The sequence below is a fragment of the Teleopsis dalmanni genome, chromosome X (assembly GCF_002237135.1).
Source record: "Teleopsis dalmanni isolate 2A chromosome X, ASM223713v2, whole genome shotgun sequence".
Classification (NCBI taxonomy): Eukaryota; Metazoa; Arthropoda; class Insecta; order Diptera; family Diopsidae; genus Teleopsis; species Teleopsis dalmanni.
Window position 1 is genome coordinate 77,638,594 of NC_051848.1, and position 122,500 is coordinate 77,761,093.

At 30.4% G+C, this 122,500-nt stretch overlaps 3 protein-coding genes and 2 long non-coding RNA genes across 5 annotated transcripts; 4 read left to right on the plus strand and 1 right to left on the minus strand.

The window, feature by feature from the left end:
• Positions 1-14,531: 14,531 nt before the first annotated feature.
• LOC119662574 lies at positions 14,532-16,449 on the plus strand. The gene is made up of 5 exons (XR_005250815.1): positions 14,532-14,973; positions 15,041-15,193; positions 15,538-15,716; positions 15,776-16,167; positions 16,225-16,449. It is a non-coding gene; the product is annotated as an uncharacterized LOC119662574 (long non-coding RNA).
• A 2,047-nt stretch (positions 16,450-18,496) lies between these two features.
• LOC119688566 lies at positions 18,497-34,051 on the plus strand. Its single transcript, XM_038103239.1, has 5 exons — positions 18,497-18,619; positions 29,406-32,324; positions 32,416-32,553; positions 32,989-33,196; positions 33,263-34,051. Exons 1-5 carry the CDS (start codon positions 18,497-18,499, stop codon positions 33,571-33,573), a joined length of 3,699 nt encoding a protein of 1,232 aa, XP_037959167.1. The 3' UTR covers positions 33,574-34,051.
• Positions 34,052-39,490: 5,439 nt separating this feature from the next.
• On the minus strand, positions 39,491-57,867 carry LOC119662181 (HEAT repeat-containing protein 1 homolog). The gene is made up of 4 exons (XM_038071746.1): positions 56,539-57,867; positions 56,237-56,469; positions 43,281-47,090; positions 39,491-40,709 (listed from the first exon to the last, which is right to left on the minus strand). Exons 1-4 carry the CDS (start codon positions 57,696-57,698, stop codon positions 39,547-39,549), a joined length of 6,366 nt encoding a protein of 2,121 aa, XP_037927674.1. The 5' UTR covers positions 57,699-57,867; the 3' UTR covers positions 39,491-39,546.
• On the plus strand, positions 50,035-51,018 carry LOC119662182 (S-methyl-5'-thioadenosine phosphorylase-like). The gene has a single exon (XM_038071747.1). It carries the CDS (start codon positions 50,092-50,094, stop codon positions 50,980-50,982), a length of 891 nt encoding a protein of 296 aa, XP_037927675.1. The 5' UTR covers positions 50,035-50,091; the 3' UTR covers positions 50,983-51,018.
• A 19,327-nt stretch (positions 57,868-77,194) lies between the features above and the next one.
• Positions 77,195-77,906, plus strand: LOC119687159. Its single transcript, XR_005253109.1, has 2 exons — positions 77,195-77,767; positions 77,827-77,906. It is a non-coding gene; the product is annotated as an uncharacterized LOC119687159 (long non-coding RNA).
• The last annotated feature ends 44,594 nt before the right edge of the window (positions 77,907-122,500 follow it).

Sequence of the window (122,500 nt, forward strand, 5' to 3'; positions counted from 1 at the left end):
ATTAACAATTACAGCCCTTACATCAACTCTCATCATCAGTTTTCGTTGCGTTTAAAATTGGATTCAGTAATTTAGAGCTATGGTATAGTGCTCAATAATATCGACATCTGTAGGAAAGCTTGATGTACAAATCTCATTGTCAAGCTCAATATAATCGTTAAGTGTAGCATTGGAAGATATTTTATTTACTTTAATTTATTATTTTGTTCCAACAATTCACGGTCTTAATCAATGTTATTCAAGAAAACTAAAGGAATATTTCGTCCTGTTCTTCCCACATAGAAAATTGATTAAATCCAGCTTTTTTAAAGCAGTGCGCTATCATTTGACTATACTACTAATAATCCATAAGTGTATTATCCTGCTTTTTGTTTGCTTCTATATGCTTTAGTGCTTCCTTAACGATTCTATTGCGATAGTTACATATTAAATTTTGAGATACTCACTGATCAAGCGGTTGCAATTTAGAGGTCATATACCGCGAAAGAAATGCCAATTCTATGCATTTACACAAATACCAGCGACTGGCCTTTAACATACATAAAGAAGCAACATAAGGGAGAAAAAATTAAACATTTGATTTGGAAAAAGGGACTTCCCCTAAGACCAAAATGAATTCATATCTTAAACAAAAATTCGACTTATAGAATTTACTTTATAGAGAAGTTCGAGTTATGGAAGCAGAATTGTATGTAATTTGCTCTCTAAAACGCTGTTGCACTCTTTTTAGTTCGAGTTATAGAAAATTCGAGTTGTAGAAGTTCGAGTTATGGAAGTTTGACTGTATATTAATTAATACCGCGCCTAATATGGGTTTCACCTTAAAAATTTTCATAATTAATTTTGTAAGCCAACATCATTAATATCATTGATGAGATTTGTGTATGCTCGTATCTTTGTAAGAAATGCATTAAATCAATTCGATCCAATAGACAAAATACGATAAAGACTAAAGTTTTAATGAAAAATTTTAAATACCAATAAATTAAAAATTTTTATTTGCGTAGAAAGTTTAAGTTAAAAGCAGCCGAGCGAATATCTTTTTCAGAGCTGCACAACACACAACAAATTAATTGTTCAAATATGGATTTTGTCAGGCAATAAAATTTTGCGTGTCTTTAATAGACAATCAAATATTAACTACCATACACTCTGCAATTGTTATTCAATATATCTGAACAGCTCATAAAAGTAGTTTATATTAATCTATAATAAAGTAATAAATATTTAGTTTAACATTGTTGTGTCGGCAGATTTTGGTCTGCAACATATTTCACTTTCATTCTTCAATATCGCATTTAACTTCCTTAAAAACTAAAAATACTTTGAATTACTTGGGTTAAATAAAATAGTTATTTTCACATAGATAAGTTTATATACATATATGTATGTATACATATATAAGGGTAATAACATAAAATAATGCGATTTTTGTTATGTAAAAATTACTTCCCATAATAACACATAATCTATCTATTTTATTATGAAGTTTGTCTAGTGAAAAATAAAAAAAATTGATTATAAAAAGAGCTCTAATAAAGTATAGTATTTGCTTAAAATATTTATTATAAAATATTTTATATACAATTATCGTTGCGTTTCTTTAACCTATTATTATGTTGAGGCTAGTTGAGTCAGTTTCTTCAAAACCCCTCTTTGCGCCTTGACTAGATTATTGTTTATCACTTCAACAGACTAAGCAATAATTGACCTCAAATCTGCATATCTCCCCGAGGAGCCTGTAACCATTTTGAGATTTGATAACGCGGTGTTGGTAAATCTGTCAGATTTCGTAAATAATTTCAGGGATCTATCCTTTATGTATTTTTTGACCGGATCAATCTTGATGTCCCTGAGAATGTCATTCGTCCTAATGCACCATGGAACTTTGAAAAGTCTTCTCAGAGCCTGTCTTTGTGCAATTTCTAGTTGGTGAATAGCAGTGTTTGAAGTTTTGCTAAACGCTACACAACCATATAGAAGTGACGGACGAATTATTTGGTTATATATCAGTTTCCTGTTCTTAGCTTTGAGATTTTAATTTCAGAATAGCAGTTGGAGGTAATGAAGAATTTCGGCACAGCTAATTCTTTTCAGTTGAACATGTTTAAGCCATGTGAATCGTTTGTCCAACGTGATGCCGAGATATTTAACGCTATCCTCCCAGTTTATTACCATATCACCCACTCTCACTCTCGACGGATTCTGTCACCACTTACGCGTTATATTTAACTAAAATTAAAATATTTATTTTATACAATTTTAGATACTTTTAAATAATTTTATTTTCACAGTTTTCAAATTTGTGAAACGTTTTAATTTTGTTTGAGTTTTTGTTTACAAACTTTTGAGAGATAACTGGAATATTCGATAAAATTTTTAAATAAAGTTCACAATAGATCGCTTACCGCTTTGGTAACATTATTTTCTAAAGTATCTTGGATCATTAGACGACAGAGTAAGAGAGTGATGTTGTTGTTTTGCGTACAAATTAGCGACTTTAAGTAAGAGACTTGTTATTTGTTACTATACTTCGGAACAGGCAAGTACACCTATTATTATTATTTTATTTTCCTGATGCTATACAAACAGAATAGCTACATTAGATACTATGAATAGATTTGATTATTACGTTACTTGGTATGAATTAAATGGAAATTTTCATTATATATCACGTGTTAAAAAAATTGATAAGATTTTGACACAATTTTTATTATATTTTGTGTTACATTTTTTTTATACATACAAATGTCAGTTGATGAGATTTTTTACAAACGATCGTTTTTAACTTGTAAAATCATTTTGTCATAATTATTTTATTAAAAAACACGTTTAAACTGTTTAAATTTATTATCACGAAACGCACTTCCATCTTAGCTACGTGCAGTTTTTGAGCAATGGTCCAAGAAATCGGTGTGCTATAAACGTAGTTGGTCTTGCGATCCAAAAAAACCCAATTCAAGCTTTAGTATAATTGACACTAACGTGTCAGTAGAATAAATGTCAGCACGTACACTATCTAGCCTAGTAATAGTGAAGGCACTCCTACAAACTTAAGCCTATTTGATTCGCGAGGTGTATATTATATCGGTATATATTATATATGTCTGTTTATTGAATGAAATATTCTATTGATATTTGTTTTAAACATTTTAGATTAATTAAAAAGATTTTTTTCTATTTATTTTCGGATTGATTTCTCATTTTTAATGAGCTTTCAAAGTTCAAAGTAATGAATTATATGAAGTTAATAACGACAAATAATAAAAGTCTTAAAAGTTAATATGAATATAACTCTTTAAGTAGATATCTATCTTCTTAACCATAAATCTGATAATATTAAACCACTTTTATAATGTTCTGCTAAAAAGTTACTCTCGCAGTAAAAACTATTCATTAAATAAATAACATAAAATATTTTAATAAATGTCTAATACTTCAATAATTTTATATAAAGTATATAATATATGTAATGAATTTAACATAATGATAAAGATTACTTTATGACGGTAATTCTACCGATCTTTTAGTCTATTCCGCATCGCGTGATCGTTTAAAGCTGAAAGGGATCAACCTTTAAGAAAGCTTAAAATGCTCCTTAAGAATAGATTCTGCAACAGATCCTATAGGTAGAAAGTCCTTAGCATTTTTAACATTTGTTACGCTAGCGTTAAACGACGATATAGTAAATAATAAAAACTTTCATTGTCATTCTTAAAGCTACGTTGAAACTCGTTGAAAGGAAGATTTAGTCTTCAATCGTGGCGACTTAAACGACAATAACCCTTTATGTGGCTGATATTTTACATATAAGTAATATGCAGTTATTTAGAAATAGAATAAGATATATCTTGAAACATCAACTTATCAAATTGAAATATATATGTCTTCTTTAAGACATACCACAAATAGCATCAACAAAAAAAGGAATAAAGGTTCTCAACGGTACTAACTTGAAATAATCCTAACTATCAATCATGAAATCATTGATTTGTTTTAAATGATAATCCTAGAAGGTTTATGTATAACAATTAAAAATAATTTTTAGTCTTTGTGTATAACATATTGTACATATTATCGGTTGAATTGTTGGCTATATACTTAGGCTTTCGATTTTAAAATTATTACATATATATTAATGAAAGGGATATTTCATTAAATGATGACGCAATTCCAAGGTCATTTATCAAAATATAATTTAATAAAATATATGTTCTTTATATATTTTATCTGGCGCAAATGTATCGACTTATTTATTCTTGCGCCTCCTTTGTTTCAGTGACTCCGACACTTCTTTGTTACCACACATTTTAGAAGAATAAGTTGAATAATATTTAATTTCTCTCAGATATAGTCTTGTATAGACTTTGTTATTTGATTTTTTTGATTTGATTTTTCTTAAAAGTTTTGATATCTGATTTTATCGATATCTGTGAAAACTTGATCAAATTATTTGAGTGGTATTTTAAGTGTTATTATATTAGGATAGCGTTAAATATCTCGGCATCACGTTGGACAAACGATTCACATGGCTTAAACATGTTCAACTGAAAAGAATTAGCTGTGCCAAAATTCTTCATTACCTTCAACCTCTATTTAGAAATGAAAATCTCAAAGCTAAGAACAGGAAACTGATATATAACCAAATAATTCGTCCGTCACTTCTATATGGTTGTGTAGCGTTTAGCAAAACTTCAAACACTGCTATTCACCAACTAGAAATTGCACAAAGACAGGCTCTGAGAAGACTTTTCAAAGTTCCATGGTGCATTAGGACGAATGACATTCTCAGGGACATCAAGATTGATCCGGTCAAAAAATACATAAAGGATAGATCCCTGAAATTATTTACGAAATCTGACAGATTTACCAACACCGCGTTATCAAATCTCAAAATGGTTACAGGCTCCTCGGGGAGATATGCAGATTTGAGGTCAATTATTGCTTAGTCTGTTGAAGTGATAAACAATAATCTAGTCAAGGCGCAAAGAGGGGTTTTGAATACATCTCGCAGTTAACGTGCTCAGGTGCACTGACTTAACTAGCCTCAACATAATAATGATCGAAAACTGCTTTAAATTTTTTTTTATTTATTACTTGTTAATAAGTAAATACTTATTAAGACATAAATATTCTAAACTATTATTAATTTTGCTATAAAAACAAATTTCAATCTGAATAAACATTGCTTTGAACATTGAACGTTGAACATTAGTTCATTTAACAGTGATACCAATATGTCTCTTAGCAACTTTAGCAAGCGACTTGTTGTTTTTTCCACACTTCGAAGGTGCCGAATTGGGTGTATTCGCAATTTAAGAATATAAATTGTCTCTATTCCACCTACATATATATTGTACTTGATGTTATAAAAGAGCATAAATTCAGCTGAAAAAATTTAACCTTAACTATAAAAATAGCATTTTTTTTAGTCGAATAAAAGAAAACATATTTATAAGATATATATAAATACATACATTAATGCTTTAGTTAATTTTAATTAATATAAAAAGTCTGTTAGTTAAGACTAAACTTGGAATTTTTCTATTGTTCGAGAGGTCTGTCAACATATTTTTATTTGTTTGCAGTTAACCAATATGCAAAAATTTTTTTATATTTTATTATTTAAAATTTGATTTAAGAATTGATATGTTTTTCAATTAAACCTGCAAATAATTGAGTGTCAATTATACAGGCAGGCTTTTACCTTATTATACGAATTAAAGAGTGTTGAAGTTTAAATTGTATTTACGCCCTTGTGCACCAAAGCCTACTTGAGTTTAAATAACGCCCCATTGTGATAAATATTGCAAATAAGTGCAGAACTAATGTATCATACTCTGTACCATGAAGATCTTATATTTTTATTGTGCTCTCACTAGAGGACAAACGTAAGTTGTTAAGATATTAATCATTAATTAAAGCCGACGAATGCTATTATCTCTTTTACTATAAAAATTTAGCAGAGAAGTTTTGAATAGTAGTGAGCTAAAATAATAAGAATTATTTTTAATCACTTGAATTTTTGACTGACCATATAGTTGTTTCAAGTATTGCCAAAAACCCATAATCAGTGATCTTGAAATTATAATTCTCTATTAAATACAGTTTCTGTTAAAGTAAAAATAGTTCCTACTGTCATATTGATGTTAAAATCAAATTTATTCTAAAAATGTAGAAATAAAATCGAAAAACATTTATTTTTTCACCATTAAAATCTCAGTACACGATTTTTAAGAACTTGATATAATGTACATGCTAGTACCTAAAATCCAATTACAACAAGAATCAGAATTTCAAACCGGAACCAAACCGAAAAGCGAAAAAAACCCGATATTTTTGTCAGAGCGAAAATCGGAACCGATCCGATATATTTTTTTAGTTTTGAACTAGAACGAAAACCGAAACGGAAAAAATTTCGGTTCGAAGCCTTAATAAGAATAAACAATCTAACTGAAACATTTTTACAGTCCAAAGTGACTTTCAATTTTACCCTATACTTACAAGTTTGTGGCAAGTTCAAACTGTTTTACTCTCAATTGTGTATTTACTCCACAACCATTTTTCTTGTAGATTTCTAATGCCATACAAAATAAATGTTCATAAAAATTGTAAAATTTGACCATTTGATCACCGTTCAATCTACAACAATAAAATTTACATTTAAGTTAAGAGAAACTGAGAGCAAAAACCTGCAAAAAAAAATATAAAATAAATAAATACATATGTCCATAGAGAGCAAATAACAAATGTTGAACTTGCAAACGAAAAGTTAAAAACTGTCTTTTGAACTTCTAAAATCGTTCCAGATTTTGTGACTGATGTTTTACATCTTTTATGCAGATATTGCCTATGCTTCACTCTATAATTGTAAAACTTGGCGGAAACTTGCTGAAAAGTTGCAACAAATATTTTTATCATAATTTTTTTTTGCAAATCCCAAAAATATAGGATATTTGAAAAAAAATTTTTTAGTGTAGCAAAAGTGAATTAAAAGTTTACTAAAAAGTATGTCAGTATGATCTGTATATACATACCATAAGTATTTAAAAAAAAAATACAAATTTCTTATTCATTAAGTAATCATATATCTTTTGCTCAAAAAGTACTCGGATTTTGTAAATAAAACACACAAATTTAAATTTTATTTCAAATTTATTTTATCTCCTTCAAAATGGAGCATATTTTGAAGCGTTACACATATGCCAACGCTTAACCCAATCTTCCATACACTTTTCGTAGGCCCGTGAAGGTATGGCTTTCAGTTCCTTCAGCGAATTCTCTTTTACCGATTCAATCGACTCAAAACGCTTACCACGAAGGGTCAATTTGAGTTTCGGGAACAGGAGAAAGTCGCACGGATCCAGAACGGATCCAGGCGAATATGGTGCCTGAGCGATGACAGTGGTGTTGACAGCCGTGTTTCGTCAAAAAATCGCGTACAACAAGAATTTTTCATAGTAAAAATCGCTAAATGCACTTGAGGTAGTCTCATATTAATAGCTGCTGTAAATAAACTAATTGACAGAGGGCGCTCAAATTTGTACCATATGTCAAGAAAAGGTGTACCAGCATAACAAAAAAATTTTTTTTTTTGAAAAAGGTCTATTACTTAAGGAGTAGTTGACAAACAACAAAATCCGGATACTTTTTGAGCAGTAGGTAAAGTGATATCATTGAGAGTTTATTTAAACAAAAACTCTGCTTCTGTTTCTAATGAAATATCAAAGAATAGTAGAACAAAGAAATGTTCTGATCGAAGCTTCACGTATCTTTTTCAAATTTAAAGTTTAAAAATCCTAACTAATTATTTTCGAATTAAATTGTTAATGCATTAGACTCTTTTGTGTCTTACTACCAATATTGACTAATCAAGGTGTTTGGTACACCTTTTTCGCACAATTACCTATTAACAAATGCCAAATTATGTTACATCTCAACGCCTTTCTGAACCCAACGTCATTGATTGTTGTTGCCTGTCTTTCAACGGTTTTCAACGTTTCTCTTACTCTTTTAAAAAATACTTATAGATTCAAAAAGCACTTAACCGCAGCTCTTTGCAGCTAGCAATTCGCTGCTTTCAAGCATTCTTCTTTTGTGAAGAAATTACAAATTACACAAAAAATTAAAAAATTAAATAAGTAAAAAATTGAAAAAAAAAACTTTTTAAAAAATTATTTACTTTTCAACAATTTTTTTCTTCATTATTTTCGTATAGGTTGTATGCAACTTGTGGTAACTCCAACTGGTCCAATATTTCTGAAATATGGCATGGTTGCTAATGGTAGCTAATTTATTAATAATTGTTAATTGATTTCAAAAACTCTATTTTTACAGTTTATTTTTTTACTTTTTCATTATATTTTCTTTCGAATTTTGTTTTTTTTTTTTGTGAGTTAATTTTATTTTCTATCGATTTTTGTTTAAACGAAAGTAAATGTTTAACGCTGAGAGAGAGTGAAAGTGTAGATTTTTTAAAATTAAGATTTTGTTGTAAAGTCATTTTTATATGTTAATTAGAATAGCTTTTAAAAATAATTTTATATGATATTAGAAACTTTAAAATACACAAATGGTATCCTTTTATTTAAGTTCAATGTTTAAGCTATAAAATATTTATACCAAAAAAATAATCAATAAATAAAAGACGCATACAATGGACTCTAATTTGTAGATTAACCTTACGAAATACCATATTGCAAGTCTCGCTTTCCTATTTTTATTTCTAGACGTTCTCATAAAGAATAATCGAGGTAGGAAAGGTCCTTTTAAAACACCTTTTATACATATTTTTTTATATTAACTTATATGTATATTATCTACATATTATATATGTATATTTTACTATATATATATACGTATATGATTCTTTATTTAAGTGCAGTCATATTCCCATAATTCAAAATACCATTTTGCAAAGAAAAGGTTCGACTTATGGAGACTTCGAGTTAGAAAATTTTTTTATTTTTTCTTAGTTTTAAATGAAACTAGAATTTCATTTTAAGATATTTATTTATGTATTTGAAATCGAAAATAGCACAAAAGTAATAAGTTTTTTTCTTATTTTCAGTAAAAAGAGATTCCAATTTATTCAATATCTTATAGTAATTATCAATTGTAATATCATTCGTTTGCAAATAAAAATTTAGAATTTTGAGTGAGTCTTTTACTTCATTCTTGGAAGGTTGGTGAACAATTGCATCCATTACATCAGCCGTCATCATCAGTTTCCGTTGCGCTTAGAATCGAATCCATTAATCCAGAGCTATAATGCTCAATAATATCGTCATCTGTAGGAAAGCTTGATGGACAAATCTCATTGTCAAGCTCAATATAATCGTTAAGTGTAGCATTGGAAGATATTTTATTTACTTTAATTCATAATTCCATTCCATCAATTCACGGTCTTAATCTATGTTATTCAAGAAAACTAAAGAAATATTTCGTCCTGTTCTTCCCACATAGAAAATTGATTAAATCCAGCTTTTTTAAAGCAGTGCGTTATCGTTTGACTACTCTACTTACATCAATATCTCAAACTGTTGTTACATGATTTATGCAATCCATAAGTGTATTATCCTGCTTTTTGTTTGCTTCTATATGCTTTAGTGCTTCCTTTACGATTCTGTTGCAATAGTTACATTTTAAATTTTGAATTACTCTCTCATCAAGCGGTTGCAATTTAGAGGTCATATTCCGCGAAAGAAATGCCAATTCTATGCATTCACACAAATACCAACAAATGGCTATACCAGTTGTTGTCAATACCTCCCCGAGGAGCCTGTAACCATTCTGGAATTCGATAACGCGGTGTTGGTGTAAGCCTGACAGTTTTCGTAAATAATTTCATGGCTCTATCCTTTATGTATTTTTTGATCGAATCAATCTTGAGGTTCCTGAGGATGTCATTCATCCTAACGTATCATGGTACCTAGAAAAGTCTTCTCAGAACCTGGCTTTGTGCAATTTCTAACTGGCGAATAGTAGTGTTTTTCGCTACACAACCATATAGAAGTATAGAAGTATCCATAGACGAATGAATTGTAATATGTAACCAAATAATAACATAACTGTTTTCTGTAATCATTCTTTGATGAAACTTCTTACTACCCATGTTAAAGAGAAAGGATTTAAGAATACTGATCCTCCTTCGGCTTTACCTACCTTAGAAACTCATAAACTATTAAGAAAATGTACTCAATATCACTTTGTATATACCATAGCATATAAAAAAAATACGCAACTTTAAAAATATGTAGGATTATTAAAGTGCTGTGTATTTAACTTATTCTTAACACCTCTTAATTAATCATTTAAAGTATATGAAATGTAAGCCTGAAGGTGTTTAAATGTGTATAAATATGTGTTATGTTAATTGAGTTTCATTAAGTTTGCACGCACATACAACACTTTCGTTTGTTACAGATTTATAGAGACCGCGTGGCCCGCCGTAAGCGTGCCAAATTCATTGTCATTTAAGCCACCAATAAATGCTTAATATTGAGTCGAAACTCAAAAAGAATAAAAATAAAATAAAATAATAAAAAACAATTCTAGAAACAGTTGATAAAACCAAATTGATGGGATACATCGACTGAAAATGCACGCTACATCTAAATATATGAGTTGAATATTACATGACATATAGTATTCCTATACTATGTATATATCAATCATAGATCATATGAAAATCATATATGCACATACCATATATATATATATACATATATACACATACAATATATGTGTATATTTGTATATTCTCTTATTGCTAGAATTATAGTTACTCTTCATCTGAAGCAAAAATACAATTATTAACATTACTATAACTCATAGCTCAATAATAGGTTGTGCAAATAGTTTAATGCTCTATTCACACAGCAGAAGTTATTGTTATATTGATTGTAATTTCCCCCCTCCCCTTCGCTTCTTAACAAAACAAATTTGAAATCACAATTCTTTATCATTCAAAAAACTGACAAGTAAAGTTAGTATTGAAAGTATTACATGCAAAATCAGTTAGAAATTATGTTAATGATAGTGCATTAGCTTAGCATTTTTGTAAATAGTTCTTATGAACTTAATGAAGAATAAATACTATTAAATCTACACAAGTAGAAATGCAAATTTAAGATTTGCTATGTGTACAGGTTTTTAGGATTTTAGGAACAGATTCACATTTAAAATTACTTTTGCTGTGTGAATAGCAAAATTAGCATTCATGACAGTAGAAACATTTTACGTGTAATTTTTGTATATTATTTCTGAAAGTAAAAAATTTACAAATAAAATAAAAATTAATTGCTAATAAAAATAATATATATTATTGCTTTATTTGCTTAAACGAAGATAGTGTTTTTTTTAGAAAATTGTTTTAAATTACTTTACAAGTTTACTTCGTCAAACTCATGGTAATAAATTTAACATCGATAAATCAAACTTAAAGGAAGACCACTATCCCATGGATATTCTTTACAATATTGAATACTTTTTGAGACGCCGCACAAAGGGGACTCTCAGTTACGTCCAAGTAAAAATTCTAAAATTTAATGCTTAATATGTTATTGTTTCTTTGTTTTTAATATGTTCGTTTAATTTACCGAAAATACCTTATTTTTCACAGAATTTCTTAAATTAATTAAAAAAATTAAAATTTACTTTTTTTTTAAATTCTGCATAAAGCGCACATCAGATTTTTTTGTCAAACTTTTTTGTGAAATGCGAAATTGTGCCAAATTTGATGTGTGATAGCAATATTTGAAGTGTTGACAAAAAAGTTTGATGGAAATCAAAAAATTTTGATTATTGTCGACGAAATTTCATACATTTTAAGGGATGGAAAGGAAAATATCGTTTCAATGTATACATTATTTTACTTTGTAACATAGTATATATGTTCTTTTTTTTGCTTGGGGCGTGTTTAATAATATCGACTGTAATAGGCATTTAAAAGAAAGTGAAGACAAAAAAATTTGACAAACAAATCTCATGTGTAATACCCTCCTAACACGTATGCGATAATAGATGCAATATCCTGTTAACATTTTTGATAAATTAAGTGCCTTCTGTTATACAGCTTCTTTCTGTAATTATCTTTAAAAGTAAATAAGCTATTTATTTCAAAAATGATCCAATTTCATTAGATCAAATGAGTAATGAAGAATAATTTTTGTGTGTCATTGTTGTGAAAATCAATTGTTTTCTTCATAAATACGAACTAAAAACTTGAAAGAAGTTTAGATAAACTTAAACATGTGTTCTTAACAATTTGAGATGTGTTATCTCTTTAGATGTATTTCTACAAAATACCTATTACCATGACCTGCAAAAATAGTAGCTAAAAGAGAAGTGTTAACTAATAAAAAATTGAAAACATGAAATATTGAAGCACTAAAACCGGCCAACAAACCAAAACAATCAAGTTTGTTTACAATCAATTATAGTTACGAGTACTATTAGTCAGGTCAGTTGACGTCACATTGAGATTCCTTATAATACATTATCTTCTTATTATTTGTTTTTTTTTATTTTTGTCATTTAACGTCCATAAAAGATGAAAGTTTCAAGTTGACTTTCTTTTATGCTAGAAAATACGAATGATAAATAATGTCGCAATGTTGTGTCATAGTGAAATCAAACGAAGAAATTCTTTCAAACAACTTCACTTTCGATAAGTTTTTGTTAATTTTTTTACTTTTTTAAAAATGTGAACAGTTGCGAAAACTACTAGAAAATGAAAAATAACACAAAAACTTTTCAAATAAGAAAATGAAGCGATAAATGCTTTCCGAAAAGTATTTATTAAAAATAAATAAATAAAACATTCCAAAAAACTTCACAAATTTTAATTTGCAAAACTTTGTGAAATGTAGATAATATTGCATTGCCTGCTTCTTGGCCAAGTAACATTGTGCAAATCGGTCGAACTTTTAGGTATCGCAAGGGCAGGAAACAAGTTCTTTCAACTTGATAGCTGCCAAAACCAACGAAGTCGCCTGTGTCTGTTGCTGCTTCAATGTTGACTACTTTTGGCAACATCGGAAATGTTTAAGGCAACTCAGCTATATGGCAATTGCAATGATTGCACTAATATAGTCCGGTATTAATATTAAATAACATTAAATCAGATTGAAAATATTCACAGTTATAGAGTTTTTAGCATTATATAGGGTTCTGGACTCTCAATGAACCAGAGCATTGCAATCATAGTTTTTTTTTTGAGTTTGTCACCGAATTTAACCCAATAAAAGATACTCAACACTTTAGACAAAACTCAGAATGTCCCTCGACATGGATTTCCAGATATCAGATAGCAACAAGAGCCCTCCTCTCATTACTCTGACGTTGATCTAGATTAAAATTGAACAGTTACAGTTACAGCGAATGTGATGAACGTTATCATCTACTTCTATACTAAAACGACATTCTGCCTCCCTAGACAGACAAATATTTATATGTAACAACTTTGCTAAAGACACGAAATTTGTAACCATAAAAATGATTTTACCAACCTTTTAAACACTCAAATTTTGAACTTCATCCCTTTATTTCCAGAGATCTATATGTCTAATAGAAAAATCGGTTACAAATTGAGCTCAGCTGCTTCAAAGTAATATAAAACCGATTTTAAATCCAAAAAGAGGAAAATACTATAGTTTTGTTACCTAGTATAATTATTCTGTAAATTTAAGCCAGCTTTTTATTATGCATGTCTCCAGCAGTGGCACCCGGAGCACAGTTATAAACTAAAAATTATTCCATATTCTACATATTCATACATATTCTAGTTGACTTCTCGCTTCAACGAGACTATACTAAATGTTATATTATCACAGCAATAAACTAGTTATTATAGCTATATAATATATATCTCAATTGGTATGAATGTATAGTGTATATCTATAATATTTTGGCGCGACTTCCAAGATCACCGTTGATGTTTATAAAAAATATTCGATGAATATGCGGAAAATAGGTGTTCTTATATAGAATTCTTAATATTATTTAGTAACAAATAATTGACTAAATCATTTTATGTCATTAATGCCGTAAAATTATCTATGGAATGAAAAAAATACTTTACTCATTTACAAATTGAATTTGTTATCTTGGAAACAACTCCTATTTAAGTGTATGTTAAACAGGAACTTTTGGCTGACCATACAGCTGTGTCGAGTATTGCCAAATACCCATTACAATGGTCTTTTGAAATTATATCTTATATATAATTATTCGAAAATAATTATCTGAGACAGCAAGTACCAAGGATGCCCTGTCAAATTTGAAGCTCAGAGTCAGCGTTCATTAGCCAACTGAACCGAAGCAGTACTTGACTTGCATAATCTAACTTGGAGTTTTGTTAATTTGCTGTGAAAGTTAGGTAACAAATTCACTTGCTGGTTCACGATTTCGTTTTAATATAACGATATATAATATGACGACAATCAATCAATCGAAGTATGCTGAAAATATTTAAGTATTTTTCCAATTGTTCAACTCTTAAAATTTTTTTTGAATTCATTTTATAATTTTAAATTGTACAATACATTCTAAATTTTCTGTTCAGAAATAGTTAAATTTTGACATTTTTAAATTTTTGTCAAAATTTTTTTAAAATTTTTCGGCTAATTGCGAGACTTATAAGTTAGATTAATAAACAATGGATGACAAACTCGACGCGGAGAGAGTGAGAGATGAGGCTCTCATTAAAATTAGGAATATGCACTACGAATTGAGAAAATTTTTGGACACCTATGACGACTCTGAGGAAATTGATGACTCAAATAATAGACGCAAATCACACATTTTGTCTTACACAGAACGTTATTCTTTGGAATATAGACTAGATTCACTAAGAAGTAAAAGGAAGTAACTTGTATGCAATGATTGAAGCACTTGAATTCAATCTCTGCTATATGATTGTGTGAACAAAACGGATTTGGTTAGATTATATTTAAATGGGTTTATAAAAAGGTAAATAAAACGGAATAATTTTACAAAACTTACTAATTTCCGTACTAAACTCCATAAATCTCACTAGCTTTTACCACGAGTTCTCAAGTACGATACATGTCAAATTATTTAGGATCCACTATTGCTAAACTTAACTAAACGTGTTGCAGTTCTATATCACAAATATATACTTGATTGTATTTAGTAGAGTGACTAGAGCTAAGTACAAACATCATTTTTGGTAAGAAAATACTACACATTTTGACATACTATAAGAGCTGATCATTTGCGCTTTCAAAGCCAATATAGATTAATAATACATCAATTGTATGATATTCAAAAATTTATAAAATTTCCAACAGCCATCAATTAATTTATTAAGAACTGAAAAATCGATTTAAAAAAATTAAACTGATTCCTTAGTGGGTACACAATTGTCTTTAGTTATATAAAGAATTAAAAGTATATTTTAGATTAAATAACACAATATATGTGATATAAGTCACCACATTAAAGAATGGCGTTTTTAATTGCAATGGACTCAAAGTATTTTAAATAATCTCGATGCTATTTTTTGTTTTATAGTTCAAATAAAAAATTCCAGTTTCCTTTTACTGATGCGCTCTTCTATAGTATTGTAATGGACTTCAAATGTTCCAGGTAAACACGATGCTATTTGTCATTCCACAGTTTAAATCAAAACTTCTACATTTCTCTACCGAAAAGCTCTTTTAAACCATTGGGAAGGACTTGACATTTTCCAGGTAATTGCGATTCTATTTGTCATTTGGCAATATAATCAATGCTGTTTCTGGTTGTGTAGTTAAAATTGAAATTGCTACCTTCTACCGATGCGTTCTTTGATAACATTATTGGGCAGTGTTGTAAAACAAAATCGCAATAGGTCAGGAAGTTCTGCAAGTTAATAATACCCGAAACTAGTTTATTTAAAGACAAAAGGAATAATTACCCTCAAGTTTGAGCTAATAGATGAAGTGTTCAAAAAGATGATATCGCTAAACATTTAATAAATCTTTAACCTATCTAAAATAAACATTAATGCTCAGTGATATTTTAAACTTATTATATGAGTTTCGCAAGAAGTCAAATAACCAAATTTACAATAACACTTAAAATCAAATACACAAGAATCAACCTAGGCAATCGTTCTAATCAATATCTGGTTATATTCAAATTATTGGCCATAACTGACAGGTATTACTTTTATATATATGATTTTAAAATTATTTAAAATAATCATCTACTTAATAGTTTGTAAACACATGTCTTCAGCTCTTGTTGCTGCAGAAGAATATTGGAAGACAAAACTATTCAATATTTAACAAGCCGAAAATTACGCAAACTTCAGTTCTTTTTTGATCAGTTTTATGAAAGATGCATGAAACAAAAGAATAAACAATCTGCTTAAATCTGCTTAAAATTTACAGTTCAATTAATATTTGTATTCAATAAAATCTCTTAATATAAAAACTTTTAGATACTTTTTTTAGAAATATATGTCAACTATTAGTTGGTATTAAGTCTAATACACCATAAATATGCGAAAGCATTAGAGATTTTCACTCATATATTCAAACAAAGAAAACGAATCTTATTCTTAATCTTAATATCAGCATATGTAAATAATAATTATTTAATAAATTATTATAAAATTTATATTTTGCAATAATAACTTATATATAGACTGTCAAGACACATATTCTTAAGCTTAAGATGACTAAGTCCAGTTTATCACTTCATCGGAATGGATTACAACATCAACAACAACAAGAACTTTAATTCCACATTCTTAAGCTTAAGATGACTAAGTCCAGTTCATCACTCCCATTGGAATAGATTACAACAACAGCAATATCAATAGCATGTCTTTAACAGTAGAACTAGAAACTTTTACTTAAAGTTAAGTTTATTTTTCCTAAAACTTGAGGATATTTCGTGGAATATGGAGATTCAAGCCTAGGAAAGATAGACCCTATACTGTCTATACTACATTAAAGAAATCGAACTTGGACAAGCATTCCAATTTTTCTAAGGGGCACAATTGATCTTTTAGGTTACAGTGTACTCTACCTTTTTCATAATAATAAGACTTGTATGTGAAATTACTTAAAGCTAAGTTTATTTTTCCTAAGACTTGTATGTAAAAGTGGAAGAAACAACTAGGAGAGTATTTCATTGAACATGAAGATTCAAGACTAGGAAAGATAGACCCTATACTGTCTTTAATTAAAGAAATCGAACTTAGACAAGCATTCCAATCCTTCTAAGGGGCACAATTGATCTTTTAGGTTGCAGTGTATTCTACCTTTTTCATAATAATAAGACTTGTATGTGAATTTACTTAAAGTTAGGTTTATTTTCCCTAAGACTTGTATGTACAAGGAGAAGAAACACCTAGGAGGGTATTTCATTGAACATGAAGATTCAAGACTGAGAAAGGTAGACCATATACTGTCTTTAATTAAAGAAATCGAACGTGGAGAAGCATTCTAATCCTTCTAAGGGGCACAATTGATCTTTTAGGTTGCAGTGTATTCTAACTTTTTCATAATAATAAGACTTGTATCTAAATTTACTTTAAGTTAAGTTTATTTTTCCTAAGACTTGTATGTACAAGGGGAAGAAACACCTAGGAGGGTATTTCATTGAACATGGAGATTCAAAACTAGGCAAGATAGACCATATACTGTCTTTAATTAAAGAAATCCAACGTGGAGAAGCATTCTAATTCTTTTAAGGGACACAATTGAATTTTTAGGTTGCAGTGTACTATCCTTTTTTCATAATAATACATATATATATGTATCTGTACATATGTACACATATGAATATATGTGCAAGTACATGAGTAATCTAATCTAACCGTTGGCATGAAAATGAAATACTGGTACATTAAACTTCTTGAAATTCTTTCCTAACAAAACTTCACTTTTCACTTCACTCCGGAAGAATACGAAGAAACTTAATAAAAATTCCGCGCATTTTATCATTTTATTATCATTTGCGTTGAACTGAGTAAATTTCTTAAATAGAAAACTTTCGCTGTTAACACAATTTGCATAAATTACTCGTATTTGGAATAAAAAAGAAAAACATGTGAAATATAAAATGTAAAAATGTAAAAATGGGAAAACACTGAAGTTGTTTTGAAAGATTTTGTGCACTTCTTTAGCATTCAGCAAAAAAAAAATATATTTAGCTAAGAAGTTGTAATTGAGTAATTCGCATTTAAACGACCAGGCCAAGACTGAAAATTGCTCAAACATTACGCAGTTCCCGCAATAAAGACTCGCAAGAAGCGCCAAAATGTGTTGAAAAGTGCAAATAAGTGGGAGTTTAGCACTCTTTATGAGTGCTTCATTTGTTTAGCAACATTTTGTACATTTTTCAGATGCCTTAAATGGGCCACATTTTAAGCCAAGCCAACTTAAATGTGGCAGATTAACAGCAACAAATTAGCATTTTTACACTTTTTCATTGAAGTGTCTTCTTCTTTTACTTTTCTCTTAATAAACGAGTTAATATGCAACAAAGCCAACAACCGCAATTACAGCCGAAATGCTTTAAAAAACCACAAAAAGATAACACAACGCCAGCAACAACACCGCCAGCAACAACTCCGCCAGCAAAAACAACAACAATATCAGTAAAGAAAAATGAAAAATGAAAAAGAAAAACAAAAACAAAAACAAAAACAGTGCCAACAAACATTATCTAACAATAACAAATAACAATAACAACATAACCACTTTGATATGTAAACTGTTTGGCTTATGTTATGCTAGTGTATGTACACACATACGTGTACATATTGTTTGAACGAGTGCATATGTATCTGCATTTGTGAGTGTGTTTGCTGTCTGTCTGTCCGTTCGTATGTTTGCCTGGAATTGGGCTAATAAAGACGTTATCATAAAGACTCGCTACAAATTATTCGTAAGAGTTGCGATACCAAGAAAAATAAGGAAAAAAATGCGCTTATGGTAAATTGTTTAAAAAGGAAAATGTGTTAATATGTCAACTAATAAATTTGAGTGGGTGTGACACTTTAAAAGTGGATTAAATACTTAAGAGTTGCAAGATGTGTCGCGATAATTAAGTAGTATTTTTAGGTTTTTTTTATTAAAAATTTTATTTTAAAATAAACATTTTTTAGGTTAAAACTGCCATAAAAAATGGTTCAAATACTAGTTCTTCTAAGCATAACCATTTTATTTGTTAACATAGATTAAATTCATTTTGTTTTGTTTTTACATTTACATCTCCAATTTTAATAAGAGAATAAATTTACAATCTATATTACGAACTTTAGGTATTTCGCATTAGGTATTATATCCCAGTAGAAAACAGATCGATCCGTCATTGAAGACGTCCATGCATTGAAGACATGGATACATGCCTGAAGACCAACCCATCGATCTAAATGTATGACGGTCTTCAAAGACATTTGGGAACAAATTAGTCAAATGTCGTTAAAGACATTTTGCGTACATGTCTCGAAGACTGGATGCATCCATGTCTTGCATAGCGGACGTATCCGATTGAAAGTTCTGCGGTCTTAGCGCAGCTACTCTAATTGTTTTACCTTTTTCTTTTGTTTTTTTTTCTTTTTTTGTGCTCTTCAAATTATAAATTTTGTTTCTCTTTAAATAACTGGAAAGATATTAGAAATTTGTACGTAACTAGTTTTTGTTATTTATTATATATATATTATACACAATATATATTATACATTATGTTTAGATAATATAGATAAATTTATTTATAGATATAAATTAGAATTAAATTAAAAAATGTGAAGGGAGTAAAAAATTTTATCTCACAAAATACACTAATCTCCCTATAACGTGTTAGCCTTATAATGCGTTTTCATAACACGCCCGTATAACACGGGCATTCCCCCATATAACGTGAGGGTTTGTACAGTTCATAATTAGCAGTTCATAATTAAACACGTGCAAATTAGTACTTTTGCACATTTAGACATTTATGTATTTATGTACATATAATAAATCCAGATATTCTGCGCATTGCATATATAATATTATTTGAATTTTCTTACTTACTTAGTTGGCCATTACAGGCATGAGTCGCCTTTAGTCGCGACGAATAGCTTCCCCCAAATCGTTTATCACCTGGTCCTTTCACTGAAAATGCAGACGTCCTCTACCGCGTTTTCCACCTGCAGGTACCTAATCAAATACCTTTCTAGCTAGAGCATTGTCTTCCATTCGCACGACATGACCAAGCCAGCTGAGCCACTAAGTTTTGATTTTTCATACCTCTTCACAATACCTTATATTCCGAGTATGTATTTTAATACATACAGATCCTCAATACGATCGAGTCACAGATAACGTCTGCATAGATGTCTACCGAGAACATGTTGTAAGTTCAAAAAACAGCTTTTCGTCAATCAAAGTTCAACATACTAACAAAGGTATTGAATCATAATTAATTTAAGAAGTTCAACTTTTGTGATTAGTTCTCTGAGCAGATGTACTTTTTATTATTTTAACTTATATAGCTAATTTTGCATATAAAGGAGCTTTTCACTATCATTCTCTCTTAACTTAAATGTAAATGTTATTCGAGTTATATTAGGTATACATGTGAATGACGATAAATTGTTGGCGATTGAACGGCGATGGAACGGTCAAATTTAAAAATATTAGTAACGCTTCGTATATAGGGGTATATAAAATTTGTCAGCAATTAATGCAAAGAGCTGAGACTTAAATAATCAGGTTTGTGTGTCTTCACTTTCCAAGTTTTACTTGCATACCCATGCAGTCATCGCCTTTACAATCTCTTCTAAGATTCTTCTCTATTGAAGTTTTTTTTCTGAATTTAAGGTTTATAAAAAGTTTGTAAAATTCACATTGAACTTAAAAGTTTAAACAGCAATTTTTTTTATTTCAAAATATTCTATAGATTTAATTTATCTAGTTTTTTTTATTGACATAATATATTATTCTTTCAAATCTAAGAACCTAATAGAAGCATATCGCCACTAAAACAATCTATATACTTGATTAACATTTAATTCAAAGAATTTAATGTTTTTCCTTCTGTGGCAGCTTGAAGACATCTTATAAAAAAGATTTTCATCTCATTGAATCTTTTTACTATGCGATTACTTTTAATGATTACGATTCTTAGCATATTTGCCAACTTTTGGTATACAATATAATCTATGATGTTGCAATGCTCTAACAAATTTTTTAGCAACAACAAGAATATCCATAAAAACATCTGTCCAGCACAAACTGATATTCCACTGGCAAATCTGTGAACACTTTGAAGTGCTGTGATGTGAAGCAAAAGTGAAAGGTATTGCCAGTTGCGCTATTCGTAACTGTAGAGACGAGTTAATAACTATAAAATACAAAATTACGCACAAACAATTTACCACAAAATTATTACAAAATTTTCAAAAAAAAAAAAAACTTTTTTAAATTTATAATTAATGATGGCTAACCACGTTAATTTGAAGTATTAATTTGTGCGCTTGCAGCATCCACTGCATCTGAGCGGAGCCACGGCACACATGCAACAAAATAATGCAATGCAGCTCGATGTGGCCCAAAGCCGCTACAATTAGTGTTGCCAAAAGTATTGGAAAAATAATTCACAAGTGTTACAAGCAAAATAAATACTTTATCTGCATGTCTGCATGGGCTTACATCTCGTATTTGTATCTAAAAATCGGCCAACGTATCACATGTAACCTTGAAGCTGACGCAAAACTGCAAAAACTAAAACAAAAGCATCAAATTCATTAAAAAAAGCAAAAAAAATGGAAAAAAGTAACGGACATAGTTTTTGGCCAAAAGCGCAATTGGCACAAAGGTTGGTTGAAGCTTGATTGGCTGTGGGCTCTTGAAATCGGAAATCTAAAGCAGGAAATCCACAAGCGAAACAGCCATGAAAATCTTGAAAACTCTTTTGAGAAGTTGAGAAGTTGAAAAAGCAAAATTAAATTAAATACCAAAGTGCTTCGCAGTCTCCTTTTACCGTCGCCGATGGCTCAAATGCCTCAGCTGTTATGGTATTAAGTTTTTGCCATTGTCACAAATCTCAGCAACCGTACAAGCGCACTTGCTCGAGTGCGAGTATCTTCAAGATACACAATTGCGTAATTTCTTAGTACTTTTTTTCCAACATTTATGTTTATTTTTAAATGAAACGAAAACAAATCGCATTTGAATTGCATTGGAACGCTGCAAATTCATGCTGATGTTGTTGGCGATGTTGACGAAGTTGCCGATGTTGACCATTTAAAAAAAAATCTCACGTATACAACACGCTGCGTTTCTATTGATGTAGTTCCAATAGTCCAAAGTAAGATACTTTTTCTTATATGCAACGAAGCGTGCTTAAATTAAAATAATTGCTTTTTGATAAAAAATTTATATTGAAACCAAGCACATTAATAGAAACTTCACTTTCTAGCAAATGGATTACTTCTTCACTCTTCACTACTCTATTACTTCGCCTACTTGCAATAATTCAGTTTCTTAGTTACAATTTAAATTCTTTCTTCGCAATTTTTGAAATTCAAAAGTTTGGCGGTTCAAAACTAATTAAATTTTTTTTGAATTTGAAACAATCGAACTCTTGACATTTTTGCAAAATTTTTTTCCCATTTTCCAGATCGAGCTTTGATCGCTCTAATTTCTCAATCAATTCTTTGTGAAAAAGTCTTCTTATAATCTGCACTCATCAATTATGATTATAATTATGATTACTAATTTAGAGGGTCGTGATCGCTTGTAACTCTAACCATTGTTTTAAAATCTAATGTATTTATATTATAGACATATTTACTTTTTTTATCTGAGTGACTCAAAAAGATATAGCGGGAATCTTCTCAGTTAGAACACATATGGCTGGCTTTTTTGATAAAGTCTAATTCGTTGTGTATCAAAACATGATAAAAAATTTGGATTTATAAAAATATTTTGCACCCAATTATATTATTCATTAGTAGAGTTTTCACTGTAAAAAAAATAAATAAATAAAAAATAAATAATAATTGAATAAATAATTTTGAATAAAAATAAATCTACAAAATGATGTTTCTATAAAATAAAAACATCTACTGAAAGTGCTACTGTGTTCTAGGGGCGATTCTAACTCACAAAACAGATAAATGAAAGCCAAAATGTCCACTGTTAAGGACATTATAACATTATACGGATATAGGTACGATTATCCGACCCATTAATCTCCTACTGATTTAAATCGAAGCCGGGCAGTCATTGTTAAGTGGTCTAGAGATGTCATCGATCTACAGCAAGACTAAACATTTAAAATAAACAGTTAAAATAATAACAAAGATCATAATAACCACTCAGTTGACTTAACAACAATCTCAGCTCTCTTCTACTGATGAGAGAAGCACGTAATAGACGTAATAGAAGTTTTCAAGTTTAAACTCTGTTTTATTTAGTTTTATCTTATTTACATTTATAACATGTTTTTAAGCACTACTGTGACTTTATTTACTTACACCTTAAGATTTTCGAAAGTTCTACTGAAGTTATTACTATAATACAGCACAAAATATCAATTATAGTCGCTGAGCTTCACTCTATTGGTGGCTCGTACCCTGTTTATTTCTATTACTATAATAGCTATTATATCACTGTTATCGTTCAATAATTTTTTGTATATTATTAAGACCTTTTATTTTTCAAAACTCCATTTTATACTTCGAAATCATTCCTTTCATTTCATTTCGGCATTTATTTTAAAGATCACATTCTAATTTTTTGATTAGAAATTACGAGTCTTTGTTTTAACATAAATGATAAAAACAAACCACTATCGATTATATATGTTACTAAGAAAATTTAATTAAGATAATTGATTTGAACAATTAAAAAAAGTCTAGAAAACCAACATTTTTATAATAATCCAAATTAAATCGTATATCACTTTCACTCTCCTCTGTCGACCGTCACTTGCAGTTCTGTTAAAATTTAATAAGGTTTAGAAAATCCATAGTAAGTGGAATCAAATTTCAATTTCAGATATGAATTGTAATAATTGATGGAATTTTCAAATAATGTTTATCTGAGGGAAAAGATATCCAATTTGAGTTATGCAACCGAAGCCGCATTGAAATCTATCATAGGACAGCAAACAAACAAAATGAGCTAAGAAAAATTATTGGCATGCCATCAATTGCAATGATGCAGCAATTGTTAATGCAATTTATCAGCACAAAACAACATTACCATTACTCAGTGCAGTTGCAACAGCTTCAAACCTCAAAGTAAATACGTACCACATACCAAATCGCATTGTTCGATGCACCACCTCAAATCGAGATTCACTCACAACAAACAATAACTCCGATTGATTGATATGCATGACAAATTCCGTTCAAAAGTGAAACGAAAATTCGAGAAAATTTTTAAAATTCCAGTTAGAGCAGGTGGAGGGACAGACCTTGCAAGATGTGTGTGAATTATATTTATTGCATCAGAATGATTGTGTTACAACATTGATTTACAAGTTCTTTTTGTTTAATTGAAGAAGTGGTCTATCAATATTTTTTAACTAAACAATTGATATTATACTGTGTAGGAAATTAAGCATAATCATGTCATCAAGTTACCTCGTTTATATAGTGGGTGTACTGACGGGTCACTACCAGCTAGCAAATCATGCGGGAAGACATAGAAATTCCAGTGCATATGCAAGGTAGACTATTCATGTAATAGACTTACTTTGTTTTGAGTAAATGCTTTTTGTCATATATTGGTCATCTCTTTAAAGAGGAACTTAGGCTTTAGTAAAAAGTTCACAGGATTTGAAATCATTGAAATTTTTATACATTCCTAGTATCAATGTTATAATCTGAACATTTTGTCATATAACCTAATGCTTCATTTTTATCAGTAACAGTAATACACATAAATCTTGCGTTACATATGTAACTAAAATTACACAGTCACTACAAAAATCGTCTTCCTTACACCAAATTTATTTCTGCAAGAATATTATATCTAGAGTTGGTTATTGCGAATAAAATAGCAGTCGTCTGAATATTTGCCTCAACTCTCTTCATAAAATTCGAACAATCTTGCGGGACTTATCAGACTTACCACTTATTAGACTGCTACAGTATTAAGCAACATCTTTCTAAAGACTTGGGTTTACTTCAAACTTCTAACACAATCCTAAGAACTCAATGATCACACCATTGTCAGTCTATAATGTACTACCATAAACACAAACTAGTTACTGGTTTCTTAACGAAAGATGCTTCTGTTAACTGCCAAATCACGAGGGTAAGATTAAAAGACGTTGACTCATGTAAATGTTTCGATGTCTAACAAAATCCATATAACTCAATAAACACACCTTTATCAGACTATAATGATCTAAGCACAGATTAGTTACTGGTTTCTTAATAAGAGATGCTTCTGTTAATTGCCAAATCACGAAGGTAAGATTAAAAGACGTTGACTCATGTAAATATAGATGCTACATTCGTTTATAGAGTCCTGTGATTATCAGAAAACGAATCTAGTGTCCTTACACAATTTTTATTTTATCCAATGCAGAGTGTGACCTTGAACTAAGAGATATTATTACATTCTTCAATAGCCTTAGCCTAGGAAAATTTTTTTTTAGAAGAACTTAGTATGGTATATCTTATAGGTCGCAGTATACCATTGTGTCTTTTAATAACAATAATGGTAAAATTAGTTTAATAAACAGAAATTTTTGCAATCGTTTACAATGCCAAGAAGTTTCCTTTTTTTAAGTAAATCATTTTTCTAAAACTCATTATTATAAGGCATATTAACTAATAGTGATATCATTTTATAATCGCATAATATCTCTACCCACCATATCTTTAGTGATATAATATTGATCCATATAATATTACATGATCCATGTTGATCCATATACATTATTGATGTTGATTATATATTTATTTTATCCATTACAATATAAGTATTAAGAATTGATATTTTACATATATGTTCTATTTAATTTTAGACAAAATTATCTTTATTCAGTTCTTTGATGACTTTGGATCGAAAATAATCCGGTTCACTGCGTTTATAATTGTAAATTGTAATTGTGTAAATGTTAAATATTAAAATAGTAGAGAGTACATTTTTGATATATTCGTATTTAATATTCGTTATTAGAAATAATACCCAAAGCTCTTACTTATCTGCATCCATCAAATTCCACTGAAGTTCACTATTTGGTGTTACAAATATACAACAAAAATAATATTTAGTATATCTATATATAACTAAAACAGAAAAATAATAAAAAATATATTAAAAGTCAGGAAAAAAAAGAAAAAATTGAGTTCGACCGATGAAAGATAAAATAAGGGGTTAACATATTTTAGAGCATTACACACAATACATTAGAGTATGCAGTATCTTCGATTATAGACCGACAAATACAAATACGACTATATGATAGATACCAGTAAACTATCATGGTGTGTAGTTTGCATTATTTCACAACTAATGAGTACAATCCATGAAATGTATTTAAATAATTCCATCAGTTAATGGCAGGAAAACAAATGCTTTTAATATATTCTATTATATACATATCAGCTTTTTGTTTTTTATTATATTTAAACAAAGCGCAAAGTTTAAACTAACAACTAGTCATATTGACTAACAAAAGGTTTCTTAATTTAATATTACAAGTAATGTTACTTATCTAAAGTGAGCATATACCAAGCTCTGAGCTAGTCATCTTCTTGCTGGTATACATATAACCTAACAATATTATTTTTTCTGAAATTGATTTCAATTTACTAAATTAACCAGACGACACGGTTTATGTCTCTATAATCGATTACAAATGCACAGCAACTCAAATGGTTCTATTATTAATGCTGTTATAGATCGCTTTAAAAAGTGCTTCACATGGTTTCAAAATCATTCAAACTCATTTGCAAAATCTATACTGAAAGCATTTCATACTTCACACCTGCCTTTTTTTCTAATAAAGGCTGAGGTCCAGTATCATCAACAACGCTTCAAACACGAATTAATCATCGATTTTTTTATTATATTGTAGTAACATTTTGCAATTTATTTCTACATATTATTAATTACAAAAACTTTAATAAATTAATTATGATAAAAAAGAATATTTTTGCTTAAATAATAATATTTTAAAAATTATATTGCACGTCAAATGATTCTAAAACGAAGAGTGAAGCAACATTCTGCAACATTAAAGATATCGGAAGTATATAAGGTTTCAGTTATGAATATAAATATGGCTTTTATTATTATAATTTTGTGAATTTAAGATATTCACATAATACAAACATATAAATCTTTTTTTGTTTTTTCTTTTAAAATTCAAGTTTGTAAACTTGTTAAAATGCGCGTGTCAAATGTGCTAACAACTACGCAACATGTTGCTACAATCAAATGTTGCCGGCAAATATTATCGTTATTATGCGCTAATGATTAAGCATTTATGTGAGGAATTGACACAAAAAAAAAACAAAAAAAAAAAAATTGGTAAAAGTGAGTAAATATATAAAAAGTGCAAATATAAAATAAATATAATTAATTCGAATATATGCTATAATTTGGCATCCACACAACTACGATGGTCATCATATATCAACATGTATATAACCATAGTGAATATGATATGCCTGAAGCTATGCCACTATGGTATAAAAAGCATCATATAACCAACTTATGCAATGCAAAAAATACGCTAAAATGTGTCAAAAAAGTTAAAAAAAATGAATAAAAGCTAAAACTTTTTTATCTGCATTATAGTTTTACTCATGTAAAAAAAATTTTATTATACTTTTTTATGTCTTTAAGTTTATTTCCTTAATGATGCATAATCAAGTAAATCTATACGTTAGCCAACAAGATTGTGACTAGTTAGCTTAAAGCACTTGCAACATGCAAGCTAACAAAGCCTGAGGATCACTGTATTATTATGTGATTTTAAGACCTTTACAATTAAGAGACTGTGAAATAGCTTAGGGAATGACTTAAATCAATTAAGAAGCCTTACAGGTACCTTTTTACACATTTGTTTTAATTGAAATTAATTGAAATTAAATAAAAATTAACATACCTTAAGCTTTGGCAAATGAAGGCTCGAGATTTAATCAATTACATTAAATAAAAATGAACTCTTATTATGTATGTATTTGAAAAAAATTAAAGTTAAGTTATATTATTATATCTTTATAAAAAAATTAAAATTATGTTATTTATTGTATGTGTTTTGAATGAATCCAAAATTAAAATCAACTTCAGTAAATTAACTAAAAATTTTTGTTGTTGTCTTTTCATTTCTATTCGAACCCTTCCGTCTTTTAAGAAGTTTCTTTTCGTTATAATACGCGTCACTTTCGACAAAAGAAAATAACATTTAAACCAACATAGTTTACGAATAAGTATCTTTGAAATACATAAGTTGTTTTAAGTCCTTTGTCAATTTATATATCCGTTCAAAACCTATGTAAAAAGTATTCATTCAGTACTGAATAAGCCACTGTTCCAGCACTCACTGCTCCTGTAAAAATATTTTTATGTACGTAAACCACAAAAATCTTTTTTTTTTTTTTTGGTATGCGTTGGCGTATACATATCTCTATCTTATCCGTAGTTTGTCTTTCAGTTAGTAAAAATTTGGGTCAATGTACCAACTTGCTTTTGACAGTCACATACAAAGGATAAGTGCCTTAACAGAGTTTAAATGAATGCATTGGCATTTAGTGACTGCCGCAAAACTTGTGTTGCAACAACGAAAAACAAGTGAAAAACATAAAATTGCTGAAATCAAAAGACCTCCTCACATCGTATTTCAATCATTTTTCTTTATTTTTCCATTTCATTGCAGCAATGCAATGCAGTACATGTGACTTTTGCTTTTAACCAGTTTAAGATACAATTTAAATATTATTGACTCTAGTTAATCCGCTGAAACTGGAGCAACTTTGTCTGCCATTGGCAGTGAATTTTCCACACTTTCGTTGCCATTTTTATTAGCTCACAACACAACAAATTTGTTAGATAAACCACACTTATTTATTGCGTCATGAATTGCCATTTTAACACACTAAATTTTAAAAGTTCTCATATATTTTTGATAACTAAAATATGAGTTCGAAACGAAATAAATTTTATTCCCTCTAATTATTGATGCAACATAAATTTCTTTGTAATGAATCTAAAATCTTTTAACTAAAAGTCTTAAATATATTATAACCAACTGTCAGCTCACATCTACAAAATGTGGATTTGTACTTAAGCCAAAATCGCATTTTATTATTGTTTGTTTCGAAATGTTCAATTAAAACCTTTGTAATATAAAAAATATATTTTATTAATCAAAAAACCAATCTTTACTCAATTAAATACAATTATTCTTTCTTTCTCTCCTTACAGCCTATTTTTCACAATCAACTTCGTCGTCAATTATCGACACAGCAACATATTCTAACCGATGTACAACAACACCATTCTCAGTCGCGCCCTGGACATCAAACACAACAACAACAGCACCAACCACAGCAGGGTCAATTTTATCTACAACAAACACCAAGCGTTGAGTTGCCATTGCATCAAATACAAACGCAAAGAAATCGTCAACCACAGCCTGCAATTAATTCACGCTACCCACCAACTGCTCCAAATCGTAATACCAACTTTAATCAAATCAGCAGCAATAATATTAATAGCTATCAACAAAACAATCAATTCCCACGTTCAACACAGAACCAATTACATACACCAAATCAGACCCCACAGCAATATCAACCACATTCGCCAATCACCACGCAACAACAACAGATTCAACAACATCAACATCAACAACAGCAGCAACAGCAACAGCCACCTCAACATCACTCTCCCAATTTGGATCTACATACACAAAACTTCTTGACGCTACGAAACTTTGCTAATCAACAAGTTGGACCACAACAAAGTCTACCACAGCGTTCTTACAACAACAAACCCTTCCAAGTACAACAGCAATCGCAACAACAGCAGCCACAATTTTCAAGCTTACAAGGACCTGCATATCAACAACAACCCCAACAGCAACAACAACAGCAAAATTTCGCTATTGGTCCACAAGTTCTCCCACAGACACAACAGAAATTGCCCAATCAGTTGCCAGCTCCGACTTTTCAATCTATACCGGCTAATGCGCAAAAACCTTTCACAACCGCTCCTCAATTAAGTTTTCAACAACAACAACAACAACAACAAGCTTCTCAACAACAACAACAACAACAACAACAACAACAACAACAGCAACAACACCACTTTGCTCAACAACAGCAGCAACAACAACAACAAGCTTTCCAATTAACTCCTAATTTAGGTTTACCGGTTCCACAAATTTTCCCAAACCTACAGTCCACTTCGTTTCCAGCACAGCAGCAACAATCGCAACAACAGGAACAGTTTATCGGTCAACAATATTCCAATCATCCTATTAGTGGAGTTTCACATAACCCCGAACATGATTATAAACAAAAAATTATACAAAAACATGAACAATTCGTACAGAAACAGTATGAGAAGTCCCAAAACAAGGTGAAACAGCAACATGAAGAATTTATTGCAAAACAACAGGCCATCAAACAACAATTACTGCCAACTTTAATCAGCACACATCAGCAACAGTATCAACATCCAAATTATATACCACCACGTGGACGTCCTGTGGATCCATCAGAATTTCCACAATTTTCATCTGCTTTACAAAAATATCACCTGGAACATCCAACTACAACAACAACTACCACCACAACTACCACTGAAGCTACCACAACCGCTAAATCTAATAAGAACATATATGCACAAGTGAAGGCCGAGCTAGGTAAATATGGTACAAAAACCAACAGCAAAAAACCCATCAAGACTATTGGACGCGATGAGCTATTGAAACAATTAAAAGCTGCCTTAGCAGAAGCACCACAAAAAGATTTTGGCAATAAAACTTACGATGAAATGGATCTAGTGCTTCCAAACGGGCAACGAGTCCAAGTAATACGTACTACTGATCCCAATTTAGTAAAAGGACAACAAGCTTTCTCACAGGATCAACTGCAAACATTATTGGCACAGCAAGCTTTAGGTGGTGATGAATTACCTACAGATGTTGGTAAACTAAGTATTGACGATGTAGCACCGCAAAAAAGTAAGGATTTAGTTTTACCTAACGGTTCCAAAGTGCAAATACTACGTTCACCTGATCCAGAACAATCAGTCGATCCGCAAAGTTTACCCGGTGGTGTTGATTTGTCCAATTTAGCTTCTCTTTATGGTGGTGATTTTGCTGGCATTTCAAATGGTGCCAATAGCATAGCAAGTTCGGCAGTAATACAATCCGATTCAGATGAACCACCAAGTTTGGAGGAACTAGCAAAACGCGGTCTCATACCCGATGGCTATGAAATTGAGGGTTTAAGTTCGAAACCAAAACCAAAACCTGCACCAACAGCACCACCTAAAAAGAAAGCAACCTATGTTTATCTTGAAGAGCAAGCCGATGGCAGTTTCAAAATACAAGGCGTCAAAGCCAATGGTGAAAAAGAAACTAAACAAACCGGCGCCGAAGTTGAGAGCATTCTGGAGCGCATACGCAGTGGGGACATTAAACTACCACCCTCAGTGCAACGTCTAACATTACCTAATGATGAAGTAGTAGAAATTGAAAGTGGAAATATCATCAAAACCACAAAAACACCATATATTGCTGCAATACCACCAATAGCTCCAGTTATTGCCACGACAACAACAACCACAACCACCACAACAACACCAAAGCCACGTACTACACAACAACGTCATTATCATCCCTCACGAACTTCACCTGCCTACCACACGACAATAACACCATTAATACATCGTTCAAGCACAACTAATTTCCATGAAACAACAGCACCTGTTTATCGTACTACACCAGCACCGGTCTATATGGGGCATCCATCAGCAGTAGCATATGGTACATCAACGCATACGCCAATTACAGAACATCTAACCGAACCTACTAACGAACCAGCCCACTACTCAGATGCTTTAGTGCAGGAAACTGAAAACACCGAAAATACAGCAGCAGAGAACACATCATCAAACCCAAGCGAAGACCTGATACAGATACTCAAGACAAATGGTTTGTATGCCATGGCAAAATATTTAAAACAATCCGGTTTGGATAGCATTTTAAATGAAACTGGTCCGTACACAATTTTCGTACCAACTGATAAGGCATTCAAGAATCTCCTGGTGCAACTGGGTGGTCCTGAACGTGCAGAAGAGAAATTCAAAGCTAATCCAAGACTATTAAGCGGAGTAAGTTGTTGAAATCGAAGTTGTTTCGATTTATATATTATTATATGATATTATGATATATATTAATAAGCACTCTATCTCATTTTAATAGTTGCTACTTCATCACGTCATACCAGGTTCATTTGAAATTGCAAGTTTGCAAGACGAAATGACAGGCGTTTCGCTAGCTGGAACACAGCTACGAGTCAATCAATATGTTATGCACGATCAGGAATGGAATGATGTAACAGTGAGTAGTTTTTAAATTTTAGCAGTTACTTAAAACCCACATAAAATTACACCAAATATAATGAACGAATACTTATGTTATAAGAACAGCTGCTTATTATCTATTTACATACATATTTTTTGTTGCTATATGGAATTGAAAATCTTTATCTTGCTGGTTATCAGATAACTGTCATATCGAAATGTTAGGCCAGAAAACGCAAAAGATTCTGCGAAGACAGTGGTTGACATAGTTGCGAAGTTTGTGTTGGAGCCGTTCTGTCACAAGCCATGTTTTACAGACATAAAGAAGAACCGATTTTTTTGTCTCAGCATATACAATTTTTAACATACTTTTGTAGTTATAGTTTTGTCCACTATTTGCCATATTTGTCATCAGGCTTAAAAAAATTTTAATTAAAATTGTCTAAATTTTTGTATTTTTTCCTTTTTAAAGCTCACGACTATTAATGGAGCCATGGTCGTTCTGAACAAAAAGGATATCAAAATACCACAAGGCGTTGCACATGGAGTAGATCGCGTTATGTTCCCATTACCAGTTGGTGATATACTACAAACCTTGCAATCGGATCGTGAAAATCGTTTTTCAAACTTTTTAAAAATTTTGTATACATCAGGCTTATCTGAGAAATTGCAAAATAAAGGTAAATATATAATCACAATTAAAATAACTTAGTTTAATATTTTTCTTTAAATCCTATCCCTCATAGGTATTAAAACTTATACCGTCTTCGCACCAGTAGACAAGAGTTTCGCTGACATTGAGTCAGATACTTTGGAGAAGCTTTTTAATGACAAAGAGTCTGCAGAGGAATTCGCAATGAAACATATTGTGCCTGGTTCACTGTTCTCAGCTGGCATGCGTTTCTATCAGGTGAAGGACTCATTGCAAACTGGAAAAACAGTTATATTACAGAAGACGTCAGCAGGAAAAATTAAAGTAAATGATGCACAAATGGTCACATCGAACATTCCCGCAACAAATGGCGTGATACACGCTCTCGATGGTGTGTTAGCGTGAGAACCAAAAACTTTGCAAAATGCTAATGCAGATGTTTTAGTTTATAAGCTTTAGTTCTTATTCCAAAACAAAAGCAAGATCTTACAAATCATTTTTTTTTTTTTTGCTGCTCAACAACGAAAGAAAGTCTTAATCTTGCCACTTTAACTTTGAAGGTGCTTCTGAGAACTGTCAACTAGTAAACTGTATTTTTTACACTCCAGCAAAACTAATATATCCTAAGCTCTATTTAAAGAATTATTTCTATGATAATGAATAACAAATCTTTTGGTGCTTTTAACACAAAACGAGTTCACAACAAACTCCACTTTATTCAATAAACCACTAAGTAATACCGCAAAAACTCTGAAGTCATAAAGTTAGTTTAAAGAAAAGCGATACAGCGATATAGCGATATCAGCATTAATCGATTAATAAAAAATCAGTAAATAATTGGTTAAAATCACGAGAAAATTATTTTTAAGTTAATGTATTTATTGGAAACATTTTCTACTTTGTACAAATTTTTTTAACGAAATTTTAGTAAAAATGCAAAATTATTTAGGCTAAACATTTAAATTTTATTATTTAAAATAAAATTTATAAAACAAAATATAATAGTACACACATTTTAGATTTAGACAACTGGACATTTCCATTATAATTTTATTGTCTACAATAAAAAATTGTTATTATCGAAACATTTAATATTATTAAGCAAATAAAATACAAAAAAAATTACACTGAATTTTTAATTTTGCCTAGATATTCGATATTCGATATTCCTAGATTGACTTAATCGAAATAAAGAATTATATATAAATACAAAAATATTGGATAAAAAAGTTTTTAAGTGATTTCTATTATTCTACTCATGAAACAAATAAAATAGACATATTTGGAAAGGATTTTAGTAGAAAGTGAGAGCCTATTTTTAAACTAAAAAAAATGAAAAATAAATATGACATAAAATTTCAGAATAAAAATAATAATCATAAAAATTTTTATCATTAAATATTATACTTTCAAACTCAAAAAATAATAGAATTGAAAAAATTTATTAAATAGTATACTTTCAAACAGGACTAGTTTTTAGGTTACATAGATTAATATTTAAATGGGTAAGCCTTTTACTAATACTTAAATAAGGTTAATGACATAAACATAATGTAACCCAATTATTAATTATTATTATAATTTAAAGTTAGTAAAATTCAAATACCTTAAACCAATTATTAATATTTTATTTAAAGTTAATAGTATTTAAATGATTCAAGTCAATAATCTTTATCTAAATTAAAGTTAATAATATTTAAATAATTTGAATCAATTATTAATATTTAATTTAAAGTTTTTAACATTAAATCTTTATAAATTAACAATAAACTAAAAAATTGAAGTCAATAATATTTGAACTTCCTATTTAAATGTTGAATAACATTAATTTTTGATTGACATTTTTTTTTTTAAGACATTAAGACATTAATTTTTTTTGACATTAAGACATTAATTTTTTTTGACATTAAGACATTAATTTTTTTTCACATTAAGACATTAATTTTTTTTACAACAACAATTAATGTCAGGGCTTCAAACCAGAACCGAAATTTGGAACTGAACAGAAAAATATCGGTACATGCTTATTCGTGTCCATTTCTTTCTCAGTTACTAAAACATTGATAAATGAAGGTTGAAAACTTAAATATAGTTTTTGTTAATAATTTAAATTTTTTGAAATAATTAATAAATAATAATAAAAAATTCTTTTTTATTTTTATGAAAAAATAGTTAGTTTGTAATACAAATACATTAAAAATATTCACTGACAGTAAATCACTGATCAATCAATATATTATTCTTTAATTAGTTTAATTTAATTTAATTATTCTTTAATTAATTAAAATTCAGGTTAAAAATATGTTCGGTTCAAAGCCCTAACCAACATCAAGAAATCACACGATTTTTAACTTTTCATTATCCATAAAACATTAATCTATACAACAATGAATTGTTTATAACAGATTTATTATTTATTAGTATTTTCTAATAGAATCTTCATGTTTCTCATGTACTTTTACGAAAAAAATTAATTTTTAAATAAAAAATTTTTGAACAGTAGTGAATCACAATAAAAAAACCTGAATATTTGGGTCTTTCATTATTTAGTATCTCTCCAAACCTCTGATCATCAACTAACAAATAAACTAATAAATATTTTCATGGTTACAAACTCATATCCTCAGTGTCCAGTTCCAGTTCAATCAATCCAGTTCATTGGATTGGCCACACACTTCGAAGACCTGTGAACCATATTGCAAGAACAGCACTCCGATCGAACCCCCAAGGCTCTAGAAGACCTGGCGCACCAGCACAAATATGGCGCAGAACTATAGATAGAAAATTTAATAATGCAAATTATAACTGGAATGATATATGCCGCGAAGCTCCCAATAGAGTTAGGTTTAGATATATGATAGAGGCCCTATGCTCCACGAGGAGAAGAGGACAACAGTAAATAAGTAATCCTCAGTGTACTGCCTATTGGCAATACTAGGACACAGTGGTTGCTAGCCACTGGAAATGTAACATTTATGCCTCAAAAACATTATACTTAATCCTACAAACAAAATACGTGATGTCATACCGTACCCACATCCAAAAAAGCTATATAAATAAACATAAAACAATAATTGTGTACTTATAAAATATAAAAATAACTATTTAAACGTATCCGGGTCTGTTTGTGAATGTTAAGAAAATATTAAAAGATATTTGAAAGCTGTACTATATGTTCCATTCTCTAACAGTTACGGCTGATGCGTTCCACCTAGGAACTAGCATAAGCTCATCAGAGTGGTTGAATGAAAATTACATGTCTAAAAATGTGATTCTGTCAGTTGATTGATTAACAATATTGATAACAATATTATGCTTTTAAAACATTATTAAATTTACGAAAAAATATTAATTAATAGTATAATAAAAATATACTAATAATAAAAGATATATTGATAATAAACGATATATTAATAATAAAAAATGTTAAAGTATATATAAAAAATATTAATAATATGATAAAGTATATATAAAAAATACTAAACCATATTTAAAAAAATTAATATTAATAAAACAATAATATACTGATAAAATAATAAAATATATAATAGAAATAATAAAGTATTAAATAGAAATATATAATAAAAATGCATTTCATTAATAAAATAATATTATGCTGACATTATAATACTTTACTGATGAGATATTACTTTTAAAGTATTTATTAATAACATAATAAAAATAAAAGTATTAATGAATATAATAAAAATAATAATTATTTATTGTTTTAATGACCAAAAAAAAAATTTTTTTTAAAATAATTTTGTTATTTTTTATACGGGCTTTTTGATAGTCCCTGATGATGACGATATATTATAGTCGAAATATTGGTAAAAATAAAATCTTTAAAAACAAATAAATATTTCTTTAAAAGATCATTATTTAACTGTTGATGAGTAAGCTTGTATAAAAAATAACAAAACTATTTTTAAAAAGATAGTAATTAAAATAAAAATAATAATTAAAATAAAAATAATAATAAAAATAAATTGAGACGTAAAAATTGGCAGCTTACATAAGAGTGCCGTTTTACCGAGGCTACTCTTACATACTAAAATACTTTGCCATTGTCAGTAGCCTTCCATACTTATAAATAATAATTAACCAGACTATAACATACATACATTATGCCTGATGCAGCATGTTTGAGGAAAACGGCTCCGCTTACAATCCTTATGCAAAATTACTATATATAATAGTACCGTTTTAATAAAATTAGTATAGAATAAAGCAATTTGCACATTATAGATATCTTTACATAGCCCCCACCTCTCACATACATAGGCACATAAATTCTACCACGTCATAAATGTCACGAATCAACGGGATCCAACGTTATTCTAGACCAAGATACCCATATTTAATAAATAATCTTTTACTAAGTATAATGTTTTTGATGCATAAATGTTACATTTCCATTGGCTAACATCCAATGTGTACGGGTAATGCCAATAGGTAATACACTGTGGGCATGGTTTTCTAACCATGAAAATAGTTTTGGAGCTATGACGATGACAAAGCTCTTGTTTTTAATTACTGGATGTTTGGACACTAAATAATGAAAGATTCTATTTTGAGTACTTCCAAACCATCAATCATCAGTGGTCTTTGAAAATATTTAATTAATGTAATTATTTATTATTAATCTTTAATTTATAATTATTTAATGTAGTATATAAGTAAAATATAACATATCTGTAATAAATAGATACTATGTACATAGTTCTAAACATGAAACTATCTAAACAAGGAACTATTTTCGAAGAATATAACAATAAGCATAGTACAGTAAGATCTCTACTAAAAATATAATAATAAAATCTAACAGAAACAAAAAAATTGTCAATTCAATTATTGATTGTATATGCTTTATGATTTCGTTCTAACACAAAAACTGAATTTATTGGTAAACATTATCAACAAATGGACAAAACCTCTGTCGTAAGACCCGACCAAAATCCAAAGGCAGAACCCTATACTGTTTGCAATATAATTGGTATTGAGTGAGTTTCATTTATTGAGTGAATATCTGGGGTAAATCTGGTATCTCGGGGAACAGGTCTCACAACTTCGGCTGTCATGACCAATAGGGATTGGTCACTTTAATAGAAGTATCGTGATGGCTGTGTTTGTTTAAAACAGAAAGCAATCCACATGTAGAATGACTGTATTCATTACTTTTATTCCATGTGGAGTTGAATATTATAATCAAATGATGTGACTTAAATAACAGTATAGTTTTAATTAGTGCCTATGGAATTCTAATAGAGCATTTATCGTTGCACATTGATACGGGTATTAAGAACGCCTAAAGGACAAGCAATCAATTACGTTAAAAAATCAATCACTGTGTGGACTCTGATTACTGTAGTCAATCCAAAATTTAATTAATTAAAAGTGAAGTTTTGTAGTGAATACTGTTCAAAACTTCTCTGCCTAAAAAATAATTTATTTTTGAACTTAAAATTTATTCATCACCTAAGTTAGTAAGCAAATTTATTTTAAGATAATAATTAGCAAAAAAAAAAAAATAAAACATTAGATGTTATATAGTAAATTCGGACTTATCTCTTCTTGTCTATGACATGGTTTAGTGACAGTTTTTAAAATTTTCATTTATAATTAAATACTGTCATCATGTTTTTCTTTTTTCTGTTAATATTGAATATTAAAAAAGATTATCGTTATATATATGTGTAACACACCCATAGATACTATACATGCAATATTTACTAAAAATGTTACAGATTATATATGTATAATCCATTATAGACATTATATGTCTGTTATAAAATATGTAATAAGTATTTGAATATTTATGTTAAATGACGTGTCATATTTAAGTGTTATACATATTCGTAAGTTTGACAAAGAATTTATTAATGATAGTTTAAGCGACATATATGAGTCCACTTTTTATATATTTAATAGGTGCATAACAATATTGTATTTCTCATTTTTTTAAACAACACATTCAATTGATTACAATTACTTGATAAATTAAACAAAATTTATTTTTACTTTCAAATATTATGGTAGAGAAATATTTTTAAGTTACATCAAATGCAAACAATTAAAGTTATCTCTACATATATATATAGATATATATATATTTATATAAACAAGATTAATATGTTCTTGTTTTAAATACAGAAACTCATCTACATCTACTATAACTTGGTAAATATAATATATAAACTACAAATACTACAATGTAACACACACACACAAAACATTTCATAGCTTATTAATACAAGTAAATATTATGTTTATTATATAAAATAATAAATTTTATTGTTTTTTTGTTTTATGTTAAAAATATTGTAATAATATAGTAAGAAGGGAAGAACAATTGAAAAAGATAATTAAATATTTAATTTAAAAATATTTCTGTAACGACTCGCCTAGTATACCTTCCAAATCATGTATACAACGCTTAACACATTTTTCTACACGCACATTATCATCTTCCAAAAGTTCAGCTATAAACGGCAACGTCTCCGGTAGTAATGGAGTAAAGGCATCACCCAACTTGCGTGCGATTTCAACACAACAATTAAATGTAAGTATACGCACATCCGAACTGGATATGCGCGACTTCAACATAACCTGTTGATTTAATTGCTTCACTAGCAAATCATTGTTTGCAGCTCCAGCTAATTCGGAAATACAAAGAATCAGTAGAGCTTCTAGGTCCTCACTTTCTAATACCACACGATTTTCAATTTGATCCACAATCGCTGGTATAAGCAGATCGAAACGACGGGTACTGACTACATTACTGCTATGATGCCTGAAAACGTTACACAATGTACCAAAAATTGCCATTAATAGCTCAGCTTGGAAATCATCTTCTTCTTTGTTTTCTTTAGTGGAATTTATTGTTACATTGTACACTTTTAGCAGTCCAGCTGTATCTTCAACAATTTCACCAGCATAAATCACAAAAAGTGTTTGAAGAGCTGCTGATACCTTTTGTGCGAATAAATAGAATGTCAAATGCGTCTCTTTGCTAGCGCTTTCAGATTTAAATGCCCACTGATAAATTCTTTGGAATACAGGACGGAAATTGACTTCTGTTAATTTCATTATCCAAGTAACAAGCGTGTCCAGCATTATAGTTTCAGTCGGCTGAATTTGTATAGCTGAGCTGTCGTCCACCATATGTGCACTCACCAATACACGATATTGAATCGCCTGCATGAAAATATCTGTTAATTGGATTTGTACGGTAACCCAATCTTCAGCGCTTGTTTCAGTAATTATTACTGATAATAACTTCATGACCTCACTGATATGAGAATATTGATGACTTTCTATCAGACGATTATAGACGTCTTCACAAAATGGCACTGTGACGCGAGATTGAATTTTTGTTGCAATTGCTTTCCAAATTGCTGAAATTTTTTGTAGTATACCAGCGGAATGGTCATTTTCGGGTTGCTGAGCTGCTTTAACTGATATTAAACTCATTGATGTTATGATATCGACCATATATGGGCTTAAGAACAATGGTATAGCCTCCATTAGCTTCAAGAAACCTAAAAAAAAACATATACATGTATGAATAAGATAATATTTAAAAACATATTGATTTAATTTAAAATATTAAATTTTAATTAATATTCCTAATTAGGTAAAGAGGTTTCGAAAAGTAGCAAACCTACAACAACAAAAATTCTTTTATATATATTTTAATTAATTGAGTTTTTGGCTGAACATACAGTTGTTTCAAATATTACCAAGTACCCATCATCAGTGGTCTTGGAAATAATTCTTGTATTTAGTTATTTATAAATAATTTTTTGAGATTTCAAGCACCAGGGACTGAACTCGTGCCCTGCCAATTTGAAGCTCAGAGTCAGTCAGCGTTCATTAGCCGTATTTGACTTTTTATGTTCGCACATTTTTCTGGAGTTTTGTTAATTTGCTGCAAAAGCTAATTAACAAATTCATTAGCTGCGTTTATATTAGAACGAAATCATAAACCAGATGTAAAATAATTAATTATATTTTTTTTTTAATTGGTTAATTTCAATACTATTCTGTTCCTAATTAGTTAAATACATATCAGTTGCAGCCTAAATCATAGAAAACGGTCTTAACTAAGCTCTAAGAAGTGAATCTGCAATGATACTAAGAATTTGGGTAAGGATACTGTTACTTTGATCCAGGAATCTACTGTGGAGTTTTAATAAAGTAAATAATGTTCTTGATTCACATGTGTGAATTTTTCACACATGTGAGAAGATTTAAAATAGATATTTTAAGAAGTAAGAACCTATAATGCATAAACGTTTTTTGACAAATATTCAACATTGTCAGAGCAAATAAAGATTAACATTGTCAGAGCAAATAAAGATTAACATTTCCATTCTCTTAGTTTTTATGATCACAACCTTGAGACTAGGCGTTCAAAAGTTTCATTATTCTAGTGGGCATAATTGATATCCTAATTATATTAAAAAAAATTCTCTCTGACTAATCGTGAAAGTCACAATCGTACAATGAAAAAAAAACCTACTTATTTTTAATTAGAATACGTTTAAATGAAGTTAAAGTTTACTACTACAGTTATACTTTGTTCAGACATCCAAATTTCCTTAATTTCGTAAAAATGAAATTAAGTTAATTTTGAAAGTGTTCATACTGACCCAAATTAAGAAAATCATATGTTTTTTATTCACAAACCGAATGTTAAAAATTACATGCTCTGGGAAATTTTAAAAGTTGATTATTATAACTACAAACGATGGCATTCAGTAGTTTTATTAGCTTTAGTGGATTTCAGGTATGTGAATTATTATTTTTCACTCTATTTTAAATTAATAACAGTTACAGTTCATTCTCTATTCTCAAATTGAAAAATATGCACTACTTTCAAAATATTTCCCGGTTTTATTATAGTCAACTGTCATTGGCATTTATTTAAAAAAATATCCCTTTTTCGTTATCTCAACTTTTCTTATGCTAAAAATTTATCTTACGCATAGTCGCATTCAAAATGTCCCTTAATTTCAGCCTTCGTTTCAACGAAATTAAGGTTATTTTCCTTAATTTCGTTCTAACTTTAAAACTGAATTTTGTATGGAAAAAACAATTTAATTTCATTGAAACGAAGATGAAATTAAGATTTTTGTGAAATTAAGATTTTTGTAAAATTAAGGTGTGTCTGAACATAACATTGGAAATTTTTTGAATATATTGAATATCTGTATTGAGAAAAGAATACACAAACTTCCACATAACTCGAATTTATGCTACACGAATTAAATAGAATGGAACAGGGTTTAGGGAGCAATCACTTTTTCAAAAAAATATTTCGTCTTAAGACCAAACATAATACAAATCAGTTGTCCACACTATTTTGCTGCGACATGCATCATAATATTGTGCACTTTTAAGTTATATTTGATTCAAATGTGCAGTAGACATTCGTCTGCACACATTTGGGTTCATTTTTCTTTTCGAGTCTGCACACAAAATGTGCTCCTCGTATTGTGTTTGGCACATGTTGTGTGCCAGTGCAAACTGGCTGCACACGCAAAGTGCAGCACACTGAATGCGTGTGCGAGTTTTATTTCACTCCACCACATTCGTGTGAAGTGTGTATTTTATTTGTGCACTTAAAAGGTACACTTAAAAGGTGCACTTAAAAGGTGCACTTAAGAGGTGCAATTTTCTTTGTAAAGAACACACCATATGTGTGGTGTAAATCTTTACACGCACATTTGTGGCTTAAAATTTTAGCACAGCACATTAGTGGTGTAAAATTTTAGCACACCACATTCGTGGTGTAAAATCTTATTTAGATGCGCACAACATTCGTGGTGTACAATTTTAGCACACCACATTTGTGGTGTAAAATTGTATTTGGAGGCGCACATTTGTGTGTGGTGCTTTGAATTTTTGGTCCAAAGCACAGTGTTTTTCTGAACCCTGAAATAAAGCGAATATAAAATAAAGCATAAAGCAGATTTGCTGTTTGAGTTGCTCGCACACTTGTATGCTGGAACATTTCGTAATACCTAAACAGTTTGAATGCTTCAAATACACTCTAAATACATCTAATAAATATAGAAAAAATTTTGGTGAGTTTCATTCTGACTTACTTAATACAAGTGCTGCATAGCTATTATCTAACGGTTGACTCTCCAACAGTGCTGTCTGCTCTTGCAGTATATTAATTAAATAGGGCATAAATCTTGGCAAATACGCTAACGAATGAACTCTCAAATTAGATGCGATTTCGGCAATAGTTATAATGACAGCACTAGTTAAAAGGCGTGGCATATTTTTACGCAATTTCAAAACTTTCGTTATTTTAGCAAGTAAACCTTTGAACTCCTCAATAAATTCAGTTCCGTAAGCTTTTGATAGTACCTTAATGCATATAAGGGTTGTTTGTTGCATGTGTATAGCATCGTTATTAGTATTTATTGGATGCGCTGCAGCATCACCATTCGGTTCCTCGGTTTTCCTTCCTATTGTGTCGACAATGGTGTTGAATGGCTCAAAAAGTTTAGAAATTTCATCATTGAACTGACCACTAAAGAAAGTATCCTTGGTCAGCAACTTATTTATTAGCAATTCCATTACTTTACGACGTATACTATAGATATTATGCAACACTAAGCCATTAATTACCATTAGGAAAAGATTTGGAGATAGCATTAATATGACGTTCTCGAGCAGATCGTGAAGATAATTCAATATAGCTTTATTTAATTTTAATTCATGCCCCTCTGTTTGTTCTGCAATAGTCGATTTGACTTTGGGTATATAAGTTAATATTTTCACTACTAAACTTTGATATAGAGTTTTCATATCTAGCTGTTCCTCATCTGTTAGCCTAGCTATTTTTAACATTACTGAATGTTCGCATGTTATATTATGCAAAAACTCTATAATCAGATATTTATAATGACGGAATTGTCTCTTTGTGTGACATTTCACATCGTAAAGCGAGACTTCTCCGGTGTCCATACTTTCATCTGAAGTAACTGCATTTTGCTCACTCAATGGTAAATTTGTAACGTACGTAAGCAATTGTAAGCATGTCTCTAAAATAATGCTTGTTTCAAGTGACTTGACCAGGTCTATAGCAAAGAGAAAACGAGTTGTTTTAACTGTTAGGAATATAGAAGCCACATCGGACTGTTTGCCTTTTTTCCTTTCATTTTCAGTATCTGTAATGTGCGCTTCAAATAGAATACACAAAAAGCTCCAGAGATACTCTTTATGCCCGAGTGTTTTTAAGAACTTAGTATACAGCAAAAGCCGGCGATGTTCTGGTACATCGAACATTATGTCTGAGAACACTTTCAACAATGGTATAGCACGACCATCGATACCATCTACACTTACTGCAGCGGATGTGCCGTGCTCCAACAATATTGGCACGATTTTTTCAACAACAGTGTTTATAATGTAAAAACTAAAAGCATCATCATGTCGTGCAATTGTTGAACCAACAAATGTAAATATTTGCACGATATTATGGAGCACTTGTTGCGGATATAGAGCTGCACAGTGAGCAAGCAAGAGTAATGCATTATGGTGTGTTTGTGGATTTTGTGTTGAACGTACATAATCAACTATATGATCGATACGGAATGTATTTTCTGGTAGTATTTCCTGTATTGCAATACCATCCTCCTTGCAAACTTCACAGCATTGCAATAATATAGCTAATATTAATTGTTTTGCATATTCCACAGTATTTTGTTCTTCTACCTCTAAACAAACTTTTAGCAAATCAAATAGCACTGATATTAACTGTTCAGTATGCAATATTATTTTTCTCTGTTCCAACAGTTGAAGAACTATAACTCCTTCCTTCCACTCTTGTGTAGTTATTTGCATTTGCAATTTTTCTGATTCAAGTTTAGCTGCATTTGCAATTGCCGATGGCTTCTGCTTCAACGGCGTCTTCCCCGTTTTAAACAAATCACCCAGCATTTGCTGTAATATAACCCGCAGCATGTTACCTTCAAAAATGCATTTGTTAAACATTTTGTTTGCAGCTTGAAAAATTGTATCATTATCTGAGGTGTACAGTGTTCGTAAAATCAATTTAAACAACTTCAACTGCGAGTTCTTGTTTAATTTTCCGTAAAATACACCATCTAATACATTCAGAAGTAAACAGGGCACGGGTTGCATTCTATCGTCATAGACCAGATAAACATTGTGCATTTGACACGATTTCTTAAACAGTTCCCAAGCACCAGGAGATTTCATTAGTATCTCTGCAGAATCGGCTAATTCAAATCGCTGCATAATAAGATTATAAACATTTTTGAAAGGTGCGGCTAAAACCTTCAATGTACCGTCGTCAGTTGTATGGTCCAAGGCATCGAATGCCAATGGCATTAAAACTTGTAATACATCCATATCGTCAATATGCTTGAATGCGCTAAGCAATTCTGAAATGAATGCGGAGTGCTCTAAATAAAAACGCATTGTGAACAATTTTAAAATATCCTTAAAAAGTTGAATTCCAAGTCTTTCATCTGCTTCTTCTTTTGTTGGTTTAAGCAGTGTGTACCATAAAAGTGGAGCCTGTTCATGACATGTGAAGATCTCTCTTTCGCGTGACAAAAACGTATCCACAAGATACAGCAAGTTAGAATCCAATATTGCATGCTTTTTAATTTGTGAAAGGACAGATATGGCTTGGAAGCGTATTAGTTGTGAAGAAGCATGCAAACCCATTGTAATTTTAAGAATTTGCACCAAATTAAATTTGAGCGTGGTATTTAACTTCCGACACAATGCAGAAAATAAAATGCAGGCTCTCAAACGCAAAAGTGTATAATTTATCTCACAATTCAAGTCTCTATAAACATAGAAGTTAGCAAAGAAGTCAATAACTGTATATGGCCTCGGAAAAACCACACCGAAAATTTGTTGAATTGTTTTCAACCACTCATGTCTAAATGATCCTCCTTCCTTTCGAAACACTTCTTCAGATATAAAATTAACGATGTACAGCAAATATTCCAAATCTTTGTTTGGCAATTGCCAGTTATAAATATCATCAGAGAGATTTGTATGCTCTACAACTTTTGATACGAAATCGATATATAAACGCAGTGGAATATATGGACGTTTGCGAAACTTTTGCCAATTCTCACATGGTATATGCTTGATTTCAAAGTCTTTTGTATAGTTGCGAATTTGTTTAAAAATTTTCAACGACTCATTACTGTCCAATCTTTGATTGAGGCATGCAATAACAAGCAACATTATGTGCGAAACGTCCATTGCGGAACGAAAGAAGCCTTTTTGATGTGCATCCACACTAGTAAATAATTCAGTCACAGTTGGTGTTTTCATATGACTGGCAATCACGCCCAAGAAATGTATTTTGAAAGAAGCTGCATCAAAATCGGTTGTAATAATATTATCTACGTCTAGCTCCCTTAGAAAAACCAACTTATTGGCTAGTGGGCTCCCTAGTATTGTGACAATATTATCCTTAGCTATTTGGCTATTATTAGATGGTAAAAGCAAAGGCATTAACGCCAACAATATAAGATTTGAGTCACAATTGTTGACCAGCTCTAATGAAACCATGTGGTTCACTGCATATTTGGTAAGAGATTCCCAATGTTCAGCATCCATTTCTGCTTTGTGCAAAATTTCGAATAACACATCTAAAAATTTATTATGACCAAGTATTTCAATAAAATCTTCTGTCGATAGTTGTAAAACCTCTGCCACCACATCTTCACTGTCGTCCTGTACGCGATCGACTAAACATTCTTTCAATATTTGATAGTTTTGTGCACGTGACTTATAATTATCAAGATTTTTACGTAAATTTTGTACGGCCATCATACGCATTTGTGAATTATGATGATATAGGTTTTGATAGATGGCACTAGTATATGCATCAGTCGATTTCAAGCGGAATTCTGTGAATGAAAGAAAAAATTAACAAAAATTAATGTATTTCATCGTTAATTCATAATTAAAATATATATTTTAATTAATTGTATACGAAATGCAGGAATTTTATTTCGTTAAGAAAAAAAGAAAAATATTTGTGGTAATTCACTGCCCTCCTAAAGACCTCCTAAAACAAGCAATCTAATGGAATATAAAAATATTTTTTTTAATTTGAGAAAACAACAATTCATAATAGTTAGGTTAATGCATATAGATGTGGTTTAGGCGTTAATTCAAATATTAGCACAGCAAATGCAATTATCATTTACGAATAAACAAACATTTGGAAAACTCTAAATTCACGGTTCAAATTTGGTAGAATTCAATATTCCAAAACTTATATATGGACAATTAAACCCATAATTGTTCTAACAGCAATATATATATATTCATATTTATATGGTATCTGAAATAGATAGTCAGCCCGAAAAAAAATTAACTTGATTAAATATTAAGTTTTTGAATTTGGAATTTTCCCACTACTTCTATACCCTTAAAATCAAAGATTTAATATAAATCATAAATATTAATATAAGTTCCTTTAAATGTAATAAATTAAAATAAAAGAAACAAACATTGCACATATATACCTTCTGCTCAAAAAGTATCCAGATTTTGTTGTTTGTCAACTACTCCTTAAGTAATAGACCTTTTTCAAAAAAATTTTTTTTTGTTATGCTGGTACACCCTTTCTTGACATATGGTACAAATTTGAGCGCCATCTATCAATTAGTTTGTTTATAGCAGCTGTTAATGTGAGACTACCTCAAGTGCTTTTAGCGATTTTTACTATGGAAAATTCTTGTTGTACGCAATTTTCTGACCAAACCCGGCACCACTGTCATCCCTCAAGCACCATATTCGCTAGATCTGGATTCGTGCGACTCTTTTTCCTGTTCCCGAAACTCAAATTGCACCTTCGTGGTAAGCGTTTTGAGTCGATTGAATCGGTAAAAGAGAATTCGCTGAAGGAACTAAAAGCCATACCTTCACAGGCCTATGAAAAGTGTATGGAAGATTGAGTTAAGCGTTGGCATATGTGTATCGCTTCAGAAGAAGCATATTTTGAAAGAGATAAAATAAATTTGGAATAAAATTTATACTTTTTGAGCGGAAGGTATGTTAATTCTCTGCCATAAATACCGATCACACCAAATCGTACTAACAAAAATAAATCATTCATTTGTATTTTGTACTCTCTTTCTAACAATCACTCACGAAGCCTCTTACGAAGCCTTCGATTTCAGATTTAAAAAAAAACCGATTTTTTTCTCAACTCGGGAGGCTTCCTTCCTCTTTTCCTTCCTTCCCGAGACTATCCAATATCCATTCAATTAGTGGATTTTGAAATACTTCGTAAAACCGAATATGTACAGCAGCACACTAGCATAAATCAGCTTATGTCAATGGAAACGACCAAATCTTAATTTGATTAACATAAGTAGTTTTAGCTGCAGTGGTGGAAACATGATAGTGCTCTTAACCTGTGAAGAAGGCACAATAAATCGAAAGAGATCACACTGCCATATTCTCACATAATAATGATGACTCCAATAAAAGAAATATTAACGACGGAATTGCTTTAATAATGGAATAGATACGGGGACATTAAATATTTTTATGGCCAGCTGTAGAATGGGAAACAGTTTAAACTTGGACAAACTTGAAGAAATATAAACATAAACAGTGACGTATGTGAAAATTGTATAAATTGTGTATGAAATCACACTCCAGTTCTTATTCAAAAAAATATCAAACTTGCCTTTTTTCGTTCAAATATGACATCTGCTTTACAACCAATGGATTAAAGCATTATATATAACTTTTCAGAGAAAAAATTTTAAAGAAAATTTTAGATTTTTTCGAAGAAAACGTAATATTATCGATTTAATTACTTCATGCAGTAAGAGAACTTAGCAAGTCGTGGACAATAGATGTGAAAGTTGAAACAATAACAAACTGTTTCAAAAAAGCAGGTTTTATAAAAGTTAATGGTAACGAACTGTAATCTTTTTGTTTGTAAAGGATGATGTTTTCACTGAAGATTATATGTGTTTAAAGGAACTATGGTTGAAAAGCACCGTTGACGGAATAATATCTTTGGACGATTTTATAAATGTTGAAAATGATACAGTCACTATAGCCTACTGCGATCGAAAATATTTTACAAAGCGTTACTGAAATTTATTACGGTGTCGTAATGTTGTTGTTGTAATCCGCTGAGACCTGTAAGCAGATAACATAAAAGGATATACAAGACGATTATATGGGTAGTGAAGTGGATGGGTAGTGGTTGTGGGTGATGGAGAGTGGAAATAAAGGTGGGTGGGATTTTATTGAACATTAATCTGCGTTCAGACGTAGAAACATAGTCACTTCAATGGGGTGGGGGTCCAAAGGTTAGTAAATACATACCTACCTACATTTACGGAATCGCGTAGCGATGTGTCTGAAAAAATGGTTAAGTCTATAAACTTGTTGGAAGAGTTTCTCGACAAGAAAAAGAGTTAAAGTGTCCAAACAAACAAAGATAACAGACTTTTTACGAGTAAAATAAAATAAATTATAAAAATTTAAATTATAAATAATAATAAATTAAATAGCAATTAATAAACATAATTTTTTCTAAATACAAACCAATATATATATAATTAATATTTTTAATGTTACATATGTTTATATAAATAAACATTAAATATTCCAGTTCTAAACCGGTTCTCTACATATAATATCTATAATAAAGCTACGTTTATACTGATCCCAACTGACTTATTCCAGTAAAATTTAAAAGTGAGAATATAGATTGTGAACAAAGTATTAATTAAAAAAAATAAAAATATAAATATAGCCATGACAATATTTACATTAAGTTAAATTTATCTTTAATTTTAGGTAAAAATAGGTAAAAAATATTAAATAAATCAATTAAATTAAAATTAATTTAGGTTTTTTTATCAAAATTTCGGTATGGCAGAGGCACCAGTTTACAAAAATCTTTTACCGATAAAAGTTGGTATAATTTGTGGTGTTGGTTACTTCAACCAAAAATTACTATTTGCACCAAAAGAAATAGAAGTCTCGACAATATATGGGAAACCATCTGACGCACTACTGGAAGGTACTATACAAGATTATACTTGCGTTCTACTTGCACGTCATGGTCGCAGAGATAATATATCCCCTTCATGTGTAAATTATAGAGCTAACATTTGGGCTTTAAAAGAGATCGGTTGCACTCATATTATCAGTATTTACGACTGCAGTAGCTTAAGTAAAGGTTTACGTCGAGGAGAATTTGTGGTGCCACATGATATTATTGATCTTACAAATGCACGAAGTAATACATTTTATGATGGCGACGAAAGGAGTCCACAGGGCGTTATGGCAATGTCACTTTCTCCACCATTTTCTCTACATTTTCGTCATGTTATGATCGACATTATGAAAAGCTTGGCAGTACCAGTACATGATGATGCTATAATAGTTTGCACTGAGGGTCCGCATTTTCCTACACGTGCTGAATGTAAGTTAATGGCCGAATGGGGAGGTGAAATTTTTAATTCGTGTGCAATGCCTGAACCTGTTCTTGCCAAAGAAATTGGCCTATTATACATGCCTATAGCAGCAGTGACCAATCATGAATGTTGGAATGAGAACGATTATGCATTTAATAAACTTAATATGCATAAGCTCAAACATACATACAATCAATGGTTGCAGACAGTAATCGGTAGATTTATAACTAGCATACCAAGACACAACTGGGACAGAGAGCTTTGTATTGCTAAAGATATTATTAATGATAGCAAAATGCCAGTACCAAGTCGTGGACTTTACACATACAAATTTTTGGAATAAAAATAAAAAAACATAAGAATAATCATAATATAAAATTTATTTTTTTGCTCTTATTAAGGCTGTGTGCGAGTTCGAGTAAATTGAGGTAAAGTAAATTAAAATTTACTCGGGATTTTTTACACTGCACTTATGTAAATATTTATTTATTTATTGCACTTATTTATTATTTTTGGTCAAAAGTTTTCAAATATATTTATTTATTTATTAAACAAATTTCACAATGCTAACACTTAATTTACCTAATTTTTATCTAATTTACCCTACTCGAAATTCTGTTAAATACCAACATTCCCTGCCATACCGACATAATTTACTATTTCCCTCAATTTATTTACTTAAATATTATGAGTAAGAACTTTAGTGCTCGTAGAATGGTTAGTTAAGTGCAAAATAGTAATACATTTTCGAATAGGAAATGAAATATAAATAGTGAAATAGAGCATTCACTATGGAACCGAACAAACTTTTCTCCGTTTGAGAAAAATATTATAAATATAGACAAATACAACCAAATTTTTTACAATTGCATTACACAAATTTCTAATTTCAGAAATCCTAAACCTAGGACGTGTGCGAGTTAGGCTAAGTTGATGCTAAACCAAATGGGAGAGTTTTTGGGATTTTTTGCATTGCACACTTTTAGCCATTTATCAACACGTATCGACACATCACTACATTATCGGCACAACTTAGAATTTCCCTCATTTAGAACGCAACTTAGCCTAACTCGCACACGTCCATAAATCCTAATTTAGAATTCTGTGATTGGTTCTTAAAAATATCTATTTGATTTTATTTCAGGCACAAGTTTGGAATAAATATTACAATTAGAGAATATAATCCATTAAAAATGTTATATAAATAGATATATTGATTCTCTCTACATTAATTACGAGGAGAATATAATATAAGTAAAGCAGAATTGTTGACATTCAAAATCGATAGAATTTACGTTCCAAACAGAGTTCCAACTTTCGCAGTGAATTGAACAGTGAAAATAACAACTTATTTAATAAAAGAGTGATAAAGTACCTAAGAGCAATACAGATATGGGGCATTGAACTTATTAATTAGACTTTAAAGTAATTTTCAATTTAAACACACCAAAAATTGAGAGATCTAGTTAGTGAAAGTAATACTTAATAGGCATTACGGATATCATCCTACCCATCCTTAATCCACCACTACTCCTTAACAATCCCCACCCTTTTCACCCATCCACATCCTAACACATGTACTCGTGATGTAATTCCTTCTATGTTGTCTACTTTTCAGATCCCCGTGGGTTACAACAACAACAGAGATACAATAAGAACCTACTCCATAATTGCCAGGAACACACTACAATGAACACCTCTAGACATAGAGATGCAATAAAAAGTACTTCCTGACATATACAACCTTCTTTTTTTCTAAATGGTGAGTTAATTCAAAGGACATCTTTAAACTCTAAAAGCAGTCTATCACTCTTTTTACACTTTTTATAAAACATTCATGTTTTTTTTCTGTTGAAGCAATATCTACAAAAGTAAATTAAAAAACGGTGACTTTATAAAGTCACCCATTTCCTGTGTTTAGTATTACTCAAAGTTCAAAACTTGAAAGCAGACCAATTGGTATTGGCGTTATGGGCCCATATTCAATATTGCACTTCCCATAGGAGATTGTCTCACAATTATACAAAACAAGTGCATAACACTCAAATCCGTGCTATAGAATGCATGAAAAGGCGATACAAGAACGCCAGCTTCACTATGCGTTCGGATAAGAAGGTAGCTATAATATCATTTCAATTTTGGACCACCAAACCCAAGTTCATTAGAAACCCCAAAAATATCTTATCTGAGTTAGTTACTACAAATACAGTGAGACTCTTCTGGAGTTATGATCTTATGTTATTAAAGCGGCAGGCTAATAACAAGTATATTAATTAGACACTTTTCCCCACCGGGCACCTCTTCCATTTTAGATCAATTGACAATAATGTTTCTTAATTATGTTAAGAAAAGCTTTCTTCTTCTAAAGAAGCTTTTGAACACATTGTTTAGTGAATGATTTGTTCAACGATATGTGTTAAATTGCTTTGCTTGCATCTAAATCTATTTACATGAAATACATCGGCTTTTAGAAAATGGAATATTTTTCTTTAATAGCAATCATATTCATATAAGTTGACAAATGTGTGGAAGAAGGCGCCACTAACTCTCTTCATAATATCTTAACATTTTTTCGGGATAATTATTTGTCAGACTGAATCAATACTTAGAAACATCAAATATAAAATGTTTGAGAAAGCTTAGTCCGACTTTAAAGTCCTAACACAGTCTAAACAACAAAATTGAGAGCATTCTCAGTTGAACTGGACCTAAACACAGATTGATTATTGATGTCGCAACTAAACATGCTCCTATTAACTGCTACAACCTTTCCCAGATGAGAAGAAAAAACATCAACACAAGCAAAAGCAAAATCTGCTGTTTTGGTAGCTTAATTTTAGAACTTTAAAGGGCATTAAAAAGGAACATTTACTTAGTTACAGTACCTATTACAGAGTTATCGATCTACTTATGAATACTCCTACTATTCATAATATCAATAACAATAAATAATATATAGCAAAGCTTCAAACACTACTATTCACCAGCTAGAAATTGCACAAAGCCAGGATAGAGCCCTGAAATTATTTGCGAAATCTGATAGACTTACCAACACCGCGTAATCAAATCTCAAAATGGTTACAGGCTCCTCGGGGAGGTATGCAAATCTGAGGTCAATTATTGCTTAGTCTGGTGTAGTGATAAACAATAATCTAGTCAAGGTGTAGAGAGAGGTTTTGAAGAAACCTCGAGTTAAAAGAGTATAAGTGCTTAAGTGCACTAGCTCAAAACAGCTTCAACATAATAATTAATAATATATAACAATAAATAATATATAACAATAAATAATATATAACAACAAATGATATATAACAATAAATAATATATAACAATAAATTATAACAATAAATAATATATAACAATAAATAATATATAACAATAAATAATATATAACAATAAATAATATATAACAATAAATAATATATAACAATAAATAATATATAATCTAGTCAAGGTGTAGAGAGGGGTTTTGAAAAAACCTCGAGTTAAAAAAGAGTATAAGTGCTTAAGTGCACTACCTCAAAACAGCTTCAACATAATAATAAATAATATATAACAATAAATAATATATAACAATAAATAATATATAACAACAAATGATATATAACAATAAATAATATATAACAATAAATAATATATAACAACAAATGATATATAACAATAAAATATATATATAAACAATTTGAATAAAAAATATATAGAAGAGAGACAATATTATATTAACGGAAAATAATAGAACAGAGAGAGACATTACAAAACTAAAAACAGTTTTCATTGCTCAGATTACTCATCGAAATAATATGAATTAGAATGCAAAAACTAAACTACAGAAAACAGAACAAGTGGATAGTATTAACGATATAATAAATAATATATTAGAAATAACAGACAGACAATTTGGTTAAAGTAGATTATATTTCAAAAATAAACCAGTAATTACTAACTGTGATGCAAAATTATATATAATATATGAGCAAAAGTATTAGACTAACAAGAAACGAAAATAATATAAAATAAAGAATATAGTAGATGAGATAATTAAATAAGCAATTTGAGTAAAAAATTAGTTTTGTTGTAGACATTTAATTATGAGAATATAATAAATCAAAATAGTCTATTATAATAAATATAAAACATTTTATATTACTCAGATTTATATAGAAACTATCGAAATCGACATCGAAATTGATTATATATATAAAAATAATTATTTAGAGATAGAAAACATTGAAGAGTCAATTCATTTGTTGATTGTAGTTTAAAACTCTACGAAAGCCTTAAGAACGGACGGGTCTATGCCCCGGAGCCACTCATCGCCAGCCGACAATCAAGTTCCGTTCGACACCTCCCAAAATGACTTTACTCAGCGGGTTGCGAAAACAACAACGAAAGCATAACATATTAGTTCATATCTTTATATGCATACAAAACTGCATTAATTAATATGATTAAGTTATATTGAGCTGAATATAACCGTAGAGAGAACCGTTCAAGCATTTCAATTACGCTTCTACCAATACACAATTATTTATTTTATTTTTATTATTAAAATTATTGACGTGAAATCTTCCAACAGCCGGTACTGTGGCCAGAAGAGTCCTATTGTACCAATTTCACTATTGATTACACAAAGCACTTCAAAGCTTTATGAACAAAATCTATAATTAAATCTAGAGAAGAGCTCTTAATCTGTTCTGGTGACAGAAATTTCATATGAAATAAGTTTCTTCTGTGCGTTTTTAAAACTGGACAATCAAAAAGAATACGCATAGTAGTTTCCTCAACTTCGAGCCACAATCTGCAAACAATACACGATATATCTTCTAATAATTCCATTAACGGACGGTGACACTTGTTTTTTAGACAACGAAATGCGGTTTAACTTTCCCAACATGAGTTACAGACAACAACCACAAACTTTTCCATTGTTTGACATTATTTAAGCACTCATCAAACTTTACTGGCTTCTCTGTAAAAGTGATTGAGCTATTGACTTGTCTACACAAAATACTATAAAGCTATAGTATTAATTCAAAATTAAATACGAAAATCTATAAATCTTATAACTGGACTGGACGGAAAGATATTAAATATGTACATTAATTACATGATTTTAGCATATAAGAAACTTTGATGATTTGGCATTGTGGCTATGACCTAAAGCGACTTTCATGTTATCTGCTTACATGTCCCAGCGGGTTACAACAAAAACAACGTAAAACAGACAGTTCTTAGAACGGCCGTAGCCACTAGTCATTCTCTATAACCAAGTGCCGTTCATCATCACCCAAACGGATTGGATAAGCAGATCTCCACGGACTACAACAACAACCTAAACCAGACAGTTCTAAGAACGGAGGCAGCCTCTTATCACTCTCGATAATCAAGTGCCGTTCATCACCCTCCCAAACCGGATTGTACAAGCCAATATTTACGGTCTACAACAACAATTCAAAGCGAACCCAATTATATGAGATCTGCTGCTTTAATCTGCAGTAGAATATAAACAAAACACAACATTTCTGTTTCAAATCTACAATAATTTTCTAAAATGAAATAATACGCAATCATTGAACATAATAATTATATATACTTACGTATTGCCAATTGAATTGCTTCTTGACGCCTAGCACTTTTGTCATCATCTTTCTTGAGCACAGATTTTAAAACCATATCGAAGGCACGTGGAAATCTTGTTTCCAATCTGTACAAAATGCTCGAGAACCACTTAACGAAATCTATGCCTTCAACTTCGGAATCAATTTCTATAACCTCGTCCGCTTCCAATGGATGTTTTGCTGGAGGAATAACATAGGTACTCAAAAAAGCGCTGCAAGTTTAAGAATAAATAATAAAATAACATGAAATTGTTAAGCATTTTTCACTAAAAAATACAAACTTTATGATACGTTGCACAGCTACGTCCGGAAGTGGCAATTCAACCACAGCATCAATGAATTCCATACAACTCAAGCCATTTTCTTTTTCCTGCTGAATAGCATTGCTGCATTGGACGAAAAGTGGTACCAGAAGTGCTTGCACTGACACGCCCGCACCAATAATATCATCCAATTCTTTGACAAACCAATCGTAACCTATTACGGTAAATAGAGCTTCCTTATCGTAAGTGTTCTGGATGTTATGTTGCGTTTCAAAAATAAAGACGAGCAACATCACAGCCGTCCGACGAAGTTGTTTGTGCTGTACTCCGACTATGTGCCTGATAAGACCATTGCAGGCATTTTGGTTGAACTTGCAACAAGTCACCAATTGTGCTGTCACGACTAAGCCAGCCGACATAAAGTCCAGTAGTTTTGATTTCAATGCTTTTATTACAGAGGCTAAAACAATATTTATGTGCCATCCTTCAATTTTGGCTTGTTCCAGTGCACCTACAACAACGGTGCTGTAGAAATTTATTTGTGTCTGCAAAAGGTAAGAGCAACTGCCCAACTCTTGCACAGCATCTGCAGTTGTCTTGCAAATGAACTTCAGAAAAGCTGGGTTGGTAGCAGCGCGAGTGATTATAGTTGACTTAGCGAGCGGTACACCAGGCTTTTGTAGTGGGCGCAACCAACCCCATTCCTGATCGGACGCTGTCAGCTTCACTGTTTGCAATATGGACGTAAACGTAAGCGTTTCGTAATAGGGCAACGCTAAACCGAACAGTGCCGACCGATTGTATTCATGAATATGGAAACGACGCAATAGCCATTCCAGGCACAATTGTGCTGGACGTAATAGCAGATATGGTGATAAGTACTGCAGGAACTTATTTATATTTCGATTCAATAATTCGTTCACTTCGGCAGTCTCTACTGCACGTTCCAAGCTTAAGGTGGGCTCGTAGAAGAGCGTTGTTTCAAATTGTCGAAAAGTGGAATTTATGCTCTGCAATTCACGTAAGCCACTTACGCCCAAATCGTAAATTGTACGACGATCCTTTGTAGCGGCTTCCTTTGGATCGAAAATGATTGACGCCCTATATTTCACATCCTGCAGAGCTTTTGTCTGTGGAACTGCAAGTCTCTGCAATTGTTGTTGCAGCGAAGTAGACATCTTATATTATTTTCAACAACGCAGCGCAATATAATTAATTAGTTTTCAATCATAGATATTTTTCACTTTTCACATGTTGCACACACCGCGAGCACGTTTCTATACATCTGAAAACGAAAAGCGAAAATGGAGTGAGCGCAGGCAAACAATGCTGCCAGAGCGTCAAATATTTGTGAAGAACGTAAAATGTGAAAAAAAGGAAAAAGGGAAATTAATTACAATAAATATATAAAAATTATAATTAACGCTGCATTTATAATAAAATTCAATTATTTTTCAGAAGTTTTATGAATTTTTAAATCAGTATTTATTTAATTTAAATCATTTCATTTGCCGTACATTTACGTACACCAACTTAATTAACTCAACAAATAAGTCATAACAAATGTCATTTTTATTGAAAAATCCGTATAAAAATGTGTAAATGTGATTAAATAATTGCAATTGCTTCTATATTTATGTTACATTTGCATTATATTTATATTTTTATACGTGTTTAGTGCTTATATTATGTCTGTTCCACGACAAACTGAGCGTGTAACACAAATAAAGTGTCAAATTACGCACTTTACTCAGATTTTCATGGAATAGCTTTGTGTGAAGTCTGGTGAGAATACCAGTGCGGCGTAAATAAACAATACAAAAATTTAAATTCAAACCAAAACAGCTGATTCATACATCAACACAAAATTTCCTTGAAATAGAATGTACGAGTAAAACCTGTATAGCATTTTCAAATTTCGACAGGGATGTTACGCTCTCTCAGATGCTCTCATTTACTCGAAAATTTGCTGGTGGAACACAATTGTGTATACACAGTGTTACTCAAAGTTACTAAGAGTAGCTCGTGGAACAGATCTATTATTAAAATTATTATTATTATTAAAAATTATGAAAAGGAAAAACTAAAGACTGCTAAAATACACTAAACATGTTTATTAATTTAATGCTATTGTTAATAATATGTAGTTTATGAACTTTTTTGAACTTTATATAATACATTATGTCTATATTAATGTTAATAAATTGAAGCTGTCATTAATATATAATTTTAATAAAACTAAATGTGTATAGTTCTTCAAACCATGATTATAAACATATAAGGTACCCACAAAAATTCTCAAACCAAAAGAATTTAAATTTGTTTAAATCTGGAAAAGTAATTACTCAAGTGATTAGCTTAAATTACCTCAGCTTAAATCAGCTGTTATGTTAATTCAGTTGTTATTTTAATGTAAATAAAAAATAATGCTAAAAAATGTGTAAACAAATTAATCAATTGAATATGTTTATTTCAATGCTGTATTTTCATACATAATTTTATATAATACCATTATTTGTATTTGCTTAATTCTAATTAAACATAGTTCAAATACATTATGCATGCAAGTAAATGAGATAAATCTCACCGATTTAAAGAAAATCAATTCAAACAATTTAAAGATTTAAAATTTAAAAACAGAAATAGAAAAATTTTTAATAAAATATTTTTAAAACCAGCCACCTTGTAACACAGACGACACAACACAATTCAAGTTAAATTCTGCCAAACTGTGGTTGTATATGAAACTTGACCGTAAAACAAGTATATAAATACGGTCTGCGAGTTGTGAAATATTACGATCTAAACTTTTATAAATGTTTTGGCAGCACTTTTTTGTACAACGCCTGTGAAAAATGTGATGCTGCCATCTAGCAACGCGTAGAAATGTACAGCGGATACTTTGTTAATTGGAGATTTCCTTTAAAAATTCATTTGTTATTTATTTTATTTTCAGTTATAATATAATTAAGATATGTTTACAAAAACAGCAAAAATTATTTATTTAATAATTTAAAGCTATAATTCGATTAATTTAATTTTTTCATACAAAATTTTTGCACTGTAAATTAAACATGGATGCGCGCCAAAACTATGAAGTACAATAAATGTTTATTAATATATTATAAACACAATTCTAGTTTACAGTTAGTAACAAAAAATTAATGAATCAGTTTAATTTTTTAGTGAAGAAAAGATTCCCAACAAGCATGATTCGTGCTTCACCACAGAGTAACGTTAAATTGATATCAATAAATTGAAGTCCATTTAGACCGAAGAAAAATAAATGATGTATTTAATATGCATTTTATATAGATATAATCTTTTTTGTTATCTAAAACAATATATAAAAACTACATATTTAATAGATTAGTTATTAGAAATTAAATATTAAATATTAAATTAAATATTACACATATTTAAGTATTTAAGCCCTTAAAAAGAGTTTGATTATATATAAAAAAATCAACAACGAGAATAAAAACAATAGAAATTATATTCAACGTAATTAAATAAATTTTTAATTATTAATGTGTTTAATTCAGGGTTGCTTAGAATCAGAATAGCGCCATCTAATTGTCATCTAATGAAATACTCAATAAAATGCGACATTTTATTTTTCCTTTAATTATGCAATAATTGTTTTTGTAAATTTATAAATTTATATAATTATTGCAACTTAAATAGTTCGTGTTATTATAATTTATTTAGTGCAACAGATTAAAAACTGACTGCTTTTTGTTATTACTAACAATTAAAAAAATTAAAGATTTTAATCAGTAAATGTGGCACCTAATGACAAGTGCGCCATCTTATGACAACTGAGAGGCAAATAAAATATATAAAACTATCATTTACATGCGTTTAGCAATAATTACATGCTATGTAATTATTTATTGAAAAATATAAAAATTAACATAAAATATTATTTATTCTTTTTTATTTAAAAAAAGCAAAAGTATAAAAATTATATTTTAGTAATAATAACAAAATATGAGGATATTAGCACTTAACAGAAACAACGCCATCTAACGGCAAGTGGAAAGTTTATGTAATTTTTTTTTTCATTTATTTAAGTTTATATTAAAAATATTGTTCTGCGTTTATTCAATTAAAATATAGTTACTTATTAAAAATATAGTATTGTATTGTATATTGCAATATTGCATTTAGTTCTCAACAGAATTTGCGCCATTTTATGACAATTGAAAACTAAATAGAATTACATTTTTATGAACATTAATTAAATGTTATGCAGTTACTTAATTATTATTGTTTTTATATTAAATAATACAAAAGCTATAAAAAACAAAACAAAAAAGATGTACAGATGGGTTGAACTAAATAAAAAAACCATTGTACGACATCGTAAGACGAATAAAAAATTAAAACTATTTTTTTTTTCCTTTGTATCTATTGAGCAATATATGTTTTTCCGAGCACATATAATATTGTGTATTTCACAATAAGCAATATAGAGTGTTAAAAAAATAAACACTTTTATTATTAGTTATAATAATAATATGAAAGATATAGGCGGTACTACATAAAAACTAAAGCATTTAATATCCTTTGATGCGTAAATGAAATACAAAGTGTTTTTTATTTTTTATATTATTTTTTTTTTGTTAATTAATAAAGCATATTTGTTAATATTTAATATTAATGCTTAATATTTGATAAAATAAATATTTCTTTTTACTAACAAATGCCTTAAAGGTTTGTTTATAATTTGGCAGCACTACATTAGGTACGCCATCTATCGACATGCTGCTTCTTTTCTAATATGAAATATTTACTTAATATTTAATATACTCAAGAACGTGTTAATGACTATGCTTATAAAAACAATGCTATTTAACAATATTCAGTTTTTATAAATCTATATCTATTTATATGTATATAATATATATATGATACAGAATAATATAAAGTCTCGCAGTCACCAATAAACAGGCCTCACCTAGCGGAAATTGTGGGATATAAGTGAAATGCAACTGGCGGCATTTGCGCTATTAAATTTTGTTTTGTTTTTGCGGAAACGTAAATGGATATGTTTAAGAAAGCAACATTTTTGTAGCAACTTTCTTTTTTATATTAACAGTTCTATGTCTAATAATATATTTCGTATAAATTGAAGTGTCCTTAGCGGTACATATTGAATGTTTGTCAGCAATTTAACGATTGAAAGACGTACGTTCATCTTTTAAAACTGTATTCCATCCCATTAACTTCTGGTTTATAGCTTAACTGGCGTTTTGCAAAACAGCAGCGTCATATGGAAGAAGTTTTGCGATATACGTTTGGTCAATATAACTAGGAGATATGTTGTATCCAAGAACGGCCCGGTCCACATCTCGGAGCTGCTCGTCAATCCAGACGACCAAGTACTGTTCATGACCCTCAAAGGGAATTTACGGGCTACAAACACAACAGGAGACTTTTGTTAATGGCTAAGAAGATCTCTGGGTGAATATTAGTACTGAAAATGAAATTTTTCTTTTTTCAATGAAACTTAGTTTCTTGCAACATATTTTTTAATAAAAATAAGGAAACTGCTTTTCAATGATATGTTCCAATTGCTATATATATCATATATATATAAATATGTTTTCTTGCTTGGTTTGTCATTTGTTAATAATAATTGAATCGTGAATCGTTTATATTTGGTTTGACACCAAATTCCAGAAGAGGACAATTCTACGCCACAGAACCACCCAATGACAAAGTACCGTTAATGGCTCCTATTGGATAACACTATTCACAGTATAGGCGAAAAAGCATGGGCTGCAAAAATAGATTCTATATATTATTTGACTTATTTAAATTTATAATAATTGCTTTATTATTATGTTGAAGCTAGTTGAGTCAGTGCATTTAAGCACTTTTACGCTCTATTACTATGTTACTATATCTCTCTCTCTATCTATTCACTCTCTATGCATTTTTTGATCGGATCAATCTTGAGGTCACTGAGGATGTAATTTTTTTTGTGCGTTTGTGTTAATAAAATTATTACTGAATAAAAATATTTTTTTTTATCTATTGCAGCTTTTTAGAATAAATAAATTGCTTTTGAGAAATAGCAGAAGCAGTGCCAAATTACCATGTAGTGCTAAGACATATAGCTTGCTTTGAAGATATCAGAATAAGTGCTAGATAGTTCATCTTATACGATTTATTTGGTCATTCGTAACTACAATGGATCGTCATAGAAGCGGGGATGCAAGAGTATGGAATGCATAATAATGCAGAATTTATAAACTTTTAAGCATGAACTTTATAGAACTTCACATGTTTTCTTTATAAATAAAACTGACAAAAGTATTTCATACCTCTTTGTTATAAGATTGCATGTTAATCATATAGCGATTAATAGTTTTCAAACTTCTACTATATATATTGTAGCTACTATGGAATAATACGTCCAGTTTCAATGGACGTAAAGAATAGCACTTGACGTTTTTGTTGAAGAGTGCTATACGATGGTCGCTACTGGAACTGTCCAAGGATTTTCATGTACATATTTTAGTAGAAACAACAAACATCTACTTTGTTCGACGGTCGTCGAACAAAGTCGCTTTTATTACTCTTTCTCTTAATTCTACCTTAGTTTACATGTGTTTGCTTAATTCTATCTTATGACTACAATACTTATATACTATCATACATCTACAATACTTATACTACTCCAATATAAAATTATTATTATTATTATTAAATAATAGCCTTTGAATTCACGCCGACCTAAAAGATCTATTGTAGACTATAGATCTCGTCTATATATAAATCTCGTAATTGCTGTGGGCTTAATTTTCCTATTTGATTTGGAACTAAGATCCCGCTTCCAAGGTAGTGAAGTCTACGTCTTGTCGATGCTGGGCAGTTGCAGAAAACATGTTCTGATGTTTCCATCATGACAGAGTCGACAGGAATTACTTTCTACCGCACTTAAATTCTTTATGTGGTGATTCAGGCTACAGTGTCCAGTAAGAAGTTTAGTATAACTTTTGTGTTATGGTCAACATTTCTGCTAAGCTTAAGGATTACGTCAACTTTGTTGTGCTCAGGATATGATGTGTTTAGGATAATATATAAGCTTAATATTCGTTCATTATATTCATGATTTCGATCATTCGCTCATCTAATTCTCCTGTAAACCGTTAGTAGGTCTTTGTCCCATTACTGATATCACGTACATCATCAGCTTTCCATAAACTTCCAATATTCTTTAGTTTTTAGTGATGCTATCATTGTATCGTTATTACAGACCAAAAAAGGATGTCAGTATTTGGAATTTATTCCTGTATCTTCCATCTATCGCACTGGTGAAATGCTACTAACAGTGATTAGTTGTTCTATTCTCATAATATATGAGAAATTTAAATATATAAGATATACAAATATAAATATAAGAAGCTTAAATCTGGAAGACTCGTAAAGCATGCAATAGCCGGAATGGTCGTTGACAGTGCTTCGTATACGCCTTTGACTATTTTCTCTAAAAAACTATTCAAACACATTATCGGTTTTGTCAATGACACTACAATAGATCTTTTGATCGCAGACTTGTATATACCTCATACACACATTACATTATATATAAAATTAAAAAATATCAATTCAGGATTAAGCGATCGTAATGATGTCATTTATAACGTTGGATAAAAAAAAAATCTAGTGTGTATAGTGAAAGTACATGATAATCTACTACCTGTGTTTATCAGCGAAACCTGATAAAGACAGGTAGATACAAAGACATTAGATCCAACATTTCATAAAGGCCATATGATCAGTTATGCTAAGTGTGACTTAAAACTGTTCAGAGGTAAAACAGAGTCAAGGTGATGAATCATTAAAACTGTTACTATAGCTCAAGCGACAACTCTATGGACGTTCCAAATTGGTCACTAGTTTCCTCATGTGCGAATGGTTTTTCTCTCATAATGTTGTGAGACGTTAACTCCTGAGTCTCAATTTCTAAAACGGCTGCGTCTACTTTTTGAAACCACTCGTCAAACTCCTGAACCAAATGTCGTTCAGCGCTAACTGAGAGGGACTACACAAAGAGATCCTTGTGGCCTACAACAACAACAGAACTGCTGAGTCTGGTTGCACATCTTATTTCCCATCAATTTTAAAACAAGTAAATGTTTTTTTTATAAATTATATAAATATTTTTTGAAATAATTAAAAATATTCTATTTGATTTAATATCATTCTGAATTCTTAATAAATTCTTAATCGTTATAAATTATAAACTCATTCAAATCTTTTCTATGTGCGTTATTATTTGGTGCCACTAGTGCTTCATGATTCGTAATTATTGCATAAAATATAATTAAAATTTTAAGGTTTAAAAGTTTTTTTTTTGGTGTAATTTTCGTTTCCCAACTCCCAACTCTACACACACTTGTGGAACTGTTTTTCTCTCATAATGTTTTCACAATCGACTGTTTTGGTTAAGCCCACCTTACGACCAGAATTATCTTACCATAGCGAAACCATTTATTTACACAACAATAAAATCGGCTTATGTCTTTGCGGTCCATTGTACAGCTTCTCTGCATATTCGGTTCACGTTGAGAGGGGGCATTTGAGATCGCATTAGCTATACACAAGCACATATAATATATATTGTATTTTCGATTGATAATACAAATCGATTTGTCATATTAATTTCATAATGATTTCAATTTAAATGACTTTGCTTTATTAAATCTCACACACACAATCAACGCCAAAGAAATCAGAAAATATGTTGTGCTGCCTGCCCTCCTGTCATGTACCGTATATGATGTGTCCTTACATACAGATTTCAATTGCCCATTGAATGGGCATATATTTTTTTTGCTTTACGGTTCATCTTTCGTATGGATGTGCAATCGCATTAATAATAATTGCGACGACATTGAGATAATCCAGCTTTCTCAGCCTCAGCCTCAGTTCGGCCTCAGTTCGGCCTCAGCGTCAGCCTTAGTCTTAGTGTCATCAAATTAACAAAAGCGTCTCAATAATTTATCATTTGTGTACTTGAGGTTTGGATTTCATACTTTATGGCCTTTCTGCAAATCATGGCAGGCAATGTGGGCATCTTTAAATGGCTAAGTTACTTTGGTGTGCCTTTTATGTGTTTGTGTATCTCTTGATTTTAGAAATTCATAACTTCGCCCTAAACATTTTGCACCGAACTAAATGAGACCGAAATGAACTGGGCTGCTCAACCCTCAAATGAATTGAACGACGTACTAATAGTTTCAACAGCAGCATCAACAGTTCTATCAACAACAACAACAACAATAACAACAACAACAACAACAACAACATCAACGCTATTCACAATCGAATGTAGGAAGTATCATTTCTGTTCTGAGCAGGATATTCCATTCATATTGTCTTTTATTGTCTATTACGGTGTACGTCTTTTGACTGCCAACTAAACGCATAAATAGGCGGTCGACTGTTGGATGAACGGACTGACGAAGGTACGAGAACACACAAAAATCAATGATTTTTCATATGACTCAATTATTTGCTGCGGGGATTTTCAGTGCGTGCTTTATTGTTCTTTTAAATACTTTGGCCAAAATAATTTGCTTCCCAATTCCATTGACTTTGTTGTCTTTGTAATTGTTTGGTGTATTGTTTTGTGTTCCTAGTCTTCCTACGCTTCGTAGTCTTCCCAGTCCTGATAGTAATAATTTATGAATATAATATTTGCTTATTTGTTGTGCCTTCCTTATGGCTCACAAGAGGGTAGGCAGATTGCTCTATTATGGACGAAGGGCGAGCAATAAAAATATCCGTATTATGCGAATTATGACAATTAATATGAATGAAAAGTGGAAAAAGATTTCATTTTGATTTTAATTAAAAATAAAGGCTATTAAGGTTAAATACCTATTCAAATTTAATAAATATATTCGATATTCTTTAAGTAGGTCAGTGACTTTAAGTTGCTTTCTTTTTTTTAATATACCTACATTCACTTATTTATATGTAGAAGTAGTTGAGGTGAGTTGAGTTAAATATATATAAAAAGTTAAAATATTAAAATATAAAGGTTAAATAATTGATATTGAATTACTAGATACTGAGGTAGAATGGCCAAAAGTAGCAGGATATGTAAAAAATTGTATAGCATACCGGTCTTATTTAATATCAGAATATAATAATTAATATATATTTTATAGCTCATCTATTATTTATTAAGTGTATATACTAGTTTATTCTTATAGCTCACTATTACACTACTATTTATAATACTACTATTATATTATAAGTCGACGGACGACATTGTGTCACAGTCGCTATTTTGATTATATTTATTTATATATTAATATAAGAATCACTAATCATATTTTAAAAATGAAATTTTAAAATTAAAATAAATATACATACATACAAACTAGCGATAATAGAAGACACCTTCGAAGACAACGGATCACCCGTTAATTTGCTGTATATCCCAGCACTTAGAATATTAAGAATATTAATCCTTTTTTCATACTTTTATAATAAATTTTGAATTTATTTATCGACTTGTTTTTTTAAATAATGGTTTTTATATATTTTTTATCCAGTTATAGGTCACATTTTGTTAAAATTAAAATTTAACGTTTTTTTAATATTTTTTATATAATCTATATTTCGACTATCCTTGTGAGTCATCATCACTTTAATCATTAATCATTTTATAATCATTAGATAATTAAGAACATATATAGTAATATCAAAACCGGTCTGCATCGCGGAGCCGTTATCTCCCAGAAGGGATAACACAAGTAGATATCTGCGGGCTACAATAACAATAATAACATAGTAATATTAATACTATGTATTTAATATAGTAGTAATATTAACAGTAATATTAATATTAATCTAGAAATTTATAAAAATATGATATATTGCCCAATCATGAGCAATTCAAATATTTCGACATAGAGATATCAAGCGAAAGAGGAGATTTACAAAAGGCGCTTGAATATCAACATATTTCCGAAATATATATTGAATATTGTTTGTCCATGCTTTAGACGCCTTTAAAGTGTACCCGAAACAATATTTGATAATGAATAGAGAGCCATTAAAAATTCAAAAGCAATCTCAGCCAAATTTCTTTTACCATCTGATGACTGAAGTCGTCTCAACTCGTTTCCTAAGACACTAATCCTGATTTCAGTAGGTTAAAGTCTCCCAATGTAACTTTTGTTGCTTTCAATCCACCGCAAACAAAAAAAAAATGGAGAGCTATGTGAAACTGTCAACTTTTAAATGGTGATGAAGTAATGTCTAGGCTCTGGACAGTCTTGTGCAGCAATAACAGCGTTACTTGAGATCCTGAATGCCTCTTATGTAAAATATACTTTAGTTACATTAACTCTCACAAAGCTCAGAAAATTTAAGTTTAAGCGTTGCAATTTAAATGACTACTCTTAATCATAAACTAAAGCTGCAAATTGAGTTTTGACATACAGTTTTATTAAAATAAATAGACCACCGTTTAATAATAAGAGTCAATAAAGCAATAATATCCAGAGTCAATAAGGCAAATTACAGGTATTTCCACAAATTGGTCAGAAAATTCAATATGGTAGTAAATATATATTAAATGAATTCTTAAAACGCTATTAACTGTGATGTATGTGTTTATATAGTAAATTAACATTTTTAGTGCTTTAAATGCGCACTATTTTCATAATAACATTGTGGTCGCTATTTGCTTTGATTAGGTGTGCTGTTGCGAATAAATTTGAGTTTAACTAGCTTATTTGATAAAATTTAAAGGCAGTAAATAACACTGCCTGCTTCGTTTTCATTATCTATATGTATTTGGTTGAATAAGGTTTGTAGTATAAAATGATAACAGTATGGAAAGAAGTTGCCTACTTGGTTCTTATTCTAGTTTTAGTCTTATTTTTTGCACAGTCATTGAGAGGACCTATTCGGCGAACTTCAATGTGAGTTGTGAGCAGCCATTGGTTGTTGTAGACGTGTGTCTAGAATATACGTATGCTTAACGAGTTTTGTTATTAGACATTGGTTTAGACTTTAAATATCTGCAATGGATTACTTTATTACTCTGAATATATTGAAAGATAGTATATATTATATATATAGATGCATATAGATGTTATGCAGACATTTGTTCAGATATTGTGTCAAAATTTATGATAATTAACTATCTTTTTTAAGATTACTTTTAAGTTTCTTATTAATTTTCTCTTGAAAAGATTATATGGCTAGAATGGAGTAAAATGGTTTCAATAGGATTTTATACAGTAATAATTACTGGATGGTCTAGAAAATCTAATTAGTCTTTTTCAGAACGTTAACGCGCAGTGGCACAAACAATTTTTTATGAAGTCAGATCAGTTTTAGTTTTATCTTAAATTTTTTTAATTGTATTATAAAATATAGTTCCTTTTATAAAATGTAAATCCTGTAAGTGATTTATAATTTTATTGCTTCTTATTGCATTTATTGGATCAAGAATTTCGTTGGCAGAAACAGATTGAACTTCTTATGATTTTGTAGAATCGGAATTAGTTTCAGGATTTATATTGAATATAGATGAGCTTTGACTCTTTTACTGAATATTTAATTATTAAGGGTGTTTATTAATTGGAGTTGCAAAGAAATGGAGTGAAAATGGTATTTGAGACGAAGATTTCAAATCCACATTCAAATGGATAACTTTTCTCTCGGTCCATAATATTTTTTTTGATAAAATTGAAGTTAAAAACATTACTACAGAAAAATTAAAAAAATAATAATTATTTTTATTATTACCGCAGGTGTGGTGAGGATAAAGAAAATGTCTCCTGTTAAGGTGCCGCCTTAACATTTTAGGGATCTTCTTTTTTGAAGCGAACCTAGAGACCTCTCTTTAAATAGCATCATAAGCTTTGTCAAAGGTTCTAGATGGTTTTAGCCCTTGGATTTTTAATAATACGCTAGCACAATGGGCCTATGAGCCTAAGTGGAACCTTCTGGGATCGCCGGTATAACCTAACCTAGTCGAAGTAGGCTGAACCAGATAAAGGAAAACACCGTTATGTGGTTAACCAAATTTCAATAAATGAACTAAATTTTTGTTCTTGTCTTTTCTTTGCTATTGGAATCCTTCTAACGACATCTGTAAAAGTTTCGACTTCACCAGATGTTTGGTTAGCTTTTTGCAAATACTTGAAATAGTGCTTCCTGTTAATTTTTTATAAAATGGAAAAAATTGAATATCGTTCAATAATAAAATTCCTCCATTTGAAAATAATGAACAATGATGCAATCAAATTGGAAATGGATTCTGTTTATGGCAACTGTTTACTTGCAACATCGTTAACAAGAATAAAATATTGAAAAGCTGAACCTAAACGGATTTTGATGAAAAGAGTCCGGTTGTTCAAAAGAAGTCACAACTGAAAAAACATTGAAAAAATCCACGATATTGTGTTGGATTATCCAAAAATTAAATTTCGTGAGATAGCAGATACCAGAAATGATATGAAAAACTTTTCGGTAAGATGAATGCCGTCATCACAATTGACCAAACGACAACGACTTCGTCATTTAAAACATTGTTTGGAAAGTTTTATGCACAATCTAGCTGACTGTGAGCGAGTAGAGAGGAGTTGTGACAATTGATAATATATGGATCCATTAAATCATACCTGTGAGATATGAACAAGCCCGGGGTAAAGGGAATGAGTAGAGCCTGGGGGTACTGCTCCGAAACGACCAGGAACTCAACAATCGGCTAAAAAAGATATGGCTTCCGTATTTTTCAGATAAATTTTTTTCTTTGCCATATGAGGTCGTTTTTTCACAATTTTTGCTTTTAAACGATCCAGTAATGCCGTGCAGTAGTTACTATTGGTGGTTTTTTCCTTTTCAAGATAGTCAATGAAGATAATACCATGTGCATCCCAAAATACTGAAGCCATAACCTTCACAGCTGACTGTTGTGTCTTTGGACGCTTCGGACTTGGTTCACTGGCTGCAGTCCACTCAAATGATGATCGTTTTGATTCCGGAGTGAAGTTATGGATCCATGTTTCATCCATTGTCACACATCCACGCAAAAAATCTACTTTAACTTACGCAATTTCAATTTACGATCAGATGTAACCAACTTTTTTGATGTTTTCTGGAGTAACCACCTCAATTGGACGACTAGAACGTTCACCATCATCGGTGTCTGTACGACCACGTTTAAATTCAGTAAACCAATAACAAAGGGTTCTTTTCGATGGAGCAGAGTCCGGATAATACTTTTGAAGCCATTGCTGAGCTTGTACAGTATTTTTTGTCATCAAGAAGCAATGATAAATTAACCCACGAAATTGTTTTGAATCCATTGTTTTGAAATTAACGAAAGCTACACTAAAATGGTTGTCATGAAATTTTACACATAGTCTTTTGAAGATTGGTACTTCATGAATGTCATATGGATTTGAAAACAGCAGCGCCATCTATGTGTCAGTCACGCGACTTATTAAGTGATGTATTATTTAATATCATTAAATTATATTTAAATATCATTTAGCTGTTTTTAATTGTTTAATTTTTTTTATTATTGCATTTTTTTTTACAATTTTTATACAAAATTATTTTATAGCAACAAATTAACTGGAACGCGGTTAACAATAATGAATGATCGGTGAATGAGTTTAAAATTTTTTGCAGTGTATTGATTTAAAAAATATTAAATATACGCGGTGATTGATATGCAAATACTGTTTTTGTAAATATTTTATTTTATTTTCAAATCACCATATCTTCTATATCATTGGAAATAGAAATAGTGATTATTCAAAAACCGCTGCAGGTTGCATTGAAGACCTAAAGCTGAACTAATCATTATAAGAAGTCTCTTAAAAAGGATTCTTGTATTACGAGTATTTATCATAAAATGTTATACTGACTGAAACCAATTTATTTATTTTTATATTAAGTTAAAGTCGTGCAATTCTTGTTGTAATATAATTTTTGCAAAACGAGTACAAGCACTAACATTTGTTACTTCAACAGAAACAGTAATTAACACAATAATTTGAAGTGAGAAATGTGTGTCATAATATGCCAAATTTAATTAAAACTATCTAAACAAACTTTACTGACTTTCGTGTGGTCTATACACATGGACATTATAATTATTGACAGTCACTCCCGTTCAACTGAGTTTTCTCTAATGAAAATTCTTAAATTTAATTAAACATTTCACAGCTTAAACAATAAAATTATGCTTAATGATTCTAACTATACGCTACAGCCGGTATCTATGAATTTGTTTATATTTTGCGACTCAACATTGTTCATACAAGCTTACACAAAAAACAATATTTTTTTCTAAATATAATTTGTCATTCAGTAAATCCCGGAAAAATTGTAGTAGAACCTCTTTTTTTGAAGAAATTTACCTTATGTACCACGAAATACCTTCTGCTCAAAAAGTATCCGGATTTTGTTGTTTGTTAACTACTCCTTAAGTAATAGACCTTTTTCAATTTTTTTGTTATGTTGGAACACCCTTTCTTGACATATTTTTCAAATTTGAGAGCCATCTATTAATTAATTTGTTTACAGCAGCTGTTAATGTGAGACTACCTCAGTTGCACTTAGCGATTTTTACTATGGAAAATTCTCAGGCACCATATTCGCCAGATCTGGCGCCGTGCGACTTTTTCCTGTTCCCGAAACTCAAATTGTCCCTTCGTGGTAAGCGTTTTGAGTCGATTGAATCGGTAATAGAGAATTCGCTGAAGGAACTAAAAGCCATACCTGCACGGGTCTACGAAAAGTGTATGGAAGATTGGGTTAAGCGTTGGCATATGTGTATCGCTTCAGAAGGAGCATATTTTGAAGGAGATAAAATAAATTTGGTATAAAATTTAAATTTGTGTGTTTTATTTACAAAATCCGGGCACTTTTTGAGCTGGAGGTACAAGTAAAAACATTAACTTTTAGCCCTAATAATTCAATGTAATAATGTTGATATATGCTTTGCTAAAGTAGTACGATTGCACACATCTCCTCATACTTCATAACCTTACCAGCCGAAATTTAAGTCATTAGTTATTTTGGGTGACTTTCGGTGGTTACTATCCATTCAACTGGTTACCGAATTGATTCTAAGGTGTAGTGGTTGATCCAAGTTTCACACACTATTACAAACAAAAAATTTATGTTTATTTTTAGAATTACAGAACCTTTGTTGCTTTTGGATGATCTCCAAAATACTTCTATAGTATTATCCAATGTTATTGCAAATTAGTATTTATATTACCTTCTGATACCTTTAAAGTGTCAGCTAATTTCGCTGAGTTTAATTTTACGCTCATTCAAAATGTTTCATTGATTTTGATGGAACAAGGCATTAATGTGTGTGTAGAATATTGTTTCTATTTAAAACAGTGTTAAATTTACACTAGAAAATGTTTCTTTCGCATTCTTGTATTAGAATTCATGTATTTTTATATTATAATTCTTCTTATAAATATGACTTGGATTTAATCAGTGAATGGATTTCGAGTTGAGCTCTACACTTTAATACGAGATATTCGATCAGAATACGTCTAGAACTTAAATAAAATATTTTATTTCTGTCTGCTATTGCCAGTCATGTATCTTTAAAACAAGTGTTTTATGTAAATCTGAGATGCACATGAGATCTTTGACAAGTGAAAAATAAACATGTGAATGATTTTCGAATAAGTGAATGCTGGATTTTAAATGCAAGTTTAATCAAGAATCACAGACAGAAGTAGTTTTGTGTTCTCTCCTCTTTATATTGTTCTATTTCTCATACGACTTAAACAGTAATTGTTTGTGAAATGCTTCACTAATCATGAAATAAAAAAAAAACAAAATTTTAGAATAAACCCTCAGAGCCATATAAAAGTACAAACCACTGTTGCAAGCGCTCTCTTAAATACTTCCCCCTTGAAGTGCGTGTTGCTAGCAGAGTAAGAATGTTAAAGCCTTGTATTTTGCTGAGAGCAGTATTTTTAGCAAAACGTACATTTATTTGTGTAGTTCTAAAATAAAAAGATTTTTTCAATACAACCCGGTTTTTTAAAAACGTTTTTTTATAGACTTTATAAGCTAAGTGCATAATTGCAACGTCCATTCTACAAGCTTTTAAGGCAGTATAGGCCAGTAGAACTACCGTCAATCGTGGAACATTCGTTTCCTATCTGCTTATTACCTTTCCTATTTGCTCGATTCATACCAGTCGGTTTCCATCTACGTCCGTTAATTGAAAGTATAAAGTTAATTCGATGTTAATATTTCTTTTCATGCCAGTTTTTTCAAGTGACACTGGTATGATTCTTTTCTTCAATGCTAAAAGGAATTAGCTTAAACCACTAACGTAAAATGTTGTTACCCTCAATATATCGCTTACCAGATAATTCGGGAATATCACAAAAGTACGTTAAGCGCAATAGTTCACGAACACCGAGTTATTGATTTCGATCTGAACACTCCTATAGTTTTAAAATTCAATTATTGGAACTTTCAAATAATTTTACAAATATATATATGAACAACTTTTTCAATAGAAACATATTTTTCAAAAATAATCCTGTAGGTGCTATATTTTCAACTTCTAGTCATAACAACCGACAACCGTCCGCTTTGGGTAATCCATTTTTCAACAAATTTATGGTCACAATTATGCCAAAATTTGATGTTTGCTTTCGCCAGAGCCTCTGAGGACATTTTCCACTTAAACATATAATCTCATGAAATCGCATATAATAAGAGCTGACGAGCTATTTATGTCCTGTGTAGCATTTCTGTGCCACAAGACAATTTGAAGTGCGCCACAATGCAAATGTTTGACATGTAAAATGTTTTTAAATGTTAATTGCTCAAAACCAGAGACGAAAAGTTGTCAACCCAAAGCGTAAACCACATAAAACATAGTTCAAATTTGTTGTTTGCATTGTTAAATTAAAAATATTTAGAGATGTGATGATGGCTCCAGAGACTCAGCAGCTCAAAATGTAAGAGCATTCAAAGTTTCTCCACCGAAGTTGGTAACAGTTATAACCTAATAATTGTCTGGTCGCACTTATTCAGCCTTCAACTTAAACTTATTTTAACTGCTAAATTAAGTTCTCCGCTCGTCAGTTTATCAAGTGTTTTTATTATTTGTTTAGCAAACCCCGGAACACGGTGGTGTACGGCCTTACTCTCAAGTGTATAGTAAATAGAAGTGGCAATAAATGCTTAAAACTTTAAGCAGCTGTGTTAAAATAATAATTGAAAATTTGTTTATTCATTTAGTGGAAATAATTTTTGTAAGTAAAGGCAGTACTAACTCGTTTACTTGAGATTCTTATGGATGAAACTGAAGTTCGTTCAATACTCAACTCCATACATTACAGCTTTTAAAGCAGTAAAAATGTTGGGTAAAATTTATGTTGCATTGCGGTAAACTATTAATTTATTATGCACTTAAGTAGCAGAGAGTGAGTTATAATGAGACATCCGATACCCTAAAAAGTGTATTTATTTTTAATCAAACTAACCAGCCGAATCCATCTAGCTGCTTCCAATAACTCTCATCTTTAGTTATTTCCAAATTTCGTTACCCTCTATATGTATTTTCACCAAATCTATATGTGAAATTTGTTGGTTCAATTTATAATATTGTATATATCTCTATTAAAACTGAATGAATCGGTTGCATAGTCCAAGTAAGTCAGTTTACAGCAACTAAAGATGACAACCACAATTATTTGCTTAAACTCTCCTTAAATTTTACCAGTAAACGAATTTGAATCTATAAGAATACACAAAAAAGCGAGTAAATAATCATGTATTCTTTTAAATATTCCACTGACCTTTCGAAATGTCATCAGAAAATGAAGCACCAACACTAAAAGATTGGTTTATCTGCTAGCACTTGATGATATTGATTTAATAACCAGGTTAAAGTCAGAACTACAAGTAAATGGGCTTAGTATTAAGGGCATGAAAACAATAGTATATAGTACAATAGTATAACTGTGGATATCGATTTACTGCAGATGATATCGATTTATCAATCGATATCATAGAACTATAAGAAAATGGGCTTAGTATTAAGGGGTTGAAAACCGTAGTATATAGTATAATAATATAACTGTGAAAACTGAGTTCACAGTAATGAAAACTGGGGACTATCAACATTGTACGGTTATGATAGCGTCAATTGAACTCTAATTTATTAATCTATTTTTGTTTTTTGTATTTGTCGTAACAAAAGTAAACATCACTTCCAACAACACTAGGCATAAACTGAAGACACCGGAATATAGTTATGTTCTAGTAAATAGTTTCACATATTAGTTACTTACAACAAAGTATATAACGGAATATCTTAGCATCTTACAAGTAGAAACCTATATGGGTAAACAGAAGTTTAACTTTACTAAACACTGATTATTCGAGACTTCACGTATTTTGATGAAAAATGTATTTTGTTGTTGTACAAGTAGCATAGTGTTGCAAAATAGAATTTAGACTACAAAAATTCAGTCTTTTCTGAGCCAGTACAGATATTAAAATGAAATTTTTATATATTTTTCGAGTATTGCCAAATACCCATCATCAGTGGTCTTGGAAAAAATTCTTGTATTTAATTATTCGTAAATAATTATTTTTAAGACTGCAAGTACCAGGAATCGAACTCAGGTCCTGCCAAATGTGAAGCTCAGAATCAGCGTACCTTAACCAACTGATCCAAAGCCGTACTTGACTTTTTATGTTGGCATATATTTCTGGAGTTTTATTACTTTTGTTATGAAAGTTAGTTTATTGTAGAAAAAAGTTCAAAATGAAACTTTTTGGACCGTAGTTATATAGAATTCAGAATTATATAGAGTTAGAATTTAGCTCACTAAATTTGTTTTACTTATTATAGTTTTTGAGGTATTCCAAAAAGTTGAAATGTATACGATGTTTTGTTTTAAATTTGTAGGAATTCCGGTAAGTCGATTGGGCTCAAAATACATTCTCTATTTGAGAATGTAAATACATTCTCAAGAAAGCAAATCCCAAAAATTTTATTTTACTTTTAATATATAAAAGTTTTATTTTAATATCTTTGCTGGCTCAAAAATTAACAAATTTTAATCATATAATCTCAAATTTTGTAACAATATTCGTCGTTGAGATGCCGAGGATGTTATACCTACAATACAAATTGAAGAATTAAGATTCGTCGCGCTACACACTACGGAATATATTGCATCTATTTAGGTTCGTAGCAGAAAAAGGTTATCATGAAGGTAAATATATTGTCTCGAAAATGATACAGCAAGCATAAATACGAGAAACTATAAGATAGGTACGGAGAACAAGGATGAGTGGAGACAAATCTCGATGCAAGAGAAATCCATTATGGGTTCTTAAGCCAAATAATAATGATGGTGTTTGCATTTTAATAATTCTGAGAAATTATTAATATTATCTAATTATTTTAATTTAATTAGTAATCAATTAAAATCAGATCGGATGTTATTGACAAAATTGTTTTAACATTTAGTTTGTATTTAGTGTCACAGTTTTTGAATCTGATTATCTGTTTTTGAAGTCTTTACTTTTGGTTTTGCTTCTAACTCATTACGATTTAAAGATTAATTTTTTCTAAATTCAAAATTCATTACTCGTATACATCTTTCCATAAAAACAAGTGCCTTCCATTACCGGCGTTATGCCAATAATTGTAAAAAGTTATTGTAATCATAAAAAAAAAACAAGTGAAATCTTCCCACAATCCGGAGTGAATCTGCAGTTAAGACATTAAAACGGGTACCAAAGTAATTTGAGTAAACAATATTTCTGGAAGCAAAGTGTGACAAGTGCGAAATATGAGATTCAAATAAAAACATTAAACCCATATCTGTACTCCCTTCGCTTCAAATTTGAGGCAAATAAGAGAGACGGGTTTCACTGGTTTCACTGGTTGCACAGTTGCATAAGTGGCGGGATGTTATTTCGGGCAATTATGACAGTGGTAGTGTCAAGTGCTACAAATGCTCACAGTGGACAAATCAAAACTAGGTATTAAAAAAATTGCAGCAAAATACAATGAACACAAAAAGCTAAATCAACAACCGTAATCACAGGGGTTGCAACTGTTGTAGGAAGACATCATTGGCGGCGTCAATAACTGGCAACATCCAGTTGTAGCAGACTAATCAAAGCGCGTTGCTAGGTCACGTGGCAGCCGAGAAAGGAAGTAGTACGCATTCAAGTAACGATATAATGTTCCCCTGTACACTGAGCAGAATCTACATATAATTTTTTTTATAGAAATGTTTCGCATACGAGTAAGCCAATTAAGTAGATACATCAGTGCAATCTGAAGTAACTTCTAAAAAACAAAAAAAAAACAAAAAAAACAAACAATTGAAACAGAATAATACTGGAGAGATTTTAATGCGCTACAGTGCTTGTAAGTATAGTTTATTTAACATATAAGACGTACAATTCAAATTATTCATGAAATTTGTTTTTCAGAACCTAGGATCTAAATATTCTAAATTCGGTATAAGTGTATTTTACAAATGTATATGTTAGAATAATAACTCTCCTTTGACAAATAGTAAATTTCATAGGAGGTTTTTACTTTGAGAAATTCATTGACTTGGACTCAGTTGCTTGAATAACACTAATATTATTTCTTATTACAACCAGAGGTTATAAAGAAGGTTGAGTAGCGTCAGACCTACGTCAGTTTGAATTTTTTCTATGTCCGGGATCAACATTTTAAAATGAAAGTAATAATAAAATAAGACAATTTGATTATTAGTTTTAGTAATACACTTTTCTTTTAAAGCCTAGAAGTTGAGATTTCGACACATCAACAAAACACATCAATGTCTCTTATACCCATATATTTGTTGGGATAATAATATACCGAATCATTTGAATTTTTTTATTAACGGAAGCGAATGGCTAACGGAAGTGCTTCTAATAAATAAGTAGCTACAAAATTGGGTATTAAAAGAATATAACAGTAAAAATTATTCCCAAAAATTGAGTTTATTTTAGTCGGATGGGTCAGTTAAAGTATCTATTTATTTAATATCACTTAATTGAACTATTTCAAAACAAAATTTAAAATTGTCTTCCGATATTATTTGATTGTAAATATTCTATTAGTATTAAAACTGAGTTCTGCCTAAACCCTACATTTGTGTTTGAATCCCACAATAGAGCTTTAGCTGTAACTTTCAACTTTCAAATTATCATACAAATTGCACATAAAATTAGATTGATATTTAAAAATTTATAATTTGCATTAGATAGATCTGAAAACTTAGTCGCCAATTGAGGTGCTGAAGTGAAATGTTTGATATTATAAATAAAGGTAAAAGATAATATCAGGAGTTTACTGTACAAATTTACGACATGCTTGTTAGATATAGAGGCGTTTAATGAGTGAAATAATAATACATTCAGTATCGTGATGGTGTGAACATGTTGATATCGAAGATGTAGGGTTGCAACAACGTATGTTAAATAACATAATTTTGTATAATAAAGCAAAAACAGATAGATCTGTAATAGATCTGGTAAACTTAAATGTCAAGAAAAAAGTATGTTATTTTGCTGAAGTGATAGAGACTGAAGACGTGTTGTTATTATATATATAGTTGAAGGCGATAAATAATAATAATAAAATAATAAAACGTTTTTTGAATGAAATAAATTGGTTTTATTTATATGTTTGTCTGATTTGAGCAATATACAAATATTGTTCAAATATTGTTTAAATTATAAAATTTATGTCATAATGTACACAATTTTTATAGGGCACATTGCATTGTGAGCGTAAAATCTATTATGACCCATAAGATCCTAAAATAATTAGTTTGTCCATATAAACGTTTAACATGTATAGCTATTTGTGTGTAGATAACTATTAAAATATGGTTTGATATATATACCATAGAGTTAACTATATAAGCATCATAAACTGATATGTAATTAAAGTAGCGTATTTGCCACAGCCACCAATGCCGACAATAATTTTATATATTTATTTTAAGTGCTTTGATTGCACAGCAACAGTTTTTGTAAGAGCATACAAAACAGGTTGATAATAATCTACGGCACTGGACGTTTCGCTAAATACCGTTGAGAGTTATGAACGTCTGCTTGGGGATTTGAAAATTTTGAAAAATTCATTTTTTAGACTTGCGAATTTATGAAATTGTTTTTTAGGTTTGCAATTTTTAATTTCATTTTTTAAATTACTTTTCAGGGAACGAAAAATTAAAGTATCTTATAAATTTATTAGTTTCCTTTCAAAAATTCATTTAGTTTACTTCTACCTACATCATAATTCGTTATAATAAAAAAGTTTCAAATAGAAAGATACAAACAAATCATCATATAAATTTATAGAGCAATTCTGGCAAAGATCGTTGAAAGTCTTGCTTAAGATCTTTGTAAGATCGGCTATAAGACCGTTTGTAAGATTTTAGCTACTCTGCCTCAAAAGTACTTCAAAAAAAGGTTTATCATTTGTAATTTGTGGTAGAAATCTGTTTCGTTTTATTCTTTCGTGGTGAAATCAAAAACAGCTGCTAATCGTTATCGCATGCAAGTTAACAATTGAATTTTAATACAAAAGTAATGGAAAGCCGCAAGATGTATGTTCTATTATTATAATTTATACATAAATAATTATTAACTGACTTTAATTCATGTCTTAAAAGAAATGGTAGGAGCTGTTGCTGCATTAAACATAGCAGTGTTAAAAAAAAAATTAATTAGTTTTAAAATTAGAACTGAAAGATATGTAAGTTAAATAAATATAGTCAAACTTCCATAACTCGAACTTCTATAACTCGGGTTTTCAATAACTCGAACAGGGTTTAGAGCGCATATTGTATACAATGTCAAAAATATTCTTTAACTCGAAGTCTCCATAAGTCGAAACTTTTCTTTGTAAAATGATACTTCGAGTTATGAAAGTTTGACTGTAGATGAATGAATCAATGTTAAATAATTATTATTAAATACTAAATTGTAAATATATAAATAATACATGTACTATATTATCCATATATGGTATAAATAATTAAAATATATATTTTAAAAATTTTTAAACATACTACAGTATATCAATACATTTACGTTTGCGTCATTTTAAAAACGAAGTTAGAAATAATTAATTAAATAATTTACTAATAATTAATTAATAATTACTTTAATTAATTAATTTATGTTTTTATTATTCTAATTTTTAAGTATTTTATTGTATCAAGAAAGAAGTTTTTGCACAACAAATATAAAGAAAATCTTAGCTGACAATGTACCTGTTTAACAACAGGTCTTTCATTTGGTCTTCTGAAAGACCGTAAACAGCCTTCAGCCCTGCACAAGACCGTTACGAAAATACAAAAGATCTTTCAAATGATCTTTCACAAGATTTTTGAGTGTGGTGAGCTGAAAGATCTTTACCAGAATTGTCCTGTTAATGTATTAGTTTGAATAATATTTTATTTTGAACTATATATTTTTAATGGGTGTCAAAATTTATAAAATATCCAAAAGATATGTGTTTTAATATTTGTCATATATATTATAATTGTATATGTAATTTTAATCATGAAAGGAAGTAGTAGTTTCTTTTTTCTTTTTTCAATATAATAAATATAACATACTGTAGAAGTAATATATAAAAATGTTTTCAATGATATTATACATGGCATTGAGGACAATAAATTTCAGATAGATTTCTTTAGTTTGCAGTGAGAGATGTTTAAAATTGATGCTTTCATTAATGGACATCTTTCTTAACTCCTCAAATGTTGTTAGTACCCAGTCTTGGAGAGTGTTACGGATAATTTTGCTGCACCAGTCAGTGATTGAATCCATTTTTCGAATTATAAGTTCTTTTTTGAATATTTTACATTGTATTGTATAATATTATATATATTGTATTGGTATAGTGGAAGGGGTGTTAAGAGTACACCGATTAGAGTAGTAATTGTTTGTACTTTATATGAAATGTAAAAAATAGAGATTAGGGACATTGAAAAGTTAATACAGATGGAGATAAGAGATCATCTGCTAAACAGAGCTTATACTCTAACAATAAATATATAAGATATTCCGATTATGAGGAGTATATAATCTAAAATTCATTAAACAAAATTCTTACATTCTTACATTTACGCTGGTGAAGCGTAACATATATATTATATATATCTCAAATTTATATACATATTTGCATTATATATAAAACTTATGCATCCATAAAACGTAGTTAATAAATAACGTGAACTCTATTAGATGACATTCCCTTAAAATCAATTTAGTTTTTCCCCTATTTTCGCGGCTTGGCTTGTAATTGGTATGCATTGTATGAACGGGTCGTCTGTTGCGGGGTCGAGAATTTTTTGTCTAAATTATTTATATTTTCGCGTCATTATATCCTCAGTATAGACAGCGTCTTTAAATCTGAACCTTAACTGGCAGTAAGATGGTATACTATATTATTTCCGAATAATCGCATGATGTGGCGTAGAATGCAGTTGACAAGGCGCTGCTGGTGGCTATGATCTAGCTCTCATTACCACACAAAAATATACCTCTAACATTGAAGTTAAATAATCTTATTTTTTGTGTATAGAGAAATATTTAAGGATCCCTACATTTTTTCAAGAATTTCAAAGCTTGCTGAGTGTGATATCAATTGCTTTTTAAAGAAAAACGGAGATATAACGAAGAGGGTCAGTCTTCTCTAAGTTTAGAGTGCTTTTTATAAATCTTGGAAAAAAAAGAGCTTTGCATTTAATGGCTGTCCATTCAGAGTAAAGGGTGTGGAAAGATAAAACCTTAGTAGTGCTTATGATAAATAAAATAAAAATTTGCTTCTGCAATTTGATTTTTATTTACATTATTTAAGTTCTCTAGAAATATTTATTATCATTTAATATTATTTAATTGTCAGTTTATAAAATTTGGGAGTTGAAATTTCTGAAATTTTGGGATAAAAAAAATCAGTTACAAATTTATGCGCCCAAAAACTTTTAATTGAAAACCAAGAAACGCGCCCATTAACGGAGGGCTTAACAGAATCAAACCAGCAACGGCTGTCGTGATAAGTTTCACATTTAATTTATGGCACTCAATTAAACCAATGAAATAATATATAAATAAATAGGTGTGTGTGTATGTAGTTGAAGTATGTGGAGTATATGCGTTTGTGTATTAATTTGCGTTGGGGTCTGTGGAAGCCACCGGAAACACTTCGCAATGTACTCGCCAGATTTGAATTTGTGCCTTACCTGCTATTGTTGCATGTAAGGTACGAGTAATTTGCCGCTTAAGCTCACGCACAAGTTTGTGTTTGCGTGTGGCCTTTATCCTTTCGGCAAATTGCTTGACATTTATCTGCGTAGCTCAAATTGTCTTAGGGTCCTTGGTGGATGCTTCGTAGCTAAAGTTTATTTTAACCAAGTTTAAAGTTTCGAAGAGCGGAGATAGCAATTTATTTTTGTATGAGTATGCCGGTTTGTCTGTTTGTCTGTTCGGTTGTCCTGGCGTTTATGGGCAAAAAGGGAAGTCTATGTGTTCACACTGAAACTGAGTTTATCGGGTTAAATTTGATACGCTTGTGCATTTACTTCGTATTTAAGCCTTTTAAAAAGAGACAACGACAATGATGACTTATGTGCTTACAGTAACTGCCATGACAATGAGAAAAGGAAACAGCATAACAACAATAGCAATAATTACAACAACTAACGCGGAAGCTGTAGCCCAAAGCTATTGCCTGTTAATTTGTCGACGTATTTAGCAGCAATTCTGCTTGTCAGTGCGGTAATTGTAACTGCACTTACCGGTGTTCTGTTGATATCAAACAGTGTGTTTGTATTAAGCGCGGTGAGGGAGTGTTGCTGGTGTTGCGGGTGTAGCGAGTGTGCCGACCGATGACGTAAAAGAAGCGCGTCTGTTAAGTCTCTGAAAATTGTTGCTTAAAAGCCTTTAATCTCATTAATGGCATTTCTATTGTCTGTAATTGTGAGAGGGTGGTGTCTTCGTTTTAAATTTGTATTTAACTCTTTCCACCTTTAATTTCTATCCATAGTCAATGTATATGTACGTAAAGAAACATACAAATTCTCAAATATTTTACAGTATCTGAAAGGATTTAGCTAAGTTTCAAAATTTCAAACTAAATAGCATCGCTAGGAGTTGTCGACAGTTAAGGCATCTGCAACGAAATAGGCTGTAAATAGGCTAAAAGAGAGTTGAGGGATTTGGAGTTGGAGTTGGAGAGGTGTTCGTGGAATATCGTCAGATTCACATAATTAATTGCGATTTGTATTTATGTAACTTGCGTGCGCTACTGTGTTTGTTTAGCGGTATGATGGTACATATGTATCGTTTTATTGTAAGAGTTAGAAGGAAGTTGGAGTTAAAGTCATTATGTTGAAATTTGATTTTAAAAGTACGAGGGTAGTCATTCAGTATTTTATAAAAGCATATATTGTAAGTTATGCTACCTCTGGAGAAACTATACAATATGTACCTAACAGTCTCCTCCGGTTGCAGGCAGCAATAACTTGAGTCACATTAGACAGTTATATTTTGTTAAGAAAACTTTGGGGGTAAAGATATTTCATCATATGATTCGTTAGTAATTCCAGCTTTGTTCTATTTTTTTGCATTTGGAAGACAAGCTAGCAGTTTTATCTGGTGTTACGTGATTTTTTTGAATACATGTCTAATTGCTAGATCCACTACTCAATATGCGAGTAGTGGATCGAATGATTCTATAACACAACTCTGATCAGCAAAATGCCATTATTAAAACGGTTTTTACATATGTATATGTAAATTTTTTGCCATCAGTTTTACACCCAAAAAAAAACACCTCACGATTTCTTTAACAACTGCATTGTATTGTATCAGGTCATGGAAAGGTTCAAAAAAAAATTTTAGAAGAATGTTCCTTGATAACTGCTGAACATTCAATTTGATGTAGGTAAATGTGGCTTGCAAGACCTTCTAAACACTAAAATCATCGCAATCTTCAAAGGTTTTGTATGGGTTATGGCTCAAAAACCATCCGCATGCGATATTCTAACAATTGACAGTTTCTTGCTTGATTTTGGTGCTATTAGTGTGGACTGGTTGCTTTTTAGCTTGAAGTACCATATAATTATTCTGAAAGGGATACGATATATGATACTGGATAAGATATAGGATACGGATTTTCAATTTTCTGCCGAAGAGCAATTCAATCTTTATATTAATTTTCATCTATAAAAAAATTGTATGTATATAGAGTAGTGACTGCTAGTACTTTAATACATTGTAACAGTCTTCCAAGAAGTTCCATATTTATGCGATCTCCATATAAATTGCGATGTTATTATTAATCCGTTATTTATTTATATTTTATTGAGAAATTAATTGTATTTCTGGGTGAACTTTTCATTGTTTCTTGATACATATTAAAAACAGACGTGCTTACTGGAAAATATATAATCTTTTTTATATATTGGTCTAGGAAATCACCTTTTTTTATTTTTGTCATATTGTTAAAAAAATCTTGTGTGATAAAGATTATTATGCGTTGTGATATGATGATATTATATATATATAATTATGATATTGATTTTACGAAAACGAAATGATATTGATTTTTAACATTCAAAATAGTACTGATAGTATATAAGTTACAATTAACAGACCTATTATCTACGACAGGACTGTCCAAAGCACGACTTACGGGTCACATGCGACCCGTGCCTATTTTTTCTGTTGCCCGCGACTTGTTTTTAATCTACTACAATTACGAAAATTTTCTTGGTGTACTGATAAAACCATTTTATTTTAGTTTTATAATTCACGAAATAAATGAATTTAAACTGATAAATTAATAAAACTGAATTTATCATTATAACCGTATTTTTATTTTTGTCAAAAACAAGATGAACGTTTGTATTTGTTTCTGTGGCCGCCCAATCAATACAGTGATTTGTATTGACCCGTGATCACATCTGGTTTAGACTTGCACCGATCCACGATATATATTCTGCAGATAAAATAGTACACCATAGACTTTATAGAGTTATCGATACTAAATTGAATAATACTTAGATTCACAGTACTAATACTACACATTCTTGATAATAGTTTTAAAGTATAAACTAATTAAATAATGACTTATTCAAATAGTCATTATACTAAATAGTTAAACTAATTAAATAGTTAATAGTAGAAGTAGTAGAACTTAATTATAATATGTATTAGTCGTGTACATTTATAATAATTAAGTTTTAAGCGTACATAAACTTTCTAAGCTAACCCCGTATACCCATAACACCTTTAAGATAGATACATTTACATTTCATACTTTATCCTTTAGTTATAATATGAGTCTTTAACTGTTGTATGTTTGGATATTTGTGTATATTTGCGGATTTATATTTCTTGCAATTTGTAAACGTAATCAACCGGAAGTGAATGTGTAATGCAACCAACCACTCATTCCATAGATTTATCTTAACTCGTACATCAAGGACTACACATACCTGTTTGCCTTCAACGGTTTTGTTGTTGTCGTCGTCACAGTCACTGTGGGTCTTAGTACCGACATCGTGTGAAATTTTACCGTAAATTAATTGCTTTTGTCATTATCTGGAATCTTGACATTGTTTTGTTTCTAATTTGTTGTTTGGGGGGCAATTGGTACGGTTGATTTTATTGCTATTCTGTTACTGTTGTGAATTGTGATTTATGAAGATTAATTAATTCTTCGTTTATAAATTATTTATTAAACATTGATTTTAATTGAATAATTTTGTATTGCATTTAGTTAACCATAGAATAGATTAAAAGTAGAAAATGTAATATTAGATGAAGCTTTTACCGAACAACTGGAATAATTTCAATGGGTTTTCAAATACCTATTCATAATGATTAAATAAGTAAATACAATTCGTAACATTAAATATTGTGTATGTCAAATATATTAGACATGAACCAAATCCTTAATATCATTTATTAAAGTAATTAAGTCAAAAATTGAACATATTCTAATAATGAAGCAGATAGATGCATTCTTGATGATACACAAGTATATATATTTTGTGGTGAGTGTTTAATATTCCAAAAAAAACGATTCCAAAAAAACGATTAAAAAGAATCCTGTTGATTTAAAAATAAAGTAGTTGGCCTTTGATAAAGTTAACAACATTCTATTATGTATTTTAAAAGAAGGCTTTGCATTAAAGGTGACCTATACAAACAACTGAAACTATTCGTGTAATGGATATGGTGGGGTGTTGATATTACCCTATTTGCTGTGTTCAAAAATTAATGTGCTTACGTTCTTTAGAAATATTGCGAATAATTAAAATTAATTATCTAGCATTGTTGTTTTTTTAATAACATAATTCTTTAATATATAGTGTATTTATTATATATTATATATTTGTTATATATGTAATATATAGTGTATATAATTTTTTCTACTTCTACGGTTCGACAATCTATTAAGGACAATCTATTAATCTCTCTATCCGATATTATTATATCGATATATTTTATTTTGAATGCTAGGTACTTTTAACACATCCATGTATTTTATATAAAAATACTGGTTTTCATAATTGTTCCATAACTCTTTATAAGTTGAAAATTGTTACCTTAATAATTAAGTTACTGCTATATAAGACAATAACTCTTGCGAAATCAATAGACGTTGCGGTGGCACAACTAAGTACAAATCATCATACTGATATACTTACTTTCATGTTTTAGATTGGAAAATTTTGCAAGTTGCTCTCTTACAACTAAATAGAATATTTGAGTACAAAATTTTAAAAAACTTATACTACGAACTATCATAAAAAAGTGATAATGCCAACTTTTAATTGAAATTGAAGTACATTAAGTAAACTATTGTAGATGGAAGAATTCTAGGAAAATCCTTTGGATGCAGTTCAATCTTAAAACTATAGTGATTCACTAAGTCGATTTCAGATAACAATTCAATCAAGCTAGCACACGACATTACGAACATTTTTAAAGTTAATCAATCTTTAAACAAGACTATGTCCTAGTACACATGCTTTCCAACATTTTGTTTGAGTTTATCTGTACGTATGCCTCATGAGATCCAGTCACTCACATATCTTCTCAAATTATTGGATTAGAAGATGGCATAGATGACTCAAGAATTTATTGAGGAAATAGCAAAAAGAAACTATAAGTGACAAAAAATGCACCTATGAGAAGCACGATTTTGATATAATGACTCTACTCCAATATCCGTGTTTTACAGTGTTTAGAGTACCTATATGTAAAGTGAAGGTACATATGTATGTCTAGAAATGTGCACAGATTAACAAAGATTGTCCGAAAAAAATATTTTTAATATACGTAAAAAGACAAAAAACTCAACAAATAAGTTTTGTACAAATTTGGGTTCAAAAATAAAAAAAAACAACTAATGATGGGTATTTGGCAATACTCGAAACAGCTGTATGGTCAGCCAAAAATTCAATTAATTAAAATAATATAAAATGAATTTTTGTTGTTGTAGTTCACGTCTTTATGAAATAAAAATAGTAGAAAAATCGGTAGAAAAATTTCAATGTGTAATTAATATTCTTTTTGTTGTTGTTGCTTGTGTTTTTTGATATACTTTCGAGTCCATCGCTGATATAGTTTTCCTTGCGAACATGAATAGAGGAAAGCCATACCAACGTTGACCTCTACGAGCATTATACCGAAATGAAAGTATATGTTTGCGAAGTTAATGTAATTTATATAGGCGATGTTATTTTTATATATATTATAATATAGAAGTTTTTACGAAGTAAGTAAAGATTAATATAACTACTAATAGTCACTTAACTAAATTAAGCAAAGAAACGATAAAAGCAAATACATCTTTTTATTTTAACTTAATTGTAAGAATATTTTACGTTACAATCGTCTAATTAGGCCTGATGGAAAGGTATTGTACTTGCTGATTTACATGTTTCTTAAGTTCATTGAACAGAGTATTTGCATGTTTCCGAATATTGAGCTCACGATAGATATCAACATTTGTACCATGGAGTTTTTATGGTATTTCATATAAGTTTATTTTGGAAGCTTTGAATTACATTAACATTCTTATTATTAGTGCATCTGCAGAGCTGTCTTCTATATTAGAGCATAACATTTAAAGATATAATTACGTAGGAGTATCTTGTAATTACCTATGTATGATAATTTTGAGATCCGCCCAATGTGTCAATCCCTTTTTACATAATTTATGATTTAGTTGTGCTTCTTTTATTTTTATAAGTCCTTTTAATCATAATTTTGAGTTAAGAGATAGCTCTTAAGTCAAAACTGTTTTCATGTGTTAGTATGTGCAACTCTTTGGTCCATAATGGTGATAGGGTGGTATTCTATTTTTCTATTGGTGAAGTTGACATGCACCGATTTATGGCTATTAACACTGATCCACTATTTTATAGTCCATCGATTGATATTTATAATTTTATTCCTTTGTTTTTAACTGTTATGTAATTTGCGAAGATTGCTGTGTTATCAGTAAATGTAGCCAAATTACTGTTCGTTGTTGTAGATAAATCGCGCATATGGATCATTCTTTCACAAAATGGACACCTTTTTGACCTCATCATCGCCGATTAGGTTAAAATTTTTTTATGAGCTCGTATCTCGAGAAAAAATTTTGTAATTTTTTTTAGGGATATGGATCCATGGGATTTTGAGAATTGGCATTGCAGACACACATTTAAATAATCATATCTCAGGTTCTATAAATGCTAAGAACTTGAAGTTTATTGCGTTTAAAAGATAGTTCATTGAAATTGTTTAATCAATTACGATTGCTTATACTTAAGTATTAAGGTTAACCGTTAAATTTCAAAAAAGAAAAAATTTTGGTCCAAAAGTATCCCAAGAAATTTCATTTTTTATATTTTAATTAGATTTAGTTTTAAATTCTACTAAGAAATAATAATTTTCAGAATGTCTATATTTTTTAAACATTAAAAAATTTTATTTCTCTCCGAAGCACATGTGTAATATACTTCCATTTAATGAATTTTAAAGAATATACTAAAAATGTTCTTATACAATATTATTGATTTCGATTAATAATAAAATTCAACATAAAACTCAAAAACTAGAGGACGACATTGTTCTTAGAAGTACTTTTATGAAATTAATTCATCCTTCACATAGCACCAAACACATACACACGATTTTTAAGCATTTTTCAAAATTTTCTTTTTTAGTTTTGATTCATATTAACCAATAAATTTTACTTAAAAAATAAATATTTCCAGTGTGGCATTGCTTTTAAAAGTAATTAAAAAAAATTAATTTATTAGGTGTCCTAAACGTCACTCATACGTACCACAACACCATTAAACAAATTATCCAAGAAAAACGACACATCATACAACAGTTTTAATTTTTTGGATTGGATTGAATAATTGTTTCCAACAAATTGCTTTGATCAAGAAGAGGACTCTAATCTCTAGATTTGATCCATTCTTGAGTGCTTATTATTTGTACCCCAGTCCCTGTGTATGTAACAATTTCTTAGTTTCAACGATTTGTGTAAAGCTAAATTTGCACCCAAATACAACAATAGTTCCACTTAAAATCTTGAATCCATGTTATCTAAAAAAGTTAAAAAAGTAGACAAAATTGTGACAGATACCACAACATTAAAGGGTCTAAAGGGGGGACCATTGCAGAAAGTCGACCACTGCAAAAATTTGACTTGGGTTGCTTTGTCGTTAAAGAAGATAAATGCAAAAAGTTGTTAGGCTGAGTAGTATTTAATTTTAATTAAAATTTTATTGATTTAAAATTAGTTTTAGATTTGAAACTTACTTAAATCAATTAACAAACAAATAAGATTTTATTTAACATTGATTTGTGTATTGCAAAACATTTGTGCTCCGAAGTAATTTAAATTTTGAAATCTGATTGCTTTGCAAAAACAATTTAACTTAATAAATAAATTAGTGTAATGCGAATGGCAACAAAGTTGCTTACATTGGTAAGATACTTTGTCAGCAAACTAGTTAACATGTTGCAAACAATGACCGTAAATAAATACTTTCCAACAATTCATAGAAATGAGCATATAAAATATTTATTTAAATTAAAACAATTCCAATTCGACGAAGGAAGAATAAATTTAACTATTCCATGTCAATTTGAATTTGTAGCCAAAGCCAAAACTAATGAAACTCAACATTTATTTTTGTTGCTGGCCCAAATTGTTAGTGTGTTTGTATATAATATATATATATATATATCTAATACAAATATATGTATAGGCATCGAACCAATTAAATTTTAGTTCTATGCTTAGTAAAGCAAAGATGGAAAATTATTAACTTGCCTATTGCAAATGTGGTTCTGTAGATATTTATATGGAGTATCAAATCATCTTTTATTTGTCGGAACCATAAAAAAATGGGCTATAGCTAAATAAGTTTGATTGATAAAGCTAAAATTATAGGATTCGATAGAAAGAAAACGGTACGATTGTATAATGAAACCTACATCACACTTACCTGCACTGAATAAATAGATTAAATAGATGAATTTATAGAATAAATAGTTTTAAATAGATAATATAATAGATAAATAGATTAGATAAACACTTGGGAATTTTCATTGTATATTTCAAAGAGGTTTCTTTTTATTTTAATACATATATTCTAAAGGTACGGACATTTTTATATATCATGCAAATATGTTAAATGCGTATGCCATGGTTCTAAGGCAGTGCTTATAAGTCAAAGATTCATTGCCTTTTTCAAGCCATTGTTTGAAGGAAAGTCTAGGACATTAATATAATTGGCACATGACCTATAGTTTTTTCTTACAAAAGTCACATTTTTACTTTCATTTCTAGCCGCATACTTGAAAATATTTTGTACCATTGCCTACGTTTTTTTTATTTTTACCAAAATAACTAATTATTTTATGTTTCATACAATAAAAGCTACAACTGTTTTTGTCAGATAAGGACTTGACCTCCCAGCTCAGTATTTTTCTTCTCACTCATATTCAATCATAATAGTCACAAAGAATGTAACTAGACGTATTACCTGTCTCCAAGTAGACCAATTTTGTTGAGATGGTATGACAAATCAAACTGAACCTGCCAATAGCCTCGCTGTGTTCTGTTAAAAATGTATTAAGGTTGCATTTTTCATTAAGTTGCCATTTTGTTGGCAACTTCAAATATGGATCAAGTTAAGTAATTTACTAAGCGGTGGCGTCTTTATTTGACTAGAAGTAAAATGGCACTTATCCGATAAATATTTTAAATGAAGATGATATATATAATCTTTTCTGCATTAGTAATCATAAGTGATTTAAACAGTGATCTTCCATTTCAGAAATAAAATACAAAACGTTATCAATCAATCAAAATGAATTTCATCACTTTCAAAACAGTCTACACTGATTGCAATAATACGATGCTTGCACTTGATATTTTGTTGGTACCAAATCATTAGTTGTAAAATATAATATCAATCAGATATCATATATCGGGCATCTTATTAGATTCTTTTGAAATAATTTTCAATACCGAATCGGCCAGAAAACTTAGTTCAGGCATAATTTGTTCGATTTCAAACCGTTTTGAGCTCTAGAGTTATACCAAATAAATATGATTCTTTGCATAAAAAATCCGTCAACACCCCCCCTTCTCCAAAAAAAAAAACCGGTAATAAATTGTCTAGGTGATGTGAATTGAACACATCATATCATCATATAAAATTAAACGTCAGTCATGTTGAAATTATATATCTCTTACATCCATATTTTTAATACCACACTAAAAATAATTGGCAAATATAATTATTAGAATTGATGATTTTGTGGCATATGTCCGCCATTTTAAAAATTACAGGGCTCTCACATCATCAGATCAAATTCCACAATATAAAGTGACTTTTTGTGGATGCAACGGTCTTCTAAGAATTACATATATACGTGTTTTCACTGCTTGATATATGGTAATTTTATTTGTGAACAGATTCGTCAAGTATTATCACTGAAAAAAAATTTATTGCAAAAAGTATTCAATATTTCTTGGTAAATTTTTTCAATTTGAACGCACTCAGTGGTTGTTAAACGACCCACAGTTTGCAAAATGGCAAATCTCTATTTAATCATTTGATTCCTTGGATATTAGTTCTCTTTGACATTTTTCATTAGATTAATCGATAATATAACTCTTTAACGGTCAGTATTTAAGGTGTGAATTTAATCCATGATTTATATTCTATTTTTTTTTTTTGGTATTGTATTTTTTTAAATACTTTTACATTTATTTTTAGTGTCTTCCCTTACAATGAGACTAACAATAAGTTTTAAAATCTTATCTTTTATAACATAATATTACAATTTTTATTATACCTATACATTATATAAAATAAAATAAAATAAAATAAAATAAAATAAAATAAAATAAAATAAAATAAAATAAAACAAAATAAAATAAAATAAAATAAGTAAACCTCATACCACGAACTTTACTTAGATCAATGGGTCAAATTTCATTGGAGTGAATGTTAGGTGATTTATTAAGAAATCAGTTCAACTTCATAAGATTACTTAAAAGAAAGGAGCGGTTGTCGCTACAAGCTATTAAATATTAATTAATGGCTAAACAGTCAGCTCTTTTTAGGCGGGAATTAATGGATAGAAGTGCGAGATTCCTGTAGATCTCTGTGGATACTTTTATTCCTTATATACCATGAAGCATCCGTGATTGTTCTCAGAATTTTTGCTGATCTCTTTGGATAATGTCAATATTTGAAGCACTAGCATTACTACACAGCTGGATACCATAAGTCCATATTGGTTTTATGATGCTGTTTACAAGAGTACTTTATATTTTAGGCACGGGGAAGATTTGTTATTAATGAGCCAATGTAACTTAGAGGCTTGGAGGTTCATCGGAATTTTTTGGCTTCAATATATTGCGCCAAGTTAGTCGTCTGTCTAGGTGAATACCTAAGTACGTTATGTTATCTGCTTGTGGTATGAGAATGTTATTCAGTAAAATTGTTGGAGATCTACTTCGATTTAAGGTAAAAATGACGTGTCTATATTTTAGTTCATTGATTTTAATTCGCCATTTTGACAACCATTTCTCCATCCGCAATAAGTGAGATGGAAGTTGGTTTGAAGCTAGCACAGTGTTTTTGTTTCGGCATAAAATATATTCTTAAGCCGAAAATATGAGTATATTTTCTATCGGATTATAAGAAATTTGATTTTTGTGTTTGGATTAATATAAATAGTAAATAGTATATAAATAGACATTTATGTGAGAATTATGAATATTTTTGCTACAAATTGTTTAGATTCTTAATATATCTCATCTCTTTCCATAAACATAAAGCTTTGATTAAAATTCGTTTTGTTAAAAGTGGAATAAATTGCAAAGATAACCATAAGCATTTTATTTTGGATTTATTTATTTTGAATTGGGAGATAGATTAAAATGCAAACAAATACTCCTGAAATTTCAATTGATATTCGATAAAACAATTCGTTGCATAAACTAACCGAGAGGTGTTGTATTTGTATCTGTTCAATGTTGTCAGTTCACAGATTTTAATTTGTATGCCTAACACAATAAAATTAATTAAATACACTCAAATGCACTCAAAACAGTTCGTTTCATTCTGAGTTTCAATTTTATTGCAAATTTCAAAACAAATGTGTTTCAATTCACTTTGAATTTGTATCTGTGCAAAGACTTCAAGTCCGAATTGTCAGCAGACCTTCTGGAGAAGATACTCGTATTGCCTGTACATTTTTATTGTTTCTGTTGCTTGGCATTACTTAAATCTTAAGTGTTTGATTAATGCAATCAATTTATGCGAAAATAATAAATTGCATCTGTTTTGTATTTTGATTTTATGAAATCTCTTTCTGCATCAATTTTTAAATATATGCACACAAAGGCACTGGCATTTGCAATGTCCAACAACATAAATTTTTATTCGTTTACTTTGATATTTAGATTTTAAAAATTAGTTTTTTTTTTGGATTTCAACAATTGTCTTTATTTTATGATTTTTCGTTTTAAATTTTGCAAGATTATTTTTTGACGCATTTCTAGAATAAAAATAAAATAAGGTGTAAATTCAAATAAGGTTTGTTAGCCATGATTAGTTTGAAATCACAGGTTCTATTCCGTTTAATTTTTTTTTGCTCTATACTTTCTTTAAAAACAAACTGATAACTTCTTATGTTGAGGCTTATCCGAGCTAATGCAACTGGGCACTTTTACTCTCCTCTAGCTGGGGGGTTTCTACAGAGTCCTCCTTTCTCCCTTCTGACTAATTTATGTATTCCTCACAAGTTTCGCTGATTATTCGATGACTGATCTATGACCTGCATACCGCTCCGTACGTGTAGTGACTGCTTTGCCATTAGATAATGCTATGTAAGATAGCCTGTCAGTTTTCGCGTATAGCTTCAAGACCACTAACGACACTGTTGTCTTTTGAGATGCAATGGAATATAAATCTAGAAAAAGATGTATGGTCAGTTTAGTCATTTTAAATGAACAACAAAGTGTTAAATATTGATAAATAATATTTTTTTATTTAAAACAAAAATATCAATAATTATATAAATAGTAATAGGCCTTTTCTTTTGTAGCATATCGTAAAAGAACAACCGCTTATATTAAAAATAATACATGAAATAACAACACTGCTGGCTTATTCAGTTTAACTTCTTTTAAACCGCTTAACTAGTGAATGGTTTTTAGAAGTACGTACGTAATTTCTAGTTAATTGTCAACATATGTTTTTGTTAATTATTCGCATTTTGTGTAGCTATAATTTTTGTATAGAAAATTTAACTTATTTAATACTCCTAAATTTAATAAACAATTTTATTTCGTGTATATTGTGTATTTTCATATATAAACCTATCAAAACAAAAATATTCGGTTTTTCCAGAGTTGCCATCGAAAGTAGTGCTTATTTTATGTTGTTCTTTTGCGATATGCTTACAAAAAAAAGGTCTATTAATAGCCTAATTTTTATTAAATTTCACCCACAAATATTGGGAAAGTTTACAAAGTGCTACATACAACACATATATGGTACTAACTAATATTTCATATTTTATATGTCAGAAGTTATAAATTGTGTAAAAGGTTGATGAGTCGAAACGGAAAAGTCTGAACTTTGTATAACTTCAAAATTTAATACAACCTTATATATTTTTTGTTATATTCTTCACACGATAAATTCATTACAGAGATTCAGACAAATTATATCTCCTGAAAGGCTATGTAGACATACAGGATTTTTCCGATTTAAACAGTATAAATGCCGGCGATGACGCTGTGGTGCAAGAAACGAAAATATAGTTTGGAGAAGAGGGGTGGGGGTAGGAATTGTCAAAAATACAAAAATATTAGAATATGCAGCATTTTCTTGCAATTTGCAATTTAGTTATAATATAATTTAGATGAAATTTTAATTATATAATTTCTATTTAATTAAATAATAAATTTTATAATTAATTAATTATTGATTATTAATTTTTATATTTTTATTTGTTCAAATATCGTATATTAATAAACTTGTGAACGATTCTTACAAAGGTGTTTTTTTATCTATTATATGTCGATTTCCCTCATTAAAGCCCTATACGAGGATGCATGTTGCCGGATACTGTACAAGAAATATCTAAGCGACAAAATACTCATAAAAACCGGCGTTCGACAGGGTAGCGTAATGTCGTCGTTGCTGTTCAATATCGTCCTGGACGTAGTTTTTGCAGAGGCATTGTGTCAAGGTGGCGAAATAACTTGGGGTCTTCAAGATAGCATGTGAGATCTCGATTACGCCGATGACTTATGTCTGATGGCACACAGATATAATGATATGTCTCGCAATCTAAATCGTTTGATAACTACGACAAACAGAGCGGGACTTGAAATCAATGTTACCAAAACAAAAGTTATGCGCATTAATGCTAGCGTCCAAGATCCTTTTATTATAAACATCTGCTGTCTTGTGGATGTAGAGTCTTTTTGCTATCTTGAAAGCATCATATCAAAAAATGGTGGATCCAGTGCTGATATTAAGAACCGTATCAAAAGGCAAAACAAGCGTTCGGTCGCTTAAATAAAGTCTGGAGATCATTTCAGCTATCGCGTCGGACCAAAATACGAATATTTAACTACAACATAAAATCTTGCCTTCTATATGGATGCCAATCCTGGAATACTACAGAAAACAGCATCAATGCACTACAAGTTTTTGTAAATCAGTCATTACGCAAAATTGTTAAAGTATTTTGGTCAAATACAATATCAAACGATCGTCTATGGTCTCTAACTCAGCAAACACCTATGAGAAACGAAGTTAAAAAGCGCAAATGGGAATGGATCGGTCACACTTTGCGTATACCGACTGGTGATACCATAAGAATGGCGATTGAGTGGAACCCGATGGGTAGCAGAAGAAGGGGCAGACCTGCTCACACCTGAAGGAGACAAACCGACATGGAAATGTCACACATGCAGAAAGGCTGGGGAGAGTTGAAGCTATTGGCTACCAATTGTATCGAGTGGAAGTTATTTGTTGCGGCCCTATGCTCCTCCTAGGAGTTAAAGGATTAAATATATATATATATATATGAGTCGGTTTCCAGAAACTGATCTTTGAAGTAAACTACTTTTTTCATTAAATTAAAATAATTTAATAAAATTTAATAAAATAAATAATAAAACTAATAATATCGTGTTACTTGACATAAAGAAGAGATGGTTTGATTCAATATGTACAGACTTTTTATTGGAATTGGAAGAGATTGGAGACAACAAGAGATAGAAGGAAGTGAGAAAAAAAAAACTGGTCGATAACAGCCTGGTATGTTAAGAAAGAGAACATAAATTTGGCAACTTTTACATTAATTAGTTTTAAAATTAGAACTTAAAGATATGTAAGTTAAATAAATATAGTCAAACTTCCATAACTCGAACTTCTATAACTCGAGTTTTCTATAACTCGAACAGGACTTAGAGCAAATATTATATGCAATGTCAAAAATATTCTTTAACTCGAAGTCTCCATAGGTCGAAACTTTTCTTTGCAAAATGGTACTTCGAGTAATGGAAGTTTGACTGTAGATGAATAAAGCAATGCTAAATAATTATTATTTAATATTATATTGTAAATACATAAAAAACACATATTCTATTTTATAAATATATAAAATATATATTTTAAAAATTTTTTGAAGACAGTTCAGTATATCAATTTATTTACGTTTGCGTCATATTAAAAATGAAGTTAGAAATAATTGTTCATAAAAATTTTTAATTAATTAATTTGTGATTTGTTTTATTCTAGTTTTTAAATACTTTATTGCATATAAGAAAAAATTTTTGCACAAAAAATATAACTAAAATCTTATCTAACAATGGACCTGCTCAACAATAGGTCTTTCACTTGGTCTTCTGAAAGACCGTAAACAGACTTTAGCCCTGCACAAGATCGTTACCAGAATACAAAAGATCTTTTAAATGATCTTTCGCTAGATTTTTTAGTGTGGTGAGCTAAAAGATCGTTGCCTAAATGCCCTGATAGTCTCTCTAATGATATGACATTAAAATTATGTTGAAATATCTTCCAAAAAAATTTCAGTTATTATTTTGTGTTTTCCGCTTACTATGTGTGGAGGATGCTAAAAGTGTATCAAAGCTATATCTAACTTCTTCATTTTTTTTAATAAGAATTTAATTTAATTTAATTTGCTAAAGGTTATTCAAAGGTTATTATTGGAATGCTTTAAATTTTTTTTTTTATATTAATGTCTTAATTTTAAAATTAAATGTCTTATTATTACATTTAGTTTTAATATATATTATCAATTATTGTATAGAAGTAAAATGTTTGTATCGAGTTCTATTATGTGTTATTCCTCTTAATTCAATTTTACATGTTCAAGAGTTCATGGGCTTTCAATTACGTTTTAGTAACGTATCGATTCAGTGGAAACTATGGAGTAATTCCACATAATTTAATTACGACGACACCAATTGATTGTTAATGCTACATAATTTTCACAATAATTTTCTAATAAATAATTTAAGTACATATTTGCACTCCCATGAATATCAAATTATTATTTTCATTTCATTTTCATTTATTTTTTTACTATTTGACATGTAACAACAGAAATGTAATATTATCCTGGTATCGCACCACGAAGGTTGAGTAACTCTGCGCGTACTCAATTGATATTAATTCCGCTTATTTCATTAGTTGAATTCGCCTTTTTATTTGTATTGTTTCTCAGTGCTAAAAAAGTCATAATAATGCACAATGGGGAGGTAAAAGTATCTATAAAAAACGAACTATCGCATGAGTTTGTATAAGGCAGGGACTTGACATGTAAGTGTATCTTAAAGTGTGTGTATGCATCCATAAGTCTTTAGTGCTGAAGTGGGATTGTCACTGTGCTGTTGCCGCATTATTAGCTGTTGGCATTGTAACATTTTTGTTGATTGTTTGTTCACTTGATTGATATTCCTTAGAATAGTTTCAGTCGTGGCAGTGTCTTCACTGATCTTTTCTCACATTTCCATGCCAACGACAGTGTAACACCTTAGCACCTTCATAGTCGAGAGGCAGTAAAAAGGTCTTTTCAATTCGAAACATAGCCCGGAATATACAAGCGTACGGCGACAGCACTGCATTTAATCATGAGAAGCGAGTATGGTGGTGCTATCACGCCTATGAGTATCGCTCTATCGCAACTGATGGTGGTAGCAATTTTTTATCCATTTAATCAATTAAGTCATCGTTCCTTCTATGGTTTTTCTTTCAATATTTAATTTAATTCCATATTAGTGCTTTGTCATATTCATTATTGACTTTTTATTGTCGTTTTCATTTGTTTGTATTGTTTCTGTTGTTTTAATTCTCGGTTCAAGTTGCAACACGTGGCTTTGTGTGAACTTCTCAGCGTTTGGGACTCCCCTACTTGAACGTTTTTTTCGTCATTGTTTATTGTTTAATTAAATGTTTTAGGAAACTTGCACTCAAGTTTTTTTTATCAGTGCTAAATAGTTAATTAAGATGTGACAACGGTAAACTGAAGGAGATACTATTGTTTGAAATGTTTTTTTAGTGGAGGGGAAATTCTTGAACATTTTTTAAATTTCTTAATTTAAAATAACATATACTATCTTTCAACATTGAAATTTTATATTCGATATAATCAGTGAAAATTCATAATTATTTTTTTCTTTATAACGATAATAAACTATTTAAAAGTTAAACGGAATCGAATAGCAAAGAAAAGACAAGAACAAAAATTTAGTTAATTTATTGAAATTTGGCTGGCCACACAACGCTGTTTCGAGTATTGTCAAGTATTCATTATCAGTGGTCTTAGGAAATATTCGGATTTTTTTATTTAGTTTATAATCCGTATATAATTTATTTTGACTGCAAATGCCAAACTTAGAACTCGTGCCTGTCAAATTAGAAACGATGACTAATCGTGTTTATCCACAAGTAGCACAGGATGCACAAACCTTCAATGCTCATTCTACATGTTTTAGTATCAATCAAGTTTAATATTATAAATATAAAAACATGGCTTTATATCATTACGATCGTACCTTTGCAGGTATTTATGCGCAAGTATTATTAGAAATAATAATCAATCAAACCAACAACATATTATCACTACTTAAAATAATTGAATATACTGTTCTAATTGTATGATCACGCTTTTTTCCAGGTAGGAAGCTTGTCTACATGCGGGATCTCTGTGGGACTTTTTAATGAATACATGCCTACCGACTCAACCAGAGGGATCAACTGGTAGCGGCTGAATTTCACGGAGTTCGACGGTACAATATACTGACGAGTATGTGAAGAACTCTATAGTGTTGATCTTTCACGACAGGTATTCACGTTAAATTCAGGATCTTCGTGCCTACGGTCTTAAAAGAATCAACAATTTAAAATACAGAAGCTTCCATTTCCATGTAGTACAACTTGTTTAGGCACACCTATATAGGGTGTATGATAATGCTTGGTAGTGGCGGCGTTAAGCATAGTCGAACTGAATAATTCAGTTCATTCAACGTTTTCATTCTAACTCTATGAAGTTAAGCAGGCCTTGCAAAGTTAATGTCGACGACATCAGCAGTTGACCTACCGCCGCCACTGATACTTGGTTACATCTCAGTTTTACAGTCAAATATGACAAGTGAAATTATAACATATAATAAAATTAAAATGAAAATAAAAAAATATAAATAAATCAATTAAGTAAAAGAGTTAAGTTTCTCAAACGTATCCAGGTCGTCTCTAGGAAGCTCTTGCAGTTAAGCTTAGATCATTGTTTGTATAATCCAATTATTTTGTGCATTTTTCATGACATGTATTTGTATATAAATATTTAGGGTGGTTGTAAATTGATTGAAATTAATATATTTAAAATATTTTAAAAATTTTAATTTGACTTCAAATTATATAAAATTATTGCGAAAGCAAATTGGAAAAATAATTGTGATGTCTTTACAAATAAGTATAAAATTTAAGTAAATAAAATTGTTAAAGAAATTAAAATCGGCTACAATACGCGACTTGAGTGCATTATGTTCATGGTTCAGTTAATTTGTGGCAATGAATTTTATGAATTGAGTAAACAGACAACAACAATGTGGGCCACTAAATCGAAAATTCAGTTTTCAACTGGAAACGCGACGTACTTATACATGGAAGTTGCCGCAATGCTAGGAGCGAAATTCAAGACAACATATGTCTAAATAGTGGTTATTGTTTAGCAGAGCGTAAGGGCAGCACCTCTACCATAGACCAATATACATGCATTGCATATAGCAATTCATGAATACACATGAAAGATCTGCAGGGTTACAAGATACAGATACAGGGCGCATACGTATCGCACATAACCAAAATGTGCTACAATTTATAATGAATCATGTTTTGATCGCCCACAACAATAAAAGTCAATTTTCAAATGGAATTTATTACTGCGACGTTGGTAAACAATTACGACAATCGTTTAATTAGACAACAAACTAAACATGGATAAAATCGCTATAAAAGAACCGAAAAAAATATTTGGATGAAATTAGAAATTGATTAGGCATTCACGTTAGAACGCCTACTGTGTACTCTTTGCTTACTTCTAATATTTTTTTTACCATTCGACGTTTTACCGGCACGTTTTGGGCTATATGCCAGAAGAAATGTGAATATGCATTTTTTATACTCCTCAAATCATTTGTCTTGTTTTTCTATCTTCTCAAGTGTTTGGCTTTTCAATACCGCATCAACACCATTTTGCAAATATGTCAATAAAACTTCTTCGACTGTCCTTTGTAACGTTTCTGTCGGGCTTTAAAACTAACTAACTGAAGTCATAAATACAGACTCATTTATTCTGTTCATAACATATTTCCAGCACTTTTACATAGTGTATTAGTATTAGTGGTATACTAGATGTGTAGATTTCTTTTTAATCCATTTATTTAATTACAATCTGTCAGGTATGAATGACAATAAGTACGTATGGACTATGTCCAGTGACATATCCATTTACAATTAAAATAGAAGATACGTAGATATTCGTGCAATGTATTCGTAAAATTTTTTTAATTATTTTTTACTTTTTTTAATTATTTTTTGGAAAGTTTTTCCAGTTTCTTAGTGCGTTTAAATATATTAATAGTTAATTTATTAATAAGGTTTTTTGTGCAGTAGGTGTAAAGTATCGAAAGCCACAGTGTGGGACTTGACCCCCCTAAAACCGCCTCTTAGGAATGAATGGAGAAGATTTTCACAGCAGTGTGGAAACTCCATTCTAGTTATTAAGAGAGATAGATGGGAGCAGATAGGCTAATAATAGTAATAAGGTTAGGAATATACGGTGTATTTCCGAGCAGTATTAGATTTTATAGCTCACTGGAGCTAAAGAAGAACACTCTTAAATACATAAACACTCACTGTCTTACAATTTTCTTCTTATATCATGACAGATTGTATTTCATACATGATCTCATGGGCGTAGCTTAGAAGCAGAGCAGCAGGTGGGAGCACAACGAATAATTTTCGTAATTATAAATTTTGTCATAAAACATGACAAATAAAAAATGATATTGCATTATAGTCGAGAATATAGTCGACCTGATGTATTTAAAATAAAAGGAAACATGGTACCAGCTCCCATAGGAATGGAGCACTGCGACCATAGTTGATGTTTTGTGTTGCATCTGACAAATTTAGTATGAGCCATTATGAACACCAAAGGTAGTTTTTTCAATATGAAATATTTCTTCAGTCTCTTGTCTCACATATATTTGGGTTGGGCCGCTGGCTTATATCCCACTTAAATGTCTTTAAAATTGATTCTTATAGCCTAAAATAAGGCCCAAAGATACTTAACACTTTTAGATATTCAATAACATTAATCAATTCAAAATAATTAAAAGGGCGTGATTAATTAATATTGCATAAAATATACTTATTTAAACTTAAGAGTAATTTTTAATTTTTCATAAAAATCAAAACTGAAGACTGCCAATATAAGAAATATAAATTCAGTTATATTATCTGGATGTTATCTGAATGTAAAAGCTGTTACTATATATACATTTTTTTTATATACATTTTCATATCCGACCTATATATAGTTATCAATGATGGAGATTGAGGTAAAAAAAGGAGTATTCCGCATCGCATTCAGGAGGGTCTCCAAGTGTGTGAAATATCTTTTAGGAATATGTGAAAATCAAAAAGATTCTGTAAAGATCTAAACCTATTTTTATGTTGTGATTAATGACCACATTCTTGATTTGTTTCTTGAATAAAAACTAAATGGTAGATATTAAGAGACATTATTTAAACTATAAAACGGACTCCTTAAAAATTATTCATTTCGAGCTCCTACATATTAAACTTGATACTGCATAGAACTCCATTCGACAATACTTTATTTGATTTCTCTAATTCGCCATGCTTAGTGAAGAGTTGAGGACTAAAAGAAGAGAAGAATCCGTTTTAGTGTAAGGGGTTTAATTTTAAAAAGATAAGTTAATATTTTATTTGATTTCTCTAATCCGTCATGCTTTGTGAAGAGTAAAGAATTAAAAGAAGAGAAGAAGATTCCGTTTTAGTGTAAGGAACTTAATTATACACGATGATAAGTAATTTGGTGATTCAATGGAAAAGAACCAAGTCATTAAAATCTAATTTTTATAATATATAAATATGTAAGGAAAGATAGAGTTTTATTGTATGCTAATGTTTGTAATGCTAATGCATATTTTTTAAGATATTTAATTTATTAAAATTTTTAGCAATTTTCCAATGTGAATCATATAACAAGTCTGTTTAAAATATATAAAAAATATGTCATCAATTGATTAAAAGACTCTAGTCATTTATACGAGCAATAAGGTCTATTCATTATGCTCTCTTTTGATCTGATATATATAACTTTGAATAACCATTTTCCTGAACTAAAATATTTAGACGAACATCAAATTTCGAACAGTCTTGTATTTTGAATATGTGAATAAAATTAGAGTGAAAGTTTTGATCACGAAAACACAAATGCCATCTACATATTTCAACAGAAACCTAATCATTTATTACTTACAAAAAGAGAATTAAAGAAAAATCGGAAATGAAATACCAACTTTTTGTCCCTTATCATTATTGAAAGGGACAGTGAATTCAATAGAATTTATGGTGTTATTCTTAAATTAATGTTGTCTGTTGAAGTTGAATTAGAAAGGCTTAAGTTATTAATTAATTGCAATGTCGATAGATTCAAAATAGTAGGCGTATCTCAGTTTTAAAGATTCAAATAAAGATTTCCATTTCGTTTCATGTTATTGTTGTAACCTGCTAGGACCTGTTCGAGAAGTCCCTTTGGGGGATGTTGAACGGCACTCGGTGCTCGATGGCGACGAGTGGCTTCGGGACGTAAACCCAACCGTTCTTTGAATCATTTTGTTTCATCGCTTGGACGAGTGTGTCACTTTACTATTAAAAAAGTCTTAAATTACAGCTTTATATATTATATAGCTTTATATATGTATTGTTTTAAATGCAGTGTGAATATTTCGAGCTGTGACATTAAGGTCCAGCCGGTAAAGCGAATTTTTGTTTGACTGCAAAATCTAAATTTCTAATTTAGAAAACAGTGACCTAAATTTTGAAGATTAATTGGGATAGGATATTTTAAACAAATAAATTAATAATTAAATATTGTTTAATTTCGTTAAGCAAAAATAAAAACAAGTTAAGGTAAAAACAAACTAAGGTAAAAGCTTTCAACTAAACAGAATGTATTATGCCGGATCAGCAAAGGTCACTATGTCTTCAGTCGAGGAGGTCTTTATTATCAACAGGATTAACAGCTCTTGTTACAAATCTCTGCCTGGTCCGGACTGAAGTATTTTATACTTACATAAATACAAATGCTTTTGTTCAGTTATACTATAATCAGACGGAGCAAATATCTAAAGTGATAAATTAAGAGATATATCATATAACAAGCATTATATGCATGAAAGAGTCATGGCATTTTGCGATTTTATCTGGTTTTGTTTCTTCCAAAATGTTTTCAAATTGTTAACAATTAAATTCATTATTTTGGTTTGTATATCAAAAATAAAAAAGATGGTTGGATCAAAAACTATTAATAATACTTTGAATTTATATGTTATTTAGAGTTATTAAGAATAAAATTTAAGTTTCATAAAATTTTAAATCAAATTAAATTAAATTTATTATTAAAGTATATTATAATACTATATATTTATAATTTATAATGACACGCTGCAGCAGCTGGCCAGCAAAAACAAAGTCATGCTTTGGCGAGTGCCTGATCATACAGAAATCAATGGCAATGAGTCTGCGAACAATCTTGAGAGGACAGGATCTGCCATTGAACTCTGTGTACCGGAACCATATTTTGAATTAAATTGGTCTACAACTAGGTCTCTGATTGAAAAATGGTTTTTAAACGAAAGACGCCACTATTGGTGAGACATTCCAAGTAATCCATGGGTCCACCACGGATTGTGTTTATAAAATGGGTCTATATAGATTAGATTGTCGACTCTGCTTACGACTTCCAGTCCAGATTCTGTTGATTACATTTCTAGTCACATTCTTTGCGACTGTTCAGCCTTGATCTGAGCCAGGTGGAGTTCACTGGGTCGAGAATTACTATCTCCTTCTGACATAAGGAGGTTCTCAACTGCTGACATTTTGGCTTTCATTCGAATGATAGAATGTCTTCTGTTCGGTTAGGGTCTGTAGTAGCACAAAAGATCAACTATGGTGCCTTTGGAGGATAATAGGTCCCGTAATAATTTTTAATTATTAATCGTATTACAGAATATTTTTGGTGCGTTTTCATTTTTATGGAAGACTTCCTAAAGCTTTAATATAAAAAACAATAAAATTTAATTTAATTGGTTTTGATTGCGTTAATTTATACATCAACATATTATTTAAACGTGAAATTTAAATTAATTTTAAACAAACAAATTTGCCTCAGCGCAACTAAGCAGTCGCTGAGAGTCCATTAGAATAGTTTTGAGATTTACTTACATCGACATTCTGACTGTAATGATAGATGAACAGAGAAGGAAAGACGCTCTCACTGCTGGTTTCCTTAAAGGTCCTAGACTTCATGCTTTATTAGGCGTTCGCGGCATAGTAATAATTTTTGTTTAAGAAATTATAATTTATTTTCATAAGTGAAAAATTAGAATCAATTTAAGAATCGGTGTAAATTATATATGTAGCTACATTATAGTTTATCATAAATTAAATTATTAATAGTCTTGAAGTCTAATAGTTTTGAAGTCTACATAGATGCATACTCGTATGCATTAAAGCTGTAGGTCGTTAAATAGTTGTCTGACGAAGGTATCAATTTCTCGAATAAGAAAGGAGATAACAAATTTAGTATTTAGTATTAGTATATAGTAATAAAATAAATATATATATATAGATATATAGTAATAAATGTTTAAATAATAATTTATGAAATCTATAGAATAATTTATTAAACATACATAACATAAAGGGCGTTAATTAACATAATGCCTGATAGCGAAGCAGTATTATAGCTTTGAAATTCTATCAAAACTTATCCGGATGTGTGAAATAACTGCCTATCGTTCCTCAGTTAATTGAGATACAGAAACAAAATCATGTAGTAAAGAATATCAGAATAACAAATGCGAAATCTGCTTCTTAGAACAATGAGTATAATATCAATTAATTTAACCTATATTAAGCCATTCTGCAGTCTAGTGAAGAGAAGGAACTACTGGTGAACTGTAAAGACCAAAGGCAAGGTAAAAGACACAACATGAGCAAAGGGGATTTAAATTTCAAATTTAGTTTTTTTTGATACACAACAGATAGGTACCGTCTCAATACAATAGGTCTTCCAAAAAAAATATTAGCTGCTCTATTGAAATGAACGTTAAAACTTCCGAAGTTATTGTCTTCGAATGCCCAATACTAAGTACCAACCGACTTATCTATCTTGGCTTATCTAATTGTGTCTTGATTAGTACTATAGAATTTTGTAAATCTTCATCGTATTTGCATTAATTTCTTTTTCATTTGTTGTCTCTGAATGAGATTTAATGTTATTAAAATAAGTGAAGAGTTAGTTGGGATTAGTGGGGTAACCTCTTTCTAGAAAGTGATTGATTATTAGTTGACAATATCTAATTACTCATTATTTGAAGGAAAATGACTATGACAGAAAAGGTCGCTTAGTTGGTTAGTAAGGTTAGTTAAGACTAGAGTGGATTATATAAAATATATATATTAAATCCTTTAATTCCTAGGAGGAGCATATTATATAGAATAAATAATGATTTTTTTTATAAGAAAAGGATCTATTATATCACAAATTAACATGTACTGATTGCTAAGTGAATACTTTAATAATAGTTTATATAGTTCATAGCTACGCCATTTCGTGGTAGTCTATTTGCTACACAATTACCCTAGTAGTTCCTATGTTCTAAAATCTAGAAGATAGTTATATTGTTGTACCCACTGATTTCCTTTAGTGGTGTTACATGTGATTGGTTGATTAATATAGGCAGTAAAGCTTTAATTGTGGCTTACCTAACAGTGGAGAATCTATTATCAATTTTTAATATGTGTTTTCTTAATAGCATGGAATGTTACTTAGGTTAGGTTAGGTTATACCGGCGATCACAGGGGGATCCACTTAGGCCTATAGGCCCATTGTGATACCGTATTATTTAGAACCCATGGGCTAAAACCATCCAGAACCTTTAATGGAATATTACTTGCAAATGAAAATATGCGATTATGTTAGGTATTGAAAAATTGAATAGCTACCCAAGTCGACATAATAATAGGAAAGTGCCTCAACATTGATTTAAATTTAATTCATTTTATTGAATGCAACATAATATCCGTAATATCTGAGAAAAACTACAATATTATAATTTTTGTTAGTCTCATATTATGGCACTAGTATAAACAGCAAATCCTTTAAGAGTATAGCGTATTATCAAATCAACTAAGACCGTTTTAAAAATATATTTTCGCTTAATTTTGGTTTCATTATTTAAATGATAGGGTTGACAAGTATTTTGCTCCTGTATAGATGGAACAGAAATATATGTGTTGTGAATACAAAATGAGTTGAGACAATGACACCTTGTATACTTTTGTAACTCAGTTTTTCTTTACTTAATGTTTGTATGCAAATATGTTTTAAATTTTTTGTACTTTGGAACCATTTAGATGGCACGTAACTGGTTGGAGATATCAACCTAACTTATGGCAAGTCAAGATGAGCGACAATGTAACAGTCCCACACCTACAATAGTTTTCGAATCCTCACGTTTATTTTATTTTTTTGTGTTTCTAATCCTTTTCTCTATTTTCCATTTGGCATAAAGTGGCAATGATTAATTTACATTTTTCTACCAAGCATTGGTGATGACCTTTTTGCTCTTCTCATTTTTAATTTTTGTCTTATGGTTGCGTATTTTAAACTCTGACAAATTATCCTTGTTAGCCTGTCCAAATAAAAACCGTACGGATACATAGGTTGACACTTTTTCCAAGCGCAAATGCGGAAAAACTCGTAAGTAATTGCTTGGAAACGTTTCTTAATTTAAAAGTTATAATATCAATTACGCAAAGTGTTTTCATTTATATTATTTTTAATTTGTTCCTTATATCAGTTCGAGATAATTGCATTGGGTGCTAAAGGCATATTTTTTGAGTTTAGAATTTTAAAATATTAATAATTAAATAAGATTTTAAAATTCGCACATGTATCCGTGAGAGTCCTTGCCATTTGCCAATTTTCGCACGTGCCATTTTGCAATTGATACGCTGAATTGCATTGATTGATGACTCCTTGTACTGTTTCTATAATTGCAAATCGATCATTTGACGTACTTCAGTTACATCATATGCAGTTTTGCAAAGAATTCGTTAAGATATTTATGAATTAATTTGTACACAACAAGTACCTACATACTCATCTATGGAAGTTAGAAATTTCCTCCCCAACCCTACAAGCCATACAATCATCCAAATTCTTTCATAAACACGTCGTTTGGGATTACAAACACTATAATTAAGTGGAAAAACTCTTTAGATTTTTTATAAAAAAGATTATATTTCTCTCCACTAACACCCCAAACTATATGCTCCACTTAGAAACAAGTTAAACAACACAATTTGTAGACATAGTGCAAACACTTTTCGCCTATGTAAGAAAAATTTTTAAACTCCGTTCCACAAAGCTCCTTCGAATACTACCTGAACTGACAAAGGTATATATTGGGCCAAAGATTGGGAAAATATGTGTTTAGAACTGAATCTTTCAATAACCAGTATCCGGAGTATTAATCTGAAAATATTACAGAAAAATATTATAACTTTATACAAACGGAGTGAACACGATTCCATTGTCGCGAATGTTAGGTCAAAATCTCAAGACCCACAGCTGCAATGTGACGTTAAGCACAGTTTTTATTACGAAAACACTCAGCACATAGCGAGCCTATTTTTTAAATGTAGAGGCGGTCTTTTTAAACTAAACGTTAGAGAATTTAAAATATCTGAACGTGATTGTTCTTTTTGTAATCGTCATGAAATAGAAAATATATGTCATATTATTGGTGCATGCCCAATTCTCAGAGAACATAGACGTATTTTTTTTTGATAAAGCACTTATGTCTGTAGAAGAACTGAAAGTCTTGTTAAACTGTAGCAATATTTATAAACTGTACAAATTTATGAAAAGTGTTTTAAGTTACAGAAGATTAATTATTGATTAATTTATGGTATATGAAGAATAATGTTAAAAATATACACCGCTTTTTTTGCCAATCTGACAATTCCATAATTTTTGTAAGTGATGTATGAAGTTTTTTATTTTATATCAATAATAAATAATAATATACAGGTCGTTTAGGTTTAAAGTGTATTAATTTCGTGAAGTAATGCCAAGGAAATTGAATGATACTTTAGGTTCAATTTTTAATTTCAATTATATGTTACTACAGTGTAGAGTATTAAAAAGTCGTATATTGAAAAAATACCGCCTCCAAGGTACTAGGTCAACTAAGTTGATCTATTAAATATTCATTCATTTGTCATATAAGCTTACTCTTAAGTAAGTTCGAAAATAATATTTGCTCAAATTTGTTTTTTGAAATGCAGTAACATACATTATTTTTTGGTAACAGTCATAAGAAAGGCTTTATTTAATATATAATTACATGCCCTCGGTATTGCGGGTGGATCGCATGAAAGGTAATATGAAAGTTCAAATAACTAGTAAATATTGGCTTCTAAACAATCCCATCTCTACAGAATAACAGAGTAAACCAGCGATATTTTAAATCCTAACCAAAAGATATTCAGTACGATTACTCGTACTATGTTTAATTTGTTAAAAGTTTACATTTAAAATTCTAATCACAAATTATTTTATTTTATAATTTCTTTTATATTTAAATTTAATTTTACTATGTATAAATTAATTTTATTAGCGTATTAATATTGAAAAATCAGTCAAAATATAATTTAACTTCTTATAAAAAATATAGTTTTTACTGAGTATATAATACACATTTGCAAAATTGTTCTACACATAGGTAAATAGGTGGATTTTAAAAGAGTTGGGAACTTGTCACTACGTTACTGCATCCTTTGAGAAATATTGTCTGCAGACAGTTACATTATTCCAATCAGTTCGAGTTGCTTTTTCCAGCCATTTATTAATTTTAAGTTTGAAAAAGCTTCATAAATGAGCGCAGAATGGTTGTGGCCCAATATAATATGAAGCCGCCTCCTTTCTGGTTAGTTCATCGGCTTTCTCGTTTTCCGCAAGGCCGTTGTACCCTGAGATCCATTCTGAGAAGTGAACCCTGTTCCTTTTAGCTACATCTTTGAAAAGTTGAAGGCATCCCCAAACTAGTTTCGAGCTTAGTGCTAGGAGTGCTGATTTGCAGTCAGAGAAAATAGGTTTCCGTTTATATTTACTTAGACATGGTTCATTTCTTGATTCATACTCGCAAATATTTCATTATTTGGTTTAACGCCATAGACTCAAAGTCCCACTTTTTCCATCGTTTTGGAGCCATACGTATATTGCAGATAATAATCTCCAACGAATAGAGATATGTTCCGCTTCCAGTCATTCTTATCCGGTATTAGTAGTAGAAACTTTTGGTGGAAGTTACATTTAGGTGAGCAAATGTCAAATATGATGATGTTTAGTTCTTTCTCTCTTTGCCTTTCCGTACCTAGAAGGAAGTTATGGAATGATCTTGTTGATAGCTTACTACTTAACTTTAGCTTGTCTATAAGCTTGTCTTGGCGTGGTTCTCATCGCTCCACTTATCGTTATGCAGGCTAGTTCCTGCACTTTTTGTAGCTTATCTAACACAATTTTTCACTGCGCCTTCTTGTACTAGATCAGGGCTGTCCGGATTAGATGCGATCGCGAGCCAATACATATTACTGTTCAGATTGGAGGACCACAGAAACAAATACATTCGTTCATAGTTGTTATTATAAATACGGTTATAGTGTTAAATTAAGGTTTATTAATTTATAAATTAAAAATTCACATATTTGGTATGCCATAAAAATAAAAAATGTGGTTTTACCAGTATACCAAAAGAAAATTTGTGTAATTTTAGTAGATTAAAAACACGCACAAACATTAGCCGCGGGTCGTACTATGGACAGCCCTGTACTAGATGAATGACTCATAAGTAAAAATTGGCCTATCAATAGAGATGTACATGCAGAGGCCGAGTTTAAGATTTAGGCATCAGTATTTACTAATCAAGTTTCCGCTGTGTTTTTTACATAATATGTATATATATATGTTGTATACTTGTATGAAGTCTAAACCGGATAATGTTGATGCAGTGATGTTTAAGAACTTAAGCAGGGAGTTTTTATATGTTACATTTTCTTTTACAATACCAAAGGTTTTTCAATATTTCTGTGAGAGTTTTAATTCTATCAGTATTCTCTAATATATAGTATTCATATAGAAGTCATATACATTTTAAGTAAGTAGAATTATTTGATTTTTGTAATCTCTTTGAAATATTCCATAATTTCATCTATTTTTTCCTATTGCCTGTGCTTGTTCTTAATAAGTTTGGAGCGTAAATATTCTACTGATTTAATAAAATTTAAGTTTTACATATCCAGAGGTGGAGTGTGCAATCATTTATATGGTTCGTTTATTCATTTGTAAGGATATTTACTTTGTCGTGTATGTAAACTTCTGCGTCATTGGTTTCGAATTGAAAATATGTCACATGTTTGCTTAAGTATTTATTTCAAACTTATTAATACGCATTTACGATGGACACACAGAAAGTAACTAAATATTTGTATACAATCCGGACATATGCTCTAATTATTGTGATACATTTTGTCATAGAACAAGGGCGCAAAGCCATACACATACGCATACGCCTGGCATTAGATACCGATACGTTATGGTTTCGTGTCGTTTAGGTAGCGTAAACTGAAAATCAAACACTGCACAATACTGAATCAACTAATTATGGTAATTTCCAGCAAGGAATGTCAACAAGGAATATCCTTTTCTTGCGTTTTATAGTTCTACTTTTCCAACCGACATAAAAAGAAAGCAAAGCTGAAGCACAAACATTGAAAGGCACCAACCAAATGATGTTTGCAGAAGACCAATAATTTTTATGATATGCCTGCAATGCGAGTAGTAAATTTCCTACATTTTACGATTTTAATTTTTATAAAATATTTGTTCATATACACATTCATATTTGAATGAGTATCCTTTGTGCTTTGCCAACAAAATTCGTCAGAACTCTATACTAGTACTCTATACTAGCATGGTTTGCCTGGTGAGGTGGTCAGGTTGGTTAGTTTTCTCGTTTCAAGTAGTTTTAGTTGAAAATGTATGAACCGTGAATGTATATTCACGTATATTTGATTTCGGCCACGCGTCACTCTTGCTGGGCTGGTGAGCAATAATTCATTTTATATTATGCCCAAATCGACCATACCTCATTGTAGTTCAAACACAGTTAAGTTGAGTTAAGTCAACTAAAGCCAAGCCGATTCAATCTATTTCATTACGTTTAATTTACAAGCAAATCTTCGCATGCTTAAATGCATGCCAGTGCGGTGCTTCCCGTATTCATTAGCAAACAGGTGTGGTTTTGTTTACCAACTTCTATGGTGGGTATATCGTGCTCATGCACCTTTCAGTTGGTAGTATCTACAATATCCGCAACGTCTTCATAATTTTTGTTTACCGATTCAATAAAACTCTTCTCACACTCGGCGCGTCTGTACTTATCGCGCGTCCGTCGCCATGTTTGTATATTCATTACAAAATAATAATGTAATAACTGTAAATCATCTATCATTCTAACCTGCTTACTAATGTTCTCGATTTGACAGGCAATAGGCACATTGCAGCGATACCCACTCGTAATTTATAATGCAATCGAGTTAAACTTAATCAACTGAAGGGTTAATTAATTAGCTTTAATTTATTACACAACTGTTGGGACTTGCCTGACATAATTTTTTAGGTTACATTCTTTCTTGTCTACGCGTATGTTTGCTTTAAACTATATATTTTTTTGCGTGTCCTCCTCCTGAGACGAATAAATTTTTTTTTTTTTTTTTAAACTTGATTATTTATTGAATCTTTCTAAAATGGAAATTGACAATAATTTTGCAAATCTTAACAAACTAAAATGTATGCTATTGAGCTAGAGAATTCATATTTATCAAGGATTTTCTTTTAAGACGATTTGGTACAGTTGTAGAAGATAAGTAGAGATAAGCCCCCCAGCCATTATAGAGTAAAAGTGCGTAATAGCACTAACTCAAGTAGTAGAAGAAGAAGAAGAAGAAGAAGAAGAAGATAAGTATCGAACATGAGGATTTAGGTGCGACTTGAGTCTCTCTCGAAATTTAGGTATGTATTGACGAATAACTTCTTCAACAGTTGGTAAATTTAGATCTTTGTGTAGGTTCTTGTTTTTGACGTAAATTTTATTTTGTACTCTCTGGATTTTTTCTATATTTGTATTGCTCGCTGAACACCACAGTTCAATACCATAAGTCCAAATTGGCTTTAATATTGATTTGTAAATTAACAATTTGTTATCGAGACTGAGTTTAGAGTTGCGATTTAGAAGCCAGTACAATTCTCTATATTTAAGATTCAATTGACATCTTTTGGCTTCAATATGACTAGTCCACGTGAGCCTTCTATCTAGATGAATTCCCAGACGAATAAATGAGAAAAGAATATACATAAGATATTTCAACTTTGCTTACAGATTAGACATATTGTCAATAGTAATCAATAACCAAAATTTGAATTTGCATAGTAAGAAAACATAGAATAAGATTTTTAGCCCTACAAATCAATTATTGTAGAATAAACCTAAATCTTGCCATGAAAAAGACAGAAACTGTGGAACTAAAGTACAAAGATACATTGGGCTGGGTAAAAGTATACGCCGTTTTTCTGTTCATTTGAATTTGAAATGCAAAGGCTTGAATAGGTGCTTCCGACAATTCTTCAATTTTTCTTCCTATTCTTGGACAGATGACAAATTGGTTGATTGTTAATATTTAATTGAAATTTACGTCGTATGTTAAAAGTTGTTATCCAGCAAAGTTGAGTGAACTTTTTGAATAAATACAGTCCACCTCTTTAATTGTTTATTCAAAAATTATATGAATTACAATATGTTAGAAATAATGTTTTTGAAGTTCTCTCTATCTTCAATCGTTCTTAATCCAGTCCAGTGTCAGATGTTCCTCAATCAAGACATTTGTTTTGACCGAAATACCTCGTTTTTCGTTTTTGATAGTTTTTAGGAGTTTTCTATCTTTTCTTAATCTTATTAGAACTTGTTCATTTGACATTTTATCCGTCCAAGAAATCTTCAGAATACGTCTGTAGCACCACATTTCAAATGCTTCAATTTTGTTCATTGTTAGGATTATTAAAGCCCAAGACTTCAAGAGATAGATTAGAATGGAGCCCAGACATAGCATTTAACGTTGCGGATGCATAAGTTTATGCTGATGTTGCTATTGCATACCACTTTTTTGAATTTTCTTGCGGAAAGAGTTTCTAGCCATCTCTATTCGACATTTAATTTTTTGATCTGATGTCTACTCTTCACATACCCAGCAACCAAGGTATTTAATCATAGGTACTAGTTTAATAGTTTCATTTCCAATTTTGAAGATAGCATCGTTGTAAAGCAGTCGCTTTTTACTGACAATCATGCATTTGGTTTTTTTGATATTTATGATTAGGTCAAAATCTCTACTCTTCTCATTAACTTTTTCAAGAAGAAATAAAAGATCGTCTATACTATCAGCTATGAGTGTTGTGTCATCTGTGTGTTTAATTTTATTTATAAGTATACCATAAACCTTAATGCCTTTGTCTAGATCGTTTATGAAATTCTTGAAGTTTGCTTTTGAATAAATGTTGAATAAAAGTGGAGACAGGATGCATCCTTTTCGAACATTTCTGTTGATGATTAAGTTTTGGACGTTCATATTTCCAGCTTCATCTCAGCAGCTTGGTTCCTGTACAAATTTCTTATCAGTCTTATTGTCAAGGTTTATATTTTCTAAAAATTGTTCGAGCTTATCATGTTTTCCATGATCAAACGCTTTTTTATAAACGATGATGTAGATGAAGACGACTTTTGGAACATCTTTACAAGTTTGTACTACAACTTGGAGGCCTCTCGTGTTCTTATTGTTTCTTTAAAACCAAACTATGTGTTCCCTCACATATCTTGTGTAATTGGGTGTGTATTATTTACAAGAATATTTTTAGCATATAACAACAAGAAAACATGAACAAGAATTGTTCGGAACAAACCCATCATATGCTGAAGCTACTCTAGGGAAAAACGAGTACCTAAAAAATAGATATTATGCACTGTATAATAAGCAGAAGTATTAATCTACATATAGGTAAAAGTTATTACAGGTGATTATTTGGTAGTTATACGCTTAAGTAGAATTAGTGCCTCCTGCAGATAGTTCTAGAGAACTTGTCATAACGAGGGGCAGCAAACGACCGAAGGCCTACGTTAGTCTCACAATGTTTTTATTTATTTATATTTATTTCATCGCAAGAGATGGTAACTCTTATTTAGCAAGTGTCACTAATTTTATATTTAAGCTTAATAAGCATAAATAAAGAAGAATAAAATACTTTTTTTTGGTGATGAGATATAAGAAAGTTTAACCGTTTGTATTTTTGATCCAACATTCTTCAGAAACATTCTTCAGAAACTCAATTGAGGAACCTACATTTCTGCAAGCGAAAAATAGTCAAATCAAGATTTATATAATGTTTCACTTCTAAGGTTACGTGTCTATAAAGTAGGAAGGGATTTGCTGAACGTTGGACCAAAAGATGTTTATTAGATTGGTTGTTGTTTTTTATAAAAGTAGGTAGTGTGGACTTTATTTAAGTTTTTTTTATTGTTAAAGTTGAGAAGGTATGAAGCTAAGGTCATGAGGTCATGAAGCTAAAGAGGCTAGGTGATGCCTTTTTACTATGTATAATACTTTAAATACGTAGATTTAGATCTGTTTATAGTAGAATTGTATTATTTTAATTATTAAAAATACGTAATACTGTTTATTTACATTTTTATAAAATATTTTCTCGAATTCTTAAATGTAATTAGTAGCTTTCTCGGCCATTTGCAGTTACAATCAATCAATGACAAAACCATTTCTGGCAAAAACTTTACATGATTTTAATAAATAAATAAATTTTGAAAAATTTAATCCATTTTATTGCTTATATTTTGGAAATGTTGGTCTTGGCATTATAGGATTTGATATGTGAAACCTCATCTTTGTGGTTTTCAGTTAAGAGCCCAACATCATTTTAAACGCAGAATTTGTGTTAATCTCATTTTCAGTGTTTCATATTTCAGGACGAGCAGAACGCTTTGTGCGTCATCTGTTAGGAATTTCATTTCGACTTAATAAAAATCAAAAAGTACTAAAAACGTTATAAAAGCGAACTGATTACTCACAATGCGTAAGTGTGATTTGTTTTTATACATCCAGAAAGTATATTTTTATTTGCTCCATGGTGATATATTTCCCTTTGCCTCAAATGTACGTGTGAATATTCCTTCAGCTTTTTTTCTTCCGAAATGTCAGTTTTCATTCAACAAAAATGGTGAAGTAGAAATTAACTCGAAGCAAAACAGGATAAACCAAACCTGAAAGGCCACTGCCGCAGCAGTTGAAAGTCGAGACGTGAAATGTAATTCAATATTGTCAAGTGCGAATCTCGTATTATGGGATCAGCGCAGGAAAAGTACGTAGTACCGTTCTACACAGGAGCAGCAAAAACACCAATGAAGGATGACGATAACGATAACAATGGCAACAAAATATAAGAAAAACTGCCAACAAAGGTCACATTTGCTAGCCAATTATCAACTGAATAAATGAGTAGAAATACGCAGGCCGAAAATTGTGCTGTGGGAGTAGGAGTACGAGTTTGAAGATGCTATGTTGCGCGACCCAGGACCATAAGTATTCCCAATGGGCTGGAATAATTTTCTACCCCTGATATTAAGTATTATTATACATTAGGAAGCTAATAAACAGGTTCGCAACAATTTTTATATTTTATTTCTGTATTCCGTAGTGTGCTGAGTAAGGCAAGCATCCTCAGTGTTTTAGTCTGTCTATTCATCATGTTTCATTTGTTCATACATTTCTGCATTTGACTCTGGTTTTCAGCATCCATCTATTCCAGTTGCAAGCAGTTTTGTTAATAGTTTACGATATTTACGTGATTTACGGCAATAATTTAAATGAGTTGCTTTGGGAAAATGCAACAGAATATTTTCGAGGGAAGAAAGTGAATTGCTAGAAATTAATTTCGAATGTATGAGCATTTTGCTTAATTAAATTCAATCAAAAATTGGAAACAGTTTCATTTTCTAAGACTGTATGCTGATATTAAATAAGAGCATTGAAAATATTTAAAATCAAAAAAATGTTACGTTTTCTTTAGGATGAAACATTTTTACAGCATGGTTATTAAATTCATATAAGGGATTTAAGATGATATTAAATTATATTCTATAACAATGCCTTTTAGGTAAAACAATTATTATTAAATTTAATATTTGAAACGTAACCGTATATTCAAATAAATTCAAATAAATCAATTGTATAAATCCGATTGTTGTCATAGCTAGCATTAATGTTAAGAAAGAGATAATCTAAAAAATGCACTCTTATTTTAAATTTTTGATTTTAATTCAACTTATAATTTGTCTATACACCGTAGTGTCTAAGCTCGATATCCCTGCATAGTTAATAAGACTCTGCAGAATAATCTTGAACAGTAGTCGTAGCTCCATGACGGTAGGATATTATGTGATCTCTTGAACTTCGTCATGGAAATGATGATGCGCAAGATAAGTGTTTAAGCTTGTTGCGTCTTGTTTAGGACAACGACATTGACATCATTGTGCATAGCAAGCGTGATGTTATAGCTCCCTTTGCTACTATCACAAAGAAATCTACGAAAATGGGCTTAGCGGTGAGTGAGGGCGAAAATAAATGTATGTCGACTAGTGGTAGAAATATACGTCGCTCGGACGCCAAGCTAGTGGCTGGCTACTATATTTTCGAATCTGTTAAAAATTTTTTCTACCTTGCTACCGTCGTTACAAACAACAATGATGTCAGCCTGAAGATCAAATGAAGAATCACACTTGCCAAAACTTACACGCTATAGGTCGCTCATCCTTTCTGAGCTTCTGTATGGCACAGAAGAATAAATGCTACCGCAGAATGATGGAGCAGCACTGAATGTTTTCGAGAGTAAGGTTCTTTCTAAGACCTTTGGTACTCTACAAGGTGGCGACAATTAACGCATTCGAACCACGAGTTGTACCAGATTTATAAAGATATTGATATAGTTCTGTTAATTAACATCCAGTCGTTTTGCTGGCTTAGTCAAGTTGTCAGAGAATGGATGACTATGCTACAGCGAAAAATATATTTGAAACGGTAATGGGTTGTTATACCCATATAAGTAAGTAAGTGAAAAATTTATCTACTTAGAAAACAATAAGTAAATATTACAGGTTATCACATCAAATATTAAACTATCCGTCTGAAATACATATGTCAGTAGTTTTGACAAACCTATACACTTTGTGAAACCATATGTGTCAAAATTTCTTGATATTTTTATGATTAGTTTATGGGTCACTATGCTATTGGTGATCACAGTCACAGATTTTAGAACAATAAACACACAAGTATTTTTTAATTAAAAAAATTTTTTTTTTTGAAGAAATTTAATGTTGAGGTTAAACTGTGACTTGAAAAGTTATAGGAGGGCTGTGCATCACGGGAATCTCAATCGATATACTGAACTTAAATTCAGTCGTATAAATACCGAAAATGCTGAATGCACTGTTCATCCAAAATTGAGAGTCATATCGGGAAATATGAAAAAATCAATAAAATAGTTTTAAAAGATTGTGAAGTGAAGATATCAACAAATTTTAAACAATCTTACATAAAAACTCAAACATATGTACATTTCGTTCAAAGTGAATGCGGTTTCACAAAGACAATGCTTAGTGCAATAAGTCGATGAAAATGGTGGAAAAATTAAATGAATTGGTTCGGCACTCATCATACTCTCCAGATCTGGTCTCTAGCGATTACTGTCCTTGTGTAGTAAACAAAAAAAATTGTTTAGGGAAAAATATTAGGTTCAAATGAAGGTCCAACATCAAGGTATTGGAGCTACTTAACACAATCTATAATGGCCTGACTATTAGTCGTAAAGTCATTGGCTGAATATCGTTGCAGGACTTCAATGTTTAGATTGCTGGCAGTATCTTATATCTGTACTGGAAAGGTTTAGATGTTTTGTTTAACAAAATTTTATATTCGAATGAATAGCACTGACTTTTGACATAGGATTTCATCTCATAACGTTATAATCTTATAAACGCCACTATAGCATTTTTAATTGAAATAGCTCTTAGCTTTTAGAAATCTATGTGTATTTCTCTATTTGACATTTTTCATGGTGAATTGTATATAATTTTAACGTCGGATGGTATAATACAAGAACCATGTTATGATTTAATTAAAAAATTACATTTCAAAAACGGAAATGTTTTGCTTATATATAAAAATTATTTCCATTAATAACCTACTAGTAAAATCTAAAGTAAAAATTATCTACCATAAAATATTCAAGTACAATACAATTAAAATAATTATGCAGTTAAAACTCTATAAAACTAACGGTCTCTTATGTTGAAATTGCACCCCTCTTGAGTGGATAATTTTTCTAGAATCAAATTATTATGAATATTTAGAACAACAGAATCCGTTTTGGCTTGACTTTTTTCTTAAGCGAATAAAAGATACGAATTATCCAGATACTTAAACAGTGCAAAACAAAAACAAACGCAAGTGATGTTGACAGTATAGCTTCGGTTAAGCTTACATGTCGCTCAACTAGCTACTTATGAAACACAGATACTGCTATTTACAAGAAAACTGTGACGATGCAAAGCACACCTTCTTATTCTGTGATAAAAGGCTCACACAAAGAGAAGTGATACAAGTCCAGATTGGACCAATAAATCCCCAGTATACATTGTGACCGAAAAGTTTCCGGTCATAAATAAATAAAACGCAAAATTCTTAATCTTCATCAATATTTATTTTATCTCCTTCAAAATATGCTCCATTAGAAGCGATACACAAATGCCAACGTTTCTTCCAATCATCAAAACATTTTTTATAGGCGCTTTCCGGTATGGCTTTGAGTTCCCTCTGCGAATTCTGTTTTACGTCTTCTATGGATTCAAAACGCGTTCCTCTGAGTGGTAATTTGAGGTTGGGAAACAGGAAAAAGTCACACGGTGCAAGATCAGGTGAATACGGTGGCTGTTCGATGGTATTTATTGAATGTTTGGCCTTAAAATCGTTGATAATGTTGAACAAATTGAGGTGAATCGGAACAAGCCGGGCGTTGACACGTCGCATACACAAATTGTCCACCAAAATCAAACGAGCCATCTCACGACCGATGCCTAGCTCTCGTGCTATCTCTCTAACACTCACATGAGGATTTTTGAACACGATTTCCTTTGCCTTTTCAATGTTTTCGTCGGTGGTAGAGGTCGAAGGTCGTCCAGAACGCGGCATGTCTTCGACGGTCGTACGACAGTCCTGAAAGGCTTTGTACCACTCATAAACTTGAGTTTTCGATAAAACTGATTCCCCATAAGCCTTTTGTAGCATTCGCAACGATTCTGCACACGAAATTTCGTTCGAAAAACAAAATTTGATGCAAACTCTTTGTTCAATATTTTTTTCCATTGTTTTTTTCGCAACGCACTACTGAGGTGAACTGGTTTCAACAGCTGCCGTAAACGAACTGTCTGACAGATCGCGCTCATTTTTGGCATAGTAATTAAGGACAGTGCTGCCAAACTACATAAACTTAAAATATCGAAAAATATACAGCGCGCGAATTTTAAATGAGAACCTCCGAAAACCTTTCGGTCACAATGTATTATTGAAAAGGTGAGAGTAAGCTCGGAGAACTGGCGATTATACGTAGAAAGGAGATGTAGAAGTTAGGGTGAAAAAATGAAAAAGTGGAGATTTGGACGCAGATCGTATATTAAAAGTAAAAGTTTCAACTGCCAACAAAAACCCTTACTGTAGTAATGCAAAAGCTGGTCCAAGGGAATGAGTCTCTTTGAAGAGCTGGTTTTTTAGTCCGAATACTATATATTAAGATGTTAAGTAGTCGGGCACACTATTCTGACAACGTTCGGTTTGATGTATAAAGAATTTCACCTTCTATTCACAAAAAAAAAATGGTTAACTGAATGACTGGGGACTGACAACGAATATCAATGAATAGCACAAAACACGGGGATATCTTTTGGGAAAATTTTTAGTATTTGGTTACCTATTAAAAAGAATATATTCTTTAAAGACACCACTCTTTTGAAGATATTGTTATTAATTAGACTGAGTATTTAGTATTTGGTTACTTATTAAAAAGATTATATTTTTTAGAGACACCATCTTTTGAAGATATTGTCATTAATTAGATTGAGTATTTGAATTTAATATTTTCGTTAAAGCTTCCAATAAAATTGCAACTATACGTTATTAAACGTTATTATTTTTATAAATAGTTTTAGTTTATTATATATTATTATATTTTTATTTTATATTTATTATATATTTATATTATTATTATATCTATTATA

Bases quoted from the DNA above. Each gene is read 5' to 3' on its own strand.
- LOC119688566 (XM_038103239.1), top strand. From the start codon at position 18,497: ATGCAACAAAGCCAACAACCGCAATTACAGCCGAAATGCTTTAAAAAA. The intron at 18,620-29,405 runs GTAAAGAAAAAT...CTCTCCTTACAG, and splicing joins CAAAAACAACAACAATATCA to CCTATTTTTCACAATCAACT. The intron at 32,325-32,415 runs GTAAGTTGTTGA...TCATTTTAATAG, and splicing joins ATCCAAGACTATTAAGCGGA to TTGCTACTTCATCACGTCAT.
- LOC119662182 (XM_038071747.1), top strand. From the start codon at position 50,092: ATGGCAGAGGCACCAGTTTACAAAAATCTTTTACCGATAAAAGTTGGT.
- LOC119662181 (XM_038071746.1), bottom strand. From the start codon at position 57,698: ATGTCTACTTCGCTGCAACAACAATTGCAGAGACTTGCAGTTCCACAG. The intron at 56,470-56,538 runs GTTTGTATTTTT...TTAAACTTGCAG, and splicing joins GCTGTGCAACGTATCATAAA to CGCTTTTTTGAGTACCTATG. The intron at 47,091-56,236 runs GTAAGTATATAT...TTTCATTCACAG, and splicing joins AGCAATTCAATTGGCAATAC to AATTCCGCTTGAAATCGACT.